Source organism: Vigna unguiculata, chromosome 9 (genome assembly GCF_037176805.1).
Source record: "Vigna unguiculata cultivar grain cowpea cultivar isolate G323 ecotype 2 chromosome 9, ASM3717680v1, whole genome shotgun sequence".
Lineage (NCBI taxonomy): Eukaryota > Viridiplantae > Streptophyta > Magnoliopsida > Fabales > Fabaceae > Vigna > Vigna unguiculata.
In genome coordinates, this window is record NC_140800.1 from 41,241,809 (window position 1) to 41,385,456 (window position 143,648).

The 143,648-nt window shown below is 29.7% G+C and overlaps 14 protein-coding genes, 1 long non-coding RNA gene and 3 other non-coding genes across 26 annotated transcripts in view; 7 read left to right on the forward strand and 11 right to left on the reverse strand.

Moving 5' to 3' along the window:
- The window catches only part of LOC114162303 (uncharacterized), a 5,515-nt gene extending 4,269 nt beyond the window's left edge, over window positions 1-1,246 (forward strand). For all 3 annotated transcript variants that reach the window (XM_028046139.2, XM_028046142.2, XM_028046140.2), the window contains exons 8-10: window positions 1-65; window positions 636-729; window positions 816-1,246. The exon at window positions 1-65 is cut by the window's left edge and continues 18 nt beyond it. In XM_028046139.2, the coding sequence (XP_027901940.1) occupies window positions 1-65; window positions 636-729; window positions 816-906 (250 nt within the window). In that variant the 3' untranslated portion in view covers window positions 907-1,246. The remainder of the gene's footprint in view (window positions 66-635; window positions 730-815) is intronic.
- A 5,463-nt stretch (window positions 1,247-6,709) lies between these two features.
- LOC114162827 (RNA-binding protein involved in heterochromatin assembly dri1-like) lies at window positions 6,710-8,347 on the forward strand. Of its 2 annotated transcripts, XM_028046806.2 has the most exons (4): window positions 6,710-6,857; window positions 7,156-7,534; window positions 7,741-7,857; window positions 7,957-8,347. In XM_028046806.2, exons 2-3 carry the CDS (start codon window positions 7,161-7,163, stop codon window positions 7,838-7,840), a joined length of 474 nt encoding a protein of 157 aa, XP_027902607.1. In that variant the 5' UTR covers window positions 6,710-6,857; window positions 7,156-7,160; the 3' UTR covers window positions 7,841-7,857; window positions 7,957-8,347. The 2 variants fall into 2 exon arrangements, with proteins under 2 accessions (XP_027902607.1, XP_085522542.1); XM_085666416.1 differs by lacking the exon at window positions 6,710-6,857 and having other exon boundaries at window positions 6,873-7,534.
- A 16,365-nt stretch (window positions 8,348-24,712) lies between these two features.
- Window positions 24,713-25,948, reverse strand: LOC114195921 (UPF0481 protein At3g47200-like). Its single transcript, XM_028086370.2, has one exon. It carries the CDS (start codon window positions 25,946-25,948, stop codon window positions 24,713-24,715), a length of 1,236 nt encoding a protein of 411 aa, XP_027942171.1.
- Window positions 25,949-33,130: 7,182 nt separating this feature from the next.
- LOC114164386 (UPF0481 protein At3g47200-like) lies at window positions 33,131-34,671 on the reverse strand. Its single transcript, XM_028049038.2, has one exon. The coding sequence runs from the start codon at window positions 34,581-34,583 to the stop codon at window positions 33,351-33,353; it is 1,233 nt and encodes a 410-aa protein (XP_027904839.1). The 5' UTR covers window positions 34,584-34,671; the 3' UTR covers window positions 33,131-33,350.
- Window positions 34,672-36,797: 2,126 nt separating this feature from the next.
- LOC114164563 (UPF0481 protein At3g47200-like) lies at window positions 36,798-38,525 on the reverse strand. The gene has a single exon (XM_028049280.2). The coding sequence runs from the start codon at window positions 38,333-38,335 to the stop codon at window positions 37,058-37,060; it is 1,278 nt and encodes a 425-aa protein (XP_027905081.1). The 5' UTR covers window positions 38,336-38,525; the 3' UTR covers window positions 36,798-37,057.
- Window positions 38,526-39,710: 1,185 nt separating this feature from the next.
- Window positions 39,711-41,289, reverse strand: LOC114164278 (UPF0481 protein At3g47200-like). Its single transcript, XM_028048885.2, has one exon. It carries the CDS (start codon window positions 41,196-41,198, stop codon window positions 39,969-39,971), a length of 1,230 nt encoding a protein of 409 aa, XP_027904686.1. The 5' UTR covers window positions 41,199-41,289; the 3' UTR covers window positions 39,711-39,968.
- A 4,926-nt stretch (window positions 41,290-46,215) lies between these two features.
- Window positions 46,216-48,134, reverse strand: LOC114164068 (UPF0481 protein At3g47200-like). The gene has a single exon (XM_028048551.2). The coding sequence runs from the start codon at window positions 47,798-47,800 to the stop codon at window positions 46,541-46,543; it is 1,260 nt and encodes a 419-aa protein (XP_027904352.1). The 5' UTR covers window positions 47,801-48,134; the 3' UTR covers window positions 46,216-46,540.
- A 1,359-nt stretch (window positions 48,135-49,493) lies between these two features.
- LOC114163852 (tail fiber) lies at window positions 49,494-51,928 on the reverse strand. Its single transcript, XM_028048211.2, has 3 exons — window positions 51,708-51,928; window positions 50,873-51,104; window positions 49,494-50,034 (listed from the first exon to the last, which is right to left on the reverse strand). The coding sequence occupies exons 1-3, from the start codon at window positions 51,806-51,808 to the stop codon at window positions 49,738-49,740; spliced, it is 630 nt and encodes a 209-aa protein (XP_027904012.1). The 5' UTR covers window positions 51,809-51,928; the 3' UTR covers window positions 49,494-49,737.
- Window positions 51,929-54,177: 2,249 nt separating this feature from the next.
- LOC114163853 (uncharacterized) lies at window positions 54,178-59,822 on the reverse strand. Of its 3 annotated transcripts, none has more exons than XR_014984655.1 (7): window positions 59,616-59,822; window positions 59,284-59,540; window positions 58,825-59,159; window positions 57,839-57,958; window positions 57,582-57,759; window positions 56,627-57,491; window positions 54,178-54,569 (listed from the first exon to the last, which is right to left on the reverse strand). It is a non-coding gene; the product is annotated as an uncharacterized LOC114163853 (long non-coding RNA). The 3 variants fall into 3 exon arrangements; XR_014984654.1 differs by lacking the exon at window positions 54,178-54,569 and adding an exon at window positions 56,044-56,540; XR_003599432.2 differs by lacking the exon at window positions 54,178-54,569 and having other exon boundaries at window positions 56,560-57,491; window positions 59,616-59,821.
- Window positions 58,897-58,978, forward strand: TRNAS-GCU (transfer RNA serine (anticodon GCU)). The gene has a single exon. It is a non-coding gene; the product is annotated as a tRNA-Ser (tRNA).
- On the forward strand, window positions 59,383-59,464 carry TRNAS-GCU (transfer RNA serine (anticodon GCU)). The gene has a single exon. It is a non-coding gene; the product is annotated as a tRNA-Ser (tRNA).
- Window positions 59,823-59,874: 52 nt separating the features above from the next.
- Window positions 59,875-59,946, reverse strand: TRNAD-GUC (transfer RNA aspartic acid (anticodon GUC)). The gene has a single exon. It is a non-coding gene; the product is annotated as a tRNA-Asp (tRNA).
- A 1,836-nt stretch (window positions 59,947-61,782) lies between these two features.
- Window positions 61,783-65,178, forward strand: OCP3 (overexpressor of cationic peroxidase 3). Its single transcript, XM_028086713.2, has 4 exons — window positions 61,783-62,033; window positions 62,185-62,613; window positions 63,739-64,047; window positions 64,628-65,178. The coding sequence occupies exons 1-4, from the start codon at window positions 61,854-61,856 to the stop codon at window positions 64,766-64,768; spliced, it is 1,059 nt and encodes a 352-aa protein (XP_027942514.1). The 5' UTR covers window positions 61,783-61,853; the 3' UTR covers window positions 64,769-65,178.
- A 1,965-nt stretch (window positions 65,179-67,143) lies between these two features.
- CESA1 (cellulose synthase 1) lies at window positions 67,144-73,192 on the forward strand. The gene is made up of 14 exons (XM_028048457.2): window positions 67,144-67,387; window positions 67,569-67,764; window positions 67,844-68,022; window positions 68,302-68,419; window positions 68,504-68,693; window positions 69,040-69,306; window positions 69,408-69,753; window positions 69,958-70,095; window positions 70,177-70,302; window positions 70,745-70,957; window positions 71,072-71,336; window positions 71,521-71,717; window positions 71,837-72,187; window positions 72,304-73,192. Exons 1-14 carry the CDS (start codon window positions 67,304-67,306, stop codon window positions 72,886-72,888), a joined length of 3,255 nt encoding a protein of 1,084 aa, XP_027904258.1. The 5' UTR covers window positions 67,144-67,303; the 3' UTR covers window positions 72,889-73,192.
- A 1,184-nt stretch (window positions 73,193-74,376) lies between these two features.
- Window positions 74,377-78,004, reverse strand: LOC114164510 (adenine nucleotide transporter BT1, chloroplastic/mitochondrial-like). Its single transcript, XM_028049210.2, has 3 exons — window positions 77,202-78,004; window positions 75,245-75,406; window positions 74,377-75,141 (listed from the first exon to the last, which is right to left on the reverse strand). Exons 1-3 carry the CDS (start codon window positions 77,781-77,783, stop codon window positions 74,668-74,670), a joined length of 1,218 nt encoding a protein of 405 aa, XP_027905011.1. The 5' UTR covers window positions 77,784-78,004; the 3' UTR covers window positions 74,377-74,667.
- Window positions 78,005-82,110: 4,106 nt separating this feature from the next.
- LOC114164476 (EG45-like domain containing protein) lies at window positions 82,111-83,156 on the forward strand. 2 transcript variants are annotated; one of them, XM_028049169.2, is made up of 3 exons: window positions 82,111-82,301; window positions 82,475-82,754; window positions 82,854-83,156. In XM_028049169.2, exons 1-3 carry the CDS (start codon window positions 82,193-82,195, stop codon window positions 82,855-82,857), a joined length of 393 nt encoding a protein of 130 aa, XP_027904970.1. In that variant the 5' UTR covers window positions 82,111-82,192; the 3' UTR covers window positions 82,858-83,156. The 2 variants fall into 2 exon arrangements, with proteins under 2 accessions (XP_027904970.1, XP_027904969.1); XM_028049168.2 differs by having other exon boundaries at window positions 82,113-82,301; window positions 82,872-83,156.
- Window positions 83,157-91,847: 8,691 nt separating this feature from the next.
- On the reverse strand, window positions 91,848-93,461 carry LOC114163359 (putative sugar phosphate/phosphate translocator At2g25520). Its single transcript, XM_028047626.2, has 2 exons — window positions 92,330-93,461; window positions 91,848-92,249 (listed from the first exon to the last, which is right to left on the reverse strand). Exons 1-2 carry the CDS (start codon window positions 93,351-93,353, stop codon window positions 92,215-92,217), a joined length of 1,059 nt encoding a protein of 352 aa, XP_027903427.1. The 5' UTR covers window positions 93,354-93,461; the 3' UTR covers window positions 91,848-92,214.
- Window positions 93,462-106,185: 12,724 nt separating this feature from the next.
- LOC114162444 (DEAD-box ATP-dependent RNA helicase 15-like) lies at window positions 106,186-112,077 on the reverse strand. 3 transcript variants are annotated; one of them, XM_028046341.2, is made up of 12 exons: window positions 111,988-112,077; window positions 111,607-111,722; window positions 111,409-111,509; window positions 110,787-110,959; window positions 110,467-110,698; window positions 110,263-110,381; window positions 109,639-109,695; window positions 109,362-109,546; window positions 107,549-107,693; window positions 107,359-107,442; window positions 107,212-107,275; window positions 106,186-106,488 (listed from the first exon to the last, which is right to left on the reverse strand). In XM_028046341.2, exons 2-12 carry the CDS (start codon window positions 111,717-111,719, stop codon window positions 106,478-106,480), a joined length of 1,284 nt encoding a protein of 427 aa, XP_027902142.1. In that variant the 5' UTR covers window positions 111,720-111,722; window positions 111,988-112,077; the 3' UTR covers window positions 106,186-106,477. The 3 variants fall into 3 exon arrangements, with proteins under 3 accessions (XP_027902142.1, XP_027902141.1, XP_027902143.1); XM_028046340.2 differs by having other exon boundaries at window positions 111,846-112,076; XM_028046342.2 differs by lacking the exon at window positions 111,988-112,077 and having other exon boundaries at window positions 110,787-111,099; window positions 111,607-111,728.
- Window positions 112,078-143,648: the final 31,571 nt, after the last annotated feature.

Consider the following 143,648-nt stretch of genomic DNA (forward strand, 5'->3'; position numbering starts at 1 on the left):
TGAACAATCACGTGATGGCATAAGGCGTGCAGCATCGTTGCCCTTATTTCTCTGCCATGGAAAAGGTATTCATAAGTTCTATCCTTTATCATTATAGCTAAAAGTTCAAATTGTTATTCTTGGGAATCTTTTCCTTTCCAGTTTCCATTCAGAGGCGTACTATATTTGTTTTTCGAATCAATATTTCAAAATTAAACATCTCCTTGATACATTTATATCGAGGAAATGCCTTGTAGGAGTCACTGTCAAAACTCTTGACCTGTAGGCTGTACTTAATACTGACTTTGAAAGTGAACAGTTTTCACTTGAAGAATTCTTTGCTCGAGTTTGTACAGATTTATCACATGTTGCAATCACCAGTCTGAAATTCACCGTTTCTTGATTTCACCAAGTCAAGATCTTCATTTGATTCAACTTTTTGACAAATTTTTCTGGTTTCTATGAATTATCTGAACTTCTAACAAAACTATAGTATTCATTCTTTACATCATGTATGCGAGCTTGTACAAGTTTCCGCAATATACTTTGCTTCAATTATCTGTTGAAGTTCAGATTTTGAAGTCATACGATAAAATCTTGAATCATGCAGCATAGTTCTGATTTATTCCTGATCAAAGTTTGAATTGTTTTTGCAGGTGATGATGTGGTTGCATATGAACACGGAGAGAGGTCTGCAATGGCCTTAAGTTCAGCAGGATTCCCAAATCTTATGTTTAGGAGCTACAATGGGTATTCTGCTTTGTGCTGCTTAGTCTATCACTTATCATATTTGTGGATGACACTGGTGTAATGAATAGCTTATTCTTGTTCTGCAGGTTAGGTCACTACACAGTCCCTGAAGAGACTGATGAAGTATGCAGGTGGCTAACTTCAAATCTGGGATTGGAGGGGTTTCGGTTGAACTAGAGAAGAAAAGTTGAATGAGGTGACAAATATAAAAACATAGTTTTTAATTTAGGCGAATGAAAGAGGCGCTATAGAATAGATAGTGGTGTGTGGTGGGGGTATATTGGTTATGGTATAGCTGCTTCCTTCTCTCTTTTATATTTTCATGCTACTCAATAAATGTTCTTAAACTTTAGTGCTTTGGTGGAAGGACATGGATAGTTTCCTTTACATCCAGCAAATTTTGTTTACTTTTCATTTGGGCATGGATATGTATGTTGCTTTCTGTATTCATATGCTGTCTTAAATAAACTCTAATTTTATAAGCAGATATGATTAGGTTAACTATTTTGTTTGCCAATTCTCTTCATTGAGCTATGTGAATTGTTAAGAGTAAATATTTCATAATTTTTTTTTTTTACTTTTATCGTAAATCCATTGAATATAAGATGTTTGGAATAAATCAATGTTGACTGTTATCCAAGTTATGTAAATGCATTTTGGAAAACATTTTCTCGAATTGATCTATTATGTCCCAGAAAGCAAAATGGGATACAGAAAGAAATTTGATGGGTGCAGGAAGAAACACCCGTTTTTTTATCATATATGAGATGCAAACTGAAATGGGCTTTTATGGGTATTAGTTGAAACTAAAACTAAATCGAAAAATGGGTTATTTATGATAGTACTCCCATATTTTCTAGCTGCACCACCAAACTTTTAAAAATAACATTTTACTTTTTTTAAAGAAACTTCCGGATTACTTCTTTTAATAATCTTCGAGTTTTTTGGAACAAAAATTTCAAAATAGGATTACTGAAACAAATTTTTTGAAATACATAAAATATAATCCGGAACAATCTTTTTGGAATGAACGTTTTAAAACATGATACCTTTTGGAAAGAGTTTTCTAAGATAAACTTTTCAAAATGTGGTATGGAATGAACTTTTTAGGAGGAGGATATTTTAGTCCGCATATATTAATAGAAGGGTGCAGGGTGCAGGTAGTAGTGATAGGGGTACAGAAAGAAAAAGTCTTTATGGTATCGCATTTGTTTGGCCCAAAAGAGATACTTGGCTAGTTACAGTGTTATTCTATGCTGTTAATCATTGGCAAGGACTTCCTGCACCCTATCAAATTTCTTGCTGCACCCCAAAAAAAAAGTTTTCGGAAAATTATTTGGTTTAAAAAGGATTTTTTTTTTCACTTAAATGTTAATAAGTTAACATATTTTTTCTTCTTAAAAAAGTTTAAATATTTTCGCTTTTTATGTGGACAAAAATGGGCCCGTAAGCAAATTTATGAAAAACAAATATACACTTACTTTGTTTACAAACACCAAGAGAGTCATTACGCATGTTAAAAAAAATGTGCATAAAATAACACAAGAACCATTCTTTATTTATTACACCATTCAAGAAATCCACCATTCAAGAAAACCTATTCAATTATCAAACGATCGAAAATCTTGAATACATACACTAAACTAGGATTTTTGTTTGAGAAATATTTCAACATTTCGTTTTTTAATATACTTTTATTAACTGAAATGTACTAATTAATAATTACGAAATTTGGTTTCACAACTTATTTAACGACTTTTAAGTCTTATTTTTCTTTATCTTTGATGGAAGAATCTTCTTTGTAGGAGTTAAAGTGAAAAAATTCCATTATTATTTTTACTTGTACAAAATATATATTTCTACTTCTTTAACAATTGCTTTATCCCATTGCAAGAGATATTTACTTTACCCTCAATAGTGAAAAATTCATTATATTAAATATACCATAATTTATGTACTTCTAAAGCATGCGATTATAAAATGTGAACAGCATCACCTTTCACACTGTAGTCAAATATTTTTTTTGAAATATTATCGATAATTCACGCAACTCTTTTCAAAAGCAACTTTAAAAAACTTATATTAGAAGTAAAATTTCGTTATAATGAAAATTAAGATTTATTCTTACAAAAGTAAACAAAAAGGAAAATAAAAGTTTCCTTACAAAGAAGATCAGATCGTAACGCACCGATCTAATGGAATAATTCTAACAAATAGAATCCCGTATGTATATGGTTTAAAAAAACATTGACAGAAAGTATATAATAATCAATTGTTACTGTCATCATAATATATTAAAAGGAATACCCGAAAGGCACATCACAATGTCTTAATTATAAACTAAACACAGATTAGATTAAACTAAAAATTTGTTCACAAAACAAGAAACTATAGAATAACAGTATACAAGGAGAAATGCTCAAGAATGAGCAATAAAGGATCTAGGAAGCCTAATTACGCAGTAGCTTCCCGCCAATGTCACGATCACCAAGAGTCTTCACATCTACTCACACCAAGGATTTGGTGATCATCACAAAAAGAAAAAACCAAACAGAAACACAGACACAAAGAGGAAGGGTAATCTAGAGATAAAATAATTTTCATCATATTAGTATACAAGCATATTTTTAAACACACAAGGCATGAAGGCAAAAAATGCAAGACCCTCAAACTCAATTATCCGGATTATGCATTTGATATAAAATCCTAAAGGAATTATGCATCTGTGTTGGTTTCTAAACTCTGCAGAGTCTAGATACAATGAGTTATCACCCAACCACACACAAGGTTAATCCATGATCATCTAAGACTATTATCTCGCTTAGGCAAAATGCTTCGCTTAAGCGACAACTCCTGCAGAGGCAAAGAGGAGTTCTCTGCGACTCTCGCTTAGGCTAGAGATTCTCACCTAGGCGAGAATAGCAGATTCTCTCATGCTCCTGCTGCATGCAAGAATTGAAATTCATCCAGAAACACATACAATATATTTTCAGATCATCACAAGCATCATCCAAGTACCACAAACACGAAACCAAACTAAAACAAATAGGATATTGTAAAAACATGAAAACTCTAACTTCCCTTACCTCGAAACTGATTAAAAACATGAAAACTCTAACGTAAGAAACCTTAAAAGAGGAGCACTAGGACTTGGAGCAGATTTGAAAAACTGAAAAACAAAACTATGGGAGACAAGAATGAGACCACGATAGAGACTCATACATAACTAGAGCTACCAAACAGAGAACAACGAAGAAATGGAGTTTTAAAGTTTAATTTACGTGGTGAAAGATGGTTTCCGCCAACTCTGGAAGGGGGATTATATAGCTACCCTAATACAACTCCTACTTTTCAGCATTGAGAGAAAGAGTGAGAACTATTTTTTTTTTTTTTTTGAATGAGACAGAATGAGAGAATTAAGGGTTGAAAGGGAGATCTTGAAATATTAAGTGGACTTCAGGACCTCAAATAAAAAAAACTAGGCCCCAAATCCTTGGTGACAGAAAAACTGATCTTACGGATATTAAGATTTATTTCTTGCAAAATCAAACAAAGGCGTACATCAATTTTTAAAACACACACATCAATATTTAAGTTTACTCAGCAATTTTGGTCGAAAACTGTCTAAAATCAAAGAAGATGAACATTTTGGGGACTCTCAGAGCATATTAAAAAAGATATTGGAGGTCTAAAAAGTAAAAGAAAAGAGAAAACTTTTATCATTCTGATGGCGTCACTCATATCTTTCTACCAACTCACGTGCATGCAACCATAAAAAACGAATTATATATATATATATATGTAACTCTAATAATACATACATTTTTATTCTAATTATATTTCAACATTTGTAATTGGGTTTCTCTGTTGTATTGTACAAAAAGAAAATTATATATATAAAACTCAGACGAAGACAAATTCGGAAACAGTTAAAACTACTACCCATGATATTGTAAAATTGGAAAAATTCTCAAATCAAAGTGCATGTAATAACGTCTCTGTCTCTTGTTTATTTTTTTTTTTATAATATGTGAAATAGATGTAGGTTTAATTTTTGATGAGCTAATTAAATTAATTTTTATAAATTTGTGTCGATCAAAATCAAAATTAAATTATGAAGAATTGAATGTTAAATCTAATTTTATTCTAATAATTCATTCTAATAAATCTTACTTGTAAAATGAAATTTGAATCTATTTACATATTTTAATCATTTTATCACTATTCGATGTCAAACTGTGAAACTTAAAAAAAATTGACAGAAATGTATAAGTTATAATGTATATATAAAAAAATAGGATAACATAAAAAAAAGGAAAAAGTAAAGAGTAGAAGTATACGTTAGATAGGTCTGGTGACATGGTGATGCATGGAAGCATTTCCCAATAAGAGAATCGAATCAGTACTCTCACTCCCCTTTCTTTTTGCTTTCACAGCTTGCTACAGCCTTCTTTACCATTCCCCAAGAAAAATGGTGGGTGATTTCTATTAGTTTTAAGATTTTCTTCTTTTTTTTATTTTTTTCTGGGGTTTTTGGAGCTATATGTGTTTTCCCTCTTTGAGAGAAAGAGAGAGAGAAGGAAAAAAAAGAAGGAGAGAATATGCGATAATGAGGAAGGAAAAGAAGATGACAGCGAAAAAGCCATATCAGTGTAACGAAGGGGAAAAAGGAAAAGAAAAGATGGTCAAAATTTGAACCTCGAAGACTTCTCTTCCATCATCATCAACTTCGACTATCTTTATCGAAACTCTACCAGGTTTTGCTCCTTGCTTTGATTTTTGAACTATTATTCCTTCAATTCCAATCAACGTTTAGTCATCGTTTTTCTCTTTCACTAAGTGCCATCATCCAAGGACGTTCCTTCAACTAATAATGCCCATGCAACTTTTGCTTTAACATCGCCTACGTCGAGGAGAGCTATACACAATTTCACCCTCTGACATGCACGAGTGATCCTCATTTTTTTTTTCATTTTAATATACTTCAACACAGATTTACATGTTTTGCAGTCCAAAATCTCGTCGCCACTATCATTACTAAAACCATATGCATGTGTTTTCATTCGGGACCACTTCAATTAAATAAATATCAGGATTATGTAGAATGGTTCGGAATGGCAACATTAATAAGGTTTAGGTGGTGGAGTAGGTATAAAATATTAAGATATATAAAGAAGATTACACAAGAAGAAGGTTATGTGTGATATTATAATAATGCTTTTGACTTACGCCCAAAAGAAATTAAGTGGGAAGTACAAAAGAGGAATATTCAAAAATGAAAAGCAGAAGCGATTTTTTGAGAATTATTTATGAATATGGGAATTGAATAAGCTGGTCCACTACTAAGCACACTGGGGTCAACAATCTCTGAGATTAAGGTTTTCCTTGAAGTGTGAGGAATATTCATTTTGTCTGCTCATAAACAATGAATAATTTTCTCTCCTTCTTATCCACTCCTCTCATTGATCAATGACATCAAAAAGATGCAGTCGGAGACCATGCGGTGGGTGAGATATCGTAAGGTAATAATGTAATAAGGACCATTTTTTTTGTCCCGCCACTTCACTATAAATGAGGGTCCAATTAACACATATCTCCACAGTCAAAAAGCTCTTTTGCTATCATTTATGGACTACAAGATTTAAAAGACAGGGCACGGGCAATGCCCATTGTGCTGTTTAGAGGTTGCAATGCATAATGCATGCTAATTTTGCTTTATGTGGGGACACAAAAGACCAGCTTGACAAAGTTGAACAACTTATACTCATAATTTCCATAATCAATTCTCATATTTTTACGTGCATCTCCCACAACCCTACACAATAATAACTTTTTATTTATTATACAATTAATAGTGTATGGAGTGGCACTTGAAAAATTCCTTTCACCTTTTTTCCATATTTAGTTTATGATGATATCACATTGGGTTCCAAGCAAACAAAAAAATAACCACCCATTCTTCTGCCTGCACTCTTCGATCTGCTCGATTTTCGAGGCCCTAATTGCCAGTATATAAACCACCTCAGCCTCTGCACTCATCTGCACCACAACCACCACACTTCACTGCTACCACTCTCTCTCCTTATTTAACTTCTTCCACTGACTGCTACCACTCTCATTCTCCAGAGGTGAATTCAAAATATTCTTCCTTTTTCAGTTTTAACGTTTCTCTCTTCTTCTTTTCCCATGCACACCTTTTCCTTCTGCAGTACTCTGTCATTCTTTTATGTTATAACATTATATATGGTGTAGAATAAAACTTACATGCACCATCAACTGGTTTTTAACTTTTATTATGTGTTCTCCAGAGAGGAATTGTGTAGTTCTGGTTTTGATAACATGCTAAGAGAAACACTCCAGAAATTGATTGAATGCTAATTTTTGTGTATATATATATATGCATGGTGGAATTTGGAAACTGTGAAGGGAAAATGAGCAGACCAGGGGATTGGAACTGCAGGACATGCAACCACCTGAACTTCCAGAGAAGAGAATCGTGCCAGCGATGCGGGGAGCCAAGGAGTGGTGGCGGCGACTACGGCGCCGCCTTCGGAGGCAGAGGCTCTTCCTCCTTTGGCTTCACCACTGGCCCTGATGTTCGCCCCGGTGACTGGTACTGCACCGTCGGAAACTGTGGAGCCCACAACTTCGCCAGCCGCTCCAGCTGCTTCAAGTGCGGCGTCTCCAAGGAGGACTCCTCCACCGGATCATACGACGTCGACATCACCCGAATGAGACCCTTCGGCTTCGGCGCCGGCTCCTCCGCCCGTCCCGGCTGGAAATCCGGTGACTGGATATGCACCAGGTACATATATCACTTCATTCAATATCACATTTAAGGGTTTTATTATTATACTTTTTTTTAAGAAAAAGAAAAGAATTGCAACATATTTGAATACAAAATAACTTACTACCATACTATCTGTGTTTGTATATCAATTAATATTATTAGGATAATTTAAGAAAAAAAAAGTATGAGTAAATAAAACAGTATAATGATATTGATGACAGGTCTGGATGCAACGAGCATAACTTCGCGAATAGAATGGAGTGCTACAGATGCAATGCACCCAGGGACTCTAATAGTGGCAGACCACCATATTCATCGTAGAGTTCCTGATCCATGTGGTAATTTTAATGATCTTTTATAATGAAAATAATTTCATCATGAATATAATATAGATAGTAATTACATACACTGATGATCCTTTATTTTGTAATTTACAGCTTTGCTGTCCCAGGAGAGAATCAAGAGGCTATCCCTATTTCCCAGTGACAGTTACTTTTTTTTGGACTCTTGCCTCCACATGTTACTTTCTTCTTCAACATCATCATCTCATGCGGATATTTATTTTTGCTTTTTTTTTTTTTAATTTGATTTTCTTCCAGCTAGGAAGCTTTAGGTGAGTTATGATTTTGAGGTTTTGCTGGTGCTGAGTGATTCTGTATATGACTCAGCAGACTTTTTTTAAGTATCAACAATTTAATATCAGTGTTAATGTGTTTTGAGAAGAGTTAGCTATAGCTATGGCTATAGCTATAGCTAGTTAGCTTCTAAGCTCACTATGATTTGGTGCAAAGCGTTCTTTATCTAATTCTCAGATATGTGTTCAGAAAAGGTGCTCTTTGCTTCTGTCTTTCTCTCTTTAACTCTCACATCTACACATAGATGTGTGTAGCTTTACAGTGGGGACGTGGTCCAAGGAATAATTTCATTCATAACATATAACTGTAGTCGTAAAACTCAATGTTACAGTCTATGTTCTTTAATGTAAGGACCACTATCAAACAGTTTGGTAGTATAACAGTGTGATGCATGCATAATCTTATTCTTTGAAAAGGATTGAACACGCGCGGTTTCTCATTTTCAAATGAAGAAACAATGTTAGCCTAACCATAACCATATATAGGTCAAGACAAACCCACCAATATGTTGCTTTTATTGTTCTTTCTTTGCTGAGAAGGAACACCAAGCTGCAATATGCTGAACAAATTATAGTACCATTTGCTAGTAAGGACAATGGAAGTATTTGTTCGTACAGAAATTACTAATACTTCTGAATCGCATCATGTTTCTATACTTTCAATTAATATCTAAAAGAAAAATGTCAATAATTTTTTTCATGAATTAAAATATTTAAATACATTTTATGTGAAAATTAATTAAGATCACGGATAAATATACGTTGATTACCTTAGATTTTCTCATATTCATGTTGCATGACTAATAGGTCTAATTATATTACTAGTCACAGAAATAAAAGAAAATGGCTGTAAATTTTACTCCCTTTATGTATTGCAGGAGACCTTTAGAAAATAAAGTAGTAAAAGCAGTACATAATTATATGGATCACGTTTAATTAGATAAAGTGATTTGGTAAAAGTTAATATTCTGAATGATTTAAAGCGTTTCAAAATTTACATACCATATATGAATAAAAAATTGTGATATTTTGAAATTTATAAAAAAAAAAAACTTAATAACTTAAAATATTGATATTTTAGTTATATTTTTTATTTTTAATTTAAAACACTAATATTTATATATATGATTATATTATTAAAATTGGTTGTAAATATGTTCTTTATAAAGTGTCGTAGAGTAATTTTTTTCTTGATAAAAGAATTCGTGATTTATTTCAAAGTGTCAACCAATCATTGTTGGAATTTTTCAAAATTTTAAGATAGTATTTTTATTTTTTGACCCTTGTTTTCCTCTTTTAAAATTATGATGTAATGTTTATGAAATATTTGTGAAGAGAGAAGGAGCTAATCCAACCAAAGGGAGTTTATTATGCAATGGAGAATTTCTTAAAAATTTGTTTAGAAAAGAGTGAAATACGATAATTTCTTAATTTTGTTACGAAAATTTATAATTCAAGATAGTTAATATTTATTGGGTTTTTTTATGACTGTTTTATTGCAATTCACATTAAATTTATTTCTTTCCCAAGCTATTTCTTTGTTTTTCCCGAGTTCCCTAGCTATTTCTATTTATGGTATTTTAAGTATATATCCATTTAAGATCTCTAAGACAGGTGAGTAATTTTGTTGTCAGTTTTCTTTTTCTTCTTACTACACTTTTAAGTCTAAATCACATTTATACGAGATGCCCTAACTTTTCTAAATGATTGATATGATTTGATAGAAGGAGATCCAATAAATAAAGAACCATATTTTTTCATAACTATGAAAGTTAATTATATACTAATTTTAGATTATTAAATAATACTGGCAGTGAGAAATGGTGTTAAATTATTTTAACTTTATGAATGTTTTTTCCATTTTCGATTTATGATTTGAACAAGCCTATGAGAATCCTTTCTCTCGTGTATTAAATTGTTGTCTTCTTAAAAAGTTTTATTTATAATATTTGTTACATACCCTACGTCTCAGTGACGAGTTAGTTTTCCGTATAGCGTGAATCTATGTATATAAAAATAATTTTGAAAAACAATTAATATTGTAATTTTTTTACACATTTGAGTCATTGAAATATTTAGTAAAATAAAATGAATAGTTAATAAAAAACTTGAAGATTTAAATTTATTATTATCACAAATAAATTAAAGGTATATTATGAAAAAACTAAAATAAAACAGCAAATAGAATTTAAATTTATAATTGTAGGTACGAAAATATAAATAAATATAAATAATTTATACTAGATTATATTACAATTTAATAAATAACTTCATTTATTAATTAATTAATTTTTCAGTTAATTTTTAACATTCAGTCAAAATAATGACATTAATAAAATAATAAATAAAATATTAAGTTATATTTATCACATAAATAATTATATATAACATTAAATCTTCATAAAAAAAACATATGCGTAATTACGCACGTTATATATATCATGGAAGAATTGAGAGAAAAAAAAATTATACATGTAGATCTGTTAATTAACTTGGACGGACACTAAATTATGTAATCAACAGATATTTAAGAGACAATAAATTAATATATCTAGTTTACTTCATACTTTTTCTTTTATGTTGATAAAATAATAACTTTATCTATTTTATATTGTTTGTAAATTTTAGTTGAGTAAAACTTTCTTCAAACTTCCTACAATGAGTCAGGATCATAATGGTTATGATTGTGTTTGTAAAATCACTTAATTGAAATCAAAATTTCAAATCGATGTTAATTGTGGTTGTTTTTGCATATGAGTTGAAGTGTCATATTGAATAAAAATGAAAAGATTAAATATTATATGAAGATGAAAATCTATAAATTCTAATTAATTATGAGATAAAATTGTATGTCCAAAACTATACAAAGAATGCTAAGAAGATGCAAAGAGCAGTGATTATTGTTGTAAAACTTGGTACAACAATTATTATTGTAGAAATATGTTCTCTGTCTGTAATTTTGTGAAGGAATATTTTGTATAATATGAATGTAGGAAAGACGGAATTTTTAGTGTATATATTATGTAAATGAGTTTGAATATCTCTGATATTCTATTATTAGTGTATTCTTTCTTTTGGTGATAAAAAAAAAGTAGTATTTCCTGTAAGAAACGAAGAATATAAGTATGATTAGTGTTTAATTTCATGAAAATGGATGGATGTAGGAAGAAATCGGGAAAGTAAATTACGAAAGCTAAAGTAGAAGCCAAAAGGAACAAGGCAAGCCGCTACTAAAAGCCCACGGGAGTCTTAAGTAAATCTAATCAAGATTTAAACACAAACTAATCCCCTTAATCAGATAGGAGAACATCACAACAACAAAGGAAAATGTTAGCCCACCAAAAATACGCAATATTTAAAATATATATATATATATATATATATATATATATATATATATATATATATATATATATATATATAGGGTAAGAAAACCATGTTGACATTTGCAAGTGAAAAATGTTATTAATTAAAAACTTTCAACTAAAAAAATTCAATAAATCACAAAAACATTAGTTGTTTTGGTAATGTCTATAAATTCAAAACATACTGTTATGTGTGCTTCCATTAGAATAATCTTTATTTATTTAAAGTTAGTCCAATATTACCTCAATGATATAATACATACACCAATAGTATATTATACAGAATAAGTTAATTATAACAACTATAATTTCTGTTTTTATATTAAGTTTTTTTTTCTATTTTACAAATAAAGTCACCTTAGATATTATTATCAACTGAGATTCAACTTTTTTTTTAAGTTGATTATTTATTTTTTGGCATTTTGTTTTCTCTCCAAAATCTATAATTGAATTGAAAGTTTGTATTTCCATTACCTTACATGTTCAAAAAGTTTTTTTTTTTTATATATGCTCATAAATTTAAATATTGAAACAAGAACTATTTACCTATGTTGTAGATTTGATATGATAATTTCAAATTAAGTAACCAGAAAACCCTTTGCCACTAAAGTAAAACTTAGGTGATGGGGAAAACAATAACAAACAATATACCAGAGAATGCAGCGGATATAATTTCCCCTAACTTGCAAGAATCTATGAGGAGCAATAATCAAAGAGCAGCAATAATAAACCACCAAAAGCACAAATAAAGGCACCAAGATTTTTAACGTGGAAAACCCCTCAAATCAAGGGTAAAAACCACGAGTCGTCCAGACCAAAGAAATAGCTTCACTATGATCAACAAGAGTACAAAAGAGTCTCAATCAATAGCACAAATTAGTGCCAACACCCAACCAAATAACAAAGCAACAAAGCTTTCAAATAGAGAAGAACAAGAGAGGAAAACCTCTACAAATCACTGCTGCAGTGCGAAATTAATATCTCCCAACTCAGACCTCGTATCAAAGATCCGACCGGTCAGAATGAAGAGCAATGAGTTCCGAACCTGCTGTAAAAATTTCAGCCCGATCCAACGGTGAACGAATCCGCAGCGCCGAATTTACTGCGACAGCTCTATGAAAAACGTGAACAGAATTTTCCCTCTACCTCTCCCTCTATGTGTTAGGGCTTTCAGTGTATTCTGACTCTATTGTTCTGCCTCTCTCTTTATTTTATAGCCTCCTCTCCACTAGGTTTAAGTGAGACATGGGCTTCTCAAATTTTGGGCCTTTTCTCCACATAGGAAGGGAGCCCAATACCCAACAAATCTCCCCCTCACAACTATGTGGAGATAACCGCCAAACCGGCGATCTCACAACAAACTTCAAACTTTCCTCTTGGCAATGCTTTAGTCATCATATCAGCACCATTATCATCTGTATGAACCTTTTTCAACTCCAACAACTTAGCATCCAAAGCATCACGTATCCAATGATACCTCACATCAATATGTTTGGATCTAGAATGAAAAGTTGGATTCTTACCAAGATGGATAGCACTTTGGCTATCAACAAACAATGAATAGTTATCTTGCCTAAAACCAAGCTCCTGCAAGAATTTCTTCAACCATAACACCTCCTTGCATGCTTCAGTAATAGCAATGAACTCTGCTTCTGTAGTAGACAACGCTACACACCTTTGTAGTCTTGATTGCCAAGCCACAGCTCCCCCTGCAAACTTTATCAAATAGCCCGAAGTGGACTTTCTGGAATCAATATCCCCAGCCAAATCTGAGTCTGAGTAACCCATCAAAGTAGGTTTATCACCTCCAAAACAAAGCTTCATATCAACTGTACCATGAAGATACCTCAAAATCCATTTCACAGCATTCCAATGCTCTCTACCTGGGTTTGACAAAAATCGACTAACTGTACCAACAGCATGTGCAATATCTGGTCTTGTACACACCATCGCATACATCAAACTGCCCACCGCAGATGCATAAGGAACTCTACTCATATTGGTCTTCTCAACTTCATTTGAAGGACTCTGTTTAACACTCAGTTTAAAATGAGTAGCAAGAGGAGTACTCACAGCTTTAGCATTTTCCATCTGGAATCTCTGCAACACCTTCCTAATGTATTGCTCTTGTGATAGATAAATCTTCTTTTCTCTCCTATCACGTGAGATATGTATGCCAAGAATCCTTTTAGCAGCTCCCAAGTCTTTCATGGCAAAAGACTCGCCAAGTGTCTTCTTTAACCTGTCAATTTTGGAAATATCTTTTCCAACAATAAGCATGTCATCAACATATAATAACAGGATAATAAAGTCATCATTAGAAAAACTTTTAACAAAGACACAATGATCAGAAGTAGTCTTCATGTAACCCTGCTCACACATAAAAGACTCAAACTTCTTATACCACTGCCTTGGAGCCTGCTTCAAACCGTATAGACTCTTCCTTAGTCTACACACATATTCTTCCTTGCCTTTAACAAGAAAACCATCAGGTTGCTTCATGTATATCTCTTCCTCCAAATTACCATGAAGGAAAGCTGTCTTCACATCCATCTGCTCAACCTCCAAATCAAGAGTAGCAGCTAAACTTAGCACAGTTCTGATGGATGACATTTTCACCACAGGTGAGAAAATCTCATTGAAATCAACACCCTTTTTCTGTCTGAAACCTTTCACCACTAATCTGGCCTTGTACCTTGGAAGTGTAGAATTTGAATCTTGTTTCACCCTGAAAATCCACCTAGTTTCCAATGCCCTTTTGCCCTTAGGCAATTTCACCAAGTCGTAAGTGTGATTATCATGCAAAGATTTCATCTCATCTTGCATTGCATCCAGCCACTGTTTCTTCTCTTCACTATCCAAAGCCTCTTCAAAACACTCAGGTTCTCCACCGTCAGTCAAGGTTATGTACTCATCACAGGAATACCTTGTAGAAGGTTGTTTTTGTCTATTAGACCTCCTGAGTTGGACTTGAGGTGATTCAGGTATATCACCAAGATCGTCATCATCATCATGTTCCTCTTGAGCATCATCAATTGAAACCTCTACTCCACTTCCAAACTGTTGATCATCAACATCACCATGTTGCTCATTGTCTTGAGCTTCCGTTTCAACATTCTCCAAATTGTGAGTGGGCAACCTCATCGGATTACCATCAGTGAGATTACTGTCTTTCTCGGGTGTGGTCTTCTTCACCTTATCAATGTCTTCAATGGTCTGATCTTCCATGAATTGTACATCACGGCTTCTAACAAGCTTCTTCTCAACAGGATCATAAAACCTGTAGCCAAATTCATCCTCACCATAGCCAATAAAGATACATTGCCTTGTCTTTTTATCTAACTTGGATCTTTCATCCTTAGGAACATGAACAAATGCCCTGCAACCAAAGACACGCAAATGATCATATCTAACATTCTTACCAAACCAAATTTTGTCTGGCACCTCAATATTCAAAGCAACTGCGGGACTGAGATTAATAACATGCACAGCTGCAAGCAATGCCTCTCCCCAAAAGTGCTTAGGCAACTTTGCTTCTGAAAGCATACATGTAACCCTTTCAACCAAGGTCCTGTTCATCCTCTCCGCTAGACCATTCAACTGAGGAGTTTTAGGAGGAGTCTTCTCGTGTCTAATACCATGCTGCCTGCAATAAACATCAAAAGGTCCACGGTACTCACCACCATTATCACTACGGATGCATTTCAGCTTCTTGCCTGATTGCCTCTCAACCATAGCATGAAATTCCTTGAACTTTTCAAGTACTTGACCTTTCCGCTGAAGAGCATAGACCCATAGCTTCCTGGAACAATCATCAATAAAAGTAACAAAGTAAACTGCACCACTAAATGACTTTACCTTTAATGGGCCACAAACGTCAGAATGCACCAATTCAAGTAATTCTGACTTCCTTGAGGGTGGATGCTTCTTAAAAGATACTCTGGTTTGTTTACCAGCCATGCAATGAGAACATTTCTCCAATTCTGCATTTCTCAATCCCATAAGCACATCCTTTTTAGCTAAGCAGTTAAGCCCTTTCTCACTTATATGACCAAGCCTCCGGTGCCACAAAGATGCCTCCATATACATAGCATTCACACTGTCTTTAGCAACCAAAGCTTTAGTCCAATACAATTTAGATTGTTTCTCCCCTCTGGCCATAACCAAGTTACCTTTAGTGAGCTTCCATTTACTAGAACCAAAGTGATTGTCATAACCACAATCATCAAGCAACTGCACAGAGATTAAATTAAAACGGACATCCGGAGCATGTTTGACTCCTTTAAGCAACAACTGCACTCCCATGTTGGTTTGCAGGCAAACATCACCAACACCAATCACTTTAGACTCACCATCATTACCCATCTTCAACACTCCAAAATCACCAGAAGTGTAAGATGTGAAGAACTCCTTCCTAGGTGTAACATGCAGTGTAGCACCACTATCAATAATCCACATGCTCTCATCAGATACAAGATTAACGGACTCAAAGTCACGAAGAAGAACAAGATCACCATCTGTAGCAGTAGTGACACGATCATCATCATCATGATCATTCTCTCTCTGTTTGCCCTTCTTGTCTTTGTTCTCCTTTTTCCACTTAAAACAGTATTTCTGAATGTGTCCAGTTTTATGACAAAAATGGCACTCTAAATTCTTGTATCTTGACTTGGACTTGCTCCTACTCTTCTCTCTACCACCTTTATGTTCCTTTTTCTGACTTCTCCCCCTAGCTTCTGTAACAAGCATCTCAGACTGAGATGAAGAACCATGTGCCTTCCTTCTCATCTCTTCATTAAGAGCACCGCTCTTTGCCATCTGAAAAGAAACAACACCATTCGAGGCAGAGTTTGTAATTGAAACCCGAAATACCTCCCAAGACTCTGGTAGAGTATTAAGCAACCATAATCCCATAACTTCGTCATCAAACTTTATGCTCATTCCTGACAATTGATCTAGGAGCCCTTGAAACTCATTTAAGTGATCAGAAATAGAAGAATTCTCCATGTACCTCAAATTCATCAAGCAATTTAACAAATACAATTTATTATTGCCCGACTTAGAAGCATACAAAGACTCAATCTTCTCCCACAAAGCTCTGGCATGTGTCTCATTAGCAATATGATTATAAACATTATCTTCAACATATTGCCGAATAAAACCACATACCTGTTGGTGCTCAAAGTCCCATTCTTCTTCAGACATAGAATCTGGCTTCTGTGTAGCAAAGACCGGAAGATGCAATTTCTTGACAAATAATAAATCTTTCATCTTGCCCTTCCACAAATGATAATTTGTACCATTCAAAGCAACCATCTTTGCATTTGCCTCCATCATTCAAGCAAGTAAATATAGCCCAACCAAGAGCTCTGATGCCACTCTGACGGGGAAAACAATAACAAACAATATACCAGAGAATGCAGCGGATATAATTTCCCCTAACTTGCAAGAATCTATGAGGAGCAATAATCAAAGAGCAGCAATAATAAACCACCAAAAGCACAAATAAAGGCACCAAGATTTTTAACGTGGAAAACCCCTCAAATCAAGGGTAAAAACCACGAGTCGTCCAGACCAAAGAAATAGCTTCACTATGATCAACAAGAGTACAAAAGAGTCTCAATCAATAGCACAAATTAGTGCCAACACCCAACCAAATAACAAAGCAACAAAGCTTTCAAATAGAGAAGAACAAGAGAGGAAAACCTCTACAAATCACTGCTGCAGTGCGAAATTAATATCTCCCAACTCAGACCTCGTATCAAAGATCCGACCGGTCAGAATGAAGAGCAATGAGTTCCGAACCTGCTGTAAAAATTTCAGCCCGATCCAACGGTGAACGAATCCGCAGCGCCGAATTTACTGCGACAGCTCTATGAAAAACGTGAACAGAATTTTCCCTCTACCTCTCCCTCTATGTGTTAGGGCTTTCAGTGTATTCTGACTCTATTGTTCTGCCTCTCTCTTTATTTTATAGCCTCCTCTCCACTAGGTTTAAGTGAGACATGGGCTTCTCAAATTTTGGGCCTTTTCTCCACATAGGAAGGGAGCCCAATACCCAACATTAGGTTACTTAAAATATCAATTTTCTTTATTTCATTGATCAACGGAGGGGGTTTAATGAGCTTGCTTAATTAAGCAAAACCAAGCTTTGTGTTTTGTAAAGCCGATGAAGAATGAGTAGAATTTTGAAAGCATCAATTGACATAGGATTCCCAAACTTTACAAGCTTATCATACATTTCATGGGTTTCCCCATTGACCTCCTGGGTTGGTTACGTTTAACACCAACACTCATTGGTCAAAAGTAACCACACTTCATTAATAGTGTCTGCTACTACACTCCATTATATAGCTTTTAACAAGATTCTTTAAATCCACTTTAGTCTAAGCTTTATGTTACTTCATATCCTTTGTTCAATCATGTGTTTTTCTCAAGTACCTCCTACTTGTTTACTCAATCATGTGCTCTGGGTTCCAACTATATATGCAATTTAAGCCATTTTTAGCACACTTCCCATGAATTATTTTTGTTTCGACACGATCCAAGTCAATCCGACAGCATAATTAGAAACAATCACTGCGTTTTTAAGGTATTAACACAAACAATCTCATTGATGAAGTTAGAGAGCATATTTAATTAGAACATTTTTAATCAATTTTGAAGTTTTAAACATTTTTTTCATCGACAAATATTAATTGTTAGTTAGTTGTTAGTGAGAGGAGTTGAACTCAACTTCTCTCACCCTCCTTTTTAATTCCATAAAACCAACCTTATAACTCTTAAATGTTAGTGACAAAAATAACAAATATAGAGACCAAATTGAATATAGAATATTGACTTTGACACGTGGACATTTAAAAAAAATTTAAAACAAAATTCAAAAAAAGCACGAAGTGACACGTGACCGTCACTATTTATGACCATTAATGATTTAAACGGTATTAGCAAAAAATGACTCAATTGAACAAAATTAACGAAAATTAGAACCTATTTTAACACAAAACCAAAATTAGAACTTATTTGACAAAACTTGACAAAAATTAGGACAAAAAAAGTATTTTAACCTTGAATTTACGACTTCTCTACTCTCCCTTCTAATTTAACGGTAAGCCATCTTATAATTTCTTTTAAACTTTAAACATTATAACATGGTTTTAATTAATTTTGTTATTGTGTTTTATGGGTGGTTGTGTGAGAGTTTGTTGGTTTCATGGCAATGTAACAAAGACAAGACCTACGAAAGAGGGTTGTTTATAAAAGCACAACAAAAACATCTTTAATCATGAGGATTTGTAATGTGAGTTGGGTCCCAAATACCATCAAAAACTAAAACCACCCAACCAGTTGAAAACTGTATACTGTGGCAGTCAAGGTTAGGACTTTTTATCCAATTCAATGCACCAAAAAAATAAGATACACTTTCAAAAGCTTTAATTTCCCTTTTCCTTTCTTTTCAACCCAAGCTAGCATGTTTAAAGGTTTCCTTTTCCTTCCTTTGAAATAAATGGTTTTAGCTTTGGTTTACAGGTCAAACACACTACCTCTCCCAAAGTTGTATAATTGAGATCGATACATGTGCTGCTTGTGCTACGTGGGAAATCACTAGCTAAGGGACCTATCTATGACAAACCCCTATAAAAGATAAAAAAAAATCTAACTATTTTAGCCTCCTTCAACGTTTTTTCTATAACATCTTTCAAAATAACCCTCTATACATTAAAATCAATTATGCGGAAGATGACTCGTAGTGTTGAAAATGTTTTTTCTTTAAACAATTATACTACTGCATTACATATTCATGATGATAATTCAACTCAAACTAATACAAATTCCGAAAAAAATATCAAAGGTTTACATCAATTAATATATTATAATTGATGTAAAATGTATGAATAGTCCGATAGTCACAAGGGGTGACAATGCGGGCAGGTCGGTCCGTTTAGGTTCGGTTCGCACTTGGCCTACACAATGCAGGTCAAGCTGATTCATCCCGCATTTTTAACGCGGGCTGAAAAGTTTGGCGCGCTCGCATAAGTGCGGGCCTGCAAACTAATCTTTTTTTTTTTAAATTCTTATATAAATTTCAATGTTCAACAAATTTGGAATCTTTAACAAGTTCACAGAATTAAGAAAAAACTATGAAAAGTTTAATGATAAATTGATAATTCAACATTTTCATCATATTCATATTTGTACTTTGACATACATGATGTATTTTTCAAATTTTAACACATTCAAAAGTACATAGTATTTATTTTTTTCAGTCATACAAGAATTTGAAATGTTCATGCAGGAACCCAGAAAGAACGTAATCGATATACACAAGTGTAGAGATGACAAATAAACCCGTCCCCGCGGGTATTGCCCGAACCCGTCCCCGTTTTGACGGGGAATCCCCACATTGACTGGGTATGGGTATGGGTATGGGGAATCCCCGACTTTTTCAGTTGGGTATGGGGATGGGTATGGGGATGTACATATCCCCACCATAATACCCGTCCCCGCCATATCTCCATTCTCGTTTAAATTATTAAAATATTCACAACTAATTAAGTAACCCTATATATATATATATATATATATATATATATATATATATATATATATATTCTTTTTTTTATTTCTTTTAATTATTTGGTTTGTCATGAAACTCATTCGTACCTCCAATATATATTTTATCTTATCATGACATTTATGTAATTATGTTAAAATGATGTATGTTAATTAAAAAAAATTTATGTCTCACATTTGAATATTTATATTATTTTTTAATATTTTTATTTATTATATATTTTTCTTTCACATGAGAATGTTCATACTCTCAATTTAAGGTAATATAACAAAAATTATTTACTTATTATTATTATTATTTTTTGTTTAATTTGAAGAACTTTTTTGTTTCATTAAAATAATTTTCGTTATTTTTCAACCATTGAGTATATATGTTGATATTTGAAAAATTTTCTTAATTCTCTAAGATATTTTTCATCTTATCATACCTTAATTATACATTTGATTTCCTTTGTACGATTTCTTTTGATAGTCTCTCAAATTATTTCTAAAACACACATTTGTTAGTTTTTTAATATTTTTATTTGTTGTTTATTTTCATCATGTAGAAAAATATTTAGATATATTCTATCTAATTATTTTTTACTTTATAACTCATTATTAATCATACTGTAATTTTTTCACTTTAAATTATGTTTGAAGTGGTTAAAATTTATATATATATATATATATATATATATATAATGATATTTAGGAATAGTATATGATAATTCACTATGAGAAAAACATGAAATATTGACTAATTTAGTCATTAACTCATATTAGTCACTATTTTTTGTCATTAATGGTAGTAGTTGATTTATTGTCTGAATCAGTGATTAAATTAGTGATCGATTCAATGATCGAACCGGTACTTGATTTAGTGACAAATTTAATTACTAATTTATTTGTAATTTAATGACAAATTTTTTTGTCACTAATGATATTTCTATTTAATTTTAACCACTTCAAACATAATTTAATAATTAGTTCTCTAAGGTATTTTTCATCTCATCATACCTTAATTATACATTTGTTTTCCTTTGTACAATTTCTTTCAATAGTCTCTTAAATTATTTCTAAAATACACATTTGTTAGTTTTTTAATATTTTTATTTGTTGTTTATTTTCATCATGTAGAAAAATATTTCGATATATTCTATCTAATTATATTTTACTTTATAACTCATTATTAATCATACTGTAATTTTTTCACTTTAAATTATGTTTGAAGTGGTTAAAATTTATATATATATATATATATATATATAATGATATTTAGAAATAGTATATGATAATTTACTATAAGAAAAACATGAAATAGTGATTGATTTAGTCATTAACCCATATCAGTCACTATTTTTCGTCATTAGTGGTAGTAGTTGATTTATTGTCTGAATAAGTGATTAAATTAGTGACCGATTCAATGATCGAATCGGTACTTGATTTGGTGACCAATTTAATTACTAATTTATTTGTAATTTAATGACAAATTTTTTTTTTCACTAATGATATTTCTATTTAATTTTAACTACTTCAAACATAATTTAATAATTAGTTCTGTAATGTATTTTTCATTTTATCATACCTTAATTATACATTTGATTTCCTTTGTACAATTTCTTTCAATAGTCTCTTAAATTATTTCTAAAACACACATTTGTTAGTTTTTTAATATTTTTATTTATTGTTTATTTTCATAATGTAGAATAATATTTTGATATATTATATCTAATTATTTGTTATTTTATAACTCATTATTAATCATTATGTAATTTTTTCACTTTAATTGTATAAATAACTTTTATCTACTACAATATAAAAATTTAATGTAATTGCTATGAATATTTATTTGTCACTATCCAACATATATTGAAGTTCAAAAGATACAAAATCTATGTCAAAATTTTATTATTATGTTTATTATTTGTTCTTTGTGTCATTTTGATCAAGTGATGTATTATAACTTTTATTAGTGTATAAAAAAGAGATTCATTAGAATTTAAAAATAGAAGTAAACAAACATTTAAAATATATTTTAATTTGAATATTTGTTTTCCTTTTATATTTTTTTGAAATATTTTTTAATTTTATCCACTAAGTTTCTTCAATGTTGTAGTTTGCAAATTTAATAAATGTCTTGGTTCTCATGAAATTTTATTTGGTATTATAATCTAAAATGTAGACAATTATAATTTATTTCAAAATATTTGATATGGAAGAAACAATCATCCTCCTAATATTGAATATTTGATAATATTATGTTTTCTTTACCGTAATTTTGTTCTTTTATAAAAATTAATATTGAAGTAGTTAGAATACGGGTACGTGTATGGGTACGAGATTATACCCGTTACCCGGTGGGGATGGGGATGGGACAAAAGTTTGATACCCGTTGGGTTTGGGTATGGGGATGGGGATGAATTTTTTTTGCGGGGATGGGTATGGGATAGCGAAACCCGTCCCCGCCCCGCCCCGTTGCCATCCCTACACAAGTGCAAGTTTTTATTTTATGCGGGCCGTGGGCTATGCGGGCCAGACTTTAAAGGGCCAGCAGGTTCATGTCTCGGCCCGCCTTACACATTTTTAGTGGGCTTGCAAGCCTGACCCTTATTGTCACCCCTAATAGTGACCTTATAATTTTTGTTAATATAAATTTATAATAACTCCGATACCATATTAAGAATGAATTTTAAACCTAATTTAACTATAAAAATTTGTAAAGGGTTAAATATGTTTTTGATCCCTAAATTTTCAGTGAAAATTGAAATTAGTTTCTTTCCAAAACTTTAACCTAATTCAGTCCTCTAACTTTAGAAATAGGTGGATTTAATCCTTTTAACCAAATTTTGTTAAGTTTATTTGACGTTTCAAACGCGTTTCATGATAATATTTGAGTTAATACTAAAGTGAAAATGTGTCAAATAAGGTAAACAACTCAAATACTGTCATGAAATGCGCCTGAAACGTCATATAAACCTAACAAAATTTTGATTAAAAAGACTAAATTTACGTATTTCTAAAGATAAAGGACTAAATTGGTCAAAAATTTCGAAAATTGATTAATTTCAATTTCAATGAAACTTGAAGGATTAAAAACATAATTAACCCATTTGGAAATAAGATTAGGATCCACCTATATTCTTATATACTGTGAATTCGTTGAAATTTTTAATATTATTTAATTTAACGAGGTTGGGATGTAAAATGTCATGAAATTTTAAATTGATTTCATGGTTGAAAGTCAATTACTTTTAGCAGATTTGGTGTCTAATATTCCTTTTTAATTATCTGAATCCTGTCTAATATAAGGAAAGAGAAATTGTTTCTGGATACTCTCTCAAACTTCACTGCTTCTACGTAATGGATCCGCCTATCCAAACTTTTTTGTATATGTTTTAGAAAGGCCTTGCAATACATGAATTTGTGTCTTTCCATATTGTGGAGACGAGGGAAACGGTTATGGTGAAAAGGGCCAACATAAAGAACTGTTGGGGGTGTAGGCATCTTCCTTCAATGTTTTTTGGTTATGTTTGTTTTATCACTATGTTATTTGTTTTGTAACACCTTAATTTTATCTATATTTAATAAATATTTTATTTTACTTTTCATAAATTATGGTGTTAGGTCCAATGTCTATGTGATGATAGATTAAAGGCAGATATAATAAAGAGGTTAATTGTTAATTAAGTGTGTAATCTTTGAATATATGAGAAGAGTCATATAAGAAAGAAGAGTCACATAATGAAGAAGAAACACCAAATGATAATTGACGCTTATCACTTGGCAAAAAATTATAGTTATTAGTCAGGACGCAACTCTTTTTACTTAAGAGCGTAACAATCCAAACGTCATGATTCGATTATGACTCGGCCCACTTGACTTTCACCACGGGACAATTGATGCCACATGCAACAATCTCTTCCTCAGCAATCGTCCTACCAGGATCCTATTTGGATTGTGACTTGATCCATCCAACCTCCGGGACAATTATGCAACCCACAACACATGATAATAGACTCATCACTTAAATTAGATTATATAGTTGCTTGTGAAACTTTTAAAAGGAAGGGTTTGGATGAGAATAGATGGACGTCGTACACTAACGAGGGATTTAAACTTGTGGGAGCATATAAGAGATAACTTTGATTATTTAAATTTCAAACAGCAAGAAAGTTTTGAGGGTTTAACAATTTGAAAAAATAAACATCACAATGCTTTAGATTATATTTTCTAATTTTACATCGATGTTAGAATAACTAAATTATTTGACAACTAACAACAAAGATTAAAATATAAAATTTGTAGACATAATAATTAAAACACAAAATTTTGATAACCTTAAGACTAGAAAATAAAAATAAAATGGTACAAATATTAAAACGTAAAATGTAAGAACCAAAATAAAGAATATATACATTAAATAATTAAAACATTTTGTAAAAACAAAGTCTATGAATACAAAAATAATTAATATATAAATGAAGCATAATTATTTAACATTACAACACACAAACAAATATAAAGGAGAATTAAGTTTCTATCAAGTGATAAACTAGAGAATGTGGATACAATAAGAAAAAACATATAAACAAGGAAGAAGATCAATGATTGACAATGTCTTCGAAGATGTAAGACATTCTAAGATTGTTTTATCTGCCAAATTGAGCAAATTGTTTGAACAAAAGAGAGGATAAGAACAACGATTGCAGCAATGGTAGCAGCGGTTTGCCAAGGACTTTTACAGTAATCACGCCTAAGAGTTGACTTCAACTTAAGACGACGACTTTTATACGAAGCGTCCAAGTCTTGCCATAAAGAAACGTAATCAGAACTAAAATCTTTGAGAAGGATATTTCTGCAAAGACGTTTAGTCCTCTCGGCCGCAGAATCACTGTCCCCTAAAAAGTTCTTCAAAATTCCCGCTTTAACGAGTATATCCACATCCTTACCCGTGTTTACTAGGTATTGCAGAACAAGAGCATACTCTGTTATGTAGGCATCGTTAGGATAGTGAAACTGCTCCAAAGCCACCATGTTGCGAAACAAAATTTCAGTACCATCATCCACCGTGAATCTTGGTATTTTAAGAACCTTTCTTGAAAAACTCAAGTTTAGATAGCACTTACTTTCGTGCTTTCCAAACCTTATTCCTGCTTCTGACAACTTAGTAACACTAGGAATATGCGGCCATTGGCCAGTCCTTGTAGTTTGTTTTCTTCCACATAAGTGAAAATGTCGTAACAAATCTGTGAAGTGATGACATGTTGTGATAAGATTAGGTTTCAAATCTAACCTATTGAATAAGTCAAAGTATTTAAATGTGAGCCGGATGAATGAAGGAATGTCACTGTTACCATCGGCAATAGATAGACAGAAGAGATGGTGAAGAACGAAAAAAGGAAGTTGGTTCTCAAGCAACACCAGATCATATAATATCATAAGTCGAAACCATGGTGTTGAAAGATACTTGTCATATATCTTATAGTGAGTTATCCAAAAGAGTTCCAGTATAAATCCTGAATCCACACATATCATCTCTACAAGTTCTTTCGAGCTAAACTCAAGTACGTCTAAGTAACATTGACGGATATGGAGCTCTTTACCTGCTATATAATGGATCCAACTTTCCATGCTTGTGTTAGTTCGTTCAAGAAATGACTTGCAATAGGTTAGTTTGTGGTTTTCCATGTTCTGAAGATGAGAGTTGTTATGGTGATAAGGGCCTATGGAAACAATCTTTGGGGTGTAAGCTTCTTGGTTGATTTGGCGAATAAGTAAAGGTACTTTATAGATGCAACACTCTTCGGATATGGGTGGCTTTGCTTTCTCCAGCATTCCTTGAATATGGATCACAACATCGTCCATGTTCATCATGGAACAAGGTAGAGTCCAGAAACCAAAACCAGAATTAAAATGATGAAATTATCACATTGTGGCTGATCCATGTATTTATCATATGTCAATCATGCACGTTTCGTCTCTTATGGTGGAGATAAAAGCCTAACCAAAATAATCTGATTAATTTAAGTTCATTTGATTCAACAGTTCTGAACTAGTCTTCTTGTTTGTTAGACAAATAAATTATATTAGATGTTCTCGAATTAGTCTTTGTCGTTTGTTAGATAAATAAATTATTAGATGTTTGTTAAGCGTTGAAATGTCTTTATTTTATCACGTGACAAAATTATACTTATTGTATTGAGGTTGGTATAAACTTTTTTGTAATTATATTAAAAATGAGAATTGATAATATACATGATGCATGAAAGTTATACTTTATCCTAATTTTTTTTAAAGTAGTTGATGAATATGACTTAACTGGAAAATTTACAATCAGTAAAATGTAAAGTAGAACCAAAAATAAATTAAAAAAAACTAACCAAAAATGTGAGATTACTATAAAAATTAACCAAACAAATAAAAAAGTATTTTTTGCTTGTGGCCATGTAACCATAAAATAGAACCATCATCACCAAGTAAGGATAGCTTAATTTATCATTACTTCCCGTGAATATTTTATAAAATTTTAAGAAATCCACATAAAAATCTATTTAAAATTTATTTTCTACAAAGCTTTATGGATAATTCACAAAAAAATAAAAAAAAAAATTCACACCCAATATGAAAACTTATATAAATGTTTTTTTTTATAATGGTTCTAGTAAATTAATAATGTGTATAAATGATATCTAAAGTGATTAGATATCTAAGGAATTGACATCCAGTTTACGAGTATTTTTTATATTTGTGCTCAATATTGTGGTTTGTGATTTAAAGTTACTGTTATATTTTTAATACACATTAAGGTATTCGATGTTGTATAAACACTTATGAGAAATAGTTCGAAATTAAATTATTTTGAAAAAGTATGTTTTTTGTTACAAATTTACTAGAGGTGATGCAATTATATGAATGTTTTTTCTTTACTAGAATTTAGTATTATACAAGATGTTGAATTTTGTGTATACATACAAGTACATGTAGATTTGACCTTGAACGTTGTCTTCGTGGGAGAAGATGACTAAGTCACATTATTCGATATTCAACGTTGAACTTCCATTAACCATCTTGGATGAGGAGTCACATGTGATGTCAATTTGGAGATACAATTAATATTATGACCATTCATCAGTATTTAAACTGAAATAAATTAATACAAAGTGAATTAAATTATATTAAAAAGCTAAATTATGTAAAAAGAATTATTCTTAATTATTGTATTATTTTAGATTTTAAAATTTAAATAACTAAAACAAACTAAAATGTATTAAATTAGAAAATACATATTTTTTATAATAATTCAAATAGTTAGATAATCTAAGTAGTTACAAAAAATCTAAAATAGTTTAATTTAATTTAATTTAATTTATTTAAGATATTTAATTTAATTTATTTAAATAATTGTACAATTCAATTACTTTAAAATTTTATAAAAGTTTTATTCTAAGTGAATTTAATTCATACATTTAGTCCAATTATGTATGTAAAAGAGACATTCTTCTAGTGATTTGTTAATGAGTGTGAAAAACCTTCGTATTAGTGTGAACCAGAAAATTGAGTAGAGAAGAATAGGAAAAAGTTACATGTACGACCAAATAACAAGATTTCTAACCTCTTATTTTTCAGTCATGTCCACATTTTATAAATTTTATAAATTATTGTAATATACCTTGTTAAACCACTTGATGTACACAGTCGTAAATTTTATGGTTTCTGGTCTTAAAAGTTCTATAAATTATCTTCAATATTAAGTTTTTCTTGTTCATATGTTAGAAATTACTCTAATATGGTATTGTTGTTATTCACTCAGGTCCAAACATGTTCTGATTTGACTTTTCTTCCTGTATATTCATAATTACTAAATGTACCCACACAATTTTTAAAATAACCATTATAACATTCATAGTATTGACTTCCAGATTATTTGTTTTAGAAATCTTCTAACAAAAACTTTCTAAATTTTTTGATACATGATTTCTGTAACGTTATCTTCAAACTAGGATTTTCTGAACAAGATTTCTAAAACATACAAATGTGTTTTGAAAAAGTTTTTCGGAATAAAATTTTTAGAAGAGAAATTTCAAAACATATAAAATGTATTTTGGGATAAACTTTTAGTGAAACTTGGAATTAGTCTTTCTTGAAAACTTTGAACCAATTTAGTCCCTCAACTCTATAAATGTATGGATTTAGTCCTTTTATAACCAACTTTTATTAACTTTATTTGACATTTCAAACACATTTCATTATAATATTTTAGTTTGTTTACACAATTTGATACATGTTTGATGATGTAATGTTAATTGAAAAACACGTTTGAAATCTCAAAATAAGTTTAACAAAATTTAATTTCAATGACTAAATCCACGTATTTCTAAAGATAAGGAACTAAATTTGTTCAAGGTTTTCAAGAGGTATTAATTTCAATTTCTAAACATATTTAATCCTTGTATTTTTAAAAGAAAGAGTGAATAGTTTAGAGAAATAATGTGGAATGTTCCTAAGAAATAGTGGTGTTAAAATAGTCCGTGTCCTTAGTGGCGGAGGATGCAAGGGGCAGGCGAGGGCCACGGCCCTCCCTCCTCCAAATTTTTTTTTTCATTATTTTGTATTTTTTTTTAAATTATATAAATTATATAAATTATATAAATTTAAAAATTATTTTATTTTTTTAAAATTAAATAATATTATGTTCAAATTTAATAAAATTAAATTAAGTATTTTTTTTATTTTATAAAATACAATAATAAATAATAAAATATAAAATTAAATATATAAGAAACAAAATTATTAAGATATTTTTTATTTTTTCTCTCATTGTCTTTTGAATTTTTCATATGTTGTATTCTTCTTTCATGTTTATTTATTTTCTTTTGTTACTAAAAAAAAACATAAACTTAGTATTTATATCCTCATTTTTTCATATTTTTTTCCATTATTAAATAAATAAATAAGGTAGTTTTCTCTTGTCTCACTTGATAATGAACTATTTGTTTAACATTTAGCATTATTTTTTACCTCATGACCTTTTTGTATATTCATTTTTAATTAATATAGAAGAAGAAACAATGTACTGTGATTTTTCATAGTCGATTTTTAATTGTAACTTGATTATTATAGATTTTTTTAGTAATTATTCTCTCAATTTTTGATTAGATTATGATAAATTATTTTTTAGTCTTAAACTTATTTTTTAAATAGGTATATTAATGAAAAACAAAAGAATAAATTTATTTTTTAAAATTGATAGAGAAACTACCGATGAAGATGAAAACATGATAATATGGTTATTTATTGCATAACAATGAAATGAAAGCTTGTGAATTTTTTTTGAATCAAATGCATATTAATAAAATGGAAGATGAATATTTTGCAGATAATATTGTTATTTACATCGAAAAAAGTTAACTGAAAAATTTAATTACAATTCAATTACCATGAGTTCAAAAATATGAAAAAATGATAGACATTCCTTTAGATATGTGTAGGGATGGCAACGGGGCGGGGCGGGGACGGGTTTCGCTATCCCATACCCATCCCCGCAAAAAAAATTCATCCCCATCCCCATACCCAAACCCAACGGGTATCAAACTTTTGTCCCATCCCTATCCCCACCGGGTAACGGGTATAATCTCGTACCCATACACGTACCCGTATTCTAACTACTTCAATATTAATTTTTATAAAAGAACAAAATTACGGTAAAGAAAACATAATATTATCAAATATTCAATATTAGGAGGATGATTGTTTCTTCCATATCAAATATTTTGAAATAAATTATAATTGTCTACATTTTAGATTATAATACCAAATAAAATTTCATGAGAACCAAGACATTTATTAAATTTGCAAACTACAACATTGAAGAAACTTAGTGGATAAAATTAATAAATATTTCAAAAAAATATAAAAGGAAAACAAATATTCAAATTAAAATATATTTTAAATGTTTGTTTACTTCTATTTTTAAATTCTAATGAATCTCTTTTTTATACACTAATAAAAGTTATAATACATCACTTGATCAAAATGACACAAAGAACAAATAATAAACATAATAATAAAATTTTGACATAGATTTTGTATCTTTTGAACTTCAATATATGTTGGATAGTGACAAATAAATATTCATAGCAATTACATTAAATTTTTATATTGTAGTAGATAAAAGTTATTTATACAATTAAAGTGAAAAAATTACATAATGATTAATAATGAGTTATAAAATAACAAATAATTAGATATAATATATCAAAATATTATTCTACATTATGAAAATAAACAATAAATAAAAATATTAAAAAACTAACAAATGTGTGTTTTAGAAATAATTTAAGAGACTATTGAAAGAAATTGTACAAAGGAAATCAAATGTATAATTAAGGTATGATAAAATGAAAAATACATTAGAGAACTAATTATTAAATTATGTTTGAAGTAGTTAAAATTAAATAGAAATATCATTAGTGAAAAAAAAAATTGTCATTAAATTACAAATAAATTAGTAATTAAATTGGTCACCAAATCAAGTACCGATTCGATCATTGAATCGGTCACTAATTTAATCACTTATTCAGACAATAAATCAACTACTACCACTAATGACGAAAAATAGTGACTGATATGGGTTAATGACTAAATCAATCACTATTTCATGTTTTTCTTATAGTAAATTATCATATATTATTCCTAAATATCATTATATATATATATATATATATATATATAAATTTTAACCACTTCAAACATAATTTAAAGTGAAAAAATCACAGTATGATTAATAATGAGTTCTAAAGTAAAATATAATTAGATAGAATATATCGAAATATTTTTCTACATGATGAAAATAAACAACAAATAAAAATATTAAAAAACTAACAAATGTGTATTTTAGAAATAATTTAAGAGACTATTGAAAGAAATTGTACAAAGGAAAACAAATGTATAATTAAGGTATGATGAGATGAAAAATACCTTAGAGAACTAATTATTAAATTATGTTTGAAGTGGTTAAAATTAAATAGAAATATCATTAGTGACAAAAAAATTTGTCATTAAATTACAAATAAATTAGTAATTAAATTTGTCACTAAATCAAGTACCGGTTCGATCATTGAATCGATCACTAATTTAATCACTGATTCAGACAATAAATCAACTACTACCATTAATGACAAAAAATAGTGACTAATATGAGTTAATGACTAAATTAGTCACTATTTCATGTTTTTCTTATAGTGAATTATCATATACTATTCCTAAATATCATTATATATATATATATATATATATATATATATATATAAATTTTAACCACTTCAAACATAATTTAAAGTGAAAAAATTACAGTATGATTAATAATGAGTTATAAAGTAAAAAATAATTAGATAGAATATATCTAAATATTTTTCTACATGATGAAAATAAACAACAAATAAAAATATTAAAAAACTAACAAATGTGTGTTGTAGAAATAATTTGAGAGACTATCAAAAGAAATCGTACAAAGGAAATCAAATGTATAATTAAGGTATGATAAGATGAAAAATATCTTAGAGAATTAAGAAAATTTTTCAAATATCAACATATATACTCAATGGTTGAAAAATAACGAAAATTATTTTAATGAAACAAAAAAGTTCTTCAAATTAAACAAAAAATAATAATAATAATAAGTAAATAATTTTTGTTATATTACCTTAAATTGAGAGTATGAACATTCTCATGTGAAAGAAAAATATATAATAAATAAAAATATTAAAAAATAATATAAATATTCAAATGTGAGACATAAATTTTTTTTAATTAACATACATCATTTTAACATAATTACATAAACGTTATGATAAGATAAAATATATATTGGAGGTACGAATGAGTTTCATGACAAACCAAATAATTAAAAGAAATAAAAAAAAGAATATATATATATATATATATATATATATATATATATATATATAGGGTTACTTAATTAGTTGTGAATATTTTAATAATTTAAACGAGAATGGAGATATGGCGGGGACGGGTATTATGGCGGGGATATGTACATCCCCATACCCATCCCCATACCCAACTGAAAAAGTCGGGGATTCCCCATACCCATACCCATACCCAGTCAATGTGGGGATTTCCCGTCAAAACGGGGACGGGTTCGGGCAATACCCGCGGGGACGGGTTTATTTGCCATCTCTAGATATGTGTAATTTCTTTAATAATTATAAATGTACTAGATTATGTATTCATTTTTATTGAATTAGTCACAATAATATTAAATATATAAATTTTGAGTATATTATTTTGGCTCCCCAAAATATTTTGGTGAAGATCCGCCATTGCGTATCCTAATAAATAAGATAAAAGAGAAGGGGAATTTCTTTATGCACCTCCATATACATTCTAAAATTTCAATTTTTTTTTCTGAGTTCCAAAATACACAATCGAGATACAATCCACGATACATAATACAGAGAGAAACAATTGTATCTTAAATTATGCATATCAAAATAAAAAATAAAAAAATCTTTCTCAGATTGCATGATCCAGAATATCTTTTAGGAAGAAGAAGGCAAAAAGTGAGGCAAGTAACCGACGGAGGAAAAAGAAAGTGATGAGAGGGGATGATCGATGGTGAAGAAAAAAAAAGGCAAATGATATTTTAACTACTAAATTGTGACAATTTTCTCTTACAACATAATGTGTCATTTTCTAAGTGATTTTAAAATATTGAAAATGAGAAAATAAAAAAATGGAAAATTACTTTAAAAATGACACATAAGATTTTAAGAGAAAGTTATTAAAATTTAGTAATTAAAAAATCATTATCCTTTTTACAATAATCATCATTGCAACAATGGTGTGATCTGCCAAGGACTTTTACAATAATCACGTCTAAAAGTTGACTTCAACATGTAGATACAATTAAAACACAAAGTTTTGATAAATTAGGACTAGAAAATAAGAAAAATTTTCAAACAAATATTAAACAAAGAGTACATAAATTAAATCAATAAAATACTTTTGTAAAAGAAAGATCATTATCACACAGAAAAATTAATATAAATGAAACATAATTATCTAACATTACAATAATTAAACATGGTACATAAATAATTGACGATAAAAAAACACACCAAACAAAACATAAAGAAGAACTTAGTTGCTTTAAGTCAGCAACTAGAGATAACAGACATAATAGAATAATCAAAAGAAAAAAACATATAAACATGTAAGGCGATTGATTGACGAGGTATTGGAGAGGAGGTAAGACATTCTAAGACTGTTTTATCTGCCAGATAGAGCAAATTGTTTGAACAAACGAGAGAAGAAGGACAACAATTGCAGCAATGGTAGCAGCGGTTTGCCAAGGACTTTTACAATAATCACGTCTAAGAGTTGACTTCAACTTAAGACGACGACTTTTGTACGAAGTATCCAAGTCCTGCCACAGAGAAACATAATCAGAACTAAAATCCTTGAGAACAATATTTCTGCAAAGACGTTTAGTCCTTTCAGCCGCAGAATCGCTGTCCCCTAATAAGTTCTTCATAACTCCCGCTCTAACCAGTATATCCACATCCTTAGCCGTGTTTACCAAGTATTGTAGAACAAGAGCATACTCTGTAATGTAGGCATCATCAGGATAATGAAACTGCTCCAAAGCCACCATGTTGCGAAACAAAAGTTCAGTACCATCATCCACTGTGAATCTTGGTATTTTAAGAACCTGTCTCGAAAAACTCAAGTTTAGATAGCACTTACTTTTGCAGCTTTCAAACCTTATACCTGCTCCTGACAACTTAGTAACACTAGGAATATGCGGCCATTGGCTGGTCCTTGTAGTTTGTTTTCTTCCACATAAGTGAAAAGTTCGTAACAAATCCGTGAAGTGATGACATGTGATAAAATTAGGAGACAAATCCAACCTATTGAAAAAGTCAAAGTATTGAAATGTAAGAAGGATGAGTGGAGGGATGTTATTGTTACCATCGCCAACAGATAGATAGAAGAGATCGTGAAGAACAAAATAAGGAAGTTGGTTTTCGAGCAACACCAAATCATATAATATCATAATTCCAAACCATGGTGTGGAAAGATACTTGTTATATGTACCACAGTGAGTTGTCCAGAAGAGTTCCAGTATAAAACCCGAATCCACACAAATTATCTCTACCAGTTCCTTTGGGCTGAACTCAAGAACGTCTGAATAGCATTGACGAATTTGGAGCTCCTTACCTGCTATATAGTGGATCCAACTTTCCATACTTGTGTTGGTTCGTTCAAGAAATGACTTGCAATACGTTACTTTATGTCTTTCCATGTTCTGAAGATGAGGGTTGTTATGGTGATAAGGGCCTATGGAAACAACCTTTGGAGTGTAAGCTTCGTGGTTGAGTTGACGAATAAGTAAAGGTACTCTATAGATGGAGCACTCTTCAGTTACGGGTGGGTTTGCGTTCTCCAGCATTCCTTGAACATGGATCACAACATCATCCATGTTCATCATTCTATTCCTCTAAATAATCGAACTCTGTCTCTCACCCTAGACACTTTTGGTACAAGTAGACCAAGATATAAATGTAACGTGTGGTCGATTACAAACAAAGAGAATGGAGATAAATATTAAAGTTGTTTGGTGTAGAGAGACATATATATATTCTGTTTAATGTAGTTTCAACGTAATGAATTATGTAAGTAACTTGTTCTACAATCCTCTAGGATAATCATTACCTAAGACATTAGACATTATTAGTATAATTTTTTTTTTTGTCAAAAATAAATTATTGTCAGTGGACTTTTTTCTAAATTTAAACTTAATGTAACAACTTGTAATTTTCCATTTTTGCAAAATATATTATCTAAATGATATTTATAAGTGTTAACTACTTTTTAAGAATTACATGAAATTTTTGTATCTCTTAATTTGTAATTTTTTTCTCTTTCTCACATATCTTTGACAAAAACATTTGAAGCTCGCATTCAAACTTCACTTTATCCGGTAGTCTTAACAAAACTTGGATTCAAAATTTTAAAAGCTTGGATTCAAATTATTTTTCTACAATTTCTTAACTCTTATTGTACTTTATAATTAATGTTTTTCTAATAATCTAATGCAGAAATACATATGTGGAGGAAGATTGGTACCTGGGTTTCATGCTAAGTTATCTTATTGACAATTATTGTTCTAGTTATATAATCTTTTGCATCTTAGTATGAATTTTCTTCTGAATGTGCTATTTTAGCATGGCTATTCTCTTTAATATTCATATAAATTTAGTTCATCTTTTATTTTATTGTTTGTTTTTGTTATCTCTTTGTATATATAATTAGTTTTAAATTGGTCTAGTTTAAGTCCAAAAGTCTAAATTTAATGCAAACAAACTATCACATGCAAAAAAAAAAAAAATGTGACTGTGACCGTTTACATTTGTCCATCTTCTTTGCATACTTGTTGTGAGCGCTGAAAACGGCAAGTGTGGTTCTTTTTAACTAAGTTAATGACATCAAAACAAAATGATGATGCATCCCTGTTTATCCCCTAATAATTTTTTAATTTACTAAAGTTCATCCATGATTGGTGATAGTATTTGACCAAAATTTTGTTCTACTTTTCTTCATAACGGTCTATTGTCATGCTAGCGTAGGACAAATACGTAGCTATCGTGTTCGAATTAAGCACCGTCATATAATAATACATGAAGCTGATATCATAGCTTATTGTCAAAATGGCTTTTAAGGTGTTGATTGCGTTAGTTAGCTGGGTCAGATCATACATTACCATTATTTTCTACTTTGTTGCGGAATTCAAGATTACTATATTATTGGTCAAATATGGTTTGAAGTCATTACAAATGTTTTTGGCTAAAATATGGCTACAGATATTTTGCTACAATTTTACTGCATTTATGACACAAATAAGTATCAAGTTTAAATATCAAATTAATCTTTTCTTGTCTATTAAAATTTATAGAATAGTATTATTAGTATGATCTCGGTAGAGCTGTCAAAACGGGTATTTCGGTCCGACCCGACTCGACTCACCACGAGTTAATGATTTAGTGAGTCAACCTAACTCGGCTAACTTTTTAGAAGTCAAAAAAATTCGAACCCGACATGGCTCACCACGAGTTGATGCGTTAAATGGGTTCACTTAATTAAAAAAAATATAATTTTTTATTTTTTTTCAGTCAAAACTAAATTATAATTCTAATTAAAATCTAAATAAACTTTAATACAATCTTAAAACAAACCAAGATAAAAAACAAGATAACATGACCCAAATGTAAAGTCCAACTTAATAAAAAATATTGTGTGACCCTTTTATTTGCGGGCTGACTCACCAACCCGGCTCACCACGGATTCAACCCGGGTGAGCTAGGTTCTATGAGTCAGGTCAAAAATCAACCCGTATTGAAGTTTGTAAAAAAATTTCAACCAAATCTAGCCTGAACCTAGAGTAAGCCGGATTGACTCGCAAATTCCAATCCATTTTAATCGCTCTAGATATCGGTGCAATACTGTAAGTGATAGGAAAACATTAATTTTAAACGAAAATTTTATATGACAATTTTCTTTATTCATATTATTATTATAAAAGGATTTAATATAATAAATTAAAATAAAATCTTATAATAGTAAAAATACGATATTACAGAATAAACAATAACACGATATTAATAATAATAACAATTTGAAATCCCTTATAAAGATAAAATGTTGATAATATGCTTCTTAAAGACATTATCTTTATTTCACAACTCTGCAGTCCGAGGGATTAACTACATTAGATTAGATCATCTTCTGCATAAATATTCTTTAAGAGCATCACTAAAGCTTTATGCTTAGCAATGATAAGAATAATCAGATACAACACTCCAAGTGAAAAAACCATTGAAACACCGAAATTGAAATGATTAAAAAAACACTCACAACAATTAGCATTGTAACAATAACTGAACTTACCAGGTCTTCAAGACAAATCTATTCTTGCGGTATCACACTCATAATAGAACACACTGTTTGAATCACAGAGAGAACAAGAAGAACAATCGCAGCAATAGTAGCAGCAGTTTGCCAAGGACTGTCGCAATAATCACGTCTCAGAGTGGATTTCAGCTTATTAAAAATATTATGATAAAAACCATTCAAGCCATGGCTCACACTCCAGTAATTTAAATTCATGTTTGACTGTGTAATATTTTTGCCGAGACTATTGAACAGATTGACCACAGAATCAGTGTCTCCTGTCCAATTCACCAGTACTTCCTGTTGGACCAGTGTATCCACATCTCTGCTGGTGTTTATAAGAAAGTCCAAAAGAGAAACATAGTCTGTGATGTAAGATTCATGAGGATAGTGACACTGTTCCAAAGCCACCATGTTCCGAAACAAAACTTCCGTACGATCTTCCACTTTCAACTGCGGCATTCGAAGAACTCCTCCTGAAAATTTCAAGTCTAGCAAACAGACGCTGTCAAGAACCTTAAAGTGGACACCTGCTTCTGACAACTCATTAGCAGTAGGAACATGTTTCAGCAATTTAGTAGTCCTAGGAGGTCGTCTTTCCGGAGGATGTTGCAAGTGGAAAGTTCTGATTAGATCCGTGAAGTGACTTATGCTAATATTATTATCATCGAATTTCAACTCAGGTGTGTTGTAAAATTCAAAATAGAGAAACGTAAGTTCAATAAATGAAGGAATGGCATTGTTACCAGCAACAGATGTGAGAGAGAGATTGAAAAGATGGGTGAGAACATGAAATGGAATCTGGTTCTCAAATAGCAACAAATCTACTGCTATAGTGTCCCTTATCAAGGGAATTAAAAGAAAGGTGTCGTTCCCCGACCATTCGTTGTAACGGTCTTTCCAGAAAAGCTCAAATATAAAACCAGAATCCACCACGATTATATTCACCAGTTCCTCCTTGCTGAACCCAAGCGTTTCTGAATAACAGCGGCGAAAGTCAGGCTCTATCTCTTCTATGTAGCGGATCCAGGTGTCTAAGCTTGTTTGGGTTCGTTCAAGAAATGCGTTGCAGTAAACAAGTTTGTGTCTTTCCATGTTTTGAAGGCGGTGATGATTGTTGTGGTGAAGAGGGCCTATAGAAACAATCTTTGGGGTGTATGCATCTTCGTTGTGTTTGCGGATATCAAAGGGCACTCTGTATATGCTACACTCTTTAGTTATTGGTGGCCCTGCTTCCTCCAGCTTCTTCCTTATATCGATCACAAAGTTCTTATGGTCCCTGTGGTTCGTCATTCTGGTCACTTAGTATGTCCAGAAAAGAAAACCCCAGAGAAAATGCAGAAAACCTTCTAATACGTGGATATTTTTTGGAAACTCAAAAGTCTGTTTAACACTAGTGATTGAGATATATGATACGAGTGAAAAATATAAGCATGATAGATGATGTATGATAGTAAAGAGAAGAGAACCAGAGAAATGGGTGTTGTGGTTGAAATGTGATGAGCAAAGATGAAATAATGTGAGTGGGGAATTATGCAGAATTACCTGATTCCTTTCTTTCGATTAAATTTTGAGTCTTTGTGACGAAAGTTCTTGTTCTTGCTTGATGCTTTTCTTGAGAGAATCAGAATAATTAAGTACTCATTTTTGTGAGCTAAGGGTTTCTTTTATCACAGATACACGTTGTGCATGAGTATGATTGACAAAAGCACGGGTATGCATGCATTCTAACTGTTCCTCTTCATCTTTCCTCCCTGTAAAATCTTAATCATATATACGAGAAATTCTTATATATCTTGTGGCCAATCTTTACTAAAAACATACCATTACATTTAACTCATGAAAATGAGAGTAGCGATTTTGTTTTACAGCAAATTATAGATCGGTGATGATAATGACGAGAGAGAATACATTTTTGAAAGGATATTTGGTATACATAAATGTCAAACTCTTTGATATATCTCCTTCGCAAACCTAGCAGATGGCAATCTTACTTTAGGAAGCTAAAAGAATTTATCAGTTTCAGCAGCATGTTAATTAATTGACTTAAGGATGTTTGGTCATAATGTGTTCCTCAGTTGTTCTTTCCTTTCTGGGAAGGTTATATCCATAATGTTATGCCTGCAAAAGCGTATATTGGAATTGGATTCAAAGTGTTTTTGCTTACCATTCTCTTTCCTCGGATATTCATGAATATTCATGAAGAAGAAGGAGCAATAAACATGAGGATTAAAAAGGTATATAAACCACTTTTTTATTACTTCTACAATTTTTTATTTGCCTCGAATGATCAAATGCTAGAGAGACACTGAAATTAACTTAGTCCAAATATTAATGTTACATAGTGATGTTTTGCATGTTGATTTTTATTGAGTTTAGAATTAAAAGTATCTCATCCTTAATCTTTATGCTTTTACTTTAAGGAGATATTATATATTTTTAATTAAAATATAAATATTGATTTTAATGGTTACACAACATTTTTGCTTAAAATTACTATTATTACTACTGCTTTATATTTTATATAATTTTTTAAAGTAAAACTTTAATAAGTCGCCGTAACATATATTTTTAAGTTTAAAAAATGCTTATCTTATTTTTTATAATCTTTTTTAGTTTTTTTATCTCTTTTAAGTTAGATGTTTGTGCTTAAAAATACAAGCATATATAATCACTGCAGGAAAATATTTATATGATAACTAATTTTAGTGAAAAGAAATAATTAATTATAATAATCAATTTAAATACTAATTTACATAACTAAACACGATACATTAATAAATCATAGCAAAAAAATACACCAAACAGAATGTTATAAGAAGATCAGGAGTGAACAATTAGAAAAAGAGGAAAAAAAACAAAAAACAAACAGGAAAGGAAGGAGACTTATGACTAGGTCTTGAGAAGGAGGTGAGACATTCTAATACTATGTTATCTGCCAAACAGAACAAACTGTTTGAATAAAGGAAAGAATTAGAAGAACAATTGCAGAAATTGTTGCAGCAGTTTGCCAAGGTCCTTTACAATAATCACGTCTCAGAGTTGACTTCAATTTAAGCTTTCGACTCTTATACGAAGCATCCAAGTTTTGCCAGAGAGAAACATAGTCAGAACTAAAATCTGATAGAACGATATTTCTACAAAGACGTTTAGTCTTTTCAGCTGCAACATCACTGTCACCTAATAAATTCTCCATAACTCCCTCTTTAACCAGTATATCTACATCCTTCCCTGTGTTTACTAGATATTGCAGAACAAGAGCATACTCCGTAATATAAGACTCCTTGGGATAGTGAAACTGCTCCAAAGCGATCATGTTACGAAACCACTGTTCAGTATTATCAGCCATTTTGAATTTTGGGATTTGAAGAACTCGGTTTGAAAAACTCAAGTTCAGTAAGCACTTACTTTCGAAGCTTGCAAACCTGATTCCTGCTTCTGACAACTTAGTAACACTAGGGATATGTGGCCATTGATCGGCCCTTGTAGTCTTTTCTCTTCCACATAAGTAAAAAGTTCGTAACAGATCCGTGAAGTGATGGCATGTAATATGATTATGAGACAGTTTGGACTTATTGAAATATTGAAAATATTCAAATGTAAGTTGGATAAATGAAGTGGTATCACTATCGTCAATAGACAAAGAGAAGAGATCATTGAGAACGAAAAAAGGAAGTTGGTTCTCAAGCAACAACAAATCAGAAAATATTGCATTTTCAAACCATGGTGTTGAAAGATACGTCTCAGATGTCCTATAGTGGTGAGTTATCCAGAAGAGTTCAAGTATAAAACCTGAATCCACACATATTATCTCCACCAGTTTGTTCGAGCTGAATGGAATTGCATCTGAGTAGCATTTACGAATTTGATCTTCCTTATCTGCGATATATTTGATCCAACTTTCCATACTTGTTTTGGTTTTGACTCGTTCAAGAAATGACTTGCAATACATTACTTTGTGTCTCTCCATGTTCCGAAGACGGTGGCTGCTATGGTGATAAGGGCCGATGGAAACAACCTTTGGGGTGTAAGCCTTTTGGTTGAGCTGACGAATAAGTAAAGGTACTTTGTAGATGGAGCACTTTTTAGTTACGGGTGTGTTTGCCCTCTCCAACATTCCTTTGACATGGATCACAACATCATCCTTGTTCATCATTCTACTAATCAAAACCAGAACCAGAATTAAAATGATGAACTATCACATAATCTCACACTGGGAGATTGTTGCACATCTATCTCTTTTTCCTTGTTCCATCATCTATTTATGAGATGTCAATCACAAACCTAAACTTATGGTGCCTTTTTTTTATGCTTGCATCATTCATTAGGCTATATTTTTTTAGTCAAGTTGTAGAAATATATTCTTTAGTCAAGTTGTAAATTTTTTTTTTTATCAGCAAGTCGTCGCAAGTTCTATAAATGATAAATTCATTCAACAACAAGACATGAGGTACAGATAAGATTGCTCAACCGTTACAATCTGATCATTTTTAAATTTTACTGAAAATTTTAAATTATTGATTTATAAATTTATAAACATAGAGATCATTTAACATATTCTAAAACATAATATAAAAAAAAAATATTAATCACTATGGAAGATAGCACCATTTTTCAAGCATTCACACGTTATCTAACTAGCTGTCTTTTTTTTTTATCAGTCTCATGTTAAGTCGTACATTCACATGGTGATGTATATAAAAATTGCGTAGAATTTCAGCTTTAAATAATATAATTGAAGAATACGTAGTGATGAAAATGGGGCGTTTTTTAATTCATTAATCAATGTGTATATGTTGATTGGCATCAGAAATAGAGCGAAATTTGCTTCTAATGATTTTATAAGGATTAAATATGTTTTTGGTACCAATTTAGTCATTTATTTTAAAAATTGTGTGAACTTAATTCTTTTAACCAAATTTTGTGAAGTTTATCTGACGTTTCAAACATATTTCAGGATACTATTTGAATTGTTTACACTGTTTGACACATCTTAACTTCAATGTTAACTCAAATATTTTCATAAAATGCGTTTAAAATGTCAAATAAACTTAACAAAATTTGGAAAGAATGACTAAATCTACGCATTTCTAAATATGAACGACTAAATCGGTATAAAGTTTCGAAGATTGACTAATTTCAAAATTTACTAAAACTTGAGGGACCAAAAACATATTTAACCCATTTTATAATATTTATATAATTTATTTTTTATCTATGAATTTTGCATGATTGGTGTTTATACAAAGTCATTGTGTGCTACACATGTAATTTTGTTTATTTACCTTTAACTTTCTGGTGTAATTTTAGGATATCTTGACATGCTTAGTTAAGACACATTTAGGTTAAAATCCTATGGTGGTGTTAAAATCCTAACCATAGTTGGTGATTACTCCACACACAAAATAAACTGATTAATTTAATTTCATTTAATTCAGATGATAATTCAGAATTAGTCTTCTTGTTTGTTAGATAAATAAATTATTAAATGTTCTCCAATTAGTCTTCTATTGTTTGTTAGATAAATCAATTATTAGATGTTCTCCAATTAGCGTTCTCGTTTGTTAGATAAATAAATCATTAGATGTTTGTTAAGCGTTGAAATGTCTTTATTTTATTATTTAATATTTTACTAATTTAATAGTTTATTCGTAACAAAACATTAAGAACTTTCGAGATTAGTCAACGGCTAATAAGTAATCATCAATTGGGCATTTTTTTTTTAATCTCGTTGTCAAACTAATTAGCACTTTTTTCTTACACAGAGACATGTTTAATGAGATTACAACATCACGGTAAAAATACACACAAAAAGGAACTTTAATTTGATTTGAATCACGAATTTAGGTGAATATCACTTTTCATTTGATGAATTTTACTTATAATTTTATATTTCTCCAGGAAGATTAAAAGTAATATAAATAAAATATTTAAAATTTTATATCAGAAATAATTAACTTTCTTAATGATCCACTTGAAAAAAAGGTGGGGTAGCATACATACTTACCTCACTAATATTACTTTCCAATTATTTAAAAACTAGACATTATAGAAACAAAGAAAATAATAATATACTTTTTATTATTTTCAATGATGGTCAAAACATGGCTAAAAAAATTAGTCTTTAATTATATTTTGAAAATCGGATAAATTTGGAAATGTTTAATTAAGTTTCTAATAAATTTTTGTAGTTTATTAAGTTCTCAAAATTTTAAAATTCTTTAATTGAGTTTATACAATTAAATGTTGATGTTAACTTTGTGATATGACAATAATCTTGCATTGTCATCTTCTTTAAGGTTGTGTTCTTTTTAAAGGAATGATTTGAGGGAGAAAGATTACATGAATTTGGGTGAATAAGAAAGTGAAGTTTGTATTATTTCTTTTAAGGGAGTTGGAGATGATGATAGAGTGGATTTGAAGGTAAAGTTTGTAAATTCATGTGAGATTTGACTGATTAAAAACAAATTTAATAAATTGAAATACAAGATTGTCAAATTGTCCTTGATGGCAAAATTAATATGAAATAATATTTAGGTGAGTTATAAATATTGTAGTAAATTTTTTTTTAATAATAAATTTTTTTTTATCAAAATAGAAAAGAATAAAATATATTTGGTACAAAAAAATTAAATATTTTAATTTAAACACTAAAATGAAGAAAAAACATTGGAATCGATTCCAATCACAACAGAATCTATTCTCAAAACATACATTCAACAAGGACCTACTTGCTTTGACAAGTCAATAATATGCATGATTAACGTTACGACAGTTACAATATAGTATGCATTAGCATTTATGAAGGGACCTAAACGATCCTAGAGGTAATTAATATATAAAGTGCCTCAATATACATAAAAGTAAAATGTATTTAATCTTCATATTATAATATAATTATTATATATTTCTTGTTCCTGAGTTGGAGTACATTTAGTAGGTACCCGCTCCCTTATGGTTGGTAAGATTAGACTTGGCGAAGACATCTCAATTTTGAAGACAAAGTATATTTCAAAAAACAACTAAAGAATAATACCGTAACTTAGACAAATCGGTTCCATACAAAAATAAATATTTGTTTCTAAAATATTATATCGTCTCTTTTTTTTTTTTTATTCTATCCTCGTTTCACACCGCATCATACATCATAAATTTATGGTTTACAGTTTTTGTTGTCTGCATACCTGCCAGTGGGGCTTTTTTTTCATAGTCAAGTTGTGCATATTTCACAATTTATTTTTTTATTTTAAAACTACATGTTAGCTTCGTAGTTAAGTCGGGGCATATTTTATGTGAGTTGAATTTTGAAGCGTAATATAATAATTGATAGTGAGAATAGAGTGTCATTTGCTTCTAATAATTTTATAATGATATTTTTATGAATAGTTCAATTGAAAATATTCTATCAATTAGCCTATAAGGTTTTATGGAATCTTAAATTATATTAGATGAAGTGTATTTATAATCTTATCCTCTGTGCTCTTATCCATGCATTCACGTTAATAGTTAAGTCTTATGTATGCACATGAATTCTAGCGTTAAAGAACTTTAACTTTAAATTTAATTGAAGAATATGTATTGGCGAAGATAAAAGTATAATTTATTTGTAATAGTTTTATAATAATGATTTATGATTTATTTGCAATATGCTAGTGTATTAGTGTATTATTTGAACATATTGTGCTGCAAATTGCATTTTTTGTTATTTACCTCTTCATGTTCGTGTAATTTTAGATATCTGCAAGTTTAAAGAGTATAATCAGACTATATATCTTGATGCATATGTTGTCCAGTTTTCTTACACCATTAATGGGAGTTAGACGGTTCCACAATATGGTCTAATTTGTCCTAGTTAATTGGCATATCCTAATGTTGTTTTGTTGAGTTTAATTGGATTTTATGTGACAGTGTCTATTCAAATATTTTGATGTTCAAGTTAGATAAGATTCAATAAAGTTAAATATATTTTTAGTTTTTAAACTTAGATGCAAAATTGAAATTTATTTTTGTTTCAAACTTTGATATAGTTTGATACTCAATCTTTAAAAGTGAATGAATATAATGTGTCAAACAGGATACACAATTCAAACGTCAGCGTAAAACATCATTTGACACAAAAAATATTTACACATTTGGGTTAGGAGGACTATATCTATTCATTTTTAAAGTTTAGAAATCAAATTGTATTAAAATTTGAAATATAGATAAATTCTAATTTCACATCAAAATTTAAGGACTAAAAATATATTTAACCTAATTTACAATGGATAATCCTCTATCATTTGTCAAACTGAAAGTTTGTTATTAGGTCGAAAATTATAGCTAACAACAATTAAGATACAACTCTTTTAATTTAAAAGTGCATTATCCCAAATGTAACAATTTGACTATAACTTTGTCTATTTGATTTTTGTTATGAGATAATTATTATCACCTCCAATAATCTCTTTTTCACAAATTATACTACTAGAAATCAAATTCATAATCTTGATTTTGATATCAATGATTGGATTGATCAATATCATCGGATAAAAAATTATAATCGATAATTAAAATACAACTCTTTTTACTGGTTTTTCATCCATGTGTTATGATTTAACAATGTCTTGGTCAAAATTAACTTCTTTCACGAAATAATTCATATCATTTAAAAATCACAAAATAATTGATATTATTTAAAAATCTTTGGTTTGCTAAGTATAAAGTTATTGATAGTGAATGTAATAATGATATGAAACAAATAGTTCGTTCTTGGTTGAATTTAACAAATATATAATAATTGAAGAAAATATATACTTTTAAAAAAGAAAGTAAAAGCTAGATGATATGTGTAGTGATGAGGTGGTATTAGTTTTAACCTTATGTAGCATTTAATGTGCCCTCTCTAATAAGGTAGTGTGATTTGTTCTGTGATCTCAAGGCTCAATATTCCCCCAAAAGCTTAAATTGAACACCTGTTGAAAAAAAAATGGGATCATAACATACATATAATTGAGAAAAAATATTCAAATATATTAATAAAAATTGAAAAGAAATAAAAAAAAAAGAATAAACTTTTCAATAATCTTAGATTACCTTTCTAAACAACTCTCACAAAACTCTTTTGTTTTTAATGTTCTAGAGGTTCATATGTTGCTAGAAAGACATGGTTAATAAATAGTTTAAACCACACACAAACATAACTATTTTCCTAACTTCAACTGTATGAAATTGTGAATATGTAGTGAAACCACAAAACAACAACCCTCTAGCTGAGAAAGAATTAGCATCATTAAATCATAGTTTGCACCACAGTCTAGCACAAGAGCACTGAACTTCATGCATATGCATCATCCCCATCGTGATGAAGAAATCAGCAAAAGACTAAATCAATCTGATACAACATCTAGATAAGAAAACCATCCAAACATTTCCAGAGAAAAGGAACGCAATGACTCAGCATTTAACAATGATCGAAATTGAGAAGTCTTGTCGTGGAGGAGGCATATTCTATTGCTGCTACACTGTTTGCAAGATAGAACAAACTGCTTCAACCAAAGAGAGAACAAGGAGAACAATTCCAGCAACGGAAACAGCGGTTTGCCAAGGAGTGTTACAATAATCCCGCCTCAGAGTGGACTTCAATTGATTCAAAGGGTTTCTAGAAAAAGCATTCAAGTCATTGCAGAGAAGAAAGTACTGAGCATTGAGATTTATATGAGTGATGTTTTTCCAAAGACCATTAAACATGTTAGCCACAGAATCACTCTCCCCTAGCCAGTTCACCAGCACTCTCTTTCGAACAAGTAAGTCCACATCTCTGCTGGTGTTCACAAGAAAGTCCAATATAGCAACATAATCTGTAATATAGGATTGTTCAGGATAATGACACTGCTCCAAAGCCACCATGTTGCGAAACAAACGTTCAGTCCAATCTTCCACTTTCAACTGTGGGATTTGAAGAACCCGCCCAGAAAATCTCAAGTCTAGTAAGCAGTCACTTTGGGTGTCCACCTTAAACTTCACACCTGCCTCTGATAACTCAGTAGCACTTGGAAGATGCATTATCGATTCATCAGTCTCAATCCGGTGTTGCAAAGGGTATTGCAAGTGAAATGTTCTTATGAGATCCGTGAAGTGCATTATGCGAATATTCTGAGATGTCAATTTGGATCTATTGTAATAGATAAAGTAGTCAAAGGTTAACTCAAGAAATGAAGGGATTTTTCTGTTAGTAGCAGCAGCAGGTGCAGAGGCGAAGGAGAGATTGAAGAGGTTTTCAAGAACAAAAAAGGGAAGTTGGTTTTCAAGCAGCAACAGATCTAATCTTATATTAGTAGCTAACCAAGGTTTCATGAGAAAGGCGTTGTTCTTCCCCAACCATTCATCATAAAAGATACACCAAAACAGTTCAAATATAAAACCACAATCCACAAAGATGATCCTCACCAGTTCCTCCTTGGTGAAGTGAAGGGTTTCGGAATAACAACTGCGAAATTCGTGCTCCACCCTTTCTATGTAGTGGATCCAGCTCTCCAAACTTATTTGGTATCGTTCAAGAAAAGCCTTGCAGTAAATGAGTTTGTGTCTTTCCATGTTCTGGAGGTGAGGGCTATTGTGGTGAAAAGGGCCTATAGAAACAACCTTTGGGGTGTAGGCTTCTTCGTTGAGTTTGCGGATATCAAAGGGCACTTTGTAGATGCAACACTTCTCGGTTACGGGAGCCTCTGCTTCCTCCAGCATCGCCCTAATTCCGTTCACAACACCATTCTCAGCCATCGTTCTTTTCCAGTAACGTTAAGCGCAAAACAAATCCAGATAGCAAAATCTAGAAACTATGGCTATTAATTTTAGATCGGAGGGCGAACTATAACAGCTATTACCCAGTTCCTTTGTCTTTCGATCGAATTTCCAAGTCCCCGCATCGAAGTTTCATGCTTTCTGCTTTTCTGCAGGGGAAACATCGTCTGGAACCGATTTCAGTCTTTACGAGAATGGCTTAGAAAAATCTTTACAAACAAAAGTACTATTTTAATATACAGTGTTACTAGTGAGCGAATCTGAAGCGTTGATGAAAATCGGACGGGTGAGTGTGGGGGCAATGTACGTTGGTTTGAAACATAGGATAACGACACACTTGTCGAATAGTGATGTAATAAAGTCTCACACCGAGCATTTTCACTGGGTGGGAGTAGAAAATCCACAGAATAAGTAAACAGAAGCTTCCTCGCAGAATCCATAGATTTTCTTTGATGGAACGAAGGAGACGGTAAGTATGTATAAGAATGAAAATTTTGGTTTAAGATTTTACCTTCTTTTTCAGAAGGGCTTCAGACTCAAAGATATGAAGAATGAGAATGAAATAGAACTATACTTCTTTGTCAGAATTAATATACAAGAACATAATAAAAATTAGGTGGCACTGATATATCCTTCCATGTGCATAAAAAAAATATTAAAATATATAAATCATATTTAAATATTTTTTGGTGTCGATGTCTCATATGATTAGACCCGGATCTCATTAATCTCTAATAAAACTTCCTTTGTAAAACATAATTTAAATATGAATTTAAGTCTCACATTGATTAGAAACGAAAAAATAATAGAATGAGAAAGATGCATGTCGCGGAGAATATTCAGTACCATTTGTTATGATATTTGCACACATACACACACAAAAGCAATCCATGTGCCTGTGAAAATATCAGCACCCTGTATGTTTCTTTATTCTTTTTCTTTTCAGTTATTAAATCAAATTCATTATATTTAAGGCAATTATTGTCTCTTGTTTTTGTTTGTTCAGCTACTTTTCATTTTTATAATTCTATTTGTGATTCCCTTTGCTTCAACCCTGTGCTGGAATATCACTTTTGGCGTTGGTTTCTATTGACAAGTATTTCGAGATGGCCCTCGAGTGTGGGACATAACTTTGTTCGAAACTTGGATTTAAATTACTGACTGTATTTGTTTTTCACTAGAACAATCTGATATTTCTCGGTAAACTTTTAAATACCATAAAACTTCAGTATGCCCTAACCCGTGATCTTCATCAAATAAAAAACAAAAACATTTGTTTTACTGTGTTAGATTATATGAATAAATTTCATGTACCAATACGTTTTCCATGGGAACAAAGGGTGGCTTCAAAAATACCAAATTGTAATTCGTTCCTTTTATGTCCTTCCTACATCAGTTATTTTTGTTGTTCACGTTCACACCTCTGGTTTGCAAACATATATCACTTTTCATAAACAAACAGAAAGACATGAAATGGAATTACCAAAATGCTGATATTTGTCGTTGTTAATTCTGGGTGTGCCAAAGTTGGCTGCAAGGAATTGAAATTTCTGGTATCACCAGATCAGACCAATTTTTGGAAGAACTCTATGTTTTTTTCAAAAACCACAACTACAATTCTCGAAGACATTTATTCCTATACCCACTCGTACAGCAAACTATTCACAGAAAAGACACTAAAAATGACATCATTAGTTATTTATTCTAATATAACAAACACTTGAATCAGTTGATTGATGATATCTATATTTATGAATAAGTTGCTAAGCCTCTTTCCTAAAGAAGGATCAACAAGCTCAAATGAATTAAAAGGATTATAGCAAAATGAGTAATGATTCTGGAAAAACTAAACTAAATGTTCCAAAATGAATGTGGGTGGAAAGCGTACAATTTTAACTTGCCAACATGAGAATCGCCTATTTCAGCTTAGACTTAGATGAGTTCTGAAGCGGTTTAGCAGAAGACCTGACAGGGGCTGACCTAACAACCTTTTTCACATCATACTTGACGGATGAGAAAGCACACAACAAAGCAATCACCATTGTTGGGTAGACGTACACAGCTTTTGAAGGGTCAGAATTTACTGGTTTTCCTAAAATCCCTTCTTTTACCAGACCCCAAATTATAAGAAGGTTCCCAAACACGCTCATTCTCCCGGGTTTCAGAACACCCACAAGTGCTCCTGCCACTGTGAAGTAGCTTCCCGCAAGAACCTGGAAAACAATTGATATATATTTAGAAGAAAGTATCAGCAGAAGCATAGAAACAGAAACCAAATGGAAAATGGAATTGTGAGATACAAATCAAATAAATTAAAAATCCACACAGCAGATGAAGGTATATCAAATTGCAAATAGTTAAGAGTGACAGGGATTTAGTACGGAGCACATTTAATGTGACTTTTAGGACCTAGAAGTATCAAAACAAACATACAAACAGAAACCCGATGAAAAATGGAACCATCGGGTTTCTTACAGCGAAATCAATAGATAAATCCACAAGGCAGATGAAGAAATAACAATTTGCAAATAGACAGGAATAGGAAGAACAACGACGGCACCCATTTTGCATGACTTTTACAATAATGCCTCTTTAATTTATCAACAAAGTATTCTCTTTGGCCAGAGTTTTTTCATTTCCTTGGATGGCAACTAAAATCTGAAATCCAATAATCAACTTTTATTTAGTGTTCAACTTAGTAAAGACATCAGTATCACCAACTGACAAGAACAAACAACTCTAGACAATGGAAAGTAGGTTTAATTTAACTTTTATGCCAAAAAAAATACCTCAACAACCAAAAGACAAAAGGTGTAGGGTGATTAAGGGTATGTTTGGATTGCAGAAAAATTAAGTTTGGTTGAATGAAATAGAAAATATCATCCAACGCAAAAGTTTTATGATTTTGTTTGAAAGCAACCCATGTTTGGAGCTCAATGAAACAGAATAAAGATTTGTCAAACATCATTTGTGACTTTTGTGACTTTCGATGCAAAGCAAACTTGAGTTTGAGCTACCAAACTTTAAACCAAACACACTAAATTGTCTAACCTCCAAGCGCTGAAGATCAGTTACTGCAGAAGCTTCCTTCACATTGGTCAAATTATATAAGTCCAGCAAACTATCCCAACTTGGAATGGTCATGTTGTGGATGAGGCCGTTCACTGCAGCCCCTGGGTACAGAAGGCCCTTCACCACAACAGCAGGAAAGATTTCACTTGCAATTAACTGCGACGATGTGACATGCAAAGGGTTTGTGCACATGCCAGATCTGCAACTCACCCTGCAAAAGGATAATTTTCAAACAAGCTCAGTGGACTAGTTTTTCTTTAATAACTTCAAGAACAACAAAAGAAGAAAACTTGAAATTAGCTTCTTAATAGATTAAAATTAGTTCATGTATTTGTAGAAACTTCTTCATATAGTCACTGAATTTTAATTTTTAGCTTGTCCACAATCGAATTTTAGCTTCTCCTACCTGATTCAATTATCCACATATTTATCAGTGTAAAGTTACTCTATCAACCAATTAGAGAGTACATCTTAATTAAGTAATTTAACTGTCATATAACAACACAAACAACAAGGTTATAATAGATCACAGAATAAACCAAGTAAAATTGGTAGCAAGTGTGAAGATGATCAAAGTCAACCATCAAACGATTAATAATTTAAGAGTTGATATTAACATTTGTAAGCACAAAGGTGGTTTAACATAAATGAAAAACTGATCAAATATCGATTTCTGTCTAATCGAACACAAACTTTTTCTTTTTCTTTTTCTTCCCTTATTTCCCCCTTTTAATTTTTATTTTTTGGAAGAGTTGGATGATGATGATATTGAAAGTAAAGACAAAAATTGGGAAGGAGTGAAGGAGGGTAGTACCTGAAAAGAGGGATCTGAAAGATGATGAGAAGGAACAAGATGCGAGCTGCTATTGATGAAACTTTGTCGGTCCATTTCGACGATTTTGAGGAAGTTGCCATGGAGAGGGAGGATCTCAAGCTTCTCGACTCAGTCCAACCTCTTCCCCGTGACAGCTATTAGCGACAGGGTATCCCTCTCTATGTGTTCTACTTCATACCTTTCTTCTTTTTTTCTCCTTTCTGCAAAAATTAAATTATCAATTCAATTTTTAAATCATTCGAATTTACGAACATTTTTTTTGTTCCCAAAAGTGTCTGTTATAAAACTAACATTTTTTGTTAGTAAATTAGCTCCTTTAGTTTTTTTTTTTTTTTTTTGGGTTAGTTGGTTTAGAATATTGTTTGAATCTCATATATATATATATTCAGCATTTTAATCTTTTCTTTTGAATAATACTAGCAATCATTTTATGCACTAATAAAAATTGAAAGTTATGTGATCAGTTATTAAAATAGAATTACCAATATTACTCGTGAGCACCACAAACAATGATATATTAATACAACTCAACTGCTATGCACTGACTTAGATAAAAAGACATAGGCTAAAGTCATTAATATGAGAAGACTTATATCAAAAAGTAGGAGTCATTTATGCATTCAATTGTATTTAATAATACCATAAAATAAATAAGGACTGTAAGATTCTGAAAGTTAGTAAATTTTATATCTATTTTACATTCATAATTTTATTTTTTTTATAAATATAAGTTTTTTTTTATGATTATACTTAAAAGGGAAGTGATTAGTGAGATATAAAAAAGATAATTTTTCAACAAATAATTATACGAAAAAATTTATTTTGACATATTCATTTCATCCTTATATCATGGTTATGTTTCGTTTAAAGTACTAATATATATATATATATATATATATATATATATATATATATAATTCTCTAAATTTTATTTTATAATTTTTATAATCTACCTGTAAAGTTTTGTTTGGTTTTCAATCACATTTTGGATATGACAAAAGAAATCACGACTCCCCCAAATCTTTTCTCATTTTATTTTATTTTATATATTTTAAAATTATATTTATATTTATATATTATTCACAACTTAATTTAGATAATTTGGATATTATTTTAACTACTTTAATTCACTTCATATTAAGTAATTTTTATATTTAATGATATTTCCTTTTGGTTATTTTATTATAGGATTTATTTTATATTAGGTAATTTTTTACATTTAGTGATAGTTTTTTATAATTTTTTATGATATGATAGTGAAAGATAGTCATATTTTTTGGATTTTACTATTATGTTTATGTTTTTAATAGATGAAATGAAGATTTTTTGTTTATTAAAAAAATAATTTATGTACAAAAAGTTTAATTCGACATCCTGAATTTCTTGTCCAAGTTCTACAACTATTCTAAAGATATTTTCATTCTTAACACAACATTTGTTGCACATTTTTTTTTTCTTTGTGTGAGATTATGTTTAAATATATATTCTCAATTTAATTAAATCAAATAGATTTTAGGTATATTTAACTGATCATACTCATTTTTATTTTTCTTATTTATAATGTTTTGAAGTCATGTTAAATATCATTAAGTACTATGACATCTCAAAACAAACTAATCATTTGTTATCATATGAAAAATATTATTAAAAAGGAAAAAATAACGACAAAAAACTTGAAGACCAAACCAATTTCATGTACAAAAAATACATCACAAATTTTCTTCAAAAGAAGATAAACAATTCTAAATATAGAAAGTTTACACCTATTATATAAAAAAAAAATTCAAAAGCAATTTTACATGACATAATATTATACTATTTATAATGAATTTTATTTTTTAATCCCATAGAAACCAATTTATTCATATAACAAATTTTCTCCCTAAAATCTGAGAACACTAAAATATCATTCTTTTACATATCTTGAGAGATAATTTCTCCATCTCATTCTAAGAGAAAAAGGAATAATACAAGGATAAAAAAAAAGTCTTATATACACTTTGGAATCACATTTCAAAGCAAACATGTCTAAAGCGAGTCTCCTCATAATGTTCAATAGAAGAATAACTTCTATAATTTTATCATTTAAAAAATTTTGCACCTAAAAAACAAAGAAACTACCGATATATTTATCTAAATTAGAAGTGATAAAACGGGTCTGCATTGTCTGTTTTAATCCAACTTGCCATTGACCCATAAAAAGCAAATCAGCCCAAGTCGGTCCACCATAACAAAACAAACCAAAGTGTTGGTATCGCGCAGCGGAATGTTTGGGCGTGTGGACAAAAACCAAGAGGAGGGTGAATTGGGTTCTTAATAAAAATTGTGCTTTTAATATTTTCCCTTTTTGTATCAAAGATCAATTAAAAATATTTCCTTTATTTTAATAAACACAATAAAATAAAGAGAGTAGAGAAGAGAAAATTACACAAAGTATTTATACTAGTTCGGATCAAAAGACCCTACGTCCAGTTGTTAATCTTTCAAAAACGAGATTAACTAAATCACTAAAATAAACCAAACTTACAATCAATGATAAGAAAGATTAGGGTTTAGAAAACACCTCTCTTGAATCACACAAGAGATGAAGACACCTCCCTTGAAATCCACAAGGGATGAAAACACCTTCCTTGAATCACACAAGGAATGAACATCTCCTTTGAATCCCACAAAGGATGATCGGCTTCTCCTAGCAACAGCAGCAGCACTCAATCACTCAAGATCCCACTTGATGAAAGTTATCGCTCTACCCACACTAGGTTTTTCAAAGCCTTTCCACAGAGAGTTCTCAAGTACTCAGACTTCTCTAACTTCTGTATTTGATAATGAAAGCCTACCACTCTATTTATAGAAGCCTATTTAGAAATTAGGTTAAGAATATGAAAAGTTAAGTCGCAACTGCCATAAATAATCGATTATCATAAGTGATAATCGATTATCACAGAAACTTTTATGAAAATATTTTTCTTGCTGTGATAATCTATTATCAGTCAGGATAATCGATTATTCCAGAGGCTTTTCTCAAAAATCAGTTTTAATTGAGATAATCGATTATCACTAAGAATAATCGATTATTCCAGTGAGTTTTGCAAATATATAAAATTCTCTTAGTGCTCTACTACATGGGTTTTGCCTTTTGACTCTTGACATACTGATCTAACTATTTCAAATAACATACACATATTATAAAACCTAAATAACTAAACCCATAAGTCTTTCAATGTATCTCTTGAATCGAAGCATTCTTTTAAGTCTTCAACATTTTTCCATGCATCATCATCAAGTCTTCCATACTTCTTCATAAGTCATCATCATCATCAAAACTCCTTATTGGAGGAAGATGTTCATCTTCTTCTTTTTGTCAACACAAAGTGTGTAACTTGTTTTGTCAAAAAATGTTATTTGTTTTTAATTGACAGACTAGTTATCACGTTAAAGTTTTTTATTTGTTTTTAATTTTTAAATTATATATATATATATATATATATATATATATATATATATATATATATATATATCAAAAACATATTTATCATATAAATATTTTTTAAATTTTTTATTGATTTTTTAATATTTTTAATTTAATAAAGTAAAATAATGATTATATTTATATATTAAATTACTTTATAATTAATAATTCAAATTTAATTTGTAGATATTAATAATTTAAGTTGTAATTATTGTACATACACACCTTTAAGAAAATATAATATAAAAAAGTTATTTTTTTAAATTACATTTTTTACTTTTATTTAGAAAAGAAGGTTTAACTAGTCAACTCGCTCCTCCTTTAGCCTCCAATTTAGCAAAATAGGTTCATCAAGCCAAAATAGGTTATCAGATTGAAAATATTAACTCAACCCATTCGTCTTTATAGGCCGATGGATGAGTCCACGGGTTGTGACCAACTTTCTTGTTCCTATTTTATATTATTTCTAAAAAAAAAATCAACATAAGCAATCTTTCTAAAGTTACATTACTAGTATTCATCTTAATCCAACCAATATTCATAAACTTGTCGAAAGATTTGTATATGAGAATAAATTTTCTCCGATCTACTTTATTCAATCAGATATATACAATATTCATTTTTGAATTTCTCATATATATATATATACTTATATAATATGAAATATGGACTATGTAAAGTTTAGTTTTTTTGAGTGAGGTTAATATCTAATGTTATGGCAAAAATATTTTTACAGCACCATTGATGAGGAGGACTTACATTGTTATCTTTTATTTTATTTTTTTTAAGAAATTGATAGATCGAACCCCGGTTGCAATTCAATCATTAACTTGCACAATTAACATCTTTTGGTTCTTATTTCTACATTTTTTATTTTGGTCTCTAGACGATATTTCTTAGTATTTTCGGTTTTTATATTTATTTTATTGTCCGCAATGGTATACTCCTTTTTTATCAACAGTTAACGTTAACTAATGATTTAAACAAGTTGAATCCAATGACTTATGATTTTAGTATGAGGTCACAACTACGCTTAATTTTTTTAGTAAATTATACTTTTAATCTCTTGTTTATTCAAACTAGTTAATAATGTCTAATTCATTGATACTATAAAAAAAAATGCTCATTTTACATTAACTATTTCAGAATTTTTACATTGATGATCATAAGAAAATAGCCATAAAAATTCGTTTTTACATTGGCTTTTTACTAATTTAAAATGTGACTTTTCAAAAAAATATTACAATAAACAATTTCAAATATCACTATTTAAATCAATTATTTAAAAAAAAGTGGCCTTTTTAAACAAATTCTTAAAATAACCAATTCAAGATTTTTTTTCCCTGCAGAATTTAAGAAAAGTAACAAAGAAATGGTAAATGTTTGCGATAAAAGAATAAGACACTTTTAGTGGTTGGTGTTTTCTTACACTGAATTTCAGCCATGCAATTCCACTGTCATGCAATGTCGTTTCTATAGAACTGGTTGAGGCGAACACTTGAAATCCTTGATTGGTAACTTTCTTCTCATCAGGATGTTAAGCCAGCTAACCCTTAAATCATCATTACTCGAGAGAGAACAAAAAAGAAGCAGATTTATTCACTCACAAGTAGCACCAGAACCAATAAATGGCACACAAGCACAGAAGAAAAGGAAAAACTGTACTAAAGGAAAACGAAAGCTTTATCACTATACATGACGTCAATGAATAACCAGAGCAAAAATACAATAACACTGAAGTAGGCAATTAAATTTCAACAAAAAGTGATTAATTAAGAAGGGACGTTGTCAAAGTATCAAAATAGGACAGTCTAAGGAGGCTTTGGTGTCTGCATACTTTAATATAGTGTTTTTTGAAAGTTAAACTAAAAAACCTGTCTTTCAAAGTCCCTAACCCACACTTACTGCTGCAATAGTTGTCTGATAAAAAAACAGACAATAAGCAATTTGATTTATGACAGAGAGAAGAACATCGATAACAAAATATCGCTCAAGAAGATGAATTATAATCCTAACCTGCAACCAAGCTATAAACCACCTTGTTTCAAAGATTAAACAAAAAAAAAAGGTACATGTCGAATGAAATTCACATAAAGAATCATCTGAATTTGTGAATGCTTACCGAAACACATGTAACAAATAAACACCTCCTTCAGCAAAACGACAAAATCCTTAACACCAAAGCCTCAACAAAGTCGCTTTGGCTGAGTGATTAAGGCGTGTGCCTGCAAAGTACATGGGGTTTCCCCGTGAGAGTTTGAATCTCTCAGGCGACGTCATTTTTAATATTGCTCCTGTCATAAAGAGAAGATTTCTTCTCAGCAGAATTTAAGAAAAGTAACAAATGAATGATGAATGTTTGCGTTAAAGAATAAGACACTTACAGTGGATGGTGTTTTCGTAGACTGAATTTCAGCCATGCAATTTCACTGTTATGCAATGTCTTTCTTTATAGAACTGTTTGAAGTGAACACTTGACGATCCTTGATCGGTAATTTTTCTTCTCGTCAGGATGTTAAGCCAACTAACCCTTAAATCATCATATGACATATATTTCTGGAACTGCACGTACAAATACAACACCTCAGCTAAATTATTAACTGTAAAATCTTATAATCTGCTTTGAAAGATAGAAATAGACCTATCTCATAGTAGAAGATCAACATGGTTTATTTCTTATAGTTAAGGCGGGAGTGTCATCCCCATCACAAGATGCTCCACTTGAAGATAAGTATACATATCTAGCCAGACCGAAAGTCCACTAAAAATGTTGCAAAGGTGAAACACTGAACTCATTACTCAAGAGAAGAAAAAAAGAAGAAACAGATTTATTCATCGACAAGTAGCACCAGAACCAATAAATGGCACACAAACACAGAAGAAAAAGAAAAACTGTACAAAAGGAAAAAGAAAGTTTTATCACTATAAATGAAGTCAGGAAAGAGTAATTGATAGTAGGAATTAATGAATTACTGTAAAAAGGAAAATTTGAAATAGATTTAATGTTAACGAGAGCAAATTTGTTTTATTCATTGAAGGGTTACAATCATTCACAGTAAAATCATCACTGTTATACTTTATATTTTGAGTGATTTAATGTTTGATGAAACTTACAAAATCTAGATGAAAAACAGTAGTAATTATTTTTCCAAATTTTCAAAACTCTTTAAAAATCTCACTTCTAGTAATGAAAAAGAACGGATAATATCAAGTATAACAAGCAACGTATGTAAATAGGATACAATAACACTGTAGGCAATTAAATTTCAACAAGAAGTGAGATGCAAAGTAGGAAACACCTCAAAGTATCAAATAGGACAGTCAAAGGGGTTTTGATGTCTGTAGTATGTTTGGAAGTTAAACTAAAAACCTGTCTTTCAAAGCCCCTAACCCACACTTCCTACAATAGTAATCTGATAAAAGAAACAAAAAGACAACAAAGAATTTGATTTATGACCAAGAGAAGAAGATTGATAACAAAAAATATCGCCCAAGAAGATGAATTATAATCCTAACCTGCAACCAAACTATAAACAACCTTGTTTCAAAGATTAAACAAAAAAAAGGTGTATCCATAAAGTCGAAACAAATTCACATAAAGACTCATTCGAGTTTGTGAATGCTCACCAAAACACATATAACAAATAAACACCTCCTTCAACAAAACCACAAAATCATTGACACCAAAGTCCCAACAAAGTCGCTTTGGCCGAGTGGTTAAGGCGTGTGCCTGCTAAGTACATGGGGTTTCCCCGCGAGAGTTCGAATCTCTCAGGCGACGTCATTTTCTAATATCTTTATGTTTTTTTTTTCTGACAAAAAAAAAGAAGACAAAACATTAACAGTTAATTCTCTTAAAATGCATGAAATTCAAATAGCCGCCACGATTGCAAGTGTTTTCCTCACTGCCTGCAATTCTCGAAAATCTGTCACCAGCGAGAAATCCACAACAATTATCCTACCTGCAAACCAATAACAACTCATTACATAATTAAGGAATCAAAATCAAGTGCAGAAAAGCATACGCATTGAATGAGAAAATTGCAGAGAAGCGAAAGAAAAGGAGATGAGTAACCGGCAAAAAACCTTCCAGTGATCCTAACAACATTAGCAGCATGCTAATCCCCCATGAACTGAATTTACACATTCTCCACCTGCAAACGACGCCTCCAAAGTCCCAACAAAGTCGCTTTGGCCGAGTGGTTAAGGCGTGTGCCTGCTAAGTACATGGGGTTTCCCCGCGAGAGTTCGAATCTCTCAGGCGACGTCAATTTTTAGTATTGTTATGCTTTTTCTTTTTTTAACGTTATCAGCTAATTCTCTTAAAATGCATGGTTCTCCACCTGAAAACGACGTCTTCAATTTTAATAAAAATTCTAATAAACGAAAGGGGGTGAACTTAGGGCTAGGGAACATACCATGTGATATAGCTATTAAGAGGCGATAATTGAAGCTTTAACGACGACGATGAAAATACGTCCGAACAGAGGGAAAGACGGGAAGGCTCTCAACAGCGACAGGGCGCGATGGTGGAAGTTAGGATCAGAGGCACAACGGAGGTAATAAAGAAAGCGCGGAAAGGGTTTGGGATAAATCTTTACTAATTTCTCGAGGGAAATTCAAAAATTGAAATTAATTTATAAAAAAGATTGAATCTTAATTCAAAAAATAAAAACTCGCCGTTGCCGGGGATCGAACCCGGGTCACCCGCGTGACAGGCGGGAATACTCACCACTATACTACAACGACCAAGTTGTTGATTTTAATTACGTAGTAGATTTGTTCAATAACTCCCTCGTGAAAATCTTTACAAATTATTTTATATAGAATATAGTTTTATTTTATGAACAAACTCTTTTATTTATTTTTTTTCTATTAAGTACATCTAACTTCTACAAAATTATTTTATACAGAGGTTAATTTCAATTTACAGAAAAACTTAATTTTCTCTCTAAAAACTATATAAAAACATTTGAGATAAAAAAAAAAAGTTAAACAAATTAGAGGTTTAAAGTCATTTTTGCTAAAAGTTTAGAAAACAAATATATTCAGCGTTCAATTGTTTTTAAAACTTCTCAAAGTTTTGGATTGGTTATGTAAAAATTTATATTTCAAAATCATTGAATTCGTTGATTCTTCCTTTATCTGGTATAATTTCTAACTTTTAATCAATACAAATTAAAAAAAAAATTAAATTAAAGTTTGACTTAGTAAATAAAGATTCAGAAAGTTTTCTATTTAAAACTTTTCGATCGAAATCATAGTAAAATCTCATTCTAAACTTAATGATTCATAAATATACATCATCTACGTAAACTGTGGATAGTTGATTTCTATTGTTATTTTATTTAATTTGGTATTTTCTGTGTTTAATTATGTTTTTATTTTCGTAAAATTTTGATTAAATTGTTCTTTTTCATTAACAGTATTTAAATAGTTAATATTTTTTAATATTATATGTTACGTGTTAGTTTCTTAATTTTTTTAAATTCTTTTAATTTTAAAAAAATTGTTCACAAAAATAATGAATATTAGACTAAATTGAACAACAATAAATAATACAATCACAAACTGACACGTAACATTGTTTTATTTTAATTTAGACTCAATTTTTGTTAAAATTAAATACTTTTTTCTCTTTCAAATTAAGACCAAATTTAATTTTTTATAAATATTATATACATATACATTTAAAATTTTATTATTAAATATTTTTTAAATTCAATTATAAATTATTATATTTAAATATAAATTAAATATATTTCTTAGGTACAATTGTTAAATAGAGTTTAATTATTTAAAATATTACTAAAATATATTTTAAAAATATATATTAACATTTATAAAATTGATATTTGAAACTATGTAATATTTTTATTACATTTTAGATATTAAATTAAAATCTAAAATATTTTATATTTAAATGTTAATTTGAAAATATTACTTTATTTTCTAAGATATTTTTAATATTTTTAAATATCAATTTCAAAAATATCATTATTTTAGAATATAAATATTAGAAACAAACATTTAATATTTATATTCTTATAATATTTTAAATAATTTTATTTTATTTAACAATTAAATATAAAAAATTTATTCAATTTATAATTTAATTTCAAAAATAATTAATAAAAATGTTGATTTAAAAAATTATTAGTATAATTTTTTTAAAAGATATAAAATTTGATGTCAATTTTAGACTAACAAAATTGATGTCCTTTAACTAAAATTAGGATAAAAATGAAAAAAATAACAAATATAGATATTAGATTGAAAAAAATAATGAATGTAGAAACTAAAATTGAAAAAAAAAATAACAAAATCACAAACTAGCAAATAACACATGCCATTTGATACGTGGACAATTTTTTTTTTGAAAGAATCAAAAATAAAATAAAAAAAAATTAAAAGTTGACACGTACTGTACGTTAACTATTTAATCGTTAGTAAAAATAAACAAATTAACTAAAATTTAACAAAAAATAAAGATCTAATTAAATATAAAATGAAAATAAAAAACAAATTAAATTAAAATAACTAAAATAGAGAGCGATGTATATTCATCTTTTTAAAATAAGAAGCAATGTTCTAAACCCCGAAAAATATCAAACGCATCTCTGGCAGGCAGCGGATAAACCCGGAAGAAGAGAAGGATGAGTGCGGCGTTTCAGTGTTTATCGTGTGCGCGGACTGAACCTTTCCTCACACCACCTCAATCCCTTACTCTTCCTTTCCAACGAAAACCATTTTTCTGCTCTCTTCCTCTTTCCTCTCGCGCTCGTAACCTCTCTTCTTCAATCGTCGCTGCTGCTTCCAAAAAGAGAAAAAACAAGGTAATTTCAATATCACAATATTAGCACTCTTCTATATTTCTCTTTTTTTTTTTTTAATTCTCTATGCATTTTTCTCCCTATCTTCCTGCCTTTTAGATTTCTTCGTGTTCGGATTCAATGTCACTTAATTTTATCGTTTTATCTTTTGTAGAAAAAACTGTCTCGTCATCATGTTACTGAGGGCGGCGAGGAGGATATGGACGCGTTCGAGCTTCTCTTCAACCAACTCGAACAAGATCTCAAACGCGGTGGTTTGTCAGATGATGATGACGAAGATGGGATAACTGAAGAAGAGATGGCATTGCTTGAACGTGAGTTGGAAAATGCCTTGGGGGACTTTGATGATGAATTGTTGAACTCGGATGTAATCGACGTAGAACTTGGTAGTGATCCAGAGAATGGTGATGAAGATGAAGATGAAGATGAGGATGAGGATGAGGATGAGGATGAGGATGAGGATGACGATGGTGATGGTGATGATAGTGAGAGTGAGGATGGAGATGAAAAGCCACTGAACCTTAAGAATTGGCAGATGAAGAAATTGGCCAGAGCTTTGAAAGCCGGCCGCCGCAAAACAAGTGTAAGTGTCTTGTTCACTATTTTAAGAAATTAGCTTGTTCCATTTCATTTATGTGCTTAATTAGCTGACTATTATGATTAGATAACTGATAACAATATGTTTATGAGACATAACCAAGGTTATATAGGATTGTTTTGGTTACCTTTGACAGAGGTTAAGTGTTCTGATTTGTTGTTCCCTACTTGAAGTGCTTCTGTGATGTTTAATCACGATCAGTTTGGGAAAATGTCAATTAGTTTATAAGCCTTTTATCCCAACATGGTCGCTAATATGGTGCATCTTCTGATTTTATAGTCTCTTTTTAGTAGTAGTCAGGGAAGGTAGAACTTAGAAGCTAACTATAGCCTGATTGATCGATAAAGAACCGTCATGTCTGGTTGCTTGCTCCTTGAATGACCTGGATTCTTTATTAATTGCCATTCATTATAGTTACTGCAGATGATCTTAATTTAATTTGCAAACACTTAACTTCAGTCTGAAATTTTATTTTTCTTTTTCATTGAAATATTCAGATTAAAATAGTGGGTTGAACTTTGCTTGAAAGTGAGCAAATTTGAAGGTAGTATATGTGTCCATGTGGTTAAGTTATTGAGAAATTAGGAGAAAATCAGTAATCATGGGTGTGTCATGGACACTGTATTGAAGGATTATTTTGCCTTGGATAAATTTAATAATGAAGAAAATGCCTTATGTTTTAATGGCGTTTTCCTGGAAAAATCTTGGTTCACATTAAATGTATTTTGTTAACCCAATTTTCAAGGAGGAGAAAGAAGAAAGAGAAAAAAAAAAATCATTTCCAGAATTCCTACAAATCTGGCGGAAAGACAAGGTTAATACAAGTGAATAGGATTAATGGATCGGTCAAAACAGGATTAGACTAGATCATAAAATAAGGTTAGAGTATATTGGATTGAACCATGTCAAGAGCTTACTCCTCAGGAATTTTAGATAAGATACTTTTTGCTTTGTTTTCTCCACATCTTAAGGGTTAAGAGTACATGAGTGGATTCATTTTATTGTTATGCAAACATGCATACTTAACATGAAAAGGCAAAGTTGCCAGAACCGACCCTTCTATCAATTTCAGGATTCCATTCCTCAAGTTCACTTTTTGAACCATTGCAGATAAAAAATCTTGCTGCCGATCTTTGTCTTGATAGGGCTCTTGTTCTTCAGTTACTTCGTGATCCTCCTCCAAATCTCTTAATGATGAGTCTTACTATACCTGATGAACCCGCAACAACAGCAGTATCACTTGAAACTAAGCCCGGTGAGATTCTCCTTCAAGAAACAAGTATTGATCAAGTTGAATCTGAACCCGAGGCTAAAGTACCTGTTCATACCTTGCAACGTAATTGGTATGCTCAAAAGCGATTGAAGAAGGCCCATGTTGACACTCTCGAGAGAGTTTATAGGAGATCAAAACGACCTACTGTAAGTACCTTTATCATGCTACAATATTGTATAAATTCAATATCTTTGTTTCATGATTCTGTGTCATTTTTTGTTGGAAAATTTCGTGACATGTACTGCGACTACTAAAATGTTCCATCCATATTAGTATGAGATATAGAGACTTCATTCCCTCTTACACACTGAAATTCATAAACACTATATATGCACAATTTCACTTGTTACCTTTACTGGCACCAAATGTAGTGAAAAAAGGAGGCTGACGAAAAGGAAGAAAAGTCTGCCTAATGAAACTACTATGTTTTCTAATTTTCATTACCACGTACATATATGATATGTTGCATTTGATAATGGCAAACATGAGTCATGCATTTTGTTTTGTTCTCCAATCACAATTGAAGATCTGGTAATTTGTATAAAATATAAAGGTTTGCATTAAAGTTGAACATAAAGGTGAATCTATTCTGTTTGGAGAATAACACTAAAAACACCTAAAGCAACTACACATAATTTTTTCATTACTATAATCATTTCATAGTTTTCCTTACAACGAATTTTGTTAAATTTGATACCCTTGTCTGTATGCCTCGAACCAATGCAGAATGCAATGATCAGCAGCATTGTACATGTAACAAACATTCCTCGAAAAAGAGTTGTTAAGTGGTTTGAAGACAAACGTGCTGAGGAAGGAGTTCCAGATCACCGTCTACCTTACCAGCGCTCTGTTCCTGAAACCGCTTGAAGATTTGTCTTCGGTTCTGTTTTTGTGCTGTAAGATCTGACAAATTTTACAATTGTGGTTTCACTAACTCTGGTAATGTTTTTTTTTGGGGGGGGGGGGGGGGGGGGTAGCCATGCGAGGAACAGGAATTAGAAATAGTGACGACAGTGAAATACTGGCTATTGAAAATGGCGCTGCTTTCCTCTGATGAATTGCTTCTATTGTCGAATACCCAGAAGTTGTACCAGAAGGGGTCTTCTGGTTCTGTCTCGTAATAGTCTTTTGAGCAAGATGATATAGTTTCGGTAAACATGTTTTGTTAAGACAGGTAGTGAATATCACATAAATGTAAGTTATAATTTTTGTTCAACCAACATTAATAATAGTTTTATTACTCAAGATTAATAAAGTTATTTTTTAGTCAATACAAATTAGGAATTTTTTATCTACATTAATGAAATTATTTCCCAATTGTGGGAGTATTAGAGTCAATATTAATTTGAAACTAATGTATACCAATTACATTTTTCTACTGAAGCATGTAGTGATTGTTTTTTGTTGATAAGTATAAATTAAATTCTTTATATTTTGTATTGAAAAGTAATTAAAATATTCTATTCAAATAAAAGAATTAAAATTTAATAAATGTAAACAAAATATTTGAAAAAAAACTTTATATATATATATATATTAATTTTTTTTTAAAAATTGGAAAATTTCTCAACTACTTTCATTGCAAGTAGTTTGATGTTTTCGAAGTCTAAGCGAGATTCTTTAATTTCTTTGTCTTCTTAAACATAAATTACTTACAAAAACATAGAAAAATACTTATTTATTTTAATTTATAAATAAAAGTTTGAAGATTTGTAATAGTTAAATATATATTCAGTTATAATTTAAAAGCAAAAATTATATGTTCAATGAAAAACATGATTATCAATTACAAGTGTACTCTTTAAACGAAGTCAGTATAATACTTAAAAAAATAAAATATATAAGTGTAATTTGAAAAAATAAAATTAAAGTCTTAAGTCACAATTTATTCTTAAATTTCACTCATCCCATATTATATACAGTCCACCTTTTCTTTTCTCTCTCTCTCTCTCTCTCTCTCTCTCTATATATATATATATATATATATATATATATATATATATATATATATATATATGATAATCAAAGATTTTTTTAGAGCTCATATCATATGACTACACCTCTATGCAGTTTGAATCCGGAGTTTGTATGTAAAGCTTTATATTTATATTTTATGAAATAATTTTTGTTAACTTAATTCCTTTACTATAAAAGATCCTAATCATAAACATATTTGGATCAAGATAATAAATAAATATTTCAAGGCATAAATAAATATTTATTTATTGAAAGGAATTATTGATTACAATTATTAATGCAATGATTTAAATTGACAACTACTTTTGACGTATGTAATTTATAGTATTATTGTAATCCTACATAAGCTTCCAATGGGCATATTTTTAAACTGTGTAAGTTCCTCTTTGAATTAGTATAAAGTGCAACCGCTGACAGAAACCCGAAAACAATGTTTTACCCGATGTTCTGTCTAAACTCCAAAATTTCCAAGTACCACTCATTCAACACCCTAGTTTTATTTATTTATTTATTTATAATAAGAAACGAGAAACCAATTTTAGACGAATAAATATGTTTTTTGTTAATTTTGATTTTCAAGCTTAAAATGAAACTGGTTTTCAAATGGTTCACAGCAGGTTTTGTTAAAAGCATTTTCCGACAACAACATGAATGAAGTATAAACAAAATATCAGATTCGAAGTTCACATGATGGGAACATTACTGTATACAAATATTTATTATTAATGCAAGTAATTTTAATTATTTAATTATATAAAAAAGTATTTATAAACATGTATGTAATATAATACAATTGACATATATAAAAATGAATTAAAAATATATTTTCATTAAATGGACACGTATACTCTTTTGTCGGTCACTGATAGTATTGTCACAAAAATTTGACAACAAATTAATCAGCGTTAGTTGTAACGGTCCAGTTATTATATTTGTAATAGGGCAGATCTGTAATTTGGTGGATGATGGAGCACATTTGTCAATGGTGTGGCACCGACAGAGGGTGAAAGGAAAACCGGAAGCGACCGGTAATAGCTCGGACAGGCTGGTGCCACTTCAGGAAATATTCCAAATGAGAAACTCCGCATCGCTTGGTGTCTCTTTCGAGAGGTTAACACGTGTCTATACGTGATTGGGTCTTTGAGAAGAAGCCAATGTAGCGACTGAGCCGAGCCTCAAAAGCTGGAGCTTAAGCGGCTTGGGAAGGCACCGGGAAAGGGTTGATCCGGTAAAGTAATAACCATAAAACAGAGAGTGAGAGCGTGTTCTTAGCTTAGCTAGCTGTAGTATGCAAGTGAAGAGAGAGAGAGAGTGAGAGAGATGGCGTATTGAATGGGCGAAGATTATCACGCTTTGCTTTTGCCTCCAAATTGATCTCTCTCTGCTCTGTCGCGATCTTCGATCTGAAGCACTTTTTCTGTGAAGATGGAAGCGAGTGCGGGAATGGTCGCAGGCTCGCACAAACGGAACGAGCTCGTCCGGATTCGCCACGATTCTTCTGACAGCGGGGTTAGTTAACTCTCACACTCTCCCTAACAATGTTGTTCTCGTTTTATGCTTCTGCTTCAGATCTGATTTTCATTTGGAGTTCTTTTTTCGTTACTTAGTTCGATCTTCGAGTTTTATTCAATTAATTAAGAAATTAAGAAATTGAGTAATTCCGACTCAGTGAAACTCTCTTAATCTGCAGTCTAAACCCTTGAAGAGCTTGAATGGGCAAATCTGTCAAATATGCGGTGATACTGTTGGATTGACTGCGACTGGTGATGTGTTTGTTGCTTGCAACGAGTGCGCCTTCCCTGTGTGTCGTCCTTGTTATGAATACGAGCGAAAGGATGGGAACCAGTCTTGTCCACAGTGCAAGACTAGATACAAGAGGCACCGAGGTTTGTGGGCTTTTCCTTTTTGGTGACAGTGTTGTTGTGATCGAGTTTTGATTTGAATGAGTGACTGTGAAAATATCAGGGAGTCCTCGAGTAGAGGGAGATGAAGATGAAGTGGACTCTGATGACATAGAGAACGAGTTTAATTATGCCCAGGGAAAGGCCAAGGCCAGGCGGCAGTGGGAGGAAGATGCTGACCTTTCCTCGTCGTCTAGACGTGAATCTCAGCAGCCAATTCCCCTCCTTACCAATGGCCAAACGGTAATAATATAATCCATTGAATTGTGGTTTTTATTGGCCGATTGTACTTTAGATTTTCTCTGCATATTTATACTTTAGCTGGGTGCAAGGGTGTGAGAAGTGTGGAGATCAGAGATAGGATTTAGTGCTACGTTTTTTTAACATTATAGCCTAAACTTTTGATCTCTCTTTCACTATGTTCAATTGTCTGGATGATGCATTTTTTTTTTCTGTTTTATTGATGGTCGTCTGGAGAGTAATGTAATCTTCTGATCACATTTTTAAACTTAATATGGTCAGATGTCTGGTGAGATTCCATGTGCCACACCTGATACTCAATCTGTGCGAACTACTTCAGGTCCTTTGGGCCCATCTGAAAAGGTTCACTCACTCCCCTATATTGATCCGAGGCAACCAGGTAGAGTTAAAGAACTGATGCTGCAATGTGAGATTTAATGGTTACTATGAAATTTATATTTACCAAATCTTGTTATTAAAACAGTTCCTGTAAGAATTGTGGACCCATCAAAGGACTTAAATTCTTATGGTCTGGGAAATGTTGACTGGAAAGAAAGGGTTGAAGGTTGGAAGCTCAAGCAGGAGAAAAATATGGTACAAATGACCGGTAGATACGCTGAAGGGAAAGGAGGAGATGTTGAAGGGACTGGTTCTAATGGAGAAGAACTTCAAATGTAAAGGACTCAGACTATTTCATTGATTTTTAATGATTATAGATCATAATTTGGAAAGTATTGCAGAAGTCTTTACTAATGTAGGTTAGACGCTTCTTTTTTTCTTTTTTTCTTTGAATGACATTCAAGATCTTTAAAAGGTGATTCACATTCTCTTCCTTAGGAAGATTGTCTTTAGTCCCAGTCATTATATGATAAATTAATAGTTTACTTGTGCTTGTGTCATAGGTCTAGATATTTTTCAATCAAGTTCATAATTTGCAGGCAGAATGTACAAGCTTTCAATATTTATGCATTTTGATTTTCATTTCTTCTATTATAAGTTAAATTTATTTTCTCCTGACAGGGTTGATGATGCTCGACAACCTATGAGTCGTGTAGTGCCAATTCCTTCATCTCAGCTCACACCTTATCGAGTTGTTATTGTACTCCGGTTGATTATTCTTGGCTTCTTCTTGCAATATCGTGTAACACACCCTGTGAAAGATGCATACCCACTGTGGTTGACATCAGTTATTTGTGAGATTTGGTTTGCCTTATCCTGGATACTGGATCAGTTTCCAAAATGGTCTCCAGTTAATCGTGAGACTTATCTTGAACGGCTTGCTTTAAGGTCAGAATGGCCATTTTATTCATCTTTTGTTGGGCTTTTGCATCTTGGTTTAACAATCATGTGGCTTTTTCTATCACTAATCTTAGCATGTATTCTTTTAGATATGATCGTGATGGAGAACCATCACAGCTAGATCCTGTTGATGTGTTTGTGAGTACAGTGGATCCCCTCAAAGAGCCACCTCTTGTAACTGCAAACACGGTGTTGTCTATACTTTCTGTTGATTACCCTGTGGACAAAGTTTCCTGCTACGTATCAGATGATGGTTCAGCTATGCTGACGTTTGAAGCACTATCAGAAACAGCTGAGTTTGCGAAGAAATGGGTGCCCTTCTGCAAAAAGCACAATATTGAACCAAGAGCCCCGGAGTTTTATTTTGCACAGAAGATTGACTACTTGAAGGACAAGATTCAACCCTCATTTGTAAAGGAGCGTAGAGCAATGAAGGTTGTTCTTTGAGGCAATTGTTTTTCTGCTTCCAGTTATATACTTATATCTATATATCTTTAATGCACCAAGTGAAAAGTTTGTTGACAGCAAGGCACGCAGTTCTATAACTTGAGCATATTACATCTTTACTCCCCTCCACCCGTGGCTTACCTTACGGTTCATGAGTTCTAGAAATTAAAAATAAATGTTTTTTCTTATCAGAGAGAATATGAAGAATTCAAAGTACGGATCAATGCCCTTGTAGCCAAAGCTCAGAAGATGCCAGAGGAAGGTTGGACAATGCAGGATGGAACTCCTTGGCCTGGAAATAATCCTAGGGATCATCCTGGAATGATTCAGGTATTATCATTTTCTCCAAAATACATGTATAATCTTTTTGCAGTTTTTGTATTTTCTAGCTGTAATATTTGTTTTCTGCAGGTGTTTTTGGGTCATAGTGGAGGGCTGGATACCGATGGAAATGAGCTTCCTAGACTTGTTTATGTTTCTCGTGAGAAGCGACCAGGCTTCCAACATCACAAGAAGGCCGGAGCTATGAATGCATTGGTTTGTCATACTGAAACTTATTTTGTATTTTATGGATTTGCTGGTTAATGCTTTTATTAATGGCTTTCATCCGCATCTTGCTTCACTCATTGAAGTTTATGGTTTTTACGTGTGGCAGTGGGTTTTACTCATTTGCTTTTGCTGGAACTAATACATGTTGAAAATAACATAAAAACTAATGCTGTGATTCAACATGGCACAATGATACACCAACAGCTGAGTAACAAGTTTTCGAATTTAGGATGTGAACAATGTTGGTAGTTGATCATGTGGATTTTGTATGAGTTAATACAGGAAATTATTATTATTATTTCATCTGCAAACAAGTTATACGTTTCCTTTAATGTGTAATGCTTGGGTATGATATGGATGCTATTTTTATTTACCGGAAAAAATATGTTTTAAAAGCATATCTAACTTTGGTTTACATTGTGTGATGTAGATTCGTGTGTCTGCTGTCTTGACCAATGGTGCATACCTTCTGAATGTGGATTGTGATCACTATTTTAATAATAGCAAAGCTCTGAAAGAAGCCATGTGTTTCATGATGGATCCTGTTCTCGGAAAGAAGACATGCTATGTGCAATTTCCTCAGAGGTTTGATGGCATTGACTTGCACGATAGATATGCCAATCGCAATATTGTGTTCTTTGATGTAAGTCTCACTTTAATTTGTGTCATTTATTAGGTTTCGACATAGAAAATCTTTTCTGTTTGCATTGTTGTCTAATGCCCGGGCTAAATTTCATCTCTTGTTTGTACCTTTCAGATCAACATGAAAGGTCAGGATGGTATTCAGGGTCCAGTCTATGTGGGAACTGGTTGTTGTTTCAACAGGCAGGCTTTGTATGGTTATGATCCTGTTCTGACTGAGGAAGATTTGGAACCTAACATTATTGTAAAGAGTTGTTGGGGTTCTAGAAAGAAGGGAAAGGGTGGGAATAAGAAGTACATTGACAAGAAGAGGGCGATGAACAGAACTGAATCTACTGTTCCCATATTTAATATGGAAGACATAGAGGAGGGTGTTGAAGGTATGCTACTATGGAATTCTTGTTATGCATGTGGACTGTTTATTTCATGTATTCTTATTGTCACATGTATGCTATTGACAAGGTTTACCGGTAATTTTCTCTAATTTGCTTTAGTTGCTGAATTATCTGAAAACAAGATAACAGATATCTTATCCCTGGTGATATGTAATCTGTCCTTTTTAAGGTTATGACGATGAAAGGTCACTGCTTATGTCTCAAAAGAGTTTGGAGAAGCGTTTCGGTCAGTCTCCAGTTTTCATTGCTGCCACTTTCATGGAGCAGGGTGGCATTCCACCTTCAACAAACCCTGCAACTCTTCTTAAGGAAGCAATTCACGTTATCAGCTGTGGTTATGAAGACAAGACTGAATGGGGAAAAGAGGTGAGCACGCCAATTTAGCATTGTGCTCTTAATTCCTGCTCTCTGGTACGAAGAAATGAGATGAAACATTGATGAGTAGCTTGTTTAGATATTAATAGAACATTTTCTGGCTTAATCAGATTGGATGGATCTATGGTTCGGTGACAGAAGATATCTTGACTGGGTTTAAGATGCATGCTCGTGGTTGGATTTCCATCTATTGCATGCCACCACGCCCAGCATTTAAGGGTTCTGCTCCTATCAATCTTTCAGATCGTCTCAATCAGGTGCTTCGGTGGGCTCTGGGTTCAATTGAGATTTTTCTTAGCAGGCATTGTCCCTTGTGGTATGGATACAATGGGAGGTTGAAGCCCCTTATGAGACTTGCTTATATTAACACCATTGTCTACCCCTTTACTTCAATCCCTTTGATTGCTTACTGTACGCTTCCTGCATTTTGTCTCCTCACAAATAAATTTATTATTCCCGAGGTAAGCTATTTCTCTCATTTTTTGCTGATAAATTTATAATTCCTAATGTGATCTAATTGTCAATGTGAACTACATAAATTTTGGAAGTTCAATAACAATCGGTTAACCTCATGCAGATAAGCAACTTTGCCAGCATGTGGTTCATTCTCCTCTTCGTCTCCATTTTTACTACTTCAATTCTTGAGCTTAGGTGGAGTGGGGTCAGCATAGAAGACTGGTGGAGAAATGAACAATTCTGGGTTATCGGAGGAACATCTGCACATCTCTTTGCTGTGTTTCAGGGGCTTCTAAAAGTGCTTGCTGGGATCGATACAAATTTTACTGTTACTTCAAAGGCATCGGACGAGGATGGGGATTTTGCAGAGCTTTATGTGTTTAAATGGACATCACTTCTCATCCCTCCTACAACGGTGCTTATTGTGAATTTGGTAGGGATTGTGGCCGGTGTGTCCTATGCCATAAACAGTGGTTACCAGTCTTGGGGTCCACTATTTGGCAAGCTGTTCTTTGCTATCTGGGTCATTGCCCATTTATACCCATTCTTGAAGGGTCTCTTGGGCAGGCAAAATCGTACCCCAACCATTGTTATTGTCTGGTCAGTTCTTCTTGCTTCAATATTCTCCTTGCTTTGGGTGAGGATTGATCCCTTCACCTCAGACTCCAACAGATTAACCAATGGTCAATGTGGCATCAACTGTTAGTTCCTTACAAACATTCATTTTCTGTTGGTATTCCCTCTTGTCTGGAGACACTCAAGGTTGCTGTCGTGTATATAGCAAGAATTTTCAGCCTATCAAAGTTGTTTGGAGGATTGAGCCCCTGAAATTGATGGGAATGTACCCTCTCTGTAGCATTCGTATTTCTATTGTTTATTTATCCACATGTCCTTACAAGAATAGTAGTAATGTTGAGGTGTATGCATTATATTTTTTTCCCACAAAATATAAATTGTTTATGCGAATATTTATTGAAAGCGAACAAGGTGCTGTGTTTTTTGTTCCTTTACATGTCCTCTCATCTGTTGATTGTTCCTTCTCTATCTCCAGAAGGGGACGGAGCAATTTAGAAATGAATGACAATTATTATGGAGACGCCTTTGTTTCAGAAGAATTGAGGGGTGTTTGAAAATGTATTCAAACAGTACTGTGTGCACCTAAACTATTGTTCAGCTTGTCTTTTTATATTCAATGTCTTCGGAATAGTAACTAAAAGAATCAATGAATAAAATATTTATTAAAATTTGCGATAGAAATAATTAAGTATTATATTTTAATAAAAATGATTTCACTTTTGTAATCATAAATCCTGTATTCACTATTGCTTGCTGAAATTAAAAAAGATGAATAGTTAGTGGGGTCCATTATTAGTTCCTATCGTAATGAAAGGAAACAGGATAGCAGCCAGTTTAGAAAGCCAACATAGATTAGCCGCTTTAAAATGTTTGCTTTATTGCCTTTGTGCTTAGGCTTTTAGCCAACCAAAAACAATTGTCATAGACATGTTACTAGTTAATATTTTTAAACAAATTAAACTCAACTTTTGATTTAAAATCGGTTAAATAGATGAGTGAAGTTTAGATTACTAGTTATTTTACAATTCATGTCCAAGTTTCAAGAATTTAACTCAACATGATGCCTTTATATAGCCTATTGATGGTTACCACTTCAGAAAATGCCTCAGGAGAAATTCGATTGGCAGTGTAATTTTATATTCTCAAGAATCATATTATTTGGAAATCTTATTCAGAAATGATAAATATTTGTTTCAGTGTCTAATAACATAAGAAAATAATATTTTAAAACTTGATTTTAAAATTGAAAAACAAAATAAAAAAGAAAGATGCAAGACACGGATATACGTTAACGATAATTTAGCTAATTGGTGCAGTAAAGTTTATGGTCTGCAACTGTTGTTAGTAGAAAAGGGACTCACTTGTCGCCATCACAGTTTGTCTAGGAAATTTTGCTATTATTGGCAACCAATGGTTGTTTTCTTTTTCACTTACCTATTGGTTGCTACTGGGAACTTCCCTGTGCAACAAAATGAATAGATAAATCTGCATGACTGAAATTTAACTGCCAAAAGTGAGATTCTGTCTTGGAATTCAGAGATCGACTTCGAAAATGGGAAAAAGAAACACATGCTTGCATCAGAAGATGTCGTAGCAGCAGCGAAGCACAAGCCAGAAGAAAAAAAATGCTGCATATGCTAAAGCAGTTGATTCCATTAGAAGATGAACACGTTTATAAAGGTCAATAATCAGTTACTTGTAAAAATTGACAAGAATACATTACAAGAGCTGATTTTGATTTGACCATGAAGATGAAAATGAAATGGCAAAATATAAAAAGGACAAAACCAATATTCCATTCTCAATTCCTTATAAATGTAATCTGTGAGGGTGAAATCCAAAATAAGTTATTGGAGTAAGCATGAAGTTCTTGACCTGAATGGAAACAAAGTACTTTATTTGAAACATCCTAATCCTCCTCATCGTCCTCTAGAAAGATCCTCTTGCATGCTTCGTAGCACATAAAAGAGATTCCAGCGGCTGGTATCAACTTCATGCAACTTGGTACCAACCCTCTGTATAAACCTTGGATCCCTTCTTGTTCTAGTATGCATGCAAGGGCATGAAACACATTCTTGTAAACCTGTCTTCCACTGAGGGTACCAAGCTGCATTTGCTTGCGAGCTACCTCCATTGGAAAAGTTGAACTACTTGAAATAGCACCAGCTACAGAACCAATCAAAAGGGTCTCAATATTCCCCACTTTCTCTTGTTTAAAAACTTTCTTGTATGCTTTCTTCAGAGTGTCGTAGGCATAGTAATTGGCCGCAGCATAGGGTACAACTCCTATAAGACTAGCTGCAAGCCCACTGTAAAGTTCTGCAGGACCCTCTTCTCGGATTATTTTCAAGAATGCATGAAGCAGACCATCGTAAACATCTCTCTGCAAATCATTAATCAAGTTTAAATTTTTCCTTTCATTTTCATGCTGAGACTCTTATATGGGAAAGAAAGCAAACATTTTTGAATCTTTTTTATGCACATACCTGGACTGTTAGTCGAGTCTTGACTAATTCAAGAGGATATGTACATATGGTTGAAGTCACTCCAGCACAGGCACCTGCAATCAATGATGCAGGAATTGGGAATTTGGACTCTTCCCCAGGCTTTGGAGATAGGTTCTTGTTCACTGTATCGAAAGTAAATAGCTGCAGGAACAGGTGAAAATATATTGAGATATACATAAAAAGTATCATGTAGATTTGATAACTGATAGATTTTTTATGCTTGTTATATCTAGCAGTAAGATTTTCCTACAGAAGATTAACAAGCAAAAGAGGATTTATTTTTGTGTGCAGATTGGGATAGTATCTTTGTCAGTTTCTTGTAAATCGAATCAGAGAAGGAAAGGTGAAGCAAATAAATGTTAAGTTTCTATAGCTAGGGAGTTTTAAAATGTGATTTCATGTTCAAACATTTTTTCATACTAAGTGGCCAATAATAAAATGTAATGAAATCAAATCCCATTTTCAATGAAGTCTAGACATAGGACTGGATTTCTAATCATTCAAATCCAATCTCTTCTATAATAAGGGATTCCAAAACAGAATTTGATTTCTAAATCAAATCAAATCGTAATTTTCAAATTCAGAAACACGATGTATGGGAATCAAAGTCCTTCGATTACAAGGGTTTGCTTGACTTCCAAAAAAATTGATTTCACAAGTTCACATGCCGAAATTTGCGAAAATTAAGCTAAAGCATACTTGCACATTGACTTGCCTGAAGGATCATTTAGCAACATAAATTGAAGCAAATTAAGTCACAAAAATTGTTAGGGATTAAAAGGGTAAGGCAGATAAGAAATGCATCAGCATAAATACAAAACTATTTTTCATGAAGATCACTCCAAAGAAAGAAACATGGCCAAGATTAAAACACGAAAAAGCACACCTAAAGTGTGAACTTGTCTCTAAAGTTCACAAGGGTGTATTTACCCGTGATTTAATTTAAAGTAAATCGTAATCTCAACTCACCTAAACATCATGGTAAAAGACATACATTGTCCCTTTAGAGTAGCATTTTCAGTAAAGACTACACAAAAAAACTATGGACAAGAAGAAAAAATATTGGAGCGAACAGTTGAAGGCATATACTGTCATGAAAAGAAATGGTTACACACAGTTTCAATGGATAGATCTCTCGATGAAAACATTTAAAGGTGGTCTAGCACACAAGCCTCCTAAGAGGAGAGGTTCTTCTGCGAAAAAACCAACTGCACCTGAATTACAAAACATTGAAATTTACAACAGAAAAGAAAAAGACTTGAGGGATAAAGTGACATAAACCACCTATTAACATGTGTTCTATACTTGCATTTTTTGTTCAATCATGACCTTTACAACTGTGTATCATAGTTAATCAGCATATACCTAATAATCCCCGCACTCAATTTCTCTCTCAATATAAAAATTATGCATCAAATTGATATATGGGGCCCTTGAAAGGGTTGAAAGAGCTAGAAAATGAAACATTTCTGAACCATAAAAGGGTTTAAAACAACTAATTTGTTAATTCCTGGAAACTCCTTCTGAAACAACAAAAAGTTCTGAATACAGAGCTGTTTGTGTCCATGTCCTTAAAACAAACTTCAAAATGCATACCCTAAACCCAAAACTCAAGAAACCTCTCATCAAATTTATCAGACCATACACTTCCAATACTCCGGATTCAAGGATCTTGTAAACACTCCTTTTTACACAGACCATTACACCAGCTGAAAATCCGATCCATGGTATAATCAAATACACAAACCAAGAAAAAAGTAATTAAAATGAACAAAAACCAATGATAAAAATAGCAGATAGGCCCTCTTCTCAGTACAGGACAATTATACAAAACGACATCAATCGAGTAATACAAGAAAGAGAGAAAAACAAGCAAAACATCAAACATCATGCAGTGATAAATGTTAGAAGACGCAGGAGAAGCTGTATACATTACCTCAATGGCTTTGCTAGGCGCAACCCGAATGACATTAACAAAATTACCCCTAAACAAGCCCTTCCAGCCATCAGTTTTCACGATATTATGGAACACCTCAGTGGTGGAATGGTCACTATTCCCCACCATCATAAGAGTTCTTATAGTCTCCAAAGGTGCCACAGCAGTGCGAGACACAGCCCCAGCTATTGCCCCACTAAACAACCTTCTCAGTGAAGGGCTTTTTATCTTAAGCCTCAATGAAAAACCACCCTTTCTTTTCTTTCCATCAACCCTTTCTTCAACAACCTCATCTTTTCCCTGGTACTTGATGAACAGTTCATTGAAGGGAAGTTTTGTGTCACCATTGTCGCGCGAATCAGAAGGCTCACTCGGTTGCACACCAACCCCCACTCCCATCTGACTAACACTGGCAAACAAGCCTCCGAATTGGTAGCACCTATCTTCGGATTGAAACCCCAAGCAACCGACAGAGAAAAACCCATCACTTTTCTCATCAAACACTTGGATTTTCCTCCTACCCATCAAGGGCACTTGTGATTTGTTACAAAGGTTACTTTTTTCTTTCTGGTAGGGGTCCATGGTGACTGTCACTCGCAGTCAAGGTTTCATGGAGACTGTGAAATTGTCATTCTAAGACAGAATCGAAAGAAGAAGGTTGATATGAAAAGTGGGAATATGAATGAAGATGTTATTGTGTAGCGTGTTGCTTCTTCTCTACTTGGAACTGAATATCACGATTTAAAATTTGTGTTCGCTTTTTGTTTTGTTCAATGCTGTTGTCTCTTCGAGGGTGAGAAGTTAAGTATTTTTGCTCTTTTTTAGTTGCGTTGTCGTGGCACCGAATCTTAAACATCGGTTTTGTACATTTACATCAACATATTCATATATACAGGTAACATAGTAATATACGTCATAGAAAAAGAAAAAGAAAACATCGTAATATACGAATATATTCATACAAAATCCTTTAGTTAAAAGAAATAATTATATTTTTTTTAATATTTCATTTTTCTAATATAATCTTCTATTTATTAAAAAGCATATCACGGATTCCACTTACTTCAACCTCCTTGATGATTGATCAATAGCATAGAATGGAATGTTACCCCAAAAAGAAAGCATAGAATGGAATGTGTTGTAAATTTTAAATTATAAAAATAGAATATATTGACAGAAATGTATTAGGAAAATATATAAAAAAATATGTTGATAATATTCATACTACATTAATAATGAAAATGTTTAAAAATCATAATATTGTGTGCTGTGCTGTGTCCCTTATCTACTTGGAACAGAAGGAGTTTTACTAAAAATATCACAATCTAAATTCGTTTTTTTATAATTTAATTACTGTTTTGTTTAGTGCAGGTGGCTCTTGGTGGTTTGAGATGTTAGGTAAAGTTGCTCCTTTTTAAATCTTGCGTTGCTCTCCGACCTAATCCCAATCGGCTAAACCTAAATATTATATATTTGCAGAAAGGGATATGCTTGTAATATAGTTTCCTTACACATACACATTCAAATAAAAATATAATATCAATTTTTTTATCATTCGTTAAAATTTATTGAATACTATAAAATTATGGATATTCTTTATTATATTGTATTTCTTCAATTTTTTATAATATATATTAAAGTTTAAAGAGTATGTTATTAATATTTTTATTGAATAAAAAATGTGTTTAAAAACATCTCAATTTGTTAAAGGAGATTTGATTTTGACGTTTTTTGACTTTTTTTCTTCTTATCTTTTTTCCGCGTCAGGACCTTTGCATTTATCATAGCAAACTGTATTCTTTTATCATTTAGCTTGTCTTTATATATCCACCTGTATTATTTTATTTTTCACTACAATTTTATATTTATTGAAAATCTCATTCTTCTTACTACTAAAACAATCTCTCATTTGTAACGCTTCTTTATCTAAAATTCTTCTACAATTATTTTAATTTTTAAGCATGAATAAATAAATTATAAATTCCCTCGAAGAGTAAATAAAAGTTTAATGATTGATTGGTTACCTGAAATAAATAATTTTCCAAATATAGGTTGAATGCTTTTTTCTTATTTTATAGTCCTTGAAATTTGAAAAATAAATAGTTCACAAAATTCGTAATTATAAATTATTTTGGTCTTTCTCAATTTGATTTCTAATTCAATATTTTTTATAATTTGTTTCGGTACACCTAATCAGTTTTATATCACTTAAGAGTCGAGATCAAGTATGGCTTAGATACTTCTTTATTTTTCCATCCTCTGATACATATTTTAAGAACAAAATTGTGATAGAGTTTCACACTCCAAAATAGAATATACCTTAGGAACGTGGTAATTATTTCTAACGATGCTGCCAGACGGACTTGAATCGAGTTGAAACACTATTTATCATAGTTTACATTTTGAGTCTTTAACCTTATTAACCTTAGAACGGTGCCTGTAATAAAAAATATAAAATTAAAGACTAAATATATAAGTGTAATAATATTAAATTTAAGAATATATTTAAGTGAGTCTACCTACAAGTAATTTCAAGAAAATAAAAATGAGAAACTTTTTCTTAGTTTATATGAATTTAAAAGTAAAATTTTTAGACCTTCATGAAATATTTCCTACAAATTAATTTATGCATAAAATAATTTATTTTATCAAAAAATATTTTAATATTTTAACTTTTCTTCCTATTGTAAATACTTTTGGAGAATGATTTTAAATTTGTCTTGAATTGATTAATTGTTATAATTTAAAATATTATTTTAAAAATACATTACTCCCATTTTTTTTAATACTAGAATTTTTATTGATGGGTTCATTTTATAACAAATAACGATACTTTATTTTATAATTCCTTCTTTGTTTTCTCTCTAAAAATTAAGTGGTTCTTATCACTATTTACCTCCTACCAGTCACATTCCAAGTCAATGAGCAAAGGGATTCTTGATGCTAGACACCATTTAGATATTGTCGAGTGCTTATTTCACAATGAACTTAGTAGATTGAGGTGGTAGGCACTCTAGGTACCATTAGAGCTCTAGTGAAATTAGTGTCGAACATATGTAAGGTAGTGATGGGGGCGCTAAGGGATGCTTTGATTTCAAGTTTTGGAATTTAATAGTAATGATTGTTTATGAGTTATGAATATTATCTTGAATGTAATATAGTATGGATGTAATACTAAAAGTGTAAGTATTAAGTATGAGTTTCAAGAGTAAGTCATCATAACTCTAATAAACTCATGTACTCATATAGAGAACGAAGTTTAAGTGGTGAGACTAAATGAATTTAAAATATAACTATTTTGGTAAACTATAGATAATTTACTTTGTCATAAATGTGAACCAAGTGAGCCACAACATTGTTTCGCTTGAATTCCTTTTAGAAAATCTTATGAAGGTGCTTGAAGTGCATTTCTCTAAGTCTCAAATGTACTTCTCTTAATACTTGTTATTTCAAAAATTGAGTCCAAATAATGTTTATTCAGGATTAAAGATTTGGAAGACCTAAAACAAACTTCACAATGTAGTCTTTTATTTAAAATTTATTTTCAAGCTTTTCTTTATACAAGATTATCTATTGAATTGTTATAATTAATTTTATTTAATATTTCTCTTTCAATAGATAATAATACTAATTTATTTAATATCGGTTGAGACATTATTAATTTTAAATGAATTTTTATTATGTTTAAATTTAAAAAACTATTTCTATTTGAAGCCATAACTAATACTTGAATTGTTAACAATATTTTTAGTTTATATATACATTTAAAAAATAATTTATTATTTTATATAATTAAAATTATCAATTAATTTATTATTTTCTGAACATATAATTTTTGTTAAAATATTTAATTATAAAAATAAATCAAATACTTCGAAATCCAACAAATTAAAATAGAAAACCAAAGAGAGATACGAAACAGAAAATTATGAATGTCGAGTTAAAGATATATATATATATATATATATATATATATATATATATATATATATATATATATATATATATATTAGCGAATTACATAGTTGATTAATTTGAGAACCAGAACTTAAGAAAATGAATTAATGACGTACGCGTGTTCATCCCATTTGCTTTGAAGTGAACGCCTTGTTGCTTTCCATTGCAGATATCAAATACTTTGGGAAAAAGGATATTCTTGGTTGCGTTGCGTTACACAATTACTGCATTGCATAAAATAGTTGCTTTGCTTAAGATGATTTTTTACTCAAATTAAAAAATATTATACTTTTTATTTTAACGTAATTTCAGATCAGTTTTAACAGTGACAAATAAAAAACAAATATTTCTTAAAAAATTGACTATTACATACTAAAGAAAGCAAACTCTAGGTAATTGCGGTTCTCAAATGAAAACACAAAAAAAAAATAGAAAACTTACTTTTATTTTAAAATATATTTTCTCTCACAGGAAAAACTAACACATATAGTCTAACCAGATATGGAAGTAACACTTTTCTTAATCCAAAACATTATATGGTATTAATCTCTAACACTTGTACTAAATGGAACTTAAACCTCACTTATATTCTCACCAATGCATATCTAACAGACGTTGTATAGCATAAATGTAGTAGGGCGTCACACTCTGATTTCTCAGTAAAAAAAGACGGCATTATCATTGATTCACGCGACTATACAATGATCACAAACATCATGGTTTTTAATGTCTCTTATCGTCATCTCCTGTACAACAAGTCTACCACTAAAACAGAGTCAAATGGGATGTGCTACACGAGGGAAAACTCAGCCACATAAAATCCCACAAACTTCATCTACAACCCTCATGTCATATCATACTTATCATATTTCGTAAAGTAATTGTTTTAACGCAAAAACATCTTCTGATAAATATGAAACAAACCTTACTCCATGGTTATAAATACTGAGAGCTACCACACGGGATTAAATGAAAAAACATTAAGCAAAATTAATCCTTGCTAGCTTCAGCACCATCTTCTCCATTCCCAAACCATGATGAAGCTCTTCTCCTTTGTAATATTGTTAAGCCTTTTTCTCAAACAGGTGAGCCTAGTTATTGGAGACGTTGGCACTGCTGCATCTTATGGACCACCTTACATACGTGAGTCATTTTCTCCGTTCTATATGACTTATATATGAATCTATATTACTTACATGCATGCTTCCGAAACAATACAACAGTGGAAAAACAAGGCACAAGAGGTATCATAGTAAAACAAAATGATGGTAATTGTTTGGTTGATGTTGTTGTTGCATGTTTGTTTGGGCATGCAGCTACTGCTTGCGGTGGAAACAGGGCAGGGCAATTTCCTCCTGGAAATCTATTTGTGGCTGTGAATGAAGGGTTATGGGATAATGGAGCAGCGTGTGGAAGGAGATACAGAATAAGGTGTGTGAGTGGAAACAATAAACCATGCAAAGGTGGTAGCATCGATGTCAAAGTCGTAGATTCTTGTTCTGCCTCACCTTGTCCCAACAGTCTCCTCATGTCAAATGATGCTTTTGCAGCTATTTCACGCTTCCCTCATGCAAAAATCAACATTGAATATACCCAGTAAGTAACTCTCTCTATCTTTTCTTAACTTTCACTTTTCCCCGCACAATCTTCTTTTACTCGCAACAGGTTTACGTAAAAGAAAACATGATTATATAGTTAATGCTGTTCATACAGGATATGACTTTACAGTTGCAGTGCACTACTCATAAACAAACATCGTCAAGGACAAGGAATATGAGCTGCTGATTTTGCTGAAGAAATTCTCAGAGCAGAATGCGATGCCATACAAAATTGTGCTGTGCTATAAAAGTTTATGTACTTCAAATAATTAACATTATGAACAGTAGCGTTAGTTAGTAAACGGTTAGTGTTCTTTACTAAGCAAGATTTTAGTTGTTGGAGCCAAAGCATTGATCTAATGAAACGCGATTTACCTGAACTTTTTGTTTGGGTGATAAATTATTGTAAGTACTAAGTCATGTTACTGAAATAGCATATCTACTAACGATTAATGAACATGGTGTTCTTGTTTCTGGATCTACCATGCAAATGCGTCACAAGAATCTAAATTGGAGAACCGTTATCTAAACTAGTGAATCGTTAGGTTTATAAAGGAGATTTCACCAGGGAGAACAAACCCCAACGAGACTTGAGTCCAACCACACAAGATATTGACACCATTTTTAACTTTAAATCTTAAGACAATGGATTTATGGATCTTTACACCAGTATAATGTTCTACTTTCTTATTTCTAAACCATGTGTAGACTCATTCTTAAATCCTTAACAAGAACCGATGCGTAATGAGACAATAAAATAACTTGAAGCTTCGTTCCCAAGATTAATGAACATGGTTTTCTTGAATGTCATTTTTTTACCAGTCTGATAAGTGGCGCATAAAGAATTCAATAGCAATGAGGACAACGTGGTTAAGATGGCATGTACAGAAGAAGGTTAAGGGAAAAACAAAAACACTTAGCAGAATATTTATGATTTTTGTTTCGTGAAAAAAAAAATGAGAAAGAATTAAGGGAAATCCATGATAAATAGTATCTATAAGTATTTAATCTTGAAATGAATGGAATAGCATTGTCTGATACATACGAGAGATCTTAAAGTGATTGTGTACGTACAGAGTCAAATAAGTAAAAAAATGGCAATAATCCGTGAGAGTGCTAGTTAATCATGACATAACAACCATGGATAGAAAAAGAATTTCAATTTTTCAATTCAAATGACATACTTCATCACTGTTTTCTTTCGCTTTTTAAGATAACGAAAAACGTTTTGACTGAGTACTGTAAACAGGATTATCTACTTATGAAGGATTAGAATAAATCAATTGAATTGGACTTTTTTTTTTTTTTTATGGATGATGATTAAATGGTTCACAGTTTTCTTTTGAAACGTTTTTTAAGATTTCTTTTTTTTTTTGAAAATGACAGTTTAAAAGTAAAAAATATTTGAAACAAAAAATTAAAAACACAAAAATAAATAAAAAGACAAGTGAATAAGAAATAAAAGTGCCTTCTGAGTCCTTAATTGAAAATGATAAGATTTTTTTTATTGATATGATAAAAGATAAAGGTAAGTTTGAATATTGTTATATCTTCTATTTTATTATCTAATAAATGTCTACTTAAACTAGAAGTTTGATGACTCATGATGTATAATATATGGGTTTAATTACTTTTTTGACTGTGTTTTGTTCCAAAAATATTAAATTGGTCTTCCAATCTTGTTAAATTTTAATTTGATTTTGATTTTTAAAAAATTAATGCAATTTGATCCTTTATGTTATATTTCTTGAAACGGACTAAGAATTTTTTCATCATCAAAATTGAAGTTGTTAATAAGGATGATTTATTCTATTAGTGTAATTAACACAATTATAGTGTCAATTTTGATAAAAATAAAATCATTGATTTGCTTCAAAAAATTTAATAAAAAGAATTAAATTACATCAATTTTTAAAAAGTAGAACAAAAAAAGTAAATGAACTTAATGTCTCATATTATTTTTTTTTACAGGATATACAAATCAAGAAGATGATTAATAGATAGAAAATAATACATAAATTTATTATTTTAAAGTTTTGAATCGAAAATAATGTCTTAATCTCTTATATAAATTTGCTAGAAATACCAAATTTTTCTAATGTCTTTTCTGAACCAAACATCCTATTAGTGGTATTAGAACATGTGTTTCTCCTCAATATTACAAGATAAATCATTCACCATGATATTATAGGATATTTTGTGAGTTATTTAATGAGAAAATATAATAGCACTGATATATAAATCTAACTTACACAAAGAATTAACATCACTTTTTACTAAAATGTTTAAGATAATGAGTTTATGAAATTTTTTCGTGATGTTTATAATCTCTACTCATTATAAAAATTGGGCTTAATTATCATTTTTGTCTCATAATTTGTTGGGTTGGTTCATTTTGGTCCCCTTATTATTTCTTGATTCAATATGGTCCTCTAATTCTTTAAAGAGGTTCAATTTGGTCCTTGCGTTAAGTCTATGTTAACAACGTCTTCGTACATGCCACGTGTCATTTTGTGAAATTTTTAATTTTTTTTAATTTTTAATTTTTTTTAACTTTTAAAAAAAAATAAAATAAACTGCCACGTGTCACTCTATGGTTGTGACACATGTCAATTTGAGATTTTTAATTAAAAAAAATAAATACTGCCACGTGGCAAGTCACAATTGTGCCACGTGTCAAGCTAACATTTGTTGTTTTCAATTTAGTCCCTCTATTTACAATTTTGATTCAATTTAGTCCCCCAATTTTTTAAAATGATTCAATTTTGTCCTCTCCAATTTGAGACCAAATTAATAATTAAGCTTAATTACAATTTATATATTCATGTTAAAATAATTTTTTACCATTTATACATCAAATCACTCCCTAAATACTTATGTTATTTCATTTCTTACATTTTTCACTTGTAATTTTTTACTCTTGAAATTTTCTACCTATGTGAAAAAAAAAATTGAATAGTTATATAGAGTAATTTTATCTATAAATATGATAAAAATTATTTTAACATGTATATATAAGTTGTAATTAAGCTTAATTACTAATTTGGTATCAAATTAGAAAGGACAAAATTGAATAATTTTAAAAATTTGGAGGACTAAATTGAATCAAAATTGTAAATAGAGGGACTAAATTGAAAACAACCAATGTTAGCTTGACACGTGGAACAATCGTGACCTGCCACGTGGCAGTATTTATTTTTTAAAATAAAAAATCTCAAATTGACACGTGTCATAACCATAAAGTGACATGTGGCAGTTTAATTTTTTTAAAAAAAATAAAAAATAAAAAAAATAAAAAAAAATTGAAAATTCCACAAAATGACACGTGACATGTAAGGAGACGGTGTTAACGTAGACTTAGGGACCAAATTGAACCTCTTTAAAGAATTAGAGGACCAAATTGAATCAAAAAATAATAAGGGGACCAAAATGAACCAACCCAACAAATTAGGAGACCAAACTAATAATTAAGCCTAAAAATTGAGAAAAAACAAAATATGCTAGAACATAATCACAGGATTTGACTCGGCTGGGTGCAATATATGTAGTAGTTGGAATGGAAGTGAATTAATGAGAATATGGAATGGATTTAGAAGTGGTGAAGATAAAGGTTAATTAGAGTTGTGGAGTAGGTGAAGCCCACAATAATGTTGAGTTGAAGTACATAGAAGAAGAAAGTGGTGGAGAGGGAACTCATCAACTTACTCATCACCTGAGTGCACTACACATACTTAGAACAACCCAATTAATTCTATAGTTAGTGGCTAAGTGTTAATTATTTTTCAACTAGTGCAACTATGAGGCGTCAAGCTCTACGCAATTTGTCTTTTTCTCCATAACTTCTCCTAATATTTTATTCACAATCGTGTAACGTTCAATTTCCATTTTTAAACCAAACCACGTTGCCATAATTGTTGATTGTTGAGTATCAAAGGAATTTAAGGAAAGGAAAATGATAATGATTTAAGTGGTGACTCAATATAAAGAAAACCAGGATGAAAATAAATGAAAACCGTGAAAGCAATTCCAATAAAAGTGTATACATTATGAATTTGTGATGTGACGTCATTTACAAAATGCGCCACAAAATTTATGAAACTTTAATTTATTTTTTATTTTTATTACCAACAAATGTATATTGAGAGTATTATATATATATATAGTAGAAAATAAGAAAAGAACAAAAAGAAACGGTAGTCGATTTTGACCAATAATATTGGGGGAGTCAAAATAATATACTCAAAATTTATATATTTAATTATTGTCATTAATTAACACAATAAATAAAAATGAATAAATAATTTAATATAACCATGTATCTATAAAAGAAATCACACATATACAAAAGATTGTCCTATAAACTTGTTCTAAAGAATTAATATAAAACAAGTTCCTATAATCGAACAATATGATAATTTGTATCATGATTCAGGATACATAACGCTAAGATATTGAATTTGTATTGATTTCATCTTCACTCATAGCTTTCTTTTTATCACTTTTAAGAAATAAATTAACTCTTTTATTCTTCATCAATATACCTATTTCTTTTTAAAGTTTAAGATTAAAAAATAATTTATCATAACTTAATTACAAATTAAAAATTAAGAGTTACTAAAAGAAAAAAAAAATCATGACAATCAAGTCTCATTAAAAGATGATTATGAAAAAACATATAGTACAGCCATTTTTTTCTATAATCATAAAAAAAAGTGAATATAAGGCTCATGTGATGAAAAATAATGTTAACTATTAAAAAAATATTTTACTATTAAGTAATAGGAGAGAATTACCTTTTGTCTTCACAAATGAAAGAAAATAAATGATAAATGAAAGTAAAAAGAATATGTTTGTATTTAAATATTTTTATTTTTCAAAACAAAAAGAAAATATGTGAGAGTTTGAGATCGATATAATTTATGGAAAACTTAAAAAACACAATAAAAAAAATATCTCAATAAATATTTTTATTCTTCGTTACATTTGATTTAATATGTTATTATTTATTAACATTAAATGTTATGTCTTATAAAATAAATAAAAAGACGCCTCATTTAACTTTTATCAATTTCCGATATATGTTACGAATAATAAAAAAATTAAAAATTATATATATATATATAATATAATATAATATAAAAAATTAAAAATTGTGGGGCCATCGCCACCCCTCCCACCGAGTAGAAGAAACAAAACTTACAATTGATTACTTTGTATTTACTTTAGGGGTGGACAAAAATCTAAATTTTGAAATTCATTCTATAATAATATTTTAGTTATAAAGTACAAAAGCTTTTATTTCGAAATTTTGTGTGTGGGGAAAATTTCATGTTAGAGAATATAGGGTTAATATTTTATTTTGATTTAGAAACACACTTTTAAGAAAAAAAAAACACAATTCCGTGAAAGGACTCGTGTTACAAGAGTTTTTCAAAACCTTCTGAAATATCAAGATACTATATATTTTGTTTTACAAAGAATTAATAATGATGACAAATATTTGCTTTAAAAAAATTAAACGTCATTTTAAATAATAGTAGAGGACACAACGGTAGGAATCTGGAGTTGTTGGAAAGATGAGAAAGGAATAGGTTGGGCTGGACTTGTATTTTCCTTACTGGATTTAAAATTTTAATTGGACCATCTATTTAAAGTAAATTTTGCTATATCTTTTCATTTTAAGATACTGTTTTTTGTAAACTAATTAATCATGCACGCATATATATATATATATATATATATATATATATATATATATATATATATACTAAATATAGAATAAACAATCTTACTAAAGAATCTTATTACTTTTTCTGTAAAACAATCATCTTATTACTTTTAAATTGTTAAATGATCTTAAATACCACTTATTTATTTATACTTTAAATTATGATAAATATTTAATATCTAATTTACCATATTATACTAGAAATATTTTAAAATCCCACTATCATAAGAAAACAAAAAGAGAATACAAATAATACGAAAATAGAATATGTGTTAACCAAATTGAAATTGTGAACTAGATGCATCATTTGTATTAATTGATCCATTAACAAAGGCTAATAAATAATCTTTAGTTTTCAAATTAATATAAAAAAAGTTTTAGTAGTTTCATTTGATTACAACGAAATGCATTTAAATAATAATAATAATAATAATAAATAATAGGAAAGAAAACTGTTATAAAGAAAAATAATAATGTCCCAATATTTTATCTTAAAACGGTAAAAATAATAATAATAATAATAATACACTGTTAAAAATAAAATAATAAGATATTATTTACATATTTAAACCTTAAACAAAAATTATTACAAAATTGAGAATCCAAAACTGATCTTATATATAAATAATTATATATTGGAAATATATTAAAAGACACTATGTCAAAATACAATTGATTATCATCTGGTTTGGAGTATCTTGATAATTAAAAATCTGCAAGGTTATGAGACCTCTAATGTATGGTAATTAAAAGCTAATTATCTACTAATGGGTGAATAAAAATGTTAAAGAGCAATCTCGTATGTTTATAAATAGGTTAGGTTCCTAGTAGAGAGATCCCTTAATTAAGTCAATGTTTATTTAAACATCGTGAATAAGCAATTTGGACAAAGTTACCATAAACTGAAATATATAAAAAAAAAAAATAATAATAGTCAAATACTAGATATAAGAAATTATTTCATGAGATCCGTGGATATTTTATCAATTAGATTAGCAAACTTCTATTTTTCAATCTAATTCAGATCGTGTTGGTTTTAGGATTTCATAACTAGGACAAAATTAATAAGCAAAGCCATATATTATGAATCAACTTCACAAATATATTCAATTCTCTCTTTTTTATATGAATTTTAATCAGAACCTCGTGCATTGAATAATTATATTGACTTTGTATTGACTAACTAATTGAAATACTCTATAAAAAAATTAAGAAACATAACAATAATTTCGTAAAAGGATGCTCTGAACTTATCATGTACCTCAGATAAATTTAATCAGTGTTGTACAGACGTTGTTGCCTTTGCAAATAATGTCTACGTCTCAATCAAATTTGAAATGAATACGGAAAGAGCCACTGAGTATTACTAAAGATATAAAATCCGAAAGGGGACAAATCATCCCCAATGATTCTAATATTTATCTCGTCTTCTTCATTTTTCCTTTCTCCTTTGAACTAATCACAGCGAAAATGGAGAACGGGGAGCTTAGTCTCCACTATGACGCAAATAGGGACAAACAGCTAATCCAAAAATGCAAGACGGTGGGGGCATTAATTTTTTCGAGTAAGAAAAAGATCGATAAACCATTTTAAATTTTAATGCCATGGATTTTCGTCCTTATCGAAAAGGCTAAAATTGAATATAGCTGGCAAGAAAAAATATAATACTCAAGAACAAAAATTCTGTCACAGGAACTAGAGCAATATGGTGCAAGACAACATGCACCGATAAACCTTCTTCATCAGAAAAGCAGAGCAAAGGCTGTTCCTGTTTCCATTTCATAAGGGTGAATTGGGTGTTCGAAAGCGTATGGTCTGAAGTAATTTACTATGTAAACTCAAAAACTGAGCAGAGTTCGCTTTACGATCATCTTCTCAATCCTGTTTCGAGAACTGATAAATTTACAGGTAACTTTGTACAGACATCACGTTAAAGTTTTCTTAAAAAGTTGAGATCGTGCATCTTAAGCATCATGTTTTTCTTTTCTATAAAAAGAACTTTACTCAAATTAAGGATAGCATTTTCATCAGGTTGGACTCAATTAATAAACTTTTTCTCTGTCCACCCAAACCTGAATAAGAAAAGGAGCTCGTTTTGTTTATCTTGACTTTCACGTTACAGATTACGTCAACATCAAACACTGAATTAGTCTTATATTTTATACTTAAAGCCAACTTACGCACAAACACATGGATTATTATAATTGAATTCGCTTTTGGGCTTATCTGTCGGTGACAAACAAGGTACGAAACGAAATCCTGTTGTGCACCAAACCAAACCAAACCAAAGCTAATGCCATCAACTTACGGTTGGTAATGGCGTTGATCACCAACATCGAGATAATCACGCCCATAACACTGAGTAGCTCAGTGTGTATCGCTGAAATAAATTCATTGATGAGACATGTGGTTTTTTCCAAAAATGGTAAGTCAGCGTTAATGGCTACCAACCACTGTCTAGTAATTAATATACCTCTTCATGAATGGGTCTCTACTGGGCAAAAGTTAGGACATGTGTTTATCCTAGTGTTTCAGCTGATAGACACTTTAGTAAAACAACAAAACTATGCTTTTGCTTTCTGCTGTAACTCGTCAATTCGTTAAGAGAAAAACAATATGATGGTAATGTAACTCTGGAGTTACACGGTTGATCTCAGGTTTAAGAAAACAGCTGTAGACAAGCAATCAGACAAACGCGGCGCAAACTTGGGCAGATCACACTCTGCATTGTGCAAAGGCAGACAATACTGTAAATAAGTGAAGGTATTTAACAGTTGGAACACTATTCACGGAAAAAGAAAAGCAGAAAAACATGTAGCCTTTTCGAGTTTGTTGGACAGAGAAATATCAGTGAACATGCCATTTTCCCATTCTATCAAACAAGGACTGTAGCAATTGTCCTACTAGGAGGAATTAGGTGTAATGGGGGCAAGGAGAGCGAAAGAAAGCGGTGATAACAACATAATCAAACATTCAATATGCAGATACCAACAACGACCGAGTGCAACATCACGACTCCATTTCACACTAACGCGTTTTCAACATCACAACACTATCGTCTTGAATCATTCTCCAGAAACAAATGAATTTAATTTCTATAACCATGGCCCAATCATAGCTGCATTAAAATATATCTGACCTAGTCCCTGCCTTCAACGTGGGGCAAAAAAGAACATCCAGTACCACTACACGGAATGGAACCACACAAAACAAGGGAAACGACCATAATTGCAAGAGATCAATAGTTACTTTTACAAAACCTCAACCGTGAACAACACATCCAATCCAACCCAACAGAGAAATCAATAAGGTAAAATCCTGTTCTAATCCCAAATTCACAATAGCAGCAGAAGAAACATCACATAACAGAAATGTACTAAGAATTAATAACCATGTGAATTCCATAAATCGAGTTCCTACAACAACAGGGTATGAAACTAAACCACCGAAAAAGAAAATGAGAGGAAAAAAAAAGAATAATGATAAAAGGATAGGAGACTCTGGCTCCAGTAACACGTAATTGTTCTCTAAGCAAAACAAAAGCAGAATCTCAAATCCAAATCTACTAATTAACTATCCACGGCCACCATTAGCAACGAGAAGAGGATCTATAAATAAACCCGAAAAAAAACCAGTACCGAACCGGCAATTTGGCCAGAGAGGACGATGCGATTGCCATTGCCATTGTCATTGCCATTGCCATATTCACTCAAATCGAAACCTCCCGGTTTTATTTTCCTCGTACCGATTTTTTTTCTCTGGAATCTGTGTAAATGAAACAGAAAACGAATTAATCAATTAATTAATTAATTAAAGCAATTAATTCTGCTGGTCGTTTCTCTTGCCCATTCCGTCGGCCTCTCTCTCCTCGAGCAGCCTCCCTTCCTCTTCATCGGCCTGTGCGGTCTTCTTCTGCGCCTCTTTGGCCTTCAGCGCCTGCAACTTGGAGTGGTTGTAATACGCCACGCCAAGGAACGCCAGCCCGTAACCGAACAAATTAATCGGCGTCACGGTGTCCTTGATAACCGACCACGAGAAGGCAATCAGGAGCCAGTCCTTCACCACGCCAGCCACGTTCATGGTCAGCGCCGAGGTCTTCCCGACCAGGAGAAAGACTGCCAGGTTGAGCGCGAAGGCGCAGAAGGAGTTGGTCCCGAAGACCACGAAATCGAACTGGAAGGTGGAGGTGTCTCGGAGGACAGGGTACTCCACGAAGATCCAGGGGACGGAGAGGAAGACGAGGCAGCAGGGGGCGACGTAGTAGAGCGAGGTGATGGGGTTGAGCGAGATCCCCTTGGAGGTGAGGAGGATTTGGATCATGACGAGGCGCGTGGCCTCGAAGGCAACCGCGCCCATTTGGAGGAGCACGCCCCAGGCGTCGAAACGCGCTTCCCCGTAAGCGGCCACGCCGACTCCGAGCGAGATGGAGAGCATGTTGAGCATGGTGTCGTTTTTGTAAGACTCTTTGCGGAGGAGGACGCCGATGGAGTAAACGGCGACGGGCATTAGGGCCTTCAACATCTGGATGAAGGAGACGGAGAGGTAGATGTAGGCGGAGTTGGAGAGCCAGAGGGAGAGGGAGTAGAGGGCTCCGATGGGGACGACCGAGGAGAGATAGACCTCACGTGACATTGAGACGGGCTCGACGAGGCGGAAGACGCGGACGAGGAGAACGGCGAGGGTGGCGCAGAAGGACATGTGGATCATGGTGAGGGAGATGGGGAATGGCCAGTTGTACATCTTCTTGTCGAGGATGTACTTGTTGTAGACGATTACAGTGAAGCTGAGGAAGATCCATATGGCAACGTAGGTGTAGGATAGCACGATCTTCTTCACCACACTATCGCTCAGAGATCCACCTTTTCCCATCTTTCTACACACCCAGACTCAGACTCAATGAATCACAGAGAGAAGAGATGTGAGATATGCACTGCCTCTGCCACACACACCACTTTCTTCACACTTTTTATGCCCTCCCAATCTCACACTGTTCTTTATTTATGTTAATTTATTCTATTTCCCTTACTCCTTCCCAAAATTAAATTTCATTTCTCAATATGCTAAATCTCTCTCATCAAATTTTATTTTACTCTATTAATAACATCAAAAAAATTTAATAATTTTCCCAATAACAACCCATGCCAAGTCAACATTTGGATTATGATTTATTTAATTTTTGTGTAAAGTATTTAGAATAATGTTATATTTTTTGCATAAATTTTTAACGTTTTTCCTTCGATAAAAGTAAATACACTGCTCTATGGGTGAAATCTAATTATTTACGTTGTACATTATACGATAATTATGTATATAGAGATAGTTCTTTCTTATTCATAAAAAAATAAAAAAAGTTTGGTTCTGATGCATAAACAAAAGCTAAAGTCAATCAAAGAAAGTCAACACCAAACCTATATTTCGTAGGTTTCGATATGTGATTTTAATGTTACGAAAACGACTTTTCGAGTGAGATATATGGCACACAGTTATCTATGGTAAATATTAATATTACGCAAAATCCATATTTTCTTTTCTTTCTAATATATTTATTACTTACTATTATTTGATAATATTAATAAATTCCTTAATTTTTTTATTTGTCTTATTTAGAGTAATGAAATATAATACTTTTTATTTTAGTGAGATAGTTGTACAAATTTATGTATTATCTAACACAATAAATACAGATAAATTACTTAGAAATGATTGTAGAGATTAAAGGTGTAGTGTAAATATAATAATACTAAATTTATTAAAAATTTAAAGGAATAAATTTTGTTTTAAAATAGAAACAGTTAACAAAAATAAAAAACTAAAGGAGTCTTTCTTGTCAATTATTATTTATCGTTTATCTAATTTTAATTAATTTATATATATTCACTATGATGTATAAATAAAGAAGATAGAATAAAAATATATATACTTATTATTTGATTAAAGTAAAATCGTTTTATTGTATTTTAATTTAAAAAAAAAACAAATTATACGTGTTTACTTACATCAAAGAGGGAAAAAAGGGTAATGTTGCTTTAATGGTGTTTAAAATTCAACCAATCTAACTTAAAATCTAAAAAATTATAAGCAGTGGAAAATAGAAATTTATTTGTATATTATTTTTCTTTAAATGTCTTTGATATTAAAGTTGTTTTAAATTTATAAAAAATCTGAATAATCTAAACAGAAAAAAGTTTTTATTGTTTTGGATTGTTTAATTAATTTTAATAAGCTTCATTGCACTTTATATTTGTTTGAGTGATTTTTTTAGTTTAGAACTATATCAAATTACATTAAAAAAAAGTGCGTCAAACAATAAGGAAAAATACGTGACAAATGTTCATGCAAAATAAAAAAAAAAAAATCCCAAAATTGATGTAATGGATTACTTGTCAGTATTGTAATAATATTTCCTTACTATGTAACAAAGTCATGTAATAAATATTTATTAATATTTATGCTTTCAATTATAACAATTAAAAAATATATTAAAATAATAAGTAAAATAAATTAAAATGTTAATAGAAATAAGTTTATTTTATTTTCCTCTCATTTTTTTATTTAACTCAAATAATATATTTTCATTTTTTCGTTTAATTAAATAATAATAATAAGGGTTAAATATGTTTTTGGTTACTTGATTTTCAGTAAATTTTGGACTTAGTCAATTTCGAAGCTTTGGACAAATTTAATCATTTATTTTTTGAAATACGCGAGCTTAGTCATTTTAATCAATTCTTGTTATGTTTATTTGATGTTTCGTAGAAATTTCAAGATTGTACTTGAGTTGTTATATTGTTTATCACATTTTTTTAATGTTAAGTCAAATACTATAAATAAATTTAAAAAATTAATTAAAATGACTAAATTCACAAATTTCAAAAAATAAATGATTAAATTGATCCAAAGTTTCAAAATGAACTAATTTCAAAATTTACCCAAAAATTAATGGACCAATAACATATTTAACCCTAATAATAAATGTGTTAATGCGTCCATTTTATTAAGCCGATTTTTTTGTTTGAATAATTATCATTATTTTTAACACATTTACTACAAATCTATGATATTTTATTCATCCTAAAAGGACAAAGAAATTTAATCGCATAGCTGTGACTATGGAATAGTAGTGGGCCTGAGTGACGTAAATAAACAAATTACTAAATTAATGTGCAAATAATGGATGAGAAGGAATAAACGCATTGTCTAAAACATAAATTTCTCATTTAGCAATTAAAAAACAATTCAGTTACTTACAGAACCGCGTTTCTCCAGCAACAGTAACAGAAGTTTTTTTGCAAAACTGTGAACTGTTTTAATTATCTCATTAAACCCTATTAACGCTATGGCTGTTTATGATAATTAAATATTACTATTAAGCAAAAGCATAATTCAAAATTAAATTTATTTCATAATTAAGAATGTACAATATTTATAATTAAAAAATTAAACTAAATAAAAAAAGTCTTAACTTTAAGTTTATCTTATAAGAATTTACAATGGACAATGTTATTAATTAAAAAGTATAATACACAATTGTTAACAATCCTAGTAATAAGTTGGTATTGAATCAACCAACATAATCTTAAGTTTCTTAATTAAAATTAAAAAGAAATGGCCAAATGCTGAACTAGTTGTTTTAACCTGATTTTTTTTTTGTAATGTCTTTTTCCTTTGTTGTTTCGAACTGATTTATCAGTTCTATATTAATTATTTTTTATAATTAAAAAATTTAATTTGAAGATATTTCGATTACTGGTTTACATTATTATATTAAAACATACGTGAAACAAATAATTATTTAAAATGACATGTGAAAACGAGATAAAATTATAATAAGTGAAGTGAATTTTTTTTTCAAAACCTAACACATAAAACTAGAGATTATTATTTTATTGGTGAAGAAAATTGAACAATTTTCTTCACTTTTTATTTCAAACTCACAAAACTAAGTTTATAAGTGGAAGAATTAAACTCATAACCTTTCTCTCATCATTCCTCTCGATCTTATCATTAAATCACCTTGTAACTCTTAAACTATTATTTCTTATTTTTCGATTTCTAAATCTTTCATTTTTTAAGTAAAAAATTTTAGGCATAACAAATTCTAATTTTATTTTCTTCAAAAGATCGGTTTAGTGCTAGATACATGCTATGCCATAGAGACTCCTCTATGAATTGAGTAAAAAAAAATGGAATATTTACTATATATTGTCAATCAAAGTATAAAAATATAGAATATTTTATGTTGAAAACATAATTTGTTGTGAGAATAGAATAATAATTTAATAGTTAATGAACAACTTGAGTTTTATTTTCACTATTATTTTTAATTACTTTCGTAAAAATTGTTGACTATCTGTTTCTTGCATATTTACTTTTGCTTCTCATCTACTTCGTCAAAATACATTCTCTAAGTCATTATACTGTCACCTTTTTTCTAGTACCACAAAATGGTCAAGTGTGTTTTTTTTTCTCACTTTCGTTCAATGTTTTAACGGTAGGTTACAATTTATTTTAAGTTTAGATGATCAAGTTTAAATTAAATAAAAGAATAAAAATGTTTTTAAAATCACAAATATATTTAAAATGTTTTTTCTTCAATTCTTATAAAATTTCATCTTTCTAAATCTATAAGTTCGTTGTATTTTCCTTTTTCCAAATTTGTAGATTAGTTGTCTACCATTCTCAATGATCAAATTTGTAAGCAGAGGGGAACAAATATGTTTATCACAAACTTCATTTCACATATACTTAAGCTTCTCATTCTCAAACAATTTGTTTGATCTATTTTTTTTTTTTCAAATCTGGAAGCTTTATATCTTATCATCTAAGTCAACTGCAAAATAGGAAACATTTGATGATCTAAATATCTTATCATCCTAATGTTTGCACTTGAAATTTTACGGGTTAAAATATCTTTTTGGTCCCAATTTTTGTCAAGTTTCTCTAAATAAGTTTTAATTTTGGTTTTGCATTTAAATAGTCCCTATTTTCGTCAATTTTGTTCAATTGGGTCCTTTTTTGCTAACACCGTTTAAATCATTAACGGCCTTGAACAATGATTGCCACGTGTCACTTCGTGATTTTTTTTGAATTTTTTTATTTTTTATTTTTTTAAAATTTTTAAATTTATTTATTTTTAAAAAATATACATGTGTCAACCCAGTAGCGTGCCACATGTCACTTCGTGGTTTTTTTTGAATTTTTTTTTTTAAATTTTTTAAATGTCCACATGTCAACCCAGTAGCGTGCCACGTGTCAAAGTCAATGTTCTATATTCAATTTGGTCCCTACATTTGTTATTTTTGTTCAATTAGGTCTCAATTTTTGTTAACATTAATCAATTTGGTCCCTCTTTAAATTAAAACCAAATTTAATTGTTGTATTAAATTCACATTTTTTATTAAATATTTTTATATAAAATATTAAAATTCACATCATTATAACTTTGATATAAAAATTAAATTTGGTCATATATTCGATAGGGACCAAATTAGTTAATGTTAACAAAAATTGGGACCTAATTGAAAAAAAATAACAAATATAGGGACCAAATTGAATATAGAACATTGACTTTGACACACGGCACGCTACTAGATTGACACGTGGACATTTAAAAAAAATTCAAAAAAATTCAATAAATAAATAAATAAATAATTATAAAAAAATCACAAAGTGACATGTGGCACGCTACTAGGTTGACACATGTACATTTAAAAAAATTAAAAATTAAAAAAAATTAAAAATTAAAAAAAATTAAAAATTAAAAAAAATAAAAAAATAAAAAATTCAAAAAAATCACGAAGTGACACGTGGCAGTTACTATTCATGGTCGTTAATGATTTAAACGGTGTTAGCAAAAAAGGACCTAATTAAACAAAATTGACGAAAATTGGGACCTATTTGAACACAACCAAAATTATGACTTATTTGAAAAAACTTAACGAAAATTGAGACCAAAAAGGCATTTTAACCAAATTTTACGTTTATAATGAAAATTTTCTGATTTTTGCTCTTAAATAAACATTGTTATCTTAATTGACTATGTCATCTATGTTTTTTATATTATTTTTTAAACAAAAATGATAGGCGCCCTCAATTATAATAGTCGGCCAATAACTTTTAATTGGAGTGGTGCCAATAATTATTATAAAAAATATGTTAGGATCGAACGTTTACCATTATGTCAAAAGTTATAGCTAATAGCCAGGGTGTAACTCTTTTTATTTAAGAGTTCAAGAGCCACGATTTGATTGTGACTCGTGGCCTCCTCCACGAGACAATTAATGTCACATGCAACCATCTCTCCCTGAGCAATTATCTTACTAAGAATCTCATTTGGATTGTGACTTAGCTCACCTTACCTTCATCACAAAACAATTATGCAACCTGCAACAAAACACATAATAAATTATTGGTAATAATCCACGTCAACTAAAAAATTCAATTCACAATAATACAATAAAGAGCGTTAAGTTAAAATATAAAACAAAATATTCCCACATACGCGGTTCAGCAGAAGAAACAACCCTGAATAGCCCAATTTGAGTCCCAAATAAAAAATTATTAAACACAATTTGCAACGAAATCTGGGTTTATGGTGTTAAATGAAATTAGTTTATGAATTTAAGGACCAAATCTCTATGGTTCTGAGGCTATGTAGCTTTGATAGTTCTTTTTCACATATCAAAGAACAAGTAATAGAAAAGTCTCAATAGCGAATTTTATAATTTATAACGTGAAGAACAAATCTCCAAGATTCCAAAGCTTGTCAATACCGACACTAAAATACGGGTATTTTAATATGCACGTTTCACGTAATATTGTGTGCTATCAATTTTTTTTTTGTTATTGTCCATCGGAATCTTACTTCACACATAAAATTTTATTACAAGAACAAATAAATTTGTTGAATTAAATTATATTGTCTCGAGGTATTTCATCTTACAATCAACGCTTATTTGTGTGTTAGAAATGTAACATATTCATAAATATGTGATCTACCTTATCTATAACAAAAAAAAAATGTGAAGAATTTAATAGAAAAAATAACTTATATTTTTATCTTCTTTAACATTAGCAGATTGACGATATAAATATAGGAAAACGGGATGAGAATTCTTAACAATTTTTTTCACTATATTGACATCTATTATATTTGAGGAAAATAAAAATAGAGTCCTCACTTTTTTCTACTCTAACATTTTTTTTTTCTATTCTAACATTAGTGTTTGACAATATGAGTATGCTAGAAGTTGAAAGAGAAAGACCGAAAAGAACCAATAAATATATGCGAAAGAATAGGAGGTAAGTTATACATTAGCGGCATTATATAAAATATTCTTATTTGTTTATATATGTTGAAAATAAATATCTCTTCAGATAAAAATACATGGATTAAATATGTTTCTCAAAATATATCTATATATCTATATATCTATATATATATATATAAAATATCACATATGCTACAACAATTATGATAAAAAATAATGCCTAAATACAACAAATATGCAATGAAAGTGTTAATTACGATGATAATTTGTTATATTTTCAACAGTTAAATAATTGAGTTTGTATTTCATACACTCGAATTCCAAAGTTTAGAAAAATAGGTTGTAAAGTTAGGTATGAATGATTCAACCTGCGGATCACCCGCAAAACACGTAGTCTGAAGCTATGCCTTCACAATATTTTGGTAAGTAATTTTTTTATTAATTTGTACTGTTTTTAATTAAACATTTGTTTGTGAAATGTTATATTTTTTTTCCTTTTTATTTGTAATTTATTTATTAAATTTCTCTGATTAGATTTTAATATAAGATAGCTTTTATTATATATATATATATAATATTTCTTTTTATTGTATAAGATATTTATACTGATTGATCATAACTATTGGACATGAACAACATATTTTTATTCCAGAAGAAATTGGCTAAACCAATTGTTTACTGATTAATTAATATTATCATCTTTAAACTTTGTATCAAATAATTTCATAGGTGTCGGTAGCAACGTACACGCTGGCGCTGCAGAATTTTTTTAATTATTTCTGGTGTATGAACAGAGTACGAATATAATGGAATAATATTCAACAACTCTATTCAATATATTAAAACAAAAGAAAAAACAGAAAAAATATTTTATTTTGCCCATAATATTTTTATAAGACTGGTTTTCATTTTTCAATATTAATTATTTATTTATTGTAGTTGGAATTTAGTTAAAGTAGATGCCAAGAGAAGTGAAGTGGTAGATGTGATAAGTTTGTGGAAAGCCATGGTTGAGTGGTTAATTGATTTTGCTACGAAACTTAGTAGAAAAAGCTGCAACGATGGTGAACGTGTTGGCCACTTCGAGTTCATTGGCGCAAATGTAGGGTTCAACCCAAGTGTTTCTTTTTCTTTCTTTACAATAACACTGGAACAGATTAATTATGGTTCAAAATAGAAATTATTATTTTTGGATGTGAGAAATTAATATTTTTCTTCCAAAATCATTTATTATATTACATACATATACAAAGTGGCATCAATAGTTGATTAATTAAATTAAAGTGTGATAGAGTAGTTTCTTACCATCTGTCAACGGAGTTCTTAATGTGAGTCATTAATTGCAATGCATCTTCGTTTACCTAAACCTAATATGGTAGTGGTGGTTGCTTTGAGAGCAGGAAAAAGGTAAAATTAACACCAGTTATTCCACTGCAGAGTTTTTACTATTTTCTGACTGAGTTTTTAAAATATTACTGTTGTTGGTGTATTAAAAAATATATATTTTTAAAAATATTAAAATTAATATATGTTAAAAATCTGGAGAAAAATAATATTAATATATTTACTTATTGCATTTTTTCTTTTTTCTTTGCCAAACTTGATGTGTTATGCCTCCGCTTATAACGTCGCGTGTGTAATTAAGTTTATGCTGAAAGGTTTTGTTGAGCGTGTTAGGCGAGTGAGAGTGGTCCACTTTCTCTGCGAGTGGGGCTTCCACAAAAATACCATTTTTTTTTTTTGGAGTCGAGTTTTAAGAAGACCATGTGCTGGTCTTCACGTTCACATCGTACCATGTCACGTACACTATATACATACATTCATTTATTCAACACTCATGGTGTTTGGTTAAAAAATAAATAATTTTAAAAATGGTGGGATTCAATATATTAACTTTTATATATTTTTATCAGGATTACATAAGGGTTTCATTGGAGAAAACAACACCAATAAGGGAGTTTTATTGGGGAGAACAATACTAATGAGATATGAGTCTAATCACATAAGACACCGACACCACTCTCAATCCAAACCCTTAAGGCAATGAGTTTATGAGTCTTTATTCTTATATAGTGCTCCACTTTTTCATTTCTAGCCAATGTGAGACTTACACTCACACTTAAATTCCTAACAATTTTTACTTTTACTTGAGATGCCAAGTTTTTACCCAACTATTTACCCCTCTCATCCATTATCCTCGAGGTTGATACAATTTGTTTTTCTCAAAATAATAACTTTTTGGAAAATTACAAATGTCTTCAAATGGACCATTTGATTGTTAAAGATCAGAACTTAGTTACTGAGAAGCTACTTCTTAATTGATTTTTTTCTCAAAATAATATCTCATGTTTATTGAGATTTAATAAATTATATTCTCTAAGTTGTGATTAACACATGTGAGGAAAAATAATTGATAACAAGTGAAGCTAAGTTGAGGCTAAAAGAGACTTGGTTTTGTAAAGATAGTGACATAGAAAAAGAGCCACTATTTGTGGTTTGGGTAAGGGGAGTGAAAGAGAGTTTGATGACAAACAGAAACCAACAAATATGATTGGAATTTTGTAATTAGAAAAATGGAGACAGGAAAATAAAATAATATTTTAGTCTTCAGTAAAATAAAAGAAAAAAATATATAATATAAGGAGATGATTTTGAATAAGAATGAAGATAGAAGAAAAGTTGACACATTATGTAGATAATGTTTTAAAATAATATTTGTTATTGAAAAACTAAGGCTTCTGAAAAAAACTCATATGTGTATGTGAATTATAAGAAGAGTATCTAAATCAAAAGTGTTGTTTGGTTGTGATGTCAAATCAAATGAAGAGTTTGGTCAATTTCGTTAAGTCACCAATAATTGCCTATATTGGACGCAGCCCCTTCTTATTGCCGTAGAAATGGGAGTAGGAAAAGATTATCTCAGAAAAAAAAAGGAAAAAAAAAAAGAGAAATGAAGAATAAATAGAAGCGATTTAGTTGAGAAAAAATAAAAAATATTATGAGAAGAACTTTTCTTTCATGTATTCGAAATTGTTTTTTTTTTTTTTTGTCAGTGTTCAAGTTTCAAACACTTCATAAAGATTTGGTGTTTTGTTTGTTGTGTGAGGTGTGCAATTTTGAAAAGTTATTATCATTCTTATTAGGATTTTTCTTTAAATAGTAGTAGTATTTTTGAAAGCTGATATTTTGATATCATAATTTTTTTTATTTGATACTATTCTTTATTATTTCTTTAAAAAATATAAAAATTATTTTTCGTTAAGATTATTTTATCTATATAAAAATTATTAAATGATAGTTAATGGTGTCAAACAAAATTTTTTTTTTCAAAGATATTATTGAACCACAAGTTTTTTATTCTATTTTCATATTTTTGAGGTTTGTCTATATAGATTTATATTATAATAATTATTTACATTTATAGCGATTTTTAACCACCCATGAATGATAAACAAAGTTGATTCTAAATTGATGGAAGGATTATTTTGAACTATTTTTAGAAAACTTAATTGAACTTTTCAAAATATAAATAGCTCAAAAAAAAGTAAATTGGCAATGTAATATATTTTATTTTGGCTTGATGTTTTTTAATGAATAATTTATAATAATCGTGCTTGAAATTATATTTTAAATTAACCAAAATAATTAAAAGAATTTAGTTCTATTAATTTTAATATAAATTGAATTAAAATAATGATTAATCTCAAATCATAAGTAAATTATTCTTTTTAAAATCGGGGTTAAACCGTATTATCTTTTCTTCTTTCCTAGTAAAAAAAGAAACCAGGTCAAAGTTACTTTGGAATGTTTGTATACAAAATACTCTATAACCAAATTCTTTATTCCATTTATGTTGTGTATAAAAATTTTACTTTTGTTTTTATTGCTGGTATTATGCATTATAACAATCAACAATCTCAATTATTGATATTATAATAATACTAAATAACATTATGTGTATGTGAAATTTATCAAGTTTTAACTTTCTTTTCTTTGTAGTTTTACAGATTTCGTTTGAATTCTATAGCTCTAGTTTATTTTATTTGTTTTGTAAAATTTATCTGACATGAATTTCTTTGTCATGTTTTTGTAGGAAAAAATTTCGTTGTTACATTTGTATACTCATTTGACACAATTTTTTTTATTTTCTTATTAAAAAATATGTTAAATAAATGTAAGTTTCTCAAAGTTGTTCTTTTTATATTAATCATTTATGGTTTCGGTCTTGTTTGAGTATTATATTGAATTTTTATGTATGGTTTGTTGCATATTAGATGGAGCATATTATACACACTAATTTTTTTTTTATTTGTTTTGATAAAAAAGTTGGGTGATTTAAAGACTTTCATCTCATACATTTAAAATTTAGCTTTGCATTAACAATTTAAGTTTTTTTCTCTCTCAACATTGTTTTTCTCTATACAGCATTAGGGATCATTAGTTTAATCACAACATATCTTAAACATTACATAATCTAATCATTTTATCCACAATCCATTCACACACGAGAATATAAATTTAACTCGTTAGTATTTATAAAATAATTTAATATTTTAATATAGATATGAATACTTAATTTTATAAGTCATTTTAAATATAAATATCATTAACGGTGTTAAAAAACATTTGTTAAAAAGGACCTAATTGAGACATCTTTTCAAAAATTAAAACTCAATTGACATATTTTTAAAAGCGGATATCAAATTGACACATCCAAATGAAAGTGGGTACCATCCAATTAATTAAACCTATTTTAAACATAACTATTTCTCTTTATATTAATTTTCCTAAAAACTCCTTACACCTAACATCTCTAAGACGTGTATTCCTTAAATGTAGAGATAGATTTTGATATAAGAAAAAAAAAAACTACTAAAGACAGAGCTCAATATTTCCCCTACACTCTTCCTTAACTAGCTTGTAGATGAACTCTCACAAAAAGAGAGAAAATATATGTAGATTTTTTAGTTTATTTATTTGAATTAGGAAAATAAGAAGATTTCTTTCACCCATCATATACTAAACTCACCCACTTGTAATTTTAAATCTTTAAGCTTTACTCCATATTCTAAAAGTTCAAAATTATTTACCATACCTAAAAATACTTTTACTAGCCCTCAGTTTAAACACAACTATCTTTTCTAATAAAATTTAAAACTAACCCTCATATTCCCTGACATATCTTAAGCTTATTCAAGAACTTTAATGTTCATAACACTTGATTAGTCTAGACTTTAACTGATTTGATAATAACAAAACTAAGACTAACACAAGAAAAAAAATCATTAAAAATTAAAGACTAACATAAGAAAAAAAAAATCAAAGCCCAATTAACCGTCTTCTACAAGTTTCAGAAACTCACTCGGTATTTCTCTCTGTTTAAGTTTATTTAACAATATTTTCCCATTCACACAATTATTCTTTGGCCATGACTAGATGATACCCATCCATATCTCTCGTGGTAGTTTTAACACTGTTAATTTTATTTAAATTTTAAATTTGCTGATCGAAATTTAATTATATTTATTGCTATTAATATATTTTTATTTTTCTCCTTTTACAAAATCAACCTATCGTCTGTCTCCACACCTTTGTTCATCATCCCCTTCCATAGTTGAAACTCATTGAATGACATATCTAACGACTTCATTGTTCGTACTCTATGTTAATGACACTCAAGCTATAAGTTAGAGGACAATAAAAAAAATCTATCAGCCAGCAACCGTTCATTGACACCATTGTAGTATTCTTCGATGATGAGGAACTGGAAGGTGCGAAAGTGCACTTTTCCTTCGTCAAAAATCTGGAAAATTAGTGGGACTGACATCACATGCAATTTTCGTATCTAAAAATTTTAGGATTGATTTGTACGAGATGTGCAGATATAAAAACTTTCTCCTTGTAAGAAAATTATAGATTAAAAGACTACGAAATAAGAAGGGAGAAAGAAACAACAATGCATATTCACGTCCCCGAAAATCACCTCCAAGTGTTTACATACAAGGTGGACGTGAAGAAACATGAAAATAAGGCGAGAAAAAATGGACTAAATAAGATAATGATAAAACTAAGAAAAAATATTATGAACCAAACCTAAACGATCATATTAAAAAAGAAATAAATCTAAAGGCGTAAAACATTCTTTCACTATCCTAAGGGTGGCCTTACAATTAATATCAAACTAAAGATGTCAGAAACAGGTTTATCTACAATGCAAAGAATTAAAACATTTCAGCAAAAATACAAAGAAATGCCTCTTGTGAGTCCAAAATATGCATATGCATAAAGTGCAATGAATTAACAAATGTCCAAAGAATGGAGAAGACGACAAGAAGAAGACTTTGGCCCCATTCTATTTTTTTTTTGTTAAAAAGACATACCTTGTATCATTTCATCCATTTAAAGATCAAACTAATAAATAAAAGACCATATCACCGAATTAAACAGTATTAAGTAAAAACGTCGTCGCAGTAACACTAACTCAAAACATGAAGTTGATGAAAACAGCGTAGCTGCCACACAAAATACAGCAAGTGAAACCCCATAAATACATAAGCCATTACACTACTACTACACCTAATACCGGTAAAATGGCCTAGTCTGTAAACAGACTCTGCTATCTATCAGCACGGTTAATCATCCGCTGCACCACCGTTCAAATCATCCTGCGTCACTATTACTCATGACCCAAGCAGTCAACGTTGCTGCCAAAATAAAAATCTACTACGACGGCACTGTACATAAAGGAGATCAACTTATAAAAATGTTAACAGAGCCACACAAAATTACGTAAATGAAACATGAAACCAAAAAGCTGTCTTATGATTTCAAAACTACAAAACACAAATACAACAGCAGAATAGTAAAACTTCAACTGAGATGAGAAACGTCGGTACTTTCATAGACTACAAAATAAATTAGTAATCGTACCAACATGAAAATACAATGCAATTGCAGATATTAATCAAAATGTTATGCTTGTAGTAACGCAATAAAACACTAACAAATAACACGTTTATCATACGATACCATGGCAAGGTGAAGCATGAAACTCAAATAACCACTAACAAAATTTTAATTTCTCGAAGCCATGTCAAAACAAGAATCGAGATTTCACATTAAAATTCATAGATTGACAAAATAACTAGGGTAAGCTTATATGCAAGTAACAACGTAAGAGAAATGTCAATTCAACCCTCCAGGAACTGTCATGTGCTCAATTAATATTATTAGATTCATCTATGTATAACAAATTGAACAGTCACTAAAATCATTTTAGGTTGTTATTTGGGAATTAAATAGGCTTTCAGCATAAATTACAATTAATTTTAATAATGCATCTAGAATAATTTGTATTCAACTAAAGATTCATGTTTCTAATTCAGTTTAGAATTTGAAATAATTTGAATAAAAAATATAGTTCTTAAGATTCAAGCGAACGGATGAAAAACACATACTATAAGTTGAGGTATCAATCTGCTCTGGCAGCTGTTTTATATCCACCTCAAACCTTGATTGAACCTGGAATTCACACCAAACACAGATTAGAAACGCAAGAGGATATTTATGACATTGAATAAACGTTGACGAAACAAGTTCCCTACATTGTTGAGAACATCAACATCGGTAGAACAAGAAACAAATGTAATTGCAAGGCCTTTGGTGCCAAATCTTCCAGCTCGACCAACCTGCAAAAAATCCCTCCAGAAACAATGAGTCAACCTTGTACTAGATTTTAGAGACATAAAATAGCTAACTGATAGGAAACCAAAAACAGATTTTATCTCATCATACCCTGTGCAAGTATGTGTCTGCAGAATCAGGCATGTCATAGTTTATAACAATGTTGACACGTTCAATGTCAATCCCTCTTCCAACCAAATCTGTTGCAACAAGAATTCTTGTATGCCCCTCTTTGAAACCTTTATAACGCTTTAACCTATAAATAACATAAGCAAAGAAAATATATAAATGTACACAACTCATCCACTCACATCACAGCAGTATGTATGAACAGTGAAACCAAAGTAAAGCAGCTTATAGCAGAAGTATGGCGCAGAGAGAGTGATTGCAGAAATAAAATTGCAATACATAGGTAGAATCACAGAGACAAAAAAGGTCAGGCGGAGAGAGATGCATCAGAGTCACTAGAGGGTCATAGGAACAGGCTGAATCAAAGGCACAAACAAGAAGCTGGGTACGGGAATGAGGTCAAGGAAAGACCACAGGAGATCATAGTCACTGCCAAAAAAAACAGATCTGTTGGTGGTCACTTGCTGCTCGTAACTTACTCATAGGGAGGGCAAAAAGATGAATTGTCAGGGGTTTTACTTCTCAGATGAGTGATTTTATTTTTAATGTGGGGCTGGGTAGGGTCAGGTTAGACAAACCAACAAGTTCCACCACTAGCCTATTCTTTCATCCATATCTTCAATTTCACCATGGCCACTAAAAGAAATGAGGCCACACAACCCAGCATGTCACTGCTGCCATAGAATAGCAGCCAGCGAGTGAAATCAATTGACCGGGCTGAATGAAGTCTTCAGAGACCAATTTTTTTTTTGGATTAAACTAGTATAATGCATTACAACAGATATAGGCAGGGAAAAGGGACACGTGACATAGTTACTAAATGCACACATAACCTGTGCTGCTCATTCTAGTATAATTCTAAACAGAAAGATGTAGAAAGAGAATCCATAGGCATTAATAGTATTATAAAAATTATATTTCAGCCTTTAAAAAACAGTAGAGTAAAATAAAACCTAGTGTCTCAAGAGAGGCTTAACTAATACTCCCTTTCCCTCATAATTTTTCCTCAACTTGATTATGTGACCACAAAATCAACTAAGATTTTACTCTAAATTTCAATGGTGATAATGAGAAGAATTTAAAACCAATGATAGGATGTTCAAAATTAGTTGGTAACTATAAATAGCAGAGGAATACAATATCGTTGAGAGGTGCTTCCATAATGATTCATCACTGTTAAGAGATTTGTATTATTGAAAAACAATTGCAGCTCACTCATCTCACAAGGAAAAAAGGGTGCACAATTCAAAATAGAGAGGGAGAAATGTAATTCAGGCAAATAAGAAGTTTAATTCACTTAAGAAAAAAACCTCAATTTGATAACATCCTTATTCTAGGAAGATTATAGACGTGCAAATGCAATTAATAACATAATGCACATGTGAGATGCCGCTCATTATTAACTTCTATTTTACATTCCTCAGTCAAAAACAATACCATATCAAATATTGTTCAAATCCACACCGTATGTCACATGAAACAACTTCAATTTCATAGCATCGTTATTCTCAGAAGATTATAGACGTGCAATGCAATTAATTACACAGTGCACATCTTAGATGCCCCTCATTATTAACTTACATTTTTAAGATTCCTCAATAAAAAGCAAAATCACGACAAATATTGTTGAAATCCAAACCGTATCTCACATGGAAAACACATAATTTCTCATAATAAGATCCGAAGTTTAAATAAAACAGTGGAATAAAACAAGCCAATAAAAAAAATGAGACGCCAACCAAAACAATGAATAGAAACAACTTCTGCAACATCCATTGACATCAATCAAACAAACCTTTCTTCCTGGGACATGCCAGAATGGATGCATATAGAAGGAAAGTTGCACTCCACAAGTAGTTTGTCCAGCTCGGCTGCTCTACTAACACTTTTAACAAAGATAACAACTTGATTAAAGTCCAGTGCATCGAGAAGATCATTCAACTTCCGGTTTTTCTCCTCTTCTTTCAATTTGATGTAGTGCTGCCATATCAGTCATCATTGTATCAATGTAACCATACAAATGACACTTTAACTTAAATGAAGGAAATAATAGTTCAAGAACAAAAGGCAACCTGCACAAGTCCGTGAAGTGTCAACTTCGCCTCATCATCCACATAAATTTCCATAGGCTGAAAGGAACAAATTTCACAGTAAATCATATTAGGGTCCTTCCTCAAGCTAAAGGAATCCACAACGAAATTAATGATGGATGCAGATCCCTTGAATGACAGATCTTGTCCCTCTGTTTTGTCTCCTTGCAGAAACTTTTTTAGTCACGCCAAGCAAGTGCCACGGACACTTGACCCAAAGAAAACTGGTAAAAACAAAACCAAAATACCCTAATACCATTTCCCCTAATACCAAGCCTACCGTGAATCAAACTACGTACTATAGATGAATCAAACTTCTAACATGAACAAAAAGACAAAGGAATACAGAAACAAACAGGATCACTCCTAAAATATCCCATCCAAAACTTCTTCCTAACCCAATCTCCGGTCATCAGTCCACTAAACTCCACCTACCGGCTGGGTGATTCAGTAAAAGTAGTATAAATAGAAAACACTACAAGAAAAACCTGTGGGAAGGAAAACGATGAAACTACAGCATTCTAAATATCTTGAAAACTCTCAGGGATTGTGAGCAGTATGTAAAAGAGACTTCTAATTCAAGTAGTACTGGCCATGAGACATTACATCTTGCATAAATTTCTTGCAGACTGGGCGAATTTCCTTGCTGAGTGTTGCGGAAAACATCATAACTTGCTTATCATGGGGAGTCATCTTGAAAATGTCTTGAACATCTTTCCTCATATCTGGAGAAACCATAGAAGGAACTATAAAAACCATACAAAAGTATAATTAAAAACAGTAGAGTGGCCATTCAGCAATGAAACATACCCAATGATTCCAACATCTTGTCGCATTCATCTAATATGAAATGTCTCACATTCTTCAAAGAAAGATCCTTATCCCTAGTCAATGCTAGTATTCTTCCAGGTGTTCCGACAACAATATGAGGGCACTCATTTTTTAGCAGATCCTTGTGAACTTTGATGTTAACCCCACCATAAAAGACAGCGACCTTGAGATCGGGTAAATAGGTACTGAACCTCTCAAACTCATGGCATATCTGCATTAAAGAGGTTGCAAAACTTAAACCGAATACAACTAGAATACCATGTTCGAGAATTTTTATGTATCACGTCGCCCATGAGTACCTGGTATGCTAATTCTCTGGTATGGCACAGAACAAGAGCAGAAACTTGGCCAGGAACGGGATCAATCTGCTGCAGAGTCGAGAGAACAAAGACAGCAGTCTTTCCCATTCCAGATTTCGCTTGACAAATCACATCCATTCCCAGAATTGCTTGAGGGATGCACTCATGTTGCACTGATGATGAAGCAAATAAAACAGGGCCGAAGGAACCGAGTGTAAGTAAAATAAACCTTTTCGGACGCTTTTAATTTCATTTGATAGCTTTACCAAAGCAAGTTAGTTCTCCAAAACAAGATTTGTGATACAATTATTACCTGAAAAAAGAAACCAAATAAATACACATAAGGATGATACAGTAGACATATGTGTACATGTATTCAACTACTCTGTCGAAAGTTAAAACCCCCAAAATCCAAATTTGAAAAGCACGGTGAGGAAACAAACAAAGGGCGTCAAAAAATCTCATGGTAGAAGAAAAGGCAGATTACGCGTTCCATACCAATAGCTATAGTAACCATTACAAGTCTAAAATCCCCCAAAATCATCCTAATAACATCAACCACAGCTACAAACTAGAACAACAATAACTGTAAATGAAAGATAAAGATAGTTCGATAGTTTGCCTTCGGAAGGATGCTCAAATCCCGAGTCCACAATAGCCCGAAGTAGCTCTGGCTTCAGAAGAAAATCTCTGAATCCTGAACTGTGAATTCCAACATAGCCCCTGCAATATAAATTAAAAAAAAAAGGAGATTAATACCCACAACATGAGAGGCAATCGTAGATTTATTATGTCTTAAATAAAGAATTCGTGCACTTACTTCTTGGTAGCTTCGCCGTTGACTTTAGCTCCGATGGAGTCGGGAGCCTTGTCTTCTTCCTCCTCGTAGTCAATAAGCTCTTCCTCGTATGCGTCATCCTTGGTTTCTCCCATTATCTGCGAATCACGGGGTCAATTAAATCAGAACTTGAAACGGAATATTATGGAAATCGAGTGGATAAATTGAGCTAGGGTTTTGCCCTAGATAGAGATTTGTAGGGTTTTGGAATAGGGAAATACCTGCGAGATGAAGGATCGAAAGGAAGATTGGAAGGTTGGGTGTTAGGGTTAGAGATAGAATTGAGAGAAAGAGAGAGAGAGACTGCAAAGTAAATTGTTAGATGAAAAACAATTTGGGGAAAAGAAACTGAGAGAGCGGAACCTCCACGGAACGAGCGAGTCGCAGTTAGTGGATGAGCGAGTGACAATAGGGTTAATGGGCACGAGCTTTTTTATAGAAAGCCGTCACCGCCTTGTTTATTGTATTAGCCCGTATTTTTTTAAGATTGGACTTATAATTTGGTTTTTTAATATAAAATTACATTCTAAAATTGCGATAATAATTTATGTTATAATTAAGGTTATTCTAATAAGTTCATTTAAAAAAAAAAACATTGAACTTTAATTTAAAAATAAAGATAAAAATGACATATTCAAATATATAAGTGGGAAAAATAACAATATAAAATATATAAGTAGGATGGATTATGTAAGGATCTAAATTTTAGTTTTCATTTTAAAAGATGATACTTTATTATTTTATTATTAAAAATTACATTATAAATAGAGTTTTTTTGTTAGTAAAATCTCATTTTATAATCATCCTTCAAAATCTTTTTAATTTTCTTTTTGTTTTTTTATATATTTAACTTCATATTTCATTTGTGTAAATATTATATATTATAATCGAAATTCTCGGAAGTGTTACATGATCAAAATTATAAATATAGTAATTTAATTTATTACTTTTCTTTTTAGTCTTTTGACAAATTATATTCATGTAGAAATTGTTTGCTCTGTATGTATTATCTAAAAATTCAAGATAAATCTTAATTTAGTTAGGATGGTTATTTTATGTTTGGATAAAATATTTTAATAATACTGAGAAATTAAAATATATTATATTTAAATTGTTTGTAATTAAATTTCTTTCATTTTCTAAATAATTTGTTTGGATAAAAAAATTAAAATATCTTACATTTCAATTTATTATTTGGATAAAATAATTAAATTTCTTGTGAGATAAAATTTTATTTTAAAAATATTTATTTTAGACTTAATTATGTTTTGAGTTCACGATAAATTTGGAAACGGCTTGGACCCAGTAGATAGCCAACCCATCAGTGTCATCAGGCTTCTTTGTGTCATCAGGCATACCCAACATTTTTATGTCATTAGGTCGGCCCGACCTAGCAAGGTTGTTGTGCCGGTGGTATCTCCTGAGTCGTCGGACCGGTCGAGCTCGTCTAGATTATCGGGTCAATTAGGTTCGACTAGGTCATTGGTCGGTCAGCCTTGTCGGGTCAATGGATCGGTGGGATCGTTGGGCCTGCCCGACACGTTTAGGTCACCAGGCCCGCCCAACACCTCTAGGTCGTTTGGCATGCCAAACCCGTGTGGGTCGTCGGGCTTGCCTGTCCTGCTTGGACCATCGAACTCGTTGACCTATTTGAGTTGTCAAGCCCACCCGACCTATATGTGTCATCAGGTCACCCTGGTTCGTCTGGGTCATCGGGCCTGCTTGACCCTTCTGGGTCGTCGGGCCTGCTTGACCCTTCTGGGTCGTCGGGCCTGCTTGATCCATTTGTGTTGTCAGGTCGGTCTGATCCATCTAGAGTGTTTGGCCAACCCAACTTGTCATGGTTATTGGGTTTGTCGTGTCCGTTTGGGGTTGAGTCCAAAGTTTGAGGTTGAGTGAGGAGAATTTCAAATTCCACATTTTTTAGGGTATTTGAATTCCTTCTAATTTAACTAATTGAAATACTTCAAAAAATGCATGCATTTATTTATTTTATATTTCTCTATCCAAACAAAGCATTTCATTATAAAGAATTTCAAGTTCTCAAAATAAATGAATCACCCCCTTTAATTGTCTCATCCAAACACAACATTAGAGTGTGATTGTATCTTTGTCGAAATTTTCTATGTGCAAATATTAGATCCTTATCAAGTAGAATTCTTTAGAGGCAAATGAGTTATTTTTTATAGTAGCTCATAATTTAAGAAAAGGAAGTTAGTTAATTATAGTAGTTAAATGTGATTATTGTTTGGAGAATAATAGAAATGTTAACACATTGATTTTGTATATACCCAATTAAAAAATGTTGAGTTAAAATATTTATGTAATGATTGTTTGTTAATTTTTGAAAAACTTGAAACGTGTAATGCTTGAATTTGAGTTATAGTGTTATAAAATTGGTAATGGACACGAAAAATAATGTTTTTAATCAAATTATACTTATTTTTATGCTTAAAGAGTGTAAAAACATCTCAAATAGATGAATGGACCAAATTGATATGCATTATTAGAGTTGTCAATTTGGCCCTTAGCCCATGGGCCAGCCTTGACCCACTCTTCATAAAGTCCTCTTTTAGGGGGGCCCAAAAAAAGCCCCAGCTCCTAAAGTCCCCTCTCTAGTGGGTTGGGGTTAGGGCTAAGGTGGGTTAGCTCCCCAAATAATACTACATTAAGCAAGAGTCAAAGATCAAGTCGAGCAACCCGGACAGGTCCGACGACCCAGACGGGCTCGACAACCCAAACAAGCCCGATGATCAGGACATGTCCGATGACAAGGACGGGCCTGACGAACAGGATTGGCCTGACAACCAGGACGGGCCTAACGACCAGGGATGGGCCCGACGACACGAACTGGCTCGACGACTTGGATGAGCTCGACGGGCCCAACGACAAAGACGAGCCCGACAACACGGACCAGCCCAACGACACAAACGAACCCAACGATGCGGACGGGCTCGAAGACCCGGACCGACCCAAAGACCCAAACAGGCCCTATGACCGAGACAGACCCTACAACCCGAATAAGCCCGATGACCCGGACAAGCACACCAACAAAATGGGCAGGACGACTCGGACGTGCCCGACGATCCAGACGAGCCCGAAGACCCAAACAAGCCCCAAGACCGGGACGCGCCCGATGACCCAGACGAGCCCGATGACCCGGTCGGGCCCAATGACCCAGACGAGACCGACGACCAGGATGGGCCCCACGACCCAAATGGGACTGAACACCCATACAAGTCTGACGAGTAAAATTTTGCAAAAACCATTTCAAGAACATCATTAAAGATTTGAAAAGGATCAAGAAGTTGATAAAAACTTTAAAAAGAATTGAAAAAGTTTAGGAAAATAAAATTCAAGAAAAGAAAACTAAGTAAAGAAAGTGTAAAAATAAGTAATTCAAGAAGTTAATGAAAATTAATAGTTTAAGAAAATTAGGAAAAGTGAGAAAATAGATTTCAAGAAAAAGATTTTAGAAACTTTAAGAGAAGAACTCAATATGATGAGTAAAATTTTGCAAAAACCATTTCAAGAACATCATTAAAGATTTGAAAAAGATCAAGAAGTTGATAAAACCTTTAAAAAGAATTGAAAAAGTTGAAGAAAATAAAATTCAAGAAAAGAAAACTAAGTAAAGAAAGTGTAAAAATAAGTAATTCAAGAAGTTAATGCAAATTATAAGTTTAAGAAAATTAGGAAAAGTGAGAAAATAGATTTCAAGAAAAAGATTTTAAAAACTTTAAGAGAAGAACTCAATATGATGAGTAAAATTTTGCAAAAACCACTTCAAGAACATAATTAAATATTTGAAAACGATCAAGAAGTTGATAAAAACTTTAAAAAGAATTGAAAAAGTTTAAGAAAATAAAACTCAAGAAAAGAAAGCTAACTAAAGAAAGTGTAAAAATAAGTAATTCAAGAAGATAATGAAAATGAAGAGTTTAAAAAAATTAGGAAAAGTGATAAAATAGATTTCAAGAAAAATATTTTAAAAACTTTAAGAGAAGAACTCAATATGATGAGTAAATTTTGCAAAACCCATTTCGAGAACATAATTCAAGATTTGAAAAGGATTAAGAAGTTGATAAAAACTTTAAACGGAATTGAAAAAGTTTAAGAAAATAAAATTCAAGAAAAGAAAACTAAGTAAAGAAAGTGTAAAAATAAGTAATTCAAGAAGTTAAAGAAAATGAAGAGTTTAAAAAAATTAGGAAAAGTGAGAAAATAGATTTCAAGAAAAAGATTTAAAAAACTGTAAGAGAAAAACTCAATATGATGAGTAAAATTTTGCAAAAACCATTTCAAGAACATAATTAAAGATTTGAAAAGGATCAAGAATTAATGATTTGAAAAGGATCAAGAAGTTGATAAAAACTTTAAAAAGAATTGAAAAAGTTTAAGAGAATAAAATTTAAGAAAAGAAAACTAAGTAAAGAAAGTGTAAAAATAAGTAATTCAAGAAGTTAATGAAAATAAAGAGTTTAAAAAAATTAGGAAAAGTGATAAAATAGATTTCAAGAAAAAGATTTTAAAAACTTTAAGAGAAGAACTCAATATGATGAGTAAAATTTTGCAAAATCCAATTCAAGAACATAATTAAAGATTTGAAAAGGATCAAGAAGTTGATAAAAACTTTAAAAAGAATTGAAAAAGTTTAAGAAAATAAAATTCAAGAAAAGAAAACTAAGTAAAGAAAGTGTAAAAATAATTAATTCAAGAAGTTAATAAAAATTAATAGTTTAAGAAAATTAGCAAAAGTGAGAAAATAGATTTCAAGAAAAAGATTTTAAAAACTTTAAGAGAAGAACTCAATATGATGAGTAAAATTTTGCAAAAACCACTTCAAGAACATAATTAAATATTTGAAAACGATCAAGAAGTTGATAAAAACTTTAAAAAGAATTGAAAAAGTTTAAGAAAATAAAATTCAAGAAAAGAAAGCTAAGTAAAGAAAGTGTAAAAATAAGTAATTCAAGAAGATAATGAAAATGAAGAGTTTAAAAAAATTAGGAAAAGTGATAAAATAGATTTCAAGAAAAATATTTTAAAAACTTTAAGAGAAGAACTCAATATGATGAGTAAATTTTGCAAAACCCATTTCGAGAACATAATTCAAGATTTGAAAAGGATTAAGAAGTTGATAAAAACTTTAAACGGAATTGAAAAAGTTTAAGAAAATAAAATTCAAGAAAAGAAAACTAAGTAAAGAAAGTGTAAAAATAAGTAATTCAAGAAGTTAAAGAAAATGAAGAGTTTTAAAAAATTAGGAAAAGTGAGAAAATAGATTTCAAGAAAAAGATTTAAAAAACTGTAAGAGAAAAACTCAATATGATGAGTAAAATTTTGCAAAAACCATTTCAAGAACATAATTAAAGATTTGAAAAGGATCAAGAATTAATGATTTGAAAAGGATCAAGAAGTTGATAAAAACTTTAAAAAGAATTGAAAAAGTTTAAGAGAATAAAATTTAAGAAAAGAAAACTAAGTAAAGAAAGTGTAAAAATAAGTAATTCAAGAAGTTAATGAAAATAAAGAGTTTAAAAAAATTAGGAAAAGTGATAAAATAGATTTCAAGAAAAAGATTTTAAAAACTTTAAGAGAAGAACTCAATATGATGAGTAAAATTTTGCAAAATCCAATTCAAGAACATAATTAAAGATTTGAAAAGAATCAAGAAGTTGATAAAAACTTTAAAAAGAATTGAAAAAGTTTAAGAAAATAAAATTCAAGAAAAGAAAACTAAGTAAAGAAAGTGTAAAAATAATTAATTCAAGAAGTTAATAAAAATTAATAGTTTAAGAAAATTAGAAAAAGTGAGAAAATAGATTTCAAGAAAAAGATTTTAAAAACTTTAAGAGAAGAACTCAATATGATGAGTAAAATTTTGCAAAAACCACTTCAAGAACATAATTAAATATTTGAAAACGATCAAGAAGTTGATAAAAACTTTAAAAAGAATTGAAAAAGTTTAAGAAAATAAAATTCAAGAAAAGAAAGCTAAGTAAAGAAAGTGTAAAAATAAGTAATTCAAGAAGATAATGAAAATGAAGAGTTTAAAAAAATTAGGAAAAGTGATAAAATAGATTTCAAGAAAAATATTTTAAAAACTTTAAGAGAAGAACTCAATATGATGAGTAAATTTTGCAAAACCCATTTCGAGAACATAATTCAAGATTTGAAAAGGATTAAGAAGTTGATAAAAACTTTAAACGGAATTGAAAAAGTTTAAGAAAATAAAATTCAAGAAAAGAAAACTAAGTAAAGAAAGTGTAAAAATAAGTAATTCAAGAAGTTAAAGAAAATGAAGAGTTTAAAAAAATTAGGAAAAGTGAGAAAATAGATTTCAAGAAAAAGATTTAAAAAACTGTAAGAGAAAAACTCAATATGATGAGTAAAATTTTGCAAAAACTATTTCAAGAACATAATTAAAGATTTGAAAAGGATCAAGAATTAATGATTTGAAAAGGATCAAGAAGTTGATAAAAACTTTAAAAAGAATTGAAAAAGTTTAAGAAAATAAAATTTAAGAAAAGAAAACTAAGTAAAGAAAGTGTAAAAATAAGTAATTCAAGAAGTTAATGAAAATAAAGAGTTTAAAAAAATTAGGAAAAGTGATAAAATAGATTTCAAGAAAAAGATTTTAAAAACTTTAAGAGAAGAACTCAATATGATGAGTAAAATTTTGCAAAATCCAATTCAAGAACATAATTAAAGATTTGAAAAGGATCAAGAAGTTGATAAAAACTTTAAAAAGAATTGAAAAAGTTTAAGAAAATAAAATTCAAGAAAAGAAAACTAAGTAAAGAAAGTGTAAAAATAATTAATTCAAGAAGTTAATAAAAATTAATAGTTTAAGAAAATTAGCAAAAGTGAGAAAATAGATTTCAAGAAAAAGATTTTAAAAACTTTAAGAGAAGAACTCAATATGATGAGTAAAATTTTGCAAAAACCATTTCACGAACATAATTAAAGATTTGAAAAGCATCAAGAATAGATGTGTTAATTTGGCCGAGCCCACAAGGCTTGGCCCTGGCTCATGTGGGCTTGTGGGCGAGGGCCAAAAAAGCCCACATTGAAAAAAAACCCTATCAAAGAAGTCCACAAGGCTAAAAACTTTACAAAAGCCCTGTGGGCCTGGGCCAACCTATGGGCTTTCATGTTCCATATGAAAAATATATTATTTTTTAAAATATATTACTATCTGTGGGACAGGCCCAATGAACCGGACAAGCACGACGACCATAATAGGTCGAACAACCCGAACTTGCCCGACGATCTCGACAAGAACGACGACTTGAACGGGTCCGATGATCTAATATGGCCTAATGACCCGAACGGGCCCGACTACCAGAACAGGCCCGATGACTCGAACGGGCCCGACGACCCAGACGATCCCGACGACCAGGACGAGGCTAACGACCAAGATAAACCCCACAACACAGACGGGCCCGACGACACAAACGGGCCGACGACATGGACGGGCCCAACAACCCAAACGGTCTCAATGACCCGGACGAGCCCGACGACTTGGACTGGCCCTACGAAAAAAAGGGACCCATCGACTTGAACGGGCCTAACGACACGAACGGGCCCGACGACCCTTACGGACTCTTGGACCCGAACGGACCCCACGACCCGGACGTGCCTTATGATCCACATAGTCCCAACGAACCAAACGAGCCTGACGCCTTGGATGTGCCCAACGACTCTGACGACCTCGATGATCCAGAAAGGCCCAACGACTTTAACGGGCCCGACGACCCGGACGGGCCTAGGGACCTGGACGAGCCAGATGATCAAAATAGGCCCAACGACCCGAACGAGCCCGATGATCCAGAAAGGCTGAAGGACCCGAACGTTCCCGATGACCCAAACGGGCCTAACGACCTGGACGGGCTTGATGATCCAGACATGCCCAACGACCTGAACAAGCTCGACGACCCAGATCGGCTCGACAACCCAGACGTGACCGATGACTCGGACGGGCTTGACGACCTGGACGGGCCCGATGATACCAACATGCAAAATGACCCAAACTGGCCCATCCGGGTCGTTGTGCTCATCCAGGTCATTGGGCCCGTTCGGGTCGTTGGGCTAGTCTGGATCATCGGACCCGTCCAGGTCATTAACCCCGTCTGGGTCGTCGGGCCCGTTTGGGTCTTCGGGCCTTTCTGGATCATCGGGCACGTCGGGCCTGTTCGGGTCGTGGGGCCTGTTTGGATCATTTTGCCAGTCAGGGTAATTGGTCTTGTTTGTGTCGTCAGGCCTGTTCGGGTCGTTAGGCATGTCTGGATTATGGGGCCCTTCCATGTTGTTGAGCCCGATCGGGTCGTCGGGCATATTTGGATCGTCGAGCCCGTCCAGGTCTTGGGGCCCGTTCGGGTCTTGGGGCCCATTCGGGTCGTCAGGCTCGTTCGAGTCGTCGGGCTCGTCCTTGTCATCGGGCTCGTCCTATTCATCGCGCTCGTTGGGGTCGTTGGGCTCGTCCGAGTCTTCGGGCCCGTCTTGGTCATCGGTCTCGTCCGGGTCATCGAGCTCGTCCGGGTCGTTGGGCTCGTTTGAGTAATCGGGCCTGTCCCAGTCGTGGGGCTCGTCCGGATCGTCGGGCCCGTCCGAGTCTTCGTGCTTGTTTTGTTGGTGTGCTCGTCCGGGTCGTCGGGCTTGTTCGTGCTGTGGGGTCTGTCACGGTCATAGGGCCCGTTTAGGTCTTTGTGTCGGTCCAGGTCTTCGAGCCCCTCTGCATCGTCGGGTTCATCTGTGTCGTTGGGTTGGTCCGTGTTCTCGGGCTCGTCTTGGTCGTTGGGCCGATTCGGGTCGTTCGGCCCTTTTGGATCATCGGGCGCGTTCCAGTCATCATTCTTGTCAAGGTCGTCGGGCAGGTTCGGGTTGTTCGACCTATTCTGGTCGTCGTGCTTGTCTGGTTCATTGGGCCTATCCCACAGATAATAATATATTTTAAAAAATAACATATTTTTCATGTGGAAGATGAAAGCCCATGGGTTGGTCCAAGCCCACAGGGCTTTTGTAAAGTTTTAAGCCCTGTGGACTTCTTTGATGGGGACTTTTTTTCAATGTGGGCTTTTTTGGCCCTCGCCAACATGGGCCAGGCCAAGCCCTGTAAGCTGGGCCAAATTGACACCTTTAATAAAAACTTTCAAAAAAATTCAAAAAGTTGAAGAAAAGAAAACAAAGTAAAGAAAGTGTAAAAATAAGTAATTCAAGCAGTTAATGAAAATTAATAGTTAAAGAAAATTAGCAAAAGTGAGAAAATAGATTTCAAGAAAAAGATTTTAAAAACTTTAATAGAAGAACTCAATATGATGAGTAAAATTTTGCAAAAACCATTTCAAGAACATAATTAAAGATTTGAAAACGATCAAGACGTGGATAAAAACTATAAAAACAATTGAAAAAGTTTAAGAAAATAAAATTCAAGAAAAGAAAACTAAGTAAAGAAAGCGTAAAAATAAGTAATTCAAGAAGTTAATGAAAATGAAGAGTTTAAAAAAATTAGGAAAAGTGAGAAAATAGATTTAAAGAAAAAGATTTTAAAAACTTTAAGAGAAGAACTCAATATGACGAGTAAAATTTTGCAAAAACCATTTCAAGAACATAATTAAAGATTTGAAAAGTATCAAGAAGTTCATAAAACCTTTAAAAAGAATTGAAAAAGTTTAAGAAAATAAAATTCGGGAAAAGAAAACTAAGTAAAGAAAGTGTAAAAATAAGTAATTCAAGAAGTTAATGAAAATTAATAGTTTAAGAAAATTAGTAAAAGCGAGAAAATAGATTTCCAAAAAAATATATTAAAAACTTTAAGAGAAGAACTTAATATGATGAGTAAAATTTTGCAAAAACCATTTCAAGAACATAATTAAAGATTTGAAAAGGATCAAGAAGTTGATAAAAACTTAGTAAAGAATTGAAAATGTTTAAGAAAATAAAATTAATAAAAAGAAAACAATGTAAAGAAAGTGGAAAAATAAGTAATTCAAGAAGTTAATGAAAATGAAAAGTTTAAAAAAATTAGGAAAAGTGAGAAAATAGATTTCAAGAAAAAGATTTAAAAAACTGTAAGCGAAAAACTCAATATGATGAGTAAAATTTTGCAAAAAGCATTTCAAGAACATAATTAAAGATTTGAAAAGGATCAAGAAGTTGATAAAAACTTTAAAAACAATTGAAAAAGTTTAAGAAAAGAAAATTCAAGAAAAGATAACTAAGTAAAGAAAGTGTAAAAATAAGTAATTCAAGAAGTTAATGAAAATTAATAGTTTAAGAAAATTAGGAAAAGTGAGAAAATAGATTTCAAGAAAAAGATTTTAAAAACTTTAAGAGAAGAACTCAATATGATGAGTAAAATTTTGCAAAAACCATTTCAAGAACATAATTAAAGATTTGAAAAGGATCAAGAAGTTGATAAAAGCTTTAAAAAGCATTGAAAAAGTTTAAGAAAATAAAATTCAAGAAAAGAAAACTAAGTAAAGAAAGTATAAAAATAAGTAATTCAAGAAGTTAATGAAAATTAATAGTTTAAGAAAATTAGCAAAACTGACAAAATAGATTTCAAGAAAAAGATTTTAAAAACTTTAAGAGAAGAACTCAATATGATAAGTAAAATTTTGCAAAAACCATTTCAAGAACATAATTAAAGATTTGAAAAGGATCAAAAAGTTGATAAAAGCTTTAAAAAGAATTGAAAAAGTTTAAGAAAATAAAATTCAAGAAAAGAAAACTAAGTAAAGAAAGTGTAAAAATAAGCGATTCAAGAAGAAAATGAAAATGAAGAGTTTAAAAAAATTAGGAAAAGTGAGAAAATAAATTTAAAGAAAAAGATTTTAAAAACTTTAAGAGAAGAACTCAATATGATGAGTAAAATTTTGCAAAAACCATTTCAAGAACATAATTAAAGATTTGAAAAAGATCAAGAAGTTGATAAAAGTTTTAAAAAGTTTAAGAAAATAAAATTCAAGAAAAGAAAACTAAGTAAAGAAAGTGTAAAAATAAGTAATTCAAGAAGTTAATGAAAATTAATAGTTTAAGAAAATTAGTAAAAGGGACAAAATAGATTTCCAGAAAAATATATTAAAAACTTTAAGAGAAGAACTTAATATGATGAGTAAAATTTTGCAAAAACCATTTCAAGAACATAATTAAAGATTTGAAAAGGATCAAGAAGTTGATAAAAGCTTTAAAAAGAATTGAAAAAGTTTATGAAAATAAAATGCAAGAAAAGAAAACTAAGTAAAGAAAGTGTAAAAATAAGCGATTCAAGAAGATAATGAAAATGAAGAGTTTAAAAAAATTAGGAAAAGTGAAAAAATAAATTTAAAGAAAAAAATTTTAAATTCTTTAAGAGAAGAACTCAATATGATGAGTAAAATTTTGCAAAAACCATTTCAAGAACATAATTAAAGATTTGAAAAGGATCAAGAAGTTGATAAAAGCTTTAAAAAGAATTGAAAAAGTTTAAGAAAATAAAATTCAAGAAAAGAAAACTAAGTAAAGAAAGTGTAAAAATAAGTAATTCAAGAAGTTAATGAAAATTAATAGTTTAAGAAAATTAGTAAAAGGGACAAAATAGATTTCCAGAAAAATATATTAAAAACTTTAAGAGAAGAACTTAATATGATGAGTAAAATTTTGCAAAAACCATTTCAAGAACATAGTTAAAGATTTGAAAAGGATCAAGAAGTTGATAAAAGCTTTAAAAAGCATTGAAAAAGTTTAAGAAAATAAAATTCAAGAAAAGAAAACTAAGTAAAGAAAATATAAAAATAAGTAATTCAAGAAGTTAATGAAAATTAATAGTTTAAGAAAATTAGCAAAAGGGACAAAATAGATTTCCAGAAAAATATATTAAAAACTATAAGAGAAGAACTTAATATGATGAGTAAAATTTTGCAAAAACCATTTCAAGAACATAGTTAAAGATTTGAAAAGGATCAAGAAGTTGATAAAAACTTAGTAAAGAATTTAAAAAGTTTAAGAAAATAAAATTAATAAAAAGAAAACAATGTAAAGAAAGTGGAAAAATAAGTAATTCAAGAAGTCAATGAAAATTAATAGTTTAAGAAAATTAGGAAAAGTGTGAAAATAGATTTCAAGAAAAAGATTTTAAAAACTTTATGAGAAGAACTCAATATGATGAGTAAAATTTTGCAAAAACCATTTCAAGAACATAATTAAAGATTTGAAAAGGATCAAGAAGTTGATAAAAGATTTAAAAAGAATTGAAAAAGTTTAAGAAAATAAAATTGAAGAAAAGAAAACTAAGTAAAGAAAGTGTAAAAATAAGTAATTCAAGAAGTTAATGAAAATTAATAGTTTAAGATAATTAGTAAAAGGGACAAAATATATTTGCAGAAAAATATATTAAAAACTATAAGAGAAGAACTTAATATGATGAGTAAAATTTTGCAAAAACCATTTCAAGAACATAGTTAAAGATTTGAAAAGGATCAAGAAGTTGATAAAAACTTAGTAAAGAATTTAAAAAGTTTAAGAAAATAAAATTAATAAAAAGAAAACAATGTAAAGAAAGTGGAAAAATAAGTAATTCAAGAAGTCAATGAAAATTAATAGTTTAAGAAAATTAGGAAAAGTGTGAAAATAGATTTCAAGAAAAAGATTTTAAAAACTTTATGAGAAGAACTCAATATGATGAGTAAAATTTTGCAAAAACCATTTCAAGAACATAATTAAAGATTTGAAAAGGATCAAGAAGTTGATAAAAGATTTAAAAAGAATTGAAAAAGTTTAAGAAAATAAAATTGAAGAAAAGAAAACTAAGTAAAGAAAGTGTAAAAATAAGTAATTCAAGAAGTTAATGAAAATTAATAGTTTAAGATAATTAGTAAAAGGGACAAAATATATTTGCAGAAAAATATATTAAAAACTATAAGAGAAGAACTTAATATGATGAGTAAAATTTTGCAAAAACCATTTCAAGAACATAGTTAAAGATTTGAAAAGGATCAAGAAGTTGATAAAAACTTAGTAAAAAATTTAAAAAGTTTAAGAAAATAAAATTAATAAAAAGAAAACAATGTAAAGAAAGTGGAAAAATAAGTAATTTAAGAAGTTAATGAAAATGAAGAGTTTAAAAAAATTAGGAAAAGTTAGAAAATAGATTTCAAGAAAAAGATTTTAAAAACTTTAAGAGAAGAACTTAATATGATGAGTAAAATTTTGCAAAAAGCATTTAAAGAACATAATTAAAGATTTGAAAAGGATCAAGAAGTTGATAAAAACTTTAAAAACAATTGAAAAAGTTTAAGAAAAAGAAAATTCAAGAAAAGATAACTAAGTAAAGAAAGTGTAAAAATAAGTAATTCAAGAAGTTAATGAAAATTAATAGTTTAAGAAAATTAGGAAAAGTGTGAAAATAGATTTCAAGAAAAAGATTTTAAAAACTTTATGAGAAGAACTCAATATGATGAGTAAAATTTTGCAAAAACCATTTCAAGAACATAATTAAAGATTTGAAAAGGATCAAGAAGTTGATAAAAGATTTAAAAAGAATTGAAAAAGTTTAAGAAAATAAAATTCAAGACAAGAAAACTAACTAAAGAAAGTGTAAAAATAAGTAATTCAAGACGTTAATGAAAATTAAAAGTTTAAGAAAATTAGCAAAAGTTAGAAAATAGATTTCAAGAAAAAAGATTTTAAAAACTTTAAGAGAAGAACTCAATATGATGAGTAAAATTTTGCAACAAACATTTCAAGAACATAATTAAAGATTTGAAAAGGATCAAAAATTAAAGATTCGAAAAGGATCAAGATGTTGATAAAAACTTTAAAAAGAATTGAAAAAGTTTAAGAAAATAAAATTCAGGAAAAGAAAACTAAGTTAAGAAAGTGTAAAAATAAGCGATTCAAGAAGATAATGAAAATGAAGAGTTTAAAAAAATTAGGAAAAGTGAGAAAATAGATTTCAAGAAAAAGATTTTAAAACCTTTAAGAGAAGAACTCAATATGATGAGTAAGGTTTTGCAAAAACCATTTCAAAAACATAATTAAAGATTTGAAAAGGATCAAGAAGTTGATAAAACCTTTAAAAAGAATTGAAAAAGTTTAAGAAAATAAAATTGAAGACAAGAAAACTAACTAAAGAAAGTGTAAAAATAAGTAATTCAAGACGTTAATGAAAATTAAAAGTCTAAGAAAATTAGCAAAAGTTAGAAAATAGATTTCAAGAAAAAAGATTTTAAAAACTTTAAGAGAAGAACTCAATATCATGAGTACAATTTTGCAACAAACATTTCAAGAACATAATTAAAGATTTGACAAGGATCAAAAATTAAAGATTCGAAAAGGATCAAGATGTTGATAAAAACTTTAAAAAGCATTGAAAAAGTTTAAGAAAATAAAATTCAGGAAAAGAAAACTAAGTTAAGAAAGTGTAAAAATAAGCGATTCAAGAAGATAATGAAAATGAAGAGTTTAAAAAAATTAGGAAAAGTGAGAAAATAGATTTCAAGAAAAAGATTTTAAAAACTTTAAGAGAAGAACTCAATATGATGAGTAAAATTTTGCAAAAACCATTTAAAGAACATAATTAAAGATTTGAAAAGGATCAAGAAGTTGATAAAAGCTTTAAAACGAATTGAAAAAGTTTAAGAAAATAAAATTCTAGAAAAGAAAACTAAGTAAAGAAAGTGTAAAAATAAGTAATTCAAGAAGTTAATGAAAATTAATAGTTTAAGATAATTAGTAAAAGGGACAAAATAGATTTCCAGAAAAATATATTAAAAACTATAAGAGAAGAACTTAATATGATGAGTAAAATTTTGCAAAAACCATTTCAAGAACATAGTTAAAGATTTGAAAAGGATCAAGAAGTTGATAAAAGCTTTAAAAAGCATTGAAAAAGTTTAAGAAAATAAAATTCAAGAAAAGAAAACTAAGTAAAGAAAATATAAAAATAAGTAATTCAAGAAGTTAATGAAAATTAATAGTTTAAGAAAATTAGCAAAAGGGACAAAATAGATTTCCAGAAAAATATATTAAAAACTTTAAGAGAAGAACTTAATATGATGAGTAAAATTTTGCAAAAACCATTTCAAGAACATAGTTAAAGATTTGAAAAGGATCAAGAAGTTGATAAAACCTTTAAAAAGAATTGAAAAAGTTTAAGAAAATAAAATTGAAGACAAGAAAACTAACTAAAGAAAGTGTAAAAATAAGTAATTCAAGACGTTAATGAAAATTAAAAGTTTAAGAAAATTAGCAAAAGTTAGAAAATAGATTTCAAGAAAAAAGATTTTAAAAACTTTAAGAGAAGAACTCAATATGATGAGTAAAATTTTGCAACAAACATTTCAAGAACATAATTAAAGATTTGACAAGGATCAAAAATTAAAGATTCGAAAAGGATCAAGATGTTGATAAAAACTTTAAAAAGCATTGAAAAAGTATAAGAAAATAAAATTCAGGAAAAGAAAACTAAGTTAAGAAAGTGTAAAAATAAGCGATTCAAGAAGATAATGAAAATGAAGAGTTTAAAAAAATTAGGAAAAGTGAGAAAATAGATTTCAAGAAAAAGATTTTAAAAACTTTAAGAGAAGAACTCAATATGATGAGTAAAATTTTGCCAAAACCATTTCAAGAACATAATTAAAGATTTGAAAAGGATCAAGAAGTTGATAAAACTTTAAAAAGAATTGAAAAGGTTTAAGAAAACAAAATTCAAGAAAAGAAAACTAAGTAAAGAAAGTGTAAAAATAAGTAATTCAAGAAATTAATGAAAATTAAAAGTTTAAGAAAATTAGCAAAAGTTAGAAAATAGATTTCAAGAAAAAAGGTTTTAAAAACTTTAAGAGAAGAACTCAATATGATGAGTAAAATTTTGCAACAAACATTTCAAGAACATAATTAAAGATTTGAGAAAAATCAAAAATTAAAGATTCGAAAAACATCAAGATGTTGATAAAAACTTTAAAAAGAATTGAAAAAGTTTAAGAAAATGAAATTCAGGAAAAGAAAACTAAGTAAAGAAAGTGTAAAAATAAGCGATTCAAGAAGATAATGAAAATGAAGAGTTTAAAAAAATTAGGAAAAGTGAGAAAATAGATTTCAAGAAAAATATTTTAAAAACTTTAAGAGAAGAGCTCAATATGATGAGTAAAATTTTGCAAAAACCATTTCAAGAACATAATTAAAGATTTGAAAAGGATCAAGAAGTTGATAAAAGCTTTAAAAAGCATTCAAAAAGTTTAAGAAAATATAATTCAAGAAAAGAAAACTAAGTAAAGAAAGTGTAAAAATAAGTAATTCAAGAAGTTAATAAAAATGAAGAGTTTAAAAAAATTAGGAAAAGTGAGAAAATAGATTTCAAGAAAAAGATTTTGAAAACTTTAAGAGAAGAACTCAATATGATGAGGAAAATTTTGCAACAAACATTTCAAGAACATAATTAAAGATTTGAAAAGGATCAAAAATTAAAGATTTGAAAAGGATAGAGATGTTGATAAAAACTTTAAAAAGAATTGAAAAAGTTTAAGAAAATAAAATTCAGGAAAAGAAAACTTAGTAAAGAAAGTGTAAAAATAAGTAATTCAAGAAGATAATTAAAATGAAGAGTTGAAAAAAATTAGGAAAAGTGAGAAAATAGATTTAAAGAAAAAGATTTTAAAAACTTTAACAGAAGAACTCAATATGATGAGTAAAATTTTGCAAAAAGCATTTCAAGAACATAATTAAAGATTTGAAAAGGATCAAGAAGTTGATAAAAGCTTTAAAAAGAATTGAAAAAGTTTAAGAAATTAAAATTCAAGAAAAGAAAACTAAGTAAAGAAAGTGTAAAAATAAGTAATTCAAGACGTTAATGAAAATTAAAAGTTTAAGAAAATTAGCAAAAGTTAGAAAATAGATTTCAAGAAAAAAGATTTTAAAAACTTTAAGAGAAGAACTCAATATGATGAGTAAAATTTTGCAACAAACATTTCAAGAACATAATTAAAGATTTGAAAAGGATCAAGAAGTTGATAAAAACTTTAAAAACAATTGAAAAAGTTTAAGAAAAAGAAAATTCAAGAAAAGATAACTAAGTAAAGAAAGTGTAAAAATAAGTAATTCAAGAAGTTAATGAAAATTAATAGTTTAAGAAAATTAGGAAAAGTGTGAAAATAGATTTCAAGAAAAAGATTTTAAAAACTTTAAGAGAAGAACTCAATATGATGAGTAAAATTTTGCAAAAACCATTTCAAGAACATAATTAAAGATTTGAAAAGGATCAAGAAGTTGATAAAAGATTTAAAAAGAATTGAAAAAGTTTAAGAAAATAAAATTCAAGACAAGAAAACTAACTAAAGAAAGTGTAAAAATAAGTAATTCAAGACGTTAATGAAAATTAAAAGTTTAAGAAAATTAGCAAAAGTTAGAAAATAGATTTCAAGAAAAAAGATTTTAAAAACTTTAAGAGAAGAACTCAATATGATGAGTAAAATTTTGCAACAAACATTTCAAGAACATAATTAAAGATTTGAAAAGGATCAAAAATTAAAGATTCGAAAAGGATCAAGATGTTGATAAAAACTTTAAAAAGAATTGAAAAAGTTTAAGAAAATAAAATTCAGGAAAAGAAAACTAAGTTAAGAAAGTGTAAAAATAAGCGATTCAAGAAGATAATGAAAATGAAGAGTTTAAAAAAATTAGGAAAAGTGAGAAAATAGATTTCAAGAAAAAGATTTTAAAAACTTTAAGAGAAGAACTCAATATGATGAGTAAGGTTTTGCAAAAACCATTTCAAAAACATAATTAAAGATTTGAAAAGGATCAAGAAGTTGATAAAACCTTTAAAAAGAATTGAAAAAGTTTAAGAAAATAAAATTGAAGACAAGAAAACTAACTAAAGAAAGTGTAAAAATAAGTAATTCAAGACGTTAATGAAAATTAAAAGTTTAAGAAAATTAGCAAAAGTTAGAAAATAGATTTCAAGAAAAAAGATTTTAAAAACTTTAAGAGAAGAACTCAATATGATGAGTAAAATTTTGCAACAAACATTTCAAGAACATAATTAAAGATTTGACAAGGATCAAAAATTAAAGATTCGAAAAGGATCAAGATGTTGATAAAAACTTTAAAAAGCATTGAAAAAGTATAAGAAAATAAAATTCAGGAAAAGAAAACTAAGTTAAGAAAGTGTAAAAATAAGCGATTCAAGAAGATAATGAAAATGAAGAGTTTAAAAAAATTAGGAAAAGTGAGAAAATAGATTTCAAGAAAAAGATTTTAAAAACTTTAAGAGAAGAACTCAATATGATGAGTAAAATTTTGCCAAAACCATTTCAAGAACATAATTAAAGATTTGAAAAGGATCAAGAAGTTGATAAAACTTTAAAAAGAATTGAAAAGGTTTAAGAAAACAAAATTCAAGAAAAGAAAACTAAGTAAAGAAAGTGTAAAAATAAGTAATTCAAGAAATTAATGAAAATTAAAAGTTTAAGAAAATTAGCAAAAGTTAGAAAATAGATTTCAAGAAAAAAGGTTTTAAAAACTTTAAGAGAAGAACTCAATATGATGAGTAAAATTTTGCAACAAACATTTCAAGAACATAATTAAAGATTTGAGAAAAATCAAAAATTAAAGATTCGAAAAACATCAAGATGTTGATAAAAACTTTAAAAAGAATTGAAAAAGTTTAAGAAAATGAAATTCAGGAAAAGAAAACTAAGTAAAGAAAGTGTAAAAATAAGCGATTCAAGAAGATAATGAAAATGAAGAGTTTAAAAAAATTAGGAAAAGTGAGAAAATAGATTTCAAGAAAAATATTTTAAAAACTTTAAGAGAAGAGCTCAATATGATGAGTAAAATTTTGCAAAAACCATTTCAAGAACATAATTAAAGATTTGAAAAGGATCAAGAAGTTGATAAAAGCTTTAAAAAGCATTCAAAAAGTTTAAGAAAATATAATTCAAGAAAAGAAAACTAAGTAAAGAAAGTGTAAAAATAAGTAATTCAAGAAGTTAATAAAAATGAAGAGTTTAAAAAAATTAGGAAAAGTGAGAAAATAGATTTCAAGAAAAAGATTTTGAAAACTTTAAGAGAAGAACTCAATATGATGAGGAAAATTTTGCAACAAACATTTCAAGAACATAATTAAAGATTTGAAAAGGATCAAAAATTAAAGATTTGAAAAGGATAGAGATGTTGATAAAAACTTTAAAAAGAATTGAAAAAGTTTAAGAAAGTAAAATTCAGGAAAAGAAAACTTAGTAAAGAAAGTGTAAAAATAAGTAATTCAAGAAGATAATTAAAATGAAGAGTTGAAAAAAATTAGGAAAAGTGAGAAAATAGATTTAAAGAAAAAGATTTTAAAAACTTTAACAGAAGAACTCAATATGATGAGTAAAATTTTGCAAAAAGCATTTCAAGAACATAATTAAAGATTTGAAAAGGATCAAGAAGTTGATAAAAGCTTTAAAAAGAATTGAAAAAGTTTAAGAAAATAAAATTCTAGAAAAGAAAACTAAGTAAAGAAAGTGTAAAAATAAGTAATTCAAGAAGTTAATGAAAATTAATAGTTTAAGATAATTAGTAAAAGGGACAAAATAGATTTCCAGAAAAATATATTAAAAACTATAAGAGAAGAACTTAATATGATGAGTAAAATTTTGCAAAAACCATTTCAAGAACATAGTTAAAGATTTGAAAAGGATCAAGAAGTTGATAAAAGCTTTAAAAAGCATTGAAAAAGTTTAAGAAAATAAAATTCAAGAAAAGAAAACTAAGTAAAGAAAATATAAAAATAAGTAATTCAAGAAGTTAATGAAAATTAATAGTTTAAGAAAATTAGCAAAAGGGACAAAATAGATTTCCAGAAAAATATATTAAAAACTTTAAGAGAAGAACTTAATATGATGAGTAAAATTTTGCAAAAACCATTTCAAGAACATAGTTAAAGATTTGAAAAGGATCAAGAAGTTGATAAAACCTTTAAAAAGAATTGAAAAAGTTTAAGAAAATAAAATTGAAGACAAGAAAACTAACTAAAGAAAGTGTAAAAATAAGTAATTCAAGACGTTAATGAAAATTAAAAGTTTAAGAAAATTAGCAAAAGTTAGAAAATAGATTTCAAGAAAAAAGATTTTAAAAACTTTAAGAGAAGAACTCAATATGATGAGTAAAATTTTGCAACAAACATTTCAAGAACATAATTAAAGATTTGACAAGGATCAAAAATTAAAGATTCGAAAAGGATCAAGATGTTGATAAAAACTTTAAAAACAATTGAAAAAGTTTAAGAAAATAAAATTCAGGAAAAGAAAACTAAGTTAAGAAAGTGTAAAAATAAGCGATTCAAGAAGATAATGAAAATGAAGAGTTTAAAAAAATTAGGAAAAGTGAGAAAATAGATTTCAAGAAAAAGATTTTAAAAACTTTAAGAGAAGAACTCAATATGATGAGTAAAATTTTGCCAAAACCATTTCAAGAACATAATTAAAGATTTGAAAAGGATCAAGAAGTTGATAAAACTTTAAAAAGAATTGAAAAGGTTTAAGAAAACAAAATTCAGGAAAAGAAAACTAAGTAAAGAAAGTGTAAAAATAAGTAATTCAAGAAATTAATGAAAATTAAAAGTTTAAGAAAATTAGCAAAAGTTAGAAAATAGATTTCAAGAAAAAAGGTTTTAAAAACTTTAAGAGAAGAACTCAATATGATGAGTAAAATTTTGCAACAAACATTTCAAGAACATAATTAAAGATTTGAGAAAAATCAAAAATTAAAGATTCGAAAAACATCAAGATGTTGATAAAAACTTTAAAAAGAATTGAAAAAGTTTAAGAAAATGAAATTCAGGAAAAGAAAACTAAGTAAAGAAAGTGTAAAAATAAGCGATTCAAGAAGATAATGAAAATGAAGAGTTTAAAAAAATTAGGAAAAGTGAGAAAATAGATTTCAAGAAAAATATTTTAAAAACTTTAAGAGAAGAGCTCAATATGATGAGTAAAATTTTGCAAAAACCATTTCAAGAACATAATTAAAGATTTGAAAAGGATCAAGAAGTTGATAAAAGCTTTAAAAAGCATTCAAAAAGTTTAAGAAAATATAATTCAAGAAAAGAAAACTAAGTAAAGAAAGTGTAAAAATAAGTAATTCAAGAAGTTAATAAAAATGAAGAGTTTAAAAAAATTAGGAAAAGTGAGAAAATAGATTTCAAGAAAAAGATTTTGAAAACTTTAAGAGAAGAACTCAATATGATGAGGAAAATTTTGCCACAAACATTTCAAGAACATAATTAAAGATTTGAAAAGGATCAAAAATTAAAGATTTGAAAAGGATAGAGATGTTGATAAAAACTTTAAAAAGAATTGAAAAAGTTTAAGAAAATAAAATTCAGCAAAAGAAAACTTAGTAAAGAAAGTGTAAAACTAAGTAATTCAAGAAGATAATTAAAATGAAGAGTTGAAAAAAATTAGGAAAAGTGAGAAAATAGATTTAAAGAAAAAGATTTTAAAAACTTTAATAGAAGAACTCAATATGATGAGTAAAATTTTGCAAAAAGCATTTCAAGAACATAATTAAAGATTTGAAAAGGATCAAGAAGTTGATAAAAGCTTTAAAAAGAATTGAAAAAGTTTAAGAAATTAAAATTCAAGAAAAGAAAACTAAGTAAAGAAAGTGTAAAAATAAGTAATTCAAGAAGTTATTGAAAATTTATAGTTTAAGATAATTAGTAAAAGGGACAAAATAGATTTCCAGAAAAATATATTAAAAACTTTAAGAGAAGAACTTAATATGATGAGTAAAATTTTGCAAAAACCATTTCAAGAACATAATTAAAGATTTGAAAAGGATCAAGAAGTTGATAAAAACTTAGTAAAGAATTGAAAATGTTTAAGAAAATAAAATTAATAAAAAGAAAACAATGTAAAGAAAGTGGAAAAATAAGTAATTTAAGAAGTTAATGAAAATGAAGAGTTTAAAAAAATTAGGAAAAGTTAGAAAATAGATTTCAAGAAAAAGATTTTAAAAACTTTAAGAGAAGAACTCAATATGATGAGTAAAATTTTGCAAAAAGCATTTCAAGAACATAATTAAAGATTTGAAAAGTATCAAGAAGTTGATAAAAACTTTAAAAACACTTGAAAAAGTTTAAGAAAAAGAAAATTCAAGAAAAGATAACTAAGTAAAGAAAGTGTAAAAATAAGTAATTCAAGAAGTTAATGAAAATTAATAGTTTAAGAAAATTAGGAAAAGTGAGAAAATAGATTTCAAGAAAAAGATTTTAAAAACTTTAAGAGAAGAACTCAATATGATGAGTAAAATTTTGCAAAAACCATTTCAAGAACATAATTAAAGATTTGAAAAGGATCAAGAAGTTGATAAAAGCTTTAAAAAGAATTGAAAAAGTTTAAGAAATTAAAATTCAAGAAAAGAAAACTAAGTAAAGAAAGTGTAAAAATAAGTAATTCAAGACGTTAATGAAAATTAAAAGTTTAAGAAAATTAGCAAAAGTTAGAAAATAGATTTCAAGAAAAAAGATTTTAAAAACTTTAAGAGAAGAACTCAATATGATGAGTAAAATTTTGCAACAAACATTTCAAGAACATAATTAAAGATTTGACAAGGATCAAAAATTAAAGATTCGAAAAGGATCAAGAGGTTGATAAAAACTTTAAAAACAATTGAAAAAGTTTAAGAAAATAAAATTCAGGAAAAGAAAACTAAGTTAAGAAAGTGTAAAAATAAGCGATTCAAGAAGATAATGAAAATGAAGAGTTTAAAAAAATTAGGAAAAGTGAGAAAATAGATTTCAAGAAAAAGATTTTAAAAACTTTAAGAGAAGAACTCAATATGATGAGTAAAATTTTGCCAAAACCATTTCAAGAACATAATTAAAGATTTGAAAAGGATCAAGAAGTTGATAAAACTTTAAAAAGAATTGAAAAGGTTTAAGAAAACAAAATTCAGGAAAAGAAAACTAAGTAAAGAAAGTGTAAAAATAAGTAATTCAAGAAATTAATGAAAATTAAAAGTTTAAGAAAATTAGCAAAAGTTAGAAAATAGATTTCAAGAAAAAAGGTTTTAAAAACTTTAAGAGAAGAACTCAATATGATGAGTAAAATTTTGCAACAAACATTTCAAGAACATAATTAAAGATTTGAGAAAAATCAAAAATTAAAGATTCGAAAAACATCAAGATGTTGATAAAAACTTTAAAAAGAATTGAAAAAGTTTAAGAAAATGAAATTCAGGAAAAGAAAACTAAGTAAAGAAAGTGTAAAAATAAGCGATTCAAGAAGATAATGAAAATGAAGAGTTTAAAAAAATTAGGAAAAGTGAGAAAATAGATTTCAAGAAAAATATTTTAAAAACTTTAAGAGAAGAGCTCAATATGATGAGTAAAATTTTGCAAAAACCATTTCAAGAACATAATTAAAGATTTGAAAAGGATCAAGAAGTTGATAAAAGCTTTAAAAAGCATTCAAAAAGTTTAAGAAAATATAATTCAAGAAAAGAAAACTAAGTAAAGAAAGTGTAAAAATAAGTAATTCAAGAAGTTAATAAAAATGAAGAGTTTAAAAAAATTAGGAAAAGTGAGAAAATAGATTTCAAGAAAAAGATTTTAAAAACTTTAAGAGAAGAACTCAATATGATGAGTAAAATTTTGCAAAAACCATTTCAAGAACATAATTAAAGATTTGAAAAGGATCAAGAAGTTGATAAAAGCTTTAAAAAGAATTGAAAAAGTTTAAGAAATTAAAATTCAAGAAAAGAAAACTAAGTAAAGAAAGTGTAAAAATAAGTAATTCAAGACGTTAATGAAAATTAAAAGTTTAAGAAAATTAGCAAAAGTTAGAAAATAGATTTCAAGAAAAAAGATTTTAAAAACTTTAAGAGAAGAACTCAATATGATGAGTAAAATTTTGCAACAAACATTTCAAGAACATAATTAAAGATTTGACAAGGATCAAAAATTAAAGATTCGAAAAGGATCAAGATGTTGATAAAAACTTTAAAAACAATTGAAAAAGTTTAAGAAAATAAAATTCAGGAAAAGAAAACTAAGTTAAGAAAGTGTAAAAATAAGCGATTCAAGAAGATAATGAAAATGAAGAGTTTAAAAAAATTAGGAAAAGTGAGAAAATAGATTTCAAGAAAAAGATTTTAAAAACTTTAAGAGAAGAACTCAATATGATGAGTAAAATTTTGCCAAAACCATTTCAAGAACATAATTAAAGATTTGAAAAGGATCAAGAAGTTGATAAAACTTTAAAAAGAATTGAAAAGGTTTAAGAAAACAAAATTCAGGAAAAGAAAACTAAGTAAAGAAAGTGTAAAAATAAGTAATTCAAGAAATTAATGAAAATTAAAAGTTTAAGAAAATTAGCAAAAGTTAGAAAATAGATTTCAAGAAAAAAGGTTTTAAAAACTTTAAGAGAAGAACTCAATATGATGAGTAAAATTTTGCAACAAACATTTCAAGAACATAATTAAAGATTTGAGAAAAATCAAAAATTAAAGATTCGAAAAACATCAAGATGTTGATAAAAACTTTAAAAAGAATTGAAAAAGTTTAAGAAAATGAAATTCAGGAAAAGAAAACTAAGTAAAGAAAGTGTAAAAATAAGCGATTCAAGAAGATAATGAAAATGAAGAGTTTAAAAAAATTAGGAAAAGTGAGAAAATAGATTTCAAGAAAAATATTTTAAAAACTTTAAGAGAAGAGCTCAATATGATGAGTAAAATTTTGCAAAAACCATTTCAAGAACATAATTAAAGATTTGAAAAGGATCAAGAAGTTGATAAAAGCTTTAAAAAGCATTCAAAAAGTTTAAGAAAATATAATTCAAGAAAAGAAAACTAAGTAAAGAAAGTGTAAAAATAAGTAATTCAAGAAGTTAATAAAAATGAAGAGTTTAAAAAAATTAGGAAAAGTGAGAAAATAGATTTCAAGAAAAAGATTTTGAAAACTTTAAGAGAAGAACTCAATATGATGAGGAAAATTTTGCAACAAACATTTCAAGAACATAATTAAAGATTTGAAAAGGATCAAAAATTAAAGATTTGAAAAGGATAGAGATGTTGATAAAAACTTTAAAAAGAATTGAAAAAGTTTAAGAAAATAAAATTCAGCAAAAGAAAACTTAGTAAAGAAAGTGTAAAACTAAGTAATTCAAGAAGATAATTAAAATGAAGAGTTGAAAAAAATTAGGAAAAGTGAGAAAATAGATTTAAAGAAAAAGATTTTAAAAACTTTAATAGAAGAACTCAATATGATGAGTAAAATTTTGCAAAAAGCATTTCAAGAACATAATTAAAGATTTGAAAAGGATCAAGAAGTTGATAAAAGCTTTAAAAAGAATTGAAAAAGTTTAAGAAATTAAAATTCAAGAAAAGAAAACTAAGTAAAGAAAGTGTAAAAATAAGTAATTCAAGAAGTTATTGAAAATTTATAGTTTAAGATAATTAGTAAAAGGGACAAAATAGATTTCCAGAAAAATATATTAAAAACTTTAAGAGAAGAACTTAATATGATGAGTAAAATTTTGCAAAAACCATTTCAAGAACATAATTAAAGATTTGAAAAGGATCAAGAAGTTGATAAAAACTTAGTAAAGAATTGAAAATGTTTAAGAAAATAAAATTAATAAAAAGAAAACAATGTAAAGAAAGTGGAAAAATAAGTAATTTAAGAAGTTAATGAAAATGAAGAGTTTAAAAAAATTAGGAAAAGTTAGAAAATAGATTTCAAGAAAAAGATTTTAAAAACTTTAAGAGAAGAACTCAATATGATGAGTAAAATTTTGCAAAAAGCATTTCAAGAACATAATTAAAGATTTGAAAAGTATCAAGAAGTTGATAAAAACTTTAAAAACACTTGAAAAAGTTTAAGAAAAAGAAAATTCAAGAAAAGATAACTAAGTAAAGAAAGTGTAAAAATAAGTAATTCAAGAAGTTAATGAAAATTAATAGTTTAAGAAAATTAGGAAAAGTGAGAAAATAGATTTCAAGAAAAAGATTTTAAAAACTTTAAGAGAAGAACTCAATATGATGAGTAAAATTTTGCAAAAACCATTTCAAGAACATAATTAAAGATTTGAAAAGGATCAAGAAGTTGATAAAAGCTTTAAAAAGCATTAAAAAAGTTTAAGAAAATAAAATTCAAGAAAAGAAAACTAAGTAAAGAAAGTATAAAAATAAGTAATTCAAGAAGTTAATGAAAATTAATAGTTTAAGAAAATTAGTAAAAGGGACAAAATAGATTTCCAGAAAAATATATTAAAAACTTTAAGAGAAGAACTTAATATGATGAGTAAAATTTTGCAAAAACCATTTCAAGAACATAATTAAAGATTTGAAAAGGATCAAGAAGTTGATAAAAGCTTTAAAAAGAATTGAAAAAGTTTAAGAAAGTAAAATGCAAGAAAAGAAAACTAAGTAAAGAAAGTGTAAAAATAAGCGATTCAAGAAGATAATGAAAATGAAGAGTTTAAAAAAATTAGGAAAAGTGAGAAAATAGATTTCAAGAAAAATATTTTAAAAACTTTAAGAGAAGAGCTCAATATGATGAGTAAAATTTTGCAAAAACCATTTCAAGAACATAATTAAAGATTTGAAAAGGATCAAGAAGTTGATAAAAGCTTTAAAAAGCATTCAAAAAGTTTAAGAAAATATAATTCAAGAAAAGAAAACTAAGTAAAGAAAGTGTAAAAATAAGTAATTCAAGAAGTTAATAAAAATGAAGAGTTTAAAAAAATTAGGAAAAGTGAGAAAATAGATTTCAAGAAAAAGATTTTAAAAACTTTAAGAGAAGAACTCAATATGATGAGTAAAATTTTGCAAAAACCATTTCAAGAACATAATTAAAGATTTGAAAAGGATCAAGAAGTTGATAAAAGCTTTAAAAAGAATTGAAAAAGTTTAAGAAATTAAAATTCAAGAAAAGAAAACTAAGTAAAGAAAGTGTAAAAATAAGTAATTCAAGACGTTAATGAAAATTAAAAGTTTAAGAAAATTAGCAAAAGTTAGAAAATAGATTTCAAGAAAAAAGATTTTAAAAACTTTAAGAGAAGAACTCAATATGATGAGTAAAATTTTGCAACAAACATTTCAAGAACATAATTAAAGATTTGACAAGGATCAAAAATTAAAGATTCGAAAAGGATCAAGATGTTGATAAAAACTTTAAAAAGAATTGAAAAAGTTTAAGAAAATAAAATTCAGGAAAAGAAAACTAAGTTAAGAAAGTGTAAAAATAAGCGATTCAAGAAGATAATGAAAATGAAGAGTTTAAAAAAATTAGGAAAAGTGAGAAAATAGATTTCAAGAAAAAGATTTTAAAAACTTTAAGAGAAGAACTCAATATGATGAGTAAAATTTTGCCAAAACCATTTCAAGAACATAATTAAAGATTTGAAAAGGATCAAGAAGTTGATAAAACTTTAAAAAGAATTGAAAAGGTTTAAGAAAACAAAATTCAGGAAAAGAAAACTAAGTAAAGAAAGTGTAAAAATAAGTAATTCAAGAAATTAATGAAAATTAAAAGTTTAAGAAAATTAGCAAAAGTTAGAAAATAGATTTCAAGAAAAAAGGTTTTAAAAACTTTAAGAGAAGAACTCAATATGATGAGTAAAATTTTGCAACAAACATTTCAAGAACATAATTAAAGATTTGAGAAAAATCAAAAATTAAAGATTCGAAAAACATCAAGATGTTGATAAAAACTTTAAAAAGAATTGAAAAAGTTTAAGAAAATGAAATTCAGGAAAAGAAAACTAAGTAAAGAAAGTGTAAAAATAAGCGATTCAAGAAGATAATGAAAATGAAGAGTTTAAAAAAATTAGGAAAAGTGAGAAAATAGATTTCAAGAAAAATATTTTAAAAACTTTAAGAGAAGAGCTCAATATGATGAGTAAAATTATGCAAAAACCATTTCAAGAACATAATTAAAGATTTGAAAAGGATCAAGAAGTTGATAAAAGCTTTAAAAAGCATTCAAAAAGTTTAAGAAAATATAATTCAAGAAAAGAAAACTAAGTAAAGAAAGTGTAAAAATAAGTAATTCAAGAAGTTAATAAAAATGAAGAGTTTAAAAAAATTAGGAAAAGTGAGAAAATAGATTTCAAGAAAAAGATTTTAAAAACTTTAAGAGAAGAACTCAATATGATGAGTAAAATTTTGCAAAAACCATTTCAAGAACATAATTAAAGATTTGAAAAGGATCAAGAAGTTGATAAAAGCTTTAAAAAGAATTGAAAAAGTTTAAGAAATTAAAATTCAAGAAAAGAAAACTAAGTAAAGAAAGTGTAAAAATAAGTAATTCAAGACGTTAATGAAAATTAAAAGTTTAAGAAAATTAGCAAAAGTTAGAAAATAGATTTCAAGAAAAAAGATTTTAAAAACTTTAAGAGAAGAACTCAATATGATGAGTAAAATTTTGCAACAAACATTTCAAGAACATAATTAAAGATTTGACAAGGATCAAAAATTAAAGATTCGAAAAGGATCAAGATGTTGATAAAAACTTTAAAAACAATTGAAAAAGTTTAAGAAAATAAAATTCAGGAAAAGAAAACTAAGTTAAGAAAGTGTAAAAATAAGCGATTCAAGAAGATAATGAAAATGAAGAGTTTAAAAAAATTAGGAAAAGTGAGAAAATAGATTTCAAGAAAAAGATTTTAAAAACTTTAAGAGAAGAACTCAATATGATGAGTAAAATTTTGCCAAAACCATTTCAAGAACATAATTAAAGATTTGAAAAGGATCAAGAAGTTGATAAAACTTTAAAAAGAATTGAAAAGGTTTAAGAAAACAAAATTCAGGAAAAGAAAACTAAGTAAAGAAAGTGTAAAAATAAGTAATTCAAGAAATTAATGAAAATTAAAAGTTTAAGAAAATTAGCAAAAGTTAGAAAATAGATTTCAAGAAAAAAGGTTTTAAAAACTTTAAGAGAAGAACTCAATATGATGAGTAAAATTTTGCAACAAACATTTCAAGAACATAATTAAAGATTTGAGAAAAATCAAAAATTAAAGATTCGAAAAACATCAAGATGTTGATAAAAACTTTAAAAAGAATTGAAAAAGTTTAAGAAAATGAAATTCAGGAAAAGAAAACTAAGTAAAGAAAGTGTAAAAATAAGCGATTCAAGAAGATAATGAAAATGAAGAGTTTAAAAAAATTAGGAAAAGTGAGAAAATAGATTTCAAGAAAAATATTTTAAAAACTTTAAGAGAAGAGCTCAATATGATGAGTAAAATTTTGCAAAAACCATTTCAAGAACATAATTAAAGATTTGAAAAGGATCAAGAAGTTGATAAAAGCTTTAAAAAGCATTCAAAAAGTTTAAGAAAATATAATTCAAGAAAAGAAAACTAAGTAAAGAAAGTGTAAAAATAAGTAATTCAAGAAGTTAATAAAAATGAAGAGTTTAAAAAAATTAGGAAAAGTGAGAAAATAGATTTCAAGAAAAAGATTTTGAAAACTTTAAGAGAAGAACTCAATATGATGAGGAAAATTTTGCAACAAACATTTCAAGAACATAATTAAAGATTTGAAAAGGATCAAAAATTAAAGATTTGAAAAGGATAGAGATGTTGATAAAAACTTTAAAAAGAATTGAAAAAGTTTAAGAAAATAAAATTCAGCAAAAGAAAACTTAGTAAAGAAAGTGTAAAACTAAGTAATTCAAGAAGATAATTAAAATGAAGAGTTGAAAAAAATTAGGAAAAGTGAGAAAATAGATTTAAAGAAAAAGATTTTAAAAACTTTAATAGAAGAACTCAATATGATGAGTAAAATTTTGCAAAAAGCATTTCAAGAACATAATTAAAGATTTGAAAAGGATCAAGAAGTTGATAAAAGCTTTAAAAAGAATTGAAAAAGTTTAAGAAATTAAAATTCAAGAAAAGAAAACTAAGTAAAGAAAGTGTAAAAATAAGTAATTCAAGAAGTTATTGAAAATTTATAGTTTAAGATAATTAGTAAAAGGGACAAAATAGATTTCCAGAAAAATATATTAAAAACTTTAAGAGAAGAACTTAATATGATGAGTAAAATTTTGCAAAAACCATTTCAAGAACATAATTAAAGATTTGAAAAGGATCAAGAAGTTGATAAAAACTTAGTAAAGAATTGAAAATGTTTAAGAAAATAAAATTAATAAAAAGAAAACAATGTAAAGAAAGTGGAAAAATAAGTAATTTAAGAAGTTAATGAAAATGAAGAGTTTAAAAAAATTAGGAAAAGTTAGAAAATAGATTTCAAGAAAAAGATTTTAAAAACTTTAAGAGAAGAACTCAATATGATGAGTAAAATTTTGCAAAAAGCATTTCAAGAACATAATTAAAGATTTGAAAAGTATCAAGAAGTTGATAAAAACTTTAAAAACACTTGAAAAAGTTTAAGAAAAAGAAAATTCAAGAAAAGATAACTAAGTAAAGAAAGTGTAAAAATAAGTAATTCAAGAAGTTAATGAAAATTAATAGTTTAAGAAAATTAGGAAAAGTGAGAAAATAGATTTCAAGAAAAAGATTTTAAAAACTTTAAGAGAAGAACTCAATATGATGAGTAAAATTTTGCAAAAACCATTTCAAGAACATAATTAAAGATTTGAAAAGGATCAAGAAGTTGATAAAAGCTTTAAAAAGCATTAAAAAAGTTTAAGAAAATAAAATTCAAGAAAAGAAAACTAAGTAAAGAAAGTATAAAAATAAGTAATTCAAGAAGTTAATGAAAATTAATAGTTTAAGAAAATTAGTAAAAGGGACAAAATAGATTTCCAGAAAAATATATTAAAAACTTTAAGAGAAGAACTTAATATGATGAGTAAAATTTTGCAAAAACCATTTCAAGAACATAATTAAAGATTTGAAAAGGATCAAGAAGTTGATAAAAGCTTTAAAAAGAATTGAAAAAGTTTAAGAAAGTAAAATGCAAGAAAAGAAAACTAAGTAAAGAAAGTGTAAAAATAAGCGATTCAAGAAGATAATGAAAATGAAGAGTTTAAAAAAATTAGGAAAAGTGAGAAAATAAATTTAAAGAAAAAAATTTTAAAAACTTTAAGAGAAGAACTCAATATGATGAGTAAAATTTTGCAAAAACCATTTCAAGAACATAATTAAAGATTTGAAAAGAATCAAGAAGTTGATAAAAGCTTTAAAAAGAATTGAAAAAGTTTAAGAAAATAAAATTCAAGAAAAGAAAACTAAGTAAAGAAAGTGTAAAAATAAGTAATTCAAGAAGTTAATGAAAATTAACAGTTTAAGAAAATTAGTAAAAGGGACAAAATAGATTTCCAGAAAAATATATTAAAAACTTTAAGAGAAGAACTTAATATGATGAGTAAAATTTTGCAAAAACCATTTCAAGAACATAGTTAAAGATTTGAAAAGGATCAAGAAGTTGATAAAAACTTAGTAAAGAATTTAAAAAGTTTAAGAAAATAAAATTAATAAAAAGAAAACAATGTAAAGAAAGTGGAAAAATAAGTAATTTAAGAAGTTAATGAAAATGAAGAGTTTAAAAAAATTAGGAAAAGTTAGAAAATAGATTTCAAGAAAAAGATTTTAAAAACTTTAAGAGAAGAACTCAATATGATGAGTAAAATTTTGCAAAAAGCATTTAAAGAATATAATTAAAGATTTGAAAAGGATCAAGAAGTTGATAAAAACTTTAAAAACAATTGAAAAAGTTTAAGAAAAAGAAAATTCAAGAAAAGATAACTAAGTAAAGAAAGTGTAAAAATAAGTAATTCAAGAAGTTAATGAAAATTAATAGTTTAAGAAATTGAGGAAAAGTGTGAAAATAGATTTCAAGAAAAAGATTTCAAAAACTTTAAGAGAAGAACTCAATATGATGAGTAAAATTTTGCAAAAACCATTTCAAGAACATAATTAAAGATTTGAAAAGGATCAAGAAGTTGATAAAAGATTTAAAAAGAATTGAAAAAGTTTAAGAAAATAAAATTCAAGACAAGAAAACTAACTAAAGAAAGTGTAAAAATAAGTAATTCAAGACGTTAATGAAAATTAAAAGTTTAAGAAAATTAGCAAAAGTTAGAAAATAGATTTTAA

Excerpts from the sequence above, each read along its gene's own strand:
- LOC114163852 (XM_028048211.2), bottom strand. The coding sequence starts at position 51,808 with ATGGCAACTTCCTCAAAATCGTCGAAATGGACCGACAAAGTTTCATCA. Across the intron at positions 51,105-51,707 it reads TTTCAGATCCCTCTTTTCAG|GGTGAGTTGCAGATCTGGCA; the intron begins GTACTACCCTCC and ends ATCCTTTTGCAG. Across the intron at positions 50,035-50,872 it reads CTGATCTTCAGCGCTTGGAG|GTTCTTGCGGGAAGCTACTT; the intron begins GTTAGACAATTT and ends ATTGTTTTCCAG.
- CESA1 (XM_028048457.2), top strand. The coding sequence starts at position 67,304 with ATGGAAGCGAGTGCGGGAATGGTCGCAGGCTCGCACAAACGGAACGAG. Across the intron at positions 68,023-68,301 it reads TCCTTACCAATGGCCAAACG|ATGTCTGGTGAGATTCCATG; the intron begins GTAATAATATAA and ends TAATATGGTCAG. Across the intron at positions 71,337-71,520 it reads CATAGAGGAGGGTGTTGAAG|GTTATGACGATGAAAGGTCA; the intron begins GTATGCTACTAT and ends GTCCTTTTTAAG.
- LOC114195921 (XM_028086370.2), bottom strand. The coding sequence starts at position 25,948 with ATGATGAACATGGACGATGTTGTGATCCATATTCAAGGAATGCTGGAG.
- LOC114164068 (XM_028048551.2), bottom strand. The coding sequence starts at position 47,800 with ATGGCTGAGAATGGTGTTGTGAACGGAATTAGGGCGATGCTGGAGGAA.
- LOC114164510 (XM_028049210.2), bottom strand. The coding sequence starts at position 77,783 with ATGGACCCCTACCAGAAAGAAAAAAGTAACCTTTGTAACAAATCACAA. Across the intron at positions 75,407-77,201 it reads CGCCTAGCAAAGCCATTGAG|CTATTTACTTTCGATACAGT; the intron begins GTAATGTATACA and ends CTGTTCCTGCAG. Across the intron at positions 75,142-75,244 it reads AGACTCGACTAACAGTCCAG|AGAGATGTTTACGATGGTCT; the intron begins GTATGTGCATAA and ends AATGATTTGCAG.
- LOC114162444 (XM_028046341.2), bottom strand. The coding sequence starts at position 111,719 with ATGGGAGAAACCAAGGATGACGCATACGAGGAAGAGCTTATTGACTAC. Across the intron at positions 111,510-111,606 it reads AACGGCGAAGCTACCAAGAA|GGGCTATGTTGGAATTCACA; the intron begins GTAAGTGCACGA and ends TTTATATTGCAG. Across the intron at positions 110,960-111,408 it reads ATTTGAGCATCCTTCCGAAG|TGCAACATGAGTGCATCCCT; the intron begins GCAAACTATCGA and ends CTTCATCATCAG.
- OCP3 (XM_028086713.2), top strand. The coding sequence starts at position 61,854 with ATGAGTGCGGCGTTTCAGTGTTTATCGTGTGCGCGGACTGAACCTTTC. Across the intron at positions 62,034-62,184 it reads CCAAAAAGAGAAAAAACAAG|AAAAAACTGTCTCGTCATCA; the intron begins GTAATTTCAATA and ends TATCTTTTGTAG. Across the intron at positions 64,048-64,627 it reads GGAGATCAAAACGACCTACT|AATGCAATGATCAGCAGCAT; the intron begins GTAAGTACCTTT and ends GAACCAATGCAG.
- LOC114164386 (XM_028049038.2), bottom strand. The coding sequence starts at position 34,583 with ATGATGAACATGGATGATGTTGTGATCCATGTTCAAGGAATGCTGGAG.
- LOC114163359 (XM_028047626.2), bottom strand. The coding sequence starts at position 93,353 with ATGGGAAAAGGTGGATCTCTGAGCGATAGTGTGGTGAAGAAGATCGTG. Across the intron at positions 92,250-92,329 it reads GAGAGAGGCCGACGGAATGG|ATTCCAGAGAAAAAAAATCG; the intron begins GCAAGAGAAACG and ends TCATTTACACAG.
- LOC114162827 (XM_085666416.1), top strand. The coding sequence starts at position 7,101 with ATGCTAATTTTTGTGTATATATATATATGCATGGTGGAATTTGGAAAC. Across the intron at positions 7,535-7,740 it reads GGTGACTGGATATGCACCAG|GTCTGGATGCAACGAGCATA; the intron begins GTACATATATCA and ends TATTGATGACAG.
- LOC114164278 (XM_028048885.2), bottom strand. The coding sequence starts at position 41,198 with ATGATGAACAAGGATGATGTTGTGATCCATGTCAAAGGAATGTTGGAG.
- LOC114164476 (XM_028049168.2), top strand. The coding sequence starts at position 82,193 with ATGATGAAGCTCTTCTCCTTTGTAATATTGTTAAGCCTTTTTCTCAAA. Across the intron at positions 82,302-82,474 it reads TTATGGACCACCTTACATAC|CTACTGCTTGCGGTGGAAAC; the intron begins GTGAGTCATTTT and ends TTGGGCATGCAG.
- LOC114164563 (XM_028049280.2), bottom strand. The coding sequence starts at position 38,335 with ATGACGAACCACAGGGACCATAAGAACTTTGTGATCGATATAAGGAAG.